The sequence below is a fragment of the Chamaea fasciata genome, unplaced genomic scaffold, assembly GCF_029207755.1.
Source record: "Chamaea fasciata isolate MVZ Bird 193981 ecotype frontalis unplaced genomic scaffold, bChaFas1.0.hap1 SCAF_4, whole genome shotgun sequence".
Classification (NCBI taxonomy): Eukaryota; Metazoa; Chordata; class Aves; order Passeriformes; family Sylviidae; genus Chamaea; species Chamaea fasciata.
Window position 1 is genome coordinate 41,526,239 of NW_027094089.1, and position 144,179 is coordinate 41,670,417.

Genomic DNA, 144,179 nt, shown 5'->3' on the forward strand with positions numbered 1-144,179 from the left:
AATCTTAGTTTTAGCATTTAAAAAAATCAGCAACCCAAACATAAAACTTTTATACAAACACCTAAAAATAAACTGAAGGAGTTAGAAATACAGTTGTGCAGTCCTTCTGAATCTAATGTGGCATCAGAGTTGAATCTCAGAGCCTGAAAAGGAAGATTTTGAGAATTCTGGAATGACAGAGCACAAAGCCAAGGTATGTGACTCTGGAACTGGCCATAGCTAGAATAGTAGAAGAAAATCAAAGACAAAAATAAGGATAGTTTGTTTTAATGGTTTATCTCTTGAAAACAGAGCCTAGGTTCTGTCACAGAATTCTTCTTTGTGAACATCTAAGACATGATCTGATATCTGCCACAAAATAAATTCTTTTGTATTTTGCATAACAAATGAACATTCTGAAGGTCTACCTGAAAGAGCATCCTAGAGAGATTTATTCTTCCACATCTCTTTTTTTTTTTTTTTTTTTTTTTTACATCCACTTGTGCTGAAGAACCCTAAAAGAGCATGGAAATATGGAAATATTTATGCTAAAAAAAGGGCAGATTTGGGTAAATTGGGAGGATTAGGAATCCTTTGGATCTCAAGCTGCTGTGTTTGGAAATGTGTGCCCTATAATTTCTTTTTTTTCTTCCAGCCTGTCCATATACTTAACTCAGATTAATCAGTTTTTGAAGTGAATTCTGTTCTGTCATATTAAAAAAAAAAAAAATTCTTTTAGGTTATTTTCAAAAAGGTTTTGATATCATGTAGTAGGAGAGTGTTGTGGCTGTAAATAATTCTGTTTAGTTTGTTTAGGTTTCATTGTATTTTCTGAGCGTATTTACTAAATTTTCAAGTTCACTGGTTCTCTGAGATAAAAAGGATTTTTAGCTAGCAGAAACTTAGTATACAAAGGTTTCTCATGATTTTTTTTTTCTTTGAGCTATGTTTGAAAGTATCTTGTTTTGTGAACCAAACTACCTCCTTTTTTACACTAGACCAATCTCATTCAATTTTTGGATACAGGCAAATTAGGGACAAGACTTAAGTGCAAAAAGTCATAGTATTGTGACAGTAATTGCAGCTAGGGATATCTGACTTGCCACCTATTCAGCTGATTATCCATTTTTCATTTTATACCTGATCCTTACTTTAGCTCCAGAAAAAATATTAAGTATTTGGGAGTTGCACTGATAAAAAGTGGGGTAAAAAGAAGGTAATTGATTGTGCATCAAAACTTATCATTAGAAATCACATTTTAAATAGCATTTCTTTAAATATATTAAGTAATGTCTTATTCGGTCAGTTTTTATCAGTGTATAAAATGTCATAGCATATGTACTATAATCAAGGTATTTTTCTTTAAGTCCATGACTTCTATTCACAATGTAGTTCTATATCCACTGTAATCCCTGTGTGCTCATGATTATTCCTTATACACATTTTTGTTTGCTATTCTCTTGAGAACTTACATAATAATGGAATTCCATATGAGAAATCTTGAAAATAGAAATTATTGTGTGTACGGGTTTTTGGTTACTACTTTGTGTAATTTTTGAGCTTTAGTTTTTTGATTTTATGTGCGGAAAGTCATGTAACCAGGCTATCATTTTTGCCATTAGACTGTCTCATTCTCACTTTTCTAAAAAAAAAAATGTGATTCTGAATAATTTTTGCCTGCAAGCGTGACATTTTTCATTTTTCCTTTAGCTTTATTTAATCTTTGTTTTCTCCTCACTTTTCTGGTGAGTCAGATTTTCATATTTTAAAATGTTAGATTTTCTTGAAGGAAACAAGTATATTATAGTAATTTTAAATGTCATTACAAAACATGGATGTAGGAGATGAGCTGTACTTGAATCATCCAGACTGAGCAATATGCTAGGCCTCTAGGCTGTGGTACTGAGGCCTGTGAGGTTGTGGCGCAGATAGAAATTAGTGCCAAGAGTGTGTTGTATGTAGAAATTTTCACTTAAGGTGTTGCAAGGGTCAAAGGGTTTCATAGTAGTTAACAAGTATAGTAATTGATGTGGACATAGTAGCTACCTTAAACAGTTTATTAAACAATGAGTGTTTGCATTCTTCCCTGTGCCTTGTACCAATGAGAATGTATCTGGAAGTGTAAACTATATAGAGTGTATAAAACCTGTCATCTTACACAGAATAAGGGAGAAACGTAGCAGTGATCATATTGGTTGGACCTGCGTTTGCTCTGCCGACTTCCTTTTATTATTTCGGGGTTTCCCTACGACTTCGCCAGGCGCCCGAACAGGGACTCTAAGAAAAGCATTTAAGCGAATCCGGATTCCACGAAGATGTCGGAAACCCTTCTCTCGCGGGTTCGGGAGCGGCTCTGGCGCACGTTAAGCCTTCGCCGACAGCGCGGAGCATGTTAAGCCTTCGCCGAAGGCGGAGCATCTTTAAGCCTCCGTGTTCAGTCATCCGTGGCTGGACGGAGCGAGGGAGCCGGACCACGACGGAGGTGCCACCGTCGCGGGAGGAGGAGAGCCGCGGTGAAAAACATCAGATAAGGTAACATGGATGCGGAAGCGGAATTTAAGGCGGCCACGCGGTTTTTACTGAATCTCCTCTCAAAGAGAGGTGAAAAACTAAAAGAACGTAACTTAGAGCAGTTGGCTCTCTGGGCAAAGAGAAAAGGGAAATTACGTGAGCAATTTCTGATGGTCAGCGTCTCTAAATGGCGCGAAATCGGTACTTTGCTTTGGGACACAGTAATCACAGGCGGCAAGGACGGGAAGGTCGCGCGAGAACTGGGGGCGGTGTGGAGGAAGACTGTAAATACCTTGCAGGCTATGTCTGCTGAAAGACAAGCTGTCGCAGCTGCCCTTCAGGCTTTTGAAGGGGCGGAGGCTGAAAAAATTAGATCCACAGCCACCGCCGCAGCTGCACTCGACAATCGCGACTTGGTTGCGTTTTTCTAACTTGCGCCCGATGAAAGGTTCGTGTGCGCATGTCCGTTCCAGTCCCCAGGCTGTTGTGGATCATGTGACACAGGCGGCGGAAGTGTCCTCTCCGCTTGCCAGGCCAACTGCGCAGGAGCAGGACGGGACTCCGCGGTCCCCTTCGGGGGCCGTGGTGAATGACGTGAGCTCAGGCGGAGCCAGAGGCGGGACGGAGCGGAGCCGAGCGGCGGACCACCGAGGCGGAGCTGAGGGCGGAGACGGCGGCGATGCGGAACAGCCCGCTTACTCTCCGATCTCTCCTGTCTCTCGCCCGCGCGGGAGGAGCCAGCGGCGCGGGGAGAGCAGGCGCCGCCAGGGAAGACAGCGTGGCAGACAGAGCCGATCCCAACAAGCGCAGCCGCTGCAGCGACAGAGACAGCAACAGACCGCTCTGTCCCTTTGTCTCGAGAAAGGCAGTGACAGCGATTCAGAACAAAGAGTGCAGGTGAAATACATCATCAAAGTTCGAAACTTGCCGAAGTAGCACATCAACAAAATACTTTAGAGAGCCACGAAACATCACATCCCCAAGTGTGGAAGTCGGAGAAGCACAATTCCCTCCTTCCTTTGTCAAGTAACACCTGACAGCGACTCCAGAATATAAAATACAGCGGTCAGCTGTGAAAATATCTGAATTGGCTGACCCCAAATGCACTAATTTTACCCTCAGATTTTCACCTTGTATGCTGCTCAAAAACTGTTTGAACAACGACAATTTACAACCATTGCAAGACGGTGACGACTCAAACCCTCGACTCTGTACCCCCCACACGCCAGACGTTTCCTTGCAAAAGAAAAAGGGGGAGAGCCAGGACCGGCTGGGACAAGCGAAGTGAAGTGTCATGACATGTTTTATAAACTTAATGTTGTGCTGCCTGCAGGTTTTTGTTTCAGGTTTTTCAATTGTTTTAGGTTTGTTTTAGGTTTTGTTAAGAGGTTTTAAATTGTTCCAAGTTTTATCATGATATACTAACTCAATTTGTAACAGTTGAGTCGTAGTGTCTCAGACAGAAGAACCTTCGAAGGAAAACAACAGTGATGGAGCACTGAGAAGTGTCGCCTGTTTGTGTGACTGAAAGAAGACACAAGTTTTACATCAGAATTGTTATAAGTTATAAATTTTTTTGTAAGATTTTAAGTTTTACGATAATACATAAGATAAGTAAATTAAGTTTAAAATAATGAGTATTGTGAAGAGTTTAATTTTAAAATCTATTAAGGGGCATGGCTCTAGTATAAAGGCAGGGTCTTGGCCACACCTTGACTTTAACTGGAGGAGATGTTTTCATCAGCAAACCCAGGTGTTTTCTGCACAAAAAAGAAACTAGATACAAGTCGTTTTGACTTAGCAATTCGACCTTGTCAATGACAGCTGGACAGACTTTGGAGTAAACTTGGGAGCCTTGCTCGAGAAAGGATACCCACGTTTTCACTGAGAAAAAGTTTTTCAGCTGTTGCAGAATCTGGGACAATGAGACAGTATTTTAGTAACCAGTAGTCATTTAACTTGGCATGTGTTACTGTTGATTGTTGTAGGTTGTTATCAGAAACATTTTAAGTTATTGTATATAAGATTTTTCTTAACGGTTTTTAGTTTTAATAGATATGTATGTGAAAAACAGTAAGGTATGCCTCTATCCCAGTCTGGCTGATTCAAAAGAAAAAGGGGGATTTGTAGGAGATGAGCTGTACTTGAATCATCCAGACTGAGCAATATGCTAGGCCTCTAGGCTGTGGTACTGAGGCCTGTGAGGTTGTGGCGCAGATAGAAATTAGTGCCAAGAGTGTGTTGTATGTAGAAATTTTCACTTAAGGTGTTGCAAGGGTCAAAGGGTTTCATAGTAGTTAACAAGTATAGTAATTGATGTGGACATAGTAGCTACCTTAAACAGTTTATTAAACAATGAGTGTTTGCATTCTTCCCTGTGCCTTGTACCAATGAGAATGTATCTGGAAGTGTAAACTATATAGAGTGTATAAAACCTGTCATCTTACACAGAATAAGGGAGAAACGTAGCAGTGATCATATTGGTTGGACCTGCGTTTGCTCTGCCGACTTCCTTTTATTATTTCGGGGTTTCCCTACGACTTCGCATGGACATGGTTGGACCCTAATAAAGTGTTTCTATTTTCATTTTTATGCACCACTGCTTAAATTAAGGAGAAGCACAAATGCCAAAACAAATGTTTGGGCACGGTACATTTTAGCAGCAGCAAGATGAAAGGATTTAAGGTGACATTACCATTTGTGATGGTAATGTCAGAGACCAGTAAGAGAATTAAAAGTAACTGCTGCTCACTATATGTTTAGAAAGTGTGGTTCTGACCTGAGGACTCATAAGTTTTGTGAACTTGCTTGCTGCATTGTTCTTTCCTACCATCCTATGTAGGCAATGTTTAATGACTCTGATGATTCTGAGAGAACTTCTTTGAATGACCAGTGAAGAAAGTCGGGGCTGAACTGAAAAATTGGGAGTGGAGGAAAGATTGTTTCAGTCCAAGCTCTCGTGAATACATCTCCATCTCTCTTAAAGAAAAAAAGAGTAATTTAAGAATTCCTTCTTTATGAAAGTGGAATTTTAAATTATTCTGAACAAAACACAGTATTTCTAGTGAGAAAATTTAAAAAAATGCTAAACCAGGAAGAAAACTGTCATGGGTTTTGTAAAGACCATATTATTCTGTTCTATCCGGGTGAAGCAGAATTGCTTATCTTTGCCCAAATGGGTCAGTGTCACTTATCAGATGGTGGAGTGCTACTTATCTCTCTTCATTGTTCCACTACTTCCATGGGAATGTCTTCTGCTAACGGACCATTAAGAGCTCATCAATGACATTACACATTACACTGCACTGTTGTAAGCTGCTCCACACAGGGAGGAGATAAACCATCTTAACCTAGATAAAAAGGAGCCACAGTGCCACTAGGTATCCAGTTTTTCCACCGGATCCCTGGAGGAAGACTGGACCCATCTCACCATTACTGGACCCTTTCTCTTCAACGGGACCATTTCTACTCCAACAGAACCACATCTGCCACTCCAGGAGGGCTTACTTTGGACTGCTTCCAACACCCTGACCAACAGGGTGTCAGGTTGTATTTCTGACTCTGTCAGGGTTTTTCTAGGATTTCTTGTTTGTTTGTTTGCTTATTCTTCTGTACTACAACATCTGTATTTTTATATCCCTAGTAAAGAACTGCTATACCTATTCCCAAAATCTTTGCCTGACAGCCTTTTGATTGCAAATTTATGATAATTTGGAAAAGGGGGGGAGGGGCTTACATTTTAAGGGAGACTCCAACCCTCCCTGGCAGATACCTGTCTATCTAAACCAAGACAAAACCAAAGTAACAAGGAAAGGGGAATGACCAGGCAAGTTTTGACATTTGTCAGGAAAGTGTTCAAGGAGGAGGATTTAGCTATGGGTTTAAGGCAGCTTGGTGTACAGAAGACCTGTATTTACCCTACATCTCTGTCTACGCACACAGGAAGAGGACTGTAATCATCAGACTAGATGGTATTTAGGGCTGAATTACTCAATCTCTTTTATTAATATTGTTCTATTTTGGATACTATTCCATTTTTTATGTAGTACTTTAATATTAATTGGACCAGAGACTTGCAATCTTAATCTTAGCTCTTAGCTGACATTCCTGGTAAAGAGAGAGGCTTTTCTTTCTTGGAGTTTTGTGGGTTTTTTTGTAGTCCATCATATTTTGAAATAAAATTTGGTGTCTTAGAAAAGGAGAAGCAGTAGCAGGTAAAGTTACTTTCTCAATGTCACTGAAGCATGTTAATCCCAGTGAACAACTTGTTGGCATGCAAACACCTCCAAAGAGACTTGGCTTGATGCAGTTGATTTGATTCTAGAAGGTACTGAACAAAACTGAAAAGGTAACATGATTTGAGAGGTACCTAACAGGAAACCCAAGATCATGCATACTGTCAAAGGCAGTACACAAAATAAAGATTGAAAGTTGTATAAGGAGCATGTTAGTCTATCCTACCTTTTATTTCCACTCCCCACCCCCCGTGTTTTATTAGTTCTAGTGACAAATTTAAATTCTGATTATTTTTTTTTTTTAATTAGTAACTTGCTGTTATCTTGCCAGGGCAGAGAAACTTCTGCCTACGTTGAACCACAAAGGGTGCAAGTGTATGATTACTGTCACTAGGTCCTACACCATGCATTAAGTTACTTTCCATATCATTAGAACATCGCCTCTGGTTCCTGATCCTGGTTCTTGCTTCTGTCTTTCCTATTAGGAGGTCAGCTGTTACGAGTGCGTTCCTGTTCCATGCAGGAATGTTGAGTTTGAATTCAACACCAGCATCATTTATTTCTTCTCTTCAGCTGCAGAGATGAAGCAGTTCTCTTCCACGCCTAAAGAAGCCTCAAGCAAGGCAGCAAGGGAGAAATAGTACCAGTGTGGTTAGCCATTCGCCCATGTCCAAACATCAGGTTTCTCTCTTAATTTCTTTTATCTTAGCTGTATGTGGAGACTGTATCTTAATAAACATTCTCAAGTCTGCCAATAGATGGGGCTACGTAGTTCAGGTTTTCAATGGCATTTTCAGCTTTGCTTTTATTTTGTTTCCCAAGGCTAATAAAAATTATGATCATTTATACTCATTTCTATCAGAAATATTTCCTTCTGGCTAGTGAGTATTAATTCAAGGATTTATTTTGTCTGGCTTTTTTTTTTTTATGATAAGACATCCTGATAATATACTAAAATATATTTTTTGTATTTAATTTCCTTAACCAGATCTGTACCTTAGAATAAAATTGACTTCTGAAACCACCCACAATATTATTCTTTAATTTGGTATACTCCTCTCTTTTTTCTATTAACTCTATTTCTATTTTCTATTGTTTTCATTAATTCTTTCACAACCTGTCAATTTTAGCTAGATAAAATGTTGTCAAATGTAACTTGTAGTACCAAACCATATCACTTGCAGTAAGTAACTACAAATGGTGTTCCTCTCTTAAAGGGATAGAATGATGTAATTAAAGGTTGCACTGTTTCTGTGCAAGGTAATTTTTATTTTATCTTTGGACAGTTCACTTGCTATCTACTAATAGGAATTTATGTATCTGAAATTTTCAGTCTTGAAAGTTTGTATGCTGGAGAGTTCTCTGAGTTAAGAAGTTGCAAAATTAAAGTAACTACAAAATTCTTTTGGGGTCAGAATTTTCTTATAAATAATACTAAGTCCTGGTCAAGACCACTTAAACTTATTTTTAACAGTTCCCTATACTTCTGGGGTTTTGAAAAAAAGGCTTGAATATTTTCTTCTACACAGTTGTTAGTTTTCCTTTAGATTGTTGGAGCTCAATGTCTTTGATTTTACTAGTCTTTACAGGGATGAAATAACTGCTTTGAAAATAATTTATAGGAATTAAAAAGCATGAATTTAGGCACCTGCAGATATATGAGGTGCACCTATGTCCCTACTTCTCACAAAAACTCTTCGAAATAGAATTATAATTAAGACTACTCAACTGAATATAAAATTCCAAAATATGTGCTAAAGAAGTGTTACCCAATTGAGTAACAGAACAATACTAGCCAAGTTTTTAAATCAAATACTAGTTGCTGAAACACTTGCAAAGAAATTCAATTTGAGAAATAGTTTTGAAAATCAATTTATTTATGGACTTTGGTTGTAAAATGAATTTCCTGCAAATAATTTATTTCTATCTGTTTCTTTATTACCCACACCATACCACTAAAACCACTGTATTGGAGCCGGTACTACAAATGTCACCCCCTCCCCCCCCCAAAAAAAAAAAAAAAAAAAAAAAAAAAGCAAGCAAGCATTTAAGTAATTAATGTGCCAGGTTCACACAGTGGTATAAAAGGAAATAATTCATCTATCAAGGAAATATGTATAATGCCAGTAAATACAAGATATTAGATTCATCACATTTTCCTCAATGAGTTCTTAATCATATTTTCTACCCAAAGGGATTTTCCATTTTTTGCCCATGGTGTGAGATTAAGGCTTATTTTCTAGCAGATTCTCGGAGAGGGAGGGCAGAAGCTTTAGCATTAAAAAAAAGTAGAATTAAATCTTTGCTATTGTCACCTACTGCCATACTTTTTTTGTTTACCCTCACAAACACACTATAAGGAACTTTGTCCTTCCCAAGAAATTATAGTTGAAAATTGTTAAGATGTTGCACTTCAGAAATTATATTTTAATTTCTGTCTTTTAGTAAAGGCTCCTCAGAACTTTTTATACCCTTTTAGAAGTACTTTAGAAATTAATTAGAAAAACTTTCATAAATTCTGTCTCCTCTACTGGTAAGATTTCAACATACAAATAGTAATAATAAAATATAAATAATCAGATCAAGCTCCTCGAGGATAAACAGAAAATTTTCCCTGAAGATACTTATCCACTGACTAAATAAAGAAAGTAGAAATTTGAACTAAACACAGTACTGCTGAATCATGTTGATTTTTTTTTATGACAAAATAATTTGAAAATACACATTCAAGTCAGCAGAAAAGCTCTTGGAAGTGGTTTGGAGACATTTTTACACCTCAACTGTATGAAACTGCTTGTAGAAATTCCCTTTTGTACAATATGAACTAAAATAATCTTTGAAGTGTGAAAGTACTAGAAATGCATGTGGTAACACAAAGGCAGAAAGAGATTATATTTTATGTCTCCCTCTGTGACTTTTCATTTCAAAATTACCTTAGATATTTGCCAGAATATTCACTAAAGAAACACTCTAAGAAAAGAAATTCTGCCCCCAAATTCAAACTCTCAAATAGATAATCCACTTGGTGTTGGAAGAAACTCCTAAAAGAATTTACCACTATTCAAATTTTACACTGTAACTCCTTGGAAGGAAAGTAGGAGAATTTGAGCAACTTAAAAATTATATCAGGTTATGTAAAAACTGTAGAGAGTAATGATGAAGTCACTCTACTGAATGTGCAGTAACTACCATCTTCGTCTATATAAACAGCACTGGTGAACTTCAACTCTGAACAATTGCTGAAGCTTCTTGTCCAAATTAAAGCAAACAAGCAAACAACAAACAAAAAAAACCCCAAACCAAAAAAGATCCAAAACCCACAAAACCCCCCAAAAAACCACCAGAAAAAAGAAAAGTTGAAGGCTGTGCTCAAATCACTTATTTCATCTCACATTGCAAAATATTTGACATTATGTCAAAATCACCTTTGACCTGGCAGTAGCTGGTGTTTTCAGCATAACAGCTTCACCTCCTCACTGCTGTAAACATTATCCTTTGATCTGGCTGTGATGAAACTTCAAGGCTTTCCTCACCAAGAGAATTAGAACATATCTTGTTCTTGATACAGATAACCACTATGAATTACTAAAACAATATATCACCATAGTTATTTGCTGGGAGGCAGTACATCTAGATTGTTTCTCTGCTTTATCTGCAGTGTGTGAAGTGACTTGGAGGACAAATCTACTAAAATCAACATTCTTATCTCAAAAAAAATTAGAATCTCTCTGAGATGCTTTGAAGACTGATGCTTTCTTTTTAGCAGTTTAAAGACCTGAGAGACAGATTTTGAGGCAAAAGTGCTATGTACAAAGAAATATTTTTCTTTTTCAAAACTAACAAATCTTCAAAAAAAACCCCTAACATAAAAAATGTACAAATGGGATCTGCTTAATAGAATTTTACTTTCACAATTAATACCATGTTGGAAACAGTCATAATTGTGTAAAAAGCAAAGGCTCCTTAACCAAGGAGATCAGATTCTGGAAAGGAACAGGAATGTAATTCAGATCATTTCTGAATCATTTCATTTCCACTACGTGGACTAGAAAGAGTGGTGAGATACACCTTGACTCTAGTATGGAAAGTGTTTACTCTGAACAATTTAGGAAATATAGGAGCATATATAAAAAGCACTGTTCAAGGCTGGGAATAAATTAAAGTCCTTCGTGAAATTAGTAGCTTAAAACATCTTAAACAACTTTCATGACAGAGCTTGTAATTTCTATTACAAGTCAGCTATTTTGTATTTCTGACATAAAATTCATTTGGGAAGCTAAGTTTTGTTCATTCTATTAAAATGTTCAGGATTGTGTGAGGAATAAAGTTACACACTAGTTTAGTTTTATTAGTAAAACCAATGCTGAGTCGTCTGGGGCTTCTAAATATTAAAAAACTACAACCCAGAAAAAAATAATTTAAATTATTTACAAGAAGAGTGGTTATTCTTTCTCATATTTATGAACATTGTAGGTCTGTGTAACTTATCTCTATAATAGGTTATGTAATGCACAAGAGAAATTTTTACAACTGTTTCATGATGCAATGAAGCATTAAAAAGGATCTAGTGCATTAGATTTCCTGAAAGCTTCATGTACAGTTTGATATATTTTGTGAAAAATGTATTTAAAAAGTTGATTGGATTTATTTACACAACACCTTTCAAATAAAAGGCATACCCTATCATCCAGAGACTTCACTTAAATGGTGCATTGATACATTTTAGTCCGTTAGAAGCAGGATCAGTGAAGTTAATATGCTAAAAAAAATTGTAAAATAAGTGAAAATTACATCTAGTTTCTGTGCTTCATAAAGCTTATGCAATGATTCCTTCATTTTCATCTGGCTGCAGAACAGAGCAGCAACCTGTACCATCAAAGTCAAGCAAGCTAAATGGAGTGACAACTTCCCAAATCCTTTCCCAATGAATTGTAACTGAGTCTGCCAAATGGATATTTACAGGTTCATTTATCTTGCTTAAATCCTTTATCCTCACTTCAAATCTGGATTTGTGACATTTCCATCATTTGGAGACCTCAGGGACAAAGTATTTAAAGTACATTGGTACAAAAAGGTAAGTTGTTACTTTATTACAATCATCAGTACAATCACTTTTAAGATGTCCAAAAATAGTATTTTAAGTGTTCAATTTTGTTTTGTAAGAGTAATGAGCAAACCATTGTTATAAAGAAAAATTAGGATTCATATAGGTACAAGAAACAATTACCACAGATTGACATCCTAAATGTATACAGTAAGTATTATAATGTTCACATATAATTTTCATGCTGTAAAACTGTAATATTACTGTAATGCTTCTTAAAATTATATACCTCAAAAGGGATCACCTGTTCTTTTGCAGATGGGAAAGTTTTCTCTTTTTCCTAAGAGAATAATAAGAGATCGTAATAGTACAATCAAGATTGTACTGTTACTCAGGAGGTAATCCGAATTATCACAATATGAATATTACAATCCTTTATCCTTCAAAAGTGATTTCATCCATTCCTTTTGCCATAATCATCCATAGAAGAGCACCCTTCTGCTGTTTTTGTACTGTTATTTCTTTTCAAATCTCTACAACTATCTAAAATCCTGTGTGGATGCAAAACCTCATTACATTAGTTACTTCAATAATTCCTGGATATACTCCACTTATGTACCTCAGTCATGTTTTGAAGCCCTTAATCATGTTTTGGCCTTAACACAAGTTGGAATTTTTTTGTAATTAAATTAATTTTTTTGCCCATGTGTGTTTTCATTGAAGAGACTCCTTTAGTGCTTCCTGGTGTGTGACAAGCCAGAAAATATATCCCAGGCCATAAGACAAAAATATTTAGTAAGTAAAGTAAGTTGTCTATTTTGGCAAGGAATAGAAGGAATTCAACTTTTTAAACTTAGCCTTTCAAGGCATTTCATTTTCAGTATTTTTGAGCTTTTATTTGGTTGAAGTCAGAATAATAAGATTTTGGAAAAAGAAAGAAAAATAATTTTAGTCAATCAGATATTGATAATAAACACAGATGACTATAAAATTATCTTTTAGTTACTTGAAGAAAAAATGTGATGTGAAAACTCATTTTCCCAAAGGGACTTTTTCATTATGCATTTCATTGCCTGAAGGGAGGCAAAGTTGAAAGCTGACTCAGTGTCTCCAAATAGCATCAAAAGTCCAGTTAATATCTAATAACTGTCATGATTTTAAGATTAGAAACAGGTAATCCAAAATAATATGCATATATGACTTCAAAATTTGCAAGGAAGTCTTTGTAATTAATTGTGAATAGAATGGTAACATATGGACTACTGAACATCTACCCCAACATCTCTGAACTGTTTAACACGCAGGGAGGATTACCTTATCAGAACCCTGAAGAATTAGAAGATTCAACTGGCTGATTTCTGGGTGAATTTTCTAGAGAGAAGAGAGAGAGCAGATAAATGCATAAAACACCCAAACTACATCGCTATAATAGGAATACAGCTTCTATTATAGGAGAAAAATGTGTCATGTAAAGACTGATAAAAAGGCGAACACTGTAAGTTAGTTTGGAAATCTTAAAAAATACTGCAATACTACTTTCTTCATAAATAGAATTTATTTCAAGAATTTTACTACTAGATATTTACTTCCTGTGAGAGTGAAAACTACCTAATGAATGTGTTCATACATATTATGTACCTAAGATTTTGACTACAGATATAGTGGATGAATGAGTAGAACACTGATATGCAATGGGGTGACAAACTATCATTTTTAATTTCAGCCATGTTGGTATATGCCCTTTTATTTTATTTCTAGAAGCAAAGTATCCTACCACTATCAACTTGGTCCCTTTCTCCAGTTTTTTCACACGGGGTTAAGTATCACTAAAAGCCAGCATGGAAGCTGTGTCCCTGTCAAGGATGATGTCTGCGTGTTTTCTTCAAAGTTTGCCGATCACTGTTAATACTGCACATCAGTTTTAGTTCAGATGACCATTTGGTCTTCATTTAAAGAAAATTTTTTCTAGCTGGCTGTTAGTGCTGTGCCACTAGTTAGGACATTTACAGTCAGACACACACACATGGCACACACCTCTGAATCTTACCTTCTAAATTATACTGATCAATACCAGACCTGGTTTCCTGGTAAATGATCATTGCTGTCATTGTCCATGATCAGCTCTGCTCTTCTGCATGTTTTATAATTTCATTTTCTATTTCAGCTTCCTTTTTGTGAACATATTGCTGTCAGTTGCTGAATTTCCTAAATGTTGTGGAAATACATTCCTCTGTGGGACAGAAACATGCTAGCAGCCTAAGCTGCACCACAAAAGATGAGAACTAAGTAAGGTACATAGGTTTGACATGTTTTACTTTCTGTATTTTCTCTCAGGTCTAAAACATTTCAAAACAAAATTTCCGTAATTATATAATTAGGAAGTCAGGCACTGGCACCGGTTGTCAGAAGAAATGTGCTAGTCATATCTGTAGACTCTAAATATAGACATGGCTTTCCTATCGCTGTTGTATATTCCCTTCTACTTGAGTGACCATATTCAGTTGCTCCAGGCTCTTCCCAGCTCTCTTGTGAATCCAATGTTCAGTGTGTTGGATAAGGGTTTGAAGAGTGCTTCCTCCAGGAGGGAGAGGAAAATTACATTAAAAAATCCAATACAGAAAATGAGAAGGACAACACTAAGGAACAGAAATAAGACAGAAATTAGTCTCAAAACAAAGTACTGGTATGTCTGGTATTATCATGAAGGAATGGAAACAAATCTCATTGAAATTCAGACTAAATTGACACAAAGAACTTTCACTATTCCTGCTGGTTTACATTCTGCCATTTCTATAAAATATCATTATTCAGTCCCTCAGTTTCTAAAAATGTTCTGGTTCATGCAGTAGAGAGAAAAACCTACTGCAGCCAGCCAAACTGGTAACTGGGAGAGGATGGGCACAATACGCCTTGTCACTATTCCATTTCAGATATGGGCCAACAGCAAATATCTAAGGAAATTTAACAGCAAGTTAAAGCTTTCCTTCCTGATATTCAGTGAGAACAGTCAGGTTTGTATATTTGACAGTCTGTTGTCTCAATCAGATATTAGTGACAATACTGGAATCAAATTACTCATTGTAACTGCTCCAAAAACATTGTCAAGTTGTTTTGAATCAATTCCTCATTTCCACTGGAAATAATGTGCAAAACCTCCAGTCCCCAGACCAACATTTCTTCTTGTATGGCTTCTGCTGTTCATAAGACTGCAGGTCTTTGATTAGTTTCCAGAAAACAAAAATTAACAATCTCACAATCTTCATGGCTAGTGGATTTACTACAGTGCAAGCAGCCTGGAAGCTAGCAAGTAATTCCCTGATGGAAAACAATAATTAGGGGGTGTTCCCCAGCAAAATTTCTGCTGAATTCCAAGCTCCAAGATATTCTAAAAGCTTATAAATCTGAAGGTCTGCAAAACTGTCATATGAACCAATATAAACTGTATCCAGATGAATTTCCCAAAATTAGCAGAATTCTCCTATTCATTGCTGTTCCCAAGGACCAAGTTTGAGAGTCACTCTCTAGTTAAGAAAGATTGATGATACAACTTACTGTATCATTATCCAGTCTTGAAAAACAGAATTCCAAAATCTACTATTAAGAAAAATATGAAAATCTTTATTAATTTGAAGATCTTGGAATTAAAGTTTTCCATCAATTTCTTGACTATATGTATATATGGATAAAACATTTCAGCTTTATGTCTTAATTGAGACCTATCAAGATAATTGAGTTCCACTTGGACTATAGATAAAATGGTATCTTGAACTTCTGTGTCTTCAAATAAACTATTTGAAATTTTAGTTCACATATGGGAACAAATCTATTGCCTCATTTAATAGTTAATATTTTTTCATTTTTCTTCCTTCTTTCTCCAAACCCACTTCCTGTAAATCATTTTTATCCGATTTCTCACACATAAAGACTTTTAAAAATATAGGTGATACTCATCTTCTTTTTTTCTCTTTCTGAGACTATACAGAGGATATGGTATTTATTAGATAAAAGAAAGAGTGAAATTATCAAAAATCTGAAGTGTAAATTTGGAGATACATTTAAGGTTTGAATTCTAAGGAAAAAAAAATAAAGGGTTCACTGACAAAAAGTTCACTGACTACAGTTCACTGACAAAAAGACAGTGAGAATGTGGTCATGTGGTATTGTTTGCCCCAAAGTTGTTAGTCTATGAGTTTGGAGCTTCATTAGATTCCTTGTGCTAACTTTAGTGTTAACTGTGCCCTTCATGATGAGATTGTCTGAAAACTGACAAAGGGCAAAATCATCATTATGTGACTTCTTAATGAGAGAAAAGGCTTACATCTTAGCTTTTTTACCTTTTTCTTTCACAGGCAGCATGAATCCATCATGTACTATATCTGTCACTTGAAAGAATATCTATGAACTGCATAATTAGAAGTGGGAGAAAATATTTCTTCACCTACCTGACTGAATTTAAAACTTATCTATTTAAAATGACAGCATATTTTTTCCAAAATTTAGGTCTGTTAAATTTATTTAGTTAGTATTCAGATAACAAGGACATGCTATTGTCTTTTCAGAAAATACGTGGATGAAATAGAGACCACCATGTGTCCAGGTGGCCAAGAACACCAGTGGCATCTTGGCTTGTATCAGCAATAGTGTGGCCAGCAGGACCAGCCCAGTGACCGTCCCCCTGTACTGGGCACTGCTGTGGCAGTGCCTCAAACACAATGTCCAATTTTGGCCCATTCACATGGGCCAGGGGGTGAACTGAGGGTCTGAGGGAGCTGGGGATGTTTAGCCTGCAGAGAAAGAGCCTAAGGGAAGACCTTGTTACTCTCCACCACTAGACTAAAGGAGAGTGTAGCTGAGTAGGAGCAGGGCTTTTCTTCCAAGTGACAGGATGACAGCCTCAAGTTGTGCCAGGGGAGGCTTAGATCGGATGTGAAATAAAAATTTCTTCACTGAAAAGGTTGTTAAGCATTGAAACAGGCTGCTCAGGGAACTGTGGACTCAGCATCCCTGGAAGGGTTGTGTGTGCAAATAGTGCGTAAATGGAACACAGTTTAGTGGTGGACCTGACAGTGCTGCATTAAATTTTGATGATCTTAGAGGTCTTTTCCAATCTCCATGATTTTATGATTCTATTAAGTGTTTTTGTTTTCTCATTTTATACATGTCAGGCTGAGCCTAAATCTTCCTTTCACTCTGTGAGTTCCCTGAAACTGATGAAAGTAACTTTGAAAGAGAATGAAAGGAACTTGGAAAGCTCCTAATCAAAGGTGGTACCACGAATTTTTGTACTATAAAGTGAACAGTCAATGGATGTTTGGCATCTCTAAAGACCTAAAACTGAAAAGGGAAATCCATAAAACAAAACAGTTAAAAAAAAGGTAAGAGAAGCATCGTTATTTGGGCTTGTTCTGCTGTTATATTTAGGAATTCAGATACTACTTATACCTGTTGTTACCATAAAATTTACTAAAAGACCACAGTGAGTCTGAAGAAAATCATCTGGTTTATAATTTAATACAGCACTCTTCAGATTAGTAGGACAGACAAGTGAAAGAAGCTGGAAAGAGGTATTAATGGTATACGTCTTGCCACATATGCAGCATGTAAAAAAATTGGTGGAGTTAAAGATGCAATTTCATAATTACAGCTGATACAAATAAAATTTAGAAAAACTTATATACATTATGAAAATGTTTTGAGAATTCTAGTCTTAATACAGTTAATATGGGTCTCTGCTACTGTTTCTGAAGTAGAGGAAGAAGTATGTACAACATGCTTTACACCATTTATTGCACCTGTAGGGAAACAACACTGATCGAAACAATATTAATGAATAATTAATGAATGAGTGATACAGGACGCAATTACAGCAAGTATCTGAACTTTGTGTTCAGACTAAACTTCATGATAATAAATTAGTGGTAATCAAAGTATTCAGACTACAAAATATCTTGAAGTACAAAGTAGTTACTTTAAAGAATTGTTGTGTTTCCTGTTGTTTCCTTCACAGTTTCCAAATTTCTGCTAAAGTCTTGCCGCTACCGCTGGCATTCTCCTCCTCTTCCTATCAAAAACTTTTGTCTGAGCTCCTTTCTTTACAACTGTCCCCTCTGTTATGCTGGGGTTATGCCGTAAAAGTATTATAAAGCCACAAATGTTAGGTCAGCTTTCTATCATGCCTTTTTTAACAGCGCAGGCTATTTTGCTACACTGACATAGAGGAGAAGAAGATTTCAAACCCAGTAATGATTTTGTAGCTACAAGTTGTTAAGACTCACAGCTGAAGACTTGCACTGTGTTTACATGTCTGCATCACTGTAAGTGTTGAGAAAACAATAAAAAAGGAGTGTCATCACAATAAGGCGGAAATCACTGTCGTAGCAGTGACCTGTGAGAGGTACCAGGCACCCTGCCCCCTCCTTTGCCACCTACCCCCCTCAGCAGACAGGTGGGGGCCATGAGCTGCCTGTGGCCTGGTGCCTCAGGGGCAGCAGCTGGTGGTGCTGCAGAGGGGCAGGCTGGTGTGAGGAGCAGAGCAGGGAGAAGAAGATCGAGGCAAAATGCAAGCCACAAAGGTAAGAAATAGCAGGAAATTTTAATGGAGGGGAATTGTAGTGAGGACCCTCCACTTGGAATTAAATAGATAAGTAAGCTATCCTGTTTTAAATGAGGGCAAGCACTGGATATGAAAGCTGCAGGGCTTCAGTTCTCCTTTTTTTTCAGTAACTGAAAATCTCCCAGGAACTTTACAAGATCTGCTGTGTCAAGCTCGCATGAGACATTCTGTAGATGTTAACATTGTGCTTTGGTGTTACTTAGTTGGGAACACATCGGTATACTCTGAAATACCATAAGAGAAGCTATTAGCATAGTAGCAGCATATGTCTTCTCTGTAATATAAAGGCAATTTTTTGGCTTTGGAGAATAGGGGCTCTAGGTCTAAGGATCTTTGGAGAACACTTGAACACCCACTCTGAGTTAAAGAGTAGGACAGCAATTAGCAACAGCTGTACAAGAAATAGGTTTACATTGAACTGTAAAAAAATAAACACCTCTCATGTAAAGAGTATTGAACATGCTCACTCTACTAGAGTATGTAATATACATCCACAGGGAAAAGTATTTTTAATATACTTCCATGCAGAATTTTTCTCAGAACAACAGAAAATTTCTAATCCACATGACCTAGAGTTTGAACTTGAAAACTTTCAAACTCAGCAGTACCGATTCTAGGGTTTACATATTTTGTTCCAAAGTCGTAACACCTACACCTTTCCAAGCTTGGAATGAGCTGAATGATAGCTGCATGAATTTTGACCTCTAAACTTATGAGAATAATTTCACTGTAAATCTACTTATCTTTGACCATCTACTGTAGACTAGGTCCTTGATTAAGAATTTCTGGAAGACATTTCGCCTCTGCAGTTCTAAGCATGGATCTCCTCCCCAAGTCCATTACTTCTGTTGTAACAAGTAACCAGGAAGCAGGGCCTCAGTTGCTCATTTTAAGTGTGGGTACAGAAGGATGTAGTGGTAGGTATAATGAATCAGCTTGGTTAGCTCCTGGTTAAAGCCGTGCTATGGGCTTATCATTTGTCTTAAAGTGTCCTAGAAACTGCACTGTAGGTTCAGGTTGAATGAAGGCAAGTTACAAGGCTCTGTATTATGCCATGAAATAGAAATTGTCAGTGATTTAAAACGTGTCTTGAGATGATACTCTATTAATATGGACATTTGGGAAGGGCACAGAGTTTATTCTGTCTACCAGTTAATCTCAGGGTTATGTTCTAATTTAAACTCTCATTATACTAATTGCAGAAGCAAACAAGCTTAGAAATAGTTTAGGGAGCAGATAATTCAGAATTCCCTTGCTACCAGTTAAGTGGCCAAACTACTGATCTGCTTCTGTATGTTCTTGCTGCACCTCTCTCTGGTCCTAAGCATCTTGAGTAATTTATTGTATAATGGCTTCTCCCCCTTCTGCTTTTGTCTTCTTTGTGATGAAGAGAAATTAAGACAGAATTATTTTTTTCTGATGACAGATATATCTTTATTATTTGCATTTGTTTTCACCAGCTACTTACTTCTATGTATAATGTACGTTATTCTGTCAAAATACATTTGACATAATTCAAGTTATATGCTCTCTTGACTGATATCCATTTAGGGCATTAATAAGAAACAGAACACTGTAAAGATACAGGTGGGATAGAAAAACATTATAGATTTTTATGCTGAGTTCCTTATTGCAGTTTAAATACTATTTCACAAAACCAGGGAACCTGGCTTTGATAACATATTGTTTGGAGGGATTAAAGGAGGAAATGTAGAACAGACTACAGAGAAACAGCAAGGGCATGTAAAATCTTTTCTGCCACTTGCTCCGTGTTGTTTTATGCTTCATATTTCATGGTGGAAGGCTGCACTTGTCCTTCCACTACTGTATTTCTCTTATGTTTTTCCTCTTCTTTTACTCCATGCAAATCACACAGGAAGGGAAGAGGGTGTGTGTATTTGGATGTCAGTTCACAAAAAAACACCCCAATATGTAAGATTAGCATATCTGGGAGAAACCTTCCCTGAGCAGACTGTTTTACATCTCATCATTTCCACAGTACTGCCATTCACTGTCATATTTGCTGTCATTTTCATGATCAGCTGTGACTTGAAATTGATGTGAGACGTAATGGGCAATGATATTGATTTCTCCATTGCATTTGTTTGTGTGGGTATGCATCTGGGGTTCATAATTTTTCTCCCTGGACAGAATTTTTTACATAGAGAAGACAGAGCTAAACATTATTTTGAACTTTATTCAGAATCTTGTAATTAATGAACAAACTCATTCTGATATGAAGTCCTTGGTAAAATAGGGTAAAAATTATTAAAAATTATTTTATTTTTTTAGAATTTTGTGATATAGGTGTTTAAGAAATTATTGGATGCTAAGATCAGGGCACCATGAATATCCTATCTTTAATCCTTTTAGAACATCAAATAGATTTTCTTGGGCAGTCTTAAAACCAAATTCTTAGTGTTTGACTTAACACTGTTTTAAAGTACATTTTACATATATTTTTAATGTGTTCATTTTTAATAAAAGCAAAAACTGAGGGGACTGCTGTTGTCTCATTTTTAATATTTTTACCTTATTTGTTTGAGATGTTCTAGCTTAAGATGAGGGTGCTCTAAAATTGAAATCGAACTTATAAGCAAGATCATGTGGAAGATGATGTCATAGTTTTACTTTCAGTAAGACATCAGTGCTTTCAGAAGCAGACTTGAGTGCAGTAGAGCACCTCAACTAGTGCCTTTAAACCTTTAGTATTACTACAGCAGTGGGGAATTGGGAAGAGCAATTTTTCTCTTTTTTTTTTTGTGTGTTCTTCATACCCTGAAATAGCACCTTCTATGTGAAGGATGCATGCATTGAACACAAGAAGTAAGATGATGCAGTGATGTTAAATTACAGGTTTGCTTACAAGTTGATCTAAAAATTTGATTAAGAGAGTATTCTTGTGCTGTGAATTTTAACTTCCCAAATTAAAAACACATTTCAAAAGATTAATCCTACCTATTAAAAAGAATGAATTGTTACAGAACTTCCTTTCTCCTAATCTAAGGTGTCTGGCCATTTTCAGGATCTTATTTCAGTGAAATGTGGGCTTTGGGTGGACTGTACGACTCCTTTTGTGGTCCCACATGTGATGCAATCTCCTGAATAACAGTCTTGCTCAGGGTACAGGTTCATGTGACTTCTAATGTGTCTGCCCCTAGAGAGAGCTGCACATTCCCAGTGCTTGCTTTATGGAGCCTCTTGTGCTCAACCAGATGTTTAAAGTGGCTAAACAGGTATTGGGTGAGTCAGTATTTTAGGCAGGGTTTGTTTAGACAGGGTTAATTTTCTTCTAGTTTAGCTCCTTATCTAACATCCATGCAGGTTCAGATGAGCATGACAATGGCAGAAAGAAGGTGGAGAAGGCTTGTTCAAAGGGTCAGACAGGATTTGGATAACCCCAAGGAGGGGATGGAACAGAGTGCCTGTCATTGGATTGCTTTCTGTGTGAAACTATTTAGACTTGAATTCTACCACAAAAACTGTCCAGGTGTTGTACTAGACTGCAGATAGGAGGTCTGAGCTCAAACCTCTTTTCTTCCTGAGGATGGAAGAAGAAATTGAGAAGTCATCAATACTGTGCTATTGTGGTTCAAGCTACATGTGAGGAGTCAATTTCGTCTTCAAAAACCTGAGGTATTCCAATTTTTTTTCTGAGTGAAATATGTAAGTATCAGATCACTGATGTGTTTTTTGAATTTTCTAAAACTGAGAAGAAAGAAAATAGATTTAAAAAAATAATTTTCAAAGAATAATCTGTGATTTGTGAATCAACACTGGAATTATGAAAAGATATAATCTATTTCCCTGGCTATTCTTATTTTGCTTTCATTACACCAAAGTCTGCACTTGTTTAGGAAGATTTGATGCTGAAATTTGTATTTTTCTTCTCTGTGAAACCTATAGTCTTTATCTGAAAATGCGAAACTACTTCGAAATCCTTATTGAATTAATTTGAAGATCTTAGAATTTTTTCTGTATATATTCCAAATATATTGTCCCTTGTGTATTTGTTCTGCATTTACTGCCTTTTCACAAATTTATCCATGCACGTAAAAACTTTCCTTCTCACCATTCCTTCCTTTCTGACCCTGAAAATGGATCAATGTTGACTTTTATGGCTATAAGAATCATCAAGTAAAAAAATATTAGGAATTAATCGACCCATTTATTATTTTAAAATTATATTTACAAGTAAACAAACAGAAAAGGTCAAGAGTGGAATGAATCTGTACTCAAGAACCAGCTAAAGAAAAAAACACAATGGACTAAAGATCTTTAAATTAGGAGAAATCATGAGAACTTTTCTTTCCCTGCTTGTTTATTTTCTTATGTAAAAAATGTGAATACAGTGATAGTACAGAATATGGTAGAGACAATATTCTTCTATCTAAAGAATTTTTTCTTCTAAACTTCTACACACTGAGTAGCAATAGTTTTTTGAAAACCTCTGAGCCAGTATATTTTTTGTATGTGAAGACATCTTGACTTCTTGTGACTAGAAAGGAACACAAAGGAAAATGTAAGAGAGTAATTTACCCTCACATCAATTCTGACAAGCGGAATAGGCAGGGACTGAAGCAAATGTTTACAAATAGGCAACCTCCTTTATCATTTATATACAGTTTCTATGGTGTTATATGTTCTAGCCTCAGCCTTTTCTAACTTCATTTCTGTCTTCTTAAAAAAGAGTTAGTTAAATTTATTTTAACTTAAAATTCATATTATTATTATTACTTTTCGTGAAATTACATTATTATTACTCTTTGTGAAATTGATGGTTCCAGCTGAGGGTACCAGGATGACCTGTTTCCTTTGAAAGATTTTGCATCTTCAGCTCTACTTGTCCAGACATTCTAAATATGCTTTAAAATTATTTTGGGGAGAATTAATTTTCTTTGAGGTTAATTTTTGAGAGCTTTATTCTGCTTGCAGGTGTTCCTGCAAATCACAGTAACGTGCTACCTGCCCAGGAAAATATTCTCACCAGGATATGAAGCCAATGGAGATTTTATTCAAAGTTGCATCTTTAAGTGGCCTTGGCTTATGTGTGAAAGTACTAGAGAAAGGGCTAATGTGTATTATGAATCCAGCTCCTTATTTTAATGATTTGAAAGATGTCTAAGCTAGTAAAAATGACCGTGTAGCTGTCAGTGTAGCTGCTTGAACTCTTAAATACAAGCTGCATTTTTTTTTTGTCAATTGCATAAAGCATAATTACAAAATTATTTCAGGAAAAAATTAACAAAACCAGGTTTGAGTAAGATAATAAGATTCCTCATTGAGGAGCTACCTTATAATATACTGTGAAAAAGTTGCATAGTGTGCATGCTTTAATCTCAAGTTAGGCAACAAGTTGAAATGTTTTTTATATAAATGGAGAAATAATAGCACAATTAAAAAAAAATTGGATGACTGCAAGGAAACAGATTTTCTGACATTTTATAGTTTGAAGTTTAGTTTTCTATAACCAGTGAAGAAAATTTTTTGCAACTAATGCCATGAGATTTTTCTCATTAATTAATTGGAAATTGATTAAATGTTTTCTTTTGTGTTTAGGGATCCAGTTCTGAATCTTCTGATGGAAATTGGAATTCTGGAAATTGCAAGGGTAGTGTTGGCATCAAAAACCCCATCTGAAATGATAATTAAGCTAAAGTTGGAGAGAGAGGAAAAGTATCTGCCCCAACGAAGCTACAGCATGAGTAATGAGGAGGAAATTTCCTCAGCTGTGGTGTGCATTAGTTGTATTTACCTCTGATAATTTTAATACTAGTAGTTCACAGCAGAGTTTAGTTTGTTCTTGTTAAAGCTGTTTAATTTTAGAACTTTTCAGCTCCCTCTATCCCAACCAATATGCTGAATTTAAGAAGAAAAAACCCAAAACACGGTAATATTCCTTTTAGAAATGTGAATGAGCACAAAGATTAATGTTTAAAAGATAGACCTTACATAGTTACAGAATATCAGACTACCTTCCTCTTTCATATTTTCAGGTTTTTTATGTGGCTTTTAACTGAAATAATTTCGGTTGGCTATTACACAGCTTTTCTCTTTTGGCAACTGAACTTCAAAAATAGCTATTAATTTAAATCAAATTCCGCTCTTTACTCTTATGGCTTTTCTCAATATATGTTTTGTGATTATTGAAGTTCTGATTCTAGTCTTTAATTCTGTTTTGTTACAGAACAGTGTTTTTAAATGAGTTTTTCCCTGTACAAGAGGAAAAAACATGGTGGCCACGTCTCACAGGTATGTAAAGCAAGGGAAATTAAGATATCATTAGATAAAAATTAGTTATATTTAGTTAAGCAGACAATGTAAATTATTATATCTGTACGTAGATATTTAAAGAATTTCCTTAATAAGCCATGTTTCAGTGTTTTATACTAGGAAACTTGTCAAATTACCGTTTCTGAAATATGGGAAGTAAGGAGAGTTTACTTTTATTTTGGGTGAAAAGAAAAATAGAGAAAAAGTATGTCCTCATCACATTTCTATTTTAAAATGCAGTCTTAATATAGAGATATTTCATAGAATTGTAGAACTATTAAGGTTGGGAAAGAGCCCTAAGTGCATTGACTTCGACCACTAACCTACCATTGCTATGTTCACTGCTAAAATGTATTCCTAGAAACCACATCCACAGGTTTTTTAACATTTCCAGGGATAGTGACACCACCATTTCCCTGAGCATCCTGTTCCAGTGCCTGACTATCCTTGGGGTGCAGAATTTTTTTCCTGTGACCTGAACTTCCCCTGGTAAATTTCAATGCCATTTCCTCTGCACCCATCACCCCCTTTCAACCAGGCTTAATATTCCCAAGTCCTTCAGAGAGAAACATAATTTGCTAGAGATCTGTATTACTTACAATAATTCTGTATTGCATTAATACTGTAGAAATATTCTTTTATTTGTTTTGGTTCTCTTTGCTCCTGCAGAGGCTCTTGCCTTAACACAAATCACTAATTGTAAAGATAACAATGTGAAGGCTTTGCAGTTCTTAAGATAATTTAATGCTTAAACTAAAATCCCAGTGTAAACTTGCGCACTGTGATTTTTTTTTCCTGTAGAGGGTCTTCTTAGTGGTTATCTAAAGCTCTTGAAAAGACATTTCGTGACCTGCTTGGGGTTTCAGTGTACTAGACAGTCCTTTTTTGTTGTGTTTCTTTTACCAAAGACAGCTTTGAAAACCTCATAGATTTTTTTGTATTTGAGAGCAGAATGAAGCCACACTTTGTCATTGCAATGCCTGCTCAGATGTTCCTAATGCTTTTTTTATCATTAATAATTTCTGTCCCATAAGAATTACACAGAACCACCTGAAAAATCATAGATCTCCTAGAATAGAGGTTGTATTTTGTTTGGATTCTGGACAAAAAAACCCAGCCAACCAACCAACCCACCAACCAACCAACCCACCACACACACATATGCACACATGCTCACCCCAGAAGCCAGAAAAACCACCCCAAACTGAAGTCCAGGTGAAATATTAAGTGTCTTCCTTCAACTATTCTGCTAGACTTTTTTATTATTATGATATTATTTATATTAGATTATGCCATAATCATATATGTTATCATCATTATTATATTGTTCACAATTACATATATTAAATCATTATTTTAATTTTTGAATCGGCATTCTTAATAATTTTTAAACATTTTTAAGTTTCTAACACATAACTACAATCACTGCAGTGTGTGAGTGATTTCTATGCATAACTTCTCACAGGAATAGCAGAGAAACTCTCAACACAGGCAAGAGCTGTAAAGTACTGTAATGGAGGCAAAAATTTCTTTCCTCACTCATTAAGGTTTCAGATAAATACACTCTTGAAGATCCTGAAACTTATGTCCTTGTCCTGTAGTGGAGAGGAAATAAAAAGATAATGAACAAAGAGACAGTGTTATGGAAATGTGAAGAATCTAGGAAGTGTTAAGGGAGTATGTTGTTTGGTTTGCCTTGGCAAGGAAGGTGTGTTCCCTCCGTGTATATTCTGTTGTAATGGGGGAAGAAAATAACAAAGCCAAACTAGTATGGTCAGAAAATTTAACAAATAGGATATTCTATGAATTAATAGTTAATGTTTCTGGTATGAGTTCTCACCTTCAGTGCTTCAGTTGATATGCTATTATTAGGACCATGAGCTGTTTTGAGAAGTGCTTTCTTAGCCCCAGACTACAATGTGAGCAGTGGAGTTGTAGTAGTTTGAAGGCAAAACAAATGAGAGGCTCCAAGTCAGAGATACAATTTAATAGGAAAAAAGGAAAGAAAGTAAAATAAAATAGATGCAATAATACAAAAGACTACTGACAGAGTCAGAATACAACCTGAGCGTAGTGATGGAAGCAGTCCAGATGAGGTGGTCTTCCTGAAGCAGTGATCCTGTAGAAAGGTCTGGTAGCTCGGGTCCTCTGGGAATCCAGTGGGTAAGCGCCCCTCTGGTGTTCAGAGTCTCAGCTTATATGCAGGCTGGAATGCTTGGTTTCTCCCTTTGGGCGTAGCATCTCACAATGGGATGGCGAGTCATGTGATAAGGCCTGATGGGCCCATTAACAGGAGGTAGTCCAGGAGGGGGTTATCTGTGAGCTGTGTAGCAAAGGTGCTGATGGGCCCATTAACAGAAGATAAGCCAGAGTGGAGGAGGCAGGGAGCACTGCCTCACCTGGTTTCAACAGTTCATGAAGATGGTGATAGAATATACTTCAACCCAGGACAGGAGTATATGTTTAAAATGGCCTTGTCTGCAACTTTTCTCTGCAACTTAGGAAATAAACTTCAGTATTAGCAATCCGATTATAATCTTTAGTACTGACCCTAGTCAGCAAAGAAAGCAGATGGTAAATACATGCTTTGCTAACTGGTCATGCAGTTGGGACACAGCAGCAGGGAATTTTTCATAATAGGAAAAAATTAAATATTTTATAAGAAATCCTATTTCATCAGTAAGGTAGCAAAACTGATTTCATTAATGATCACTTTCTCTTTCTCCCTGTCCCTAAAGAAAAACTCTAACAGCCAACTTTTGGGGGTTTCTTTTAGTAACCTTCTTTTTCCAACACCTAAAATGAGAGGAATCTTTGGTCTGGTAAAAGGATCTGCAGCTCTTACAGTGTGATCAATTACAGGCAGTTAAATTTTCTTATACAAAGTTGCATAAGACAATAACCTTCATGTTCCATATTTTTAGCAAAATCATGATCTTATCTTGTGAGAAGTCAGATATTTTACTGAGTGATAATTTCCAAACCACAGCACACTCATTTCTGTTAAAAACATGATGTGTTTTGGAGTCTTTTTTTTTGTCTTGAATGGAAGGTTGTTGTGAGAGTCTTTGTTCTCAAGGTCGAGGATTCATTGTGCGTCAACCTCTGAATCACTCTGAAAGTAATTCTATATAATAATGAAGAAGGATCCTTGGAGAAGGAACAAATTATTTGTCTAATGTCAAGTATTTTTTTTGTATGGGGAAATATGATCTCTCCTGGGTTCACCACCCTTTCCAAGTAGTATTAACACATGAGCTGTTGCCTATTTTCAGTAAGAGATTTAAGTTTTCTCACTCAGAGTCTGATAACTTCATTACTCTCACAATTTTTGTGATGATTAAACAGGCTATCTTCACAATAAAATGCTCCTTTTCTTTTCCTTATTCCCTGGGTTTTGTTCTCATGACTATTTGAAGGAGTTGAGGACTGTCCCCATCTTACATGATGTTGCCTTTAGCTCATTGATATATGATAAAACTGGGGTTATGATCTTGTCCTTTTGCTAATATTCTTCTTAAGGTTTTAAAGACTCTTCTGTTGACTTTTTGTTCAGTTTATACCTTGGTAAATTAATTGAGCTGGAACTGCCAGCTGATCCAACATTTTTTGTTTCAGCTTCAGGTATAAGAATTTATGTTTCTCCATCTCCCCTTAAGGTACTCGATCTCCCCTTACATTTTTCTGTGGCTTTGATTAATCAGACGTTTACTACAGGAGCAATCCCAGCAGTAGATTCTGTAAAGGAGATAAGAATATGAAGGTAATATTGCTATTAAACTGGAAAAAAAAAAACAAGATAAACTTGGACAGCAAAATTCTAAATAATAATATTTATCTGAAAGCAACATATAGACTGGACTTTCACAAAGTACTTCAGAATTTCTTCTTCATCCCACCTTTTTTTCTAAACAAGCAGTGAATCCTTAAGCTTATAGAAAGGGAATATGCATCTTGTCTTTGATGTAAAGGCTATAGGGGCCTACATTTATCTTGACAACTTGAATTTAACAGAGGATGGTAAAAAAATAATTTAATTAATTGCATCTTTAAACTTGTCAAAAGTGGTAATTTTTAGTTCTTCTTCTGTATCATTTTAAGAAACACACCAATATTTTAAAAGAATGTACACATTATTTAACTAAACTCTTAAAAGAAAGTTTTGTTGAGTAAATAATCCTCCAAAAATCCTATGGACTTTTAAAAGAATGACTGACTGCTTTTTGCCTGTCATATTCTCTGTAATCCGAAAATCTGAGTTGTGCCACATAAATCAGTACATGAAATATAAGATGTACAAGACACTACTGGCAAGGCCATGGGTTTGGAGAATCTGTGAGTGTAGAAATACACAGATCCTTAATGATTTTATAGGCTTGCAATTTCATTAAATTTCCAGAAACATTAAAAAAATAGGGGTTTAGGGCTCTATGTTATATTTTAAATTTCTGTCCTCTTGTAACGGAACAGGATATGCTTTGTAAAACATTTTAAAGTTTGATGTACAATTTTATGTACCTGATTCTTGCTGTCAAAGTATTTTGTTGGAGGTATCTGAGTTTGCTTTCTGGACTCCTGTATTAGTTTTCGCTGTTATTTTTGTCATTATTTTAATGTATGTTTATGCTCTTCATCTATGGAATAGAAGAATTTTCGTACCATTTATTGTGCACAATATGCAATTCTAAGCAACCATCCAATATGTCTAAAAAATTAAACTGTTCATTCTGTAGTCTTTGGAGGCACCAGTGTTATCTACTCCTACTCTGACAGTCTACAGTAAGGAGGTGCATGAAAAGAGACTTTAACAAAGTAAATTTTCAAGTACTGAAGTGATTCTTCTATGGCAATAATTACAGAAAAATGCTATTTACTTCTAGGGTGTTTTTATTTTTCAGGTAGCTTGATTTTTATCTTTACAGTAGTTTACATCAACTTCATGTGTATTTACTGAATTTCAATTTTTTTTTAAGTTTCTCTAATTTCTTCCTTGATAAATCTCATTATCTACCACAAGCACTGTTCTCTCAACAGTCATCACACTGGCACATTAAAATATACAAAAGAAAAGCTGTGTTGTCAGCTCTATTAGAGTGCAGAGAAAATAAAGGTGTGTTTCCTCTTTTAAAAATATGTGATTAATATGTTGCATAAGTATATAGTGCGTTTTACTAGAAAAGAGTGCTCTTCATTTTTTTTCATTAAAAAAGAAGGTTGAAAAAAATCTGTGCAAGGATGTGTTGGCTGCACTGACATCTCTCAATTTGTTTTTATAGTCATCAGAATAATGGCAACCATTCTGATTACAAATCATATATCACAAAACTATGGGCTTAGTGTCCATGAATAAATACTTGTTAAACTTCCAGGACCAGTTTTCATGAAGAGAAAAATGAAATGTAGATGACTGTTGAAGGACAGTCAACATCTTTCAATGGGGACAGGAAAAGGTAAATTTGTAGAAGAGAGCAGAATAAACTTGGAGGCCAAACAGAATATTAAAAAGTTGGAGTTTATAGCGAATCTTGTTCCAAGGAGTTGTAAGTGAAATATTTAGCACCTCAAATTATATTGTTGCAATATGTAACAGTGAAGGCGATACTTTCCTCTTAATTGTGTATACCTTTTCCTTTCGTGCAGCTACTGCAATCTTTTTTGATGCCATATGTACTTTACAAGTGGTTGCATATCAAACTATTGTTAATGATGGAATTTCTAAATCTGTGTTTAAAGAGAGTGCATATGTCCCTAGGGTACTGGTTCACAGTGTCAGGGTGATGCTCAAAATATATCAAATTCCTGATACACTTTCTAAGATTAAACAACACCATGCCTACTTCATCTACTTTGCAGGTGGTCTTGTTACAAAGTATGTAGAACTCCTCCTGCTGTTCTCATATATGAAGAAAACAGTTCCTTTTTTTTTTAATTTTACTTGAAATTCTTATTTTACTTGAAATATCTTGTGTTTCTCAGTGAGAAATAACCATTATTTGTTCATTGGTGTTGCTTCAGGGATAGACATGATTTGAAAAAAAGTGAGTCTAACACTGCAATACAAGTGATGCTAAAAATCATTATGTCGTGAAGAAAATTTAAAGACTGTGCATGTGTTTAAAAATTTTTAAAACTTTAATTTTTTTTTTTTATTTGGTAATCTTTCAAAAGACAGTAACTTTTTATATTTTAATGCAGATGTAAGCCAGTTTCTTTCAGGAGAAAATACTAAGAAAGCCTCCACATGCCTTAAAGGTTTCGTGTGAATTAATAAATCTTTTAGAAAGCAGAATTTTGTTAATAGTGGTTATTACTTTAAATTATCTAATGTCTCAGTATGTATTTCCTGAAAGATCATGTTCATAGAGAAGCTGCTCGGTATATTTGCAGGTAGTTTTACAGTCTGTCATAGTCTGTATGATGGCTTTCATATACATCTGAAAGTTACTACATTCAGGTTCTTTTAGTTGTGTGATGAATAAGTCTTGCTCAATCTTGCTGTTGCTCTTCTCTGTGTGACCCTTGGTAGGGAAACTTCTGAGCAATGATGGCATGACGTTATGTTTTCCACAAAATTGTTTCAAAATATAAATGCCTTATGAACTGAGGTAAATATTTAAGCTGAATTTCATATTTATTTAGGAATAAGTTGAAATCTTCGTCTTTCAGGGATTTTTCTGATAGAATGGTTTTTTGTTAGTACTGTTTTTATTCTGCAGAGACTGTGTATACACCTCTATGAGACAAATCATACCCAAATATAGATCTGAAACTGCAATACTTACGATGCATTCAAAAGAAACATAGATTCTCTTCTTACTTTTTAATTTTGTGCATAGAATTACAAAATGAAATCAATATAACGTAAAATAATGTGGAATTTTTGCAGCAAATAAGTGAGATATTCTAGTGCCCTTTTTCACACTAAATGGGTAATCTGACTTTCTGCAGTAGGACTATCTATGGAGCAAGGTGTTATTCAGCTGAAGGCATCAATGGAAATAGGCATCTAACTGTGAATCATGAACTGTGCCACTTACTTTCACAAGTGAGTGTGTAATGTTTGATTTTAAGGGACAACACATTGTATAAGGGAATATACATGCCTCCAATAACTTCACATAGAAACACTGAATTTTTTCGTATGAATTTTGACACTTGAAAGTATTTCAGTATTTACTAATATTTTTAAAATAAGGGTTGACTGATTAAGTTACTTTTTCAGTCAGGGTATAGGCTAACAGTAGCATTGTCCTAGTGATAATGCTGGTCTGAATAAAAAATACATGCTCTCATATTTAAACTATTGCTTATTTCTTTTTTTTTTTTTTTTTTTTTAAAGAGGGTTTTTATGTCAGGTTGAAATTGATTTTTTCCTGTGCACATTTTTGTGTATTACTTAGACCAGTTCTCTGGAGTAGTCTGGGTGAGATCTACAGGATCTCATTAGTAGAAAACTGTTAACCTAGATCAAGGTCCTGTGAGGGACCAATTAAAGGGTCTAATAGTAACGGATTAAAATTTTATATGTAAGGATGTTGTGTTACTTGTCTTTCTTGGTTTTCACAAGTGCAGAACAATGCACTCTTTGTGTGAAAGAAGTTTGGCACAACTGCTAAATGTTTTGGGAAATCTGAAAAAGGGGCCAAAATGTTCTATGTACACGAACTTAGCTCTAGAAGGCCTAGTCCTTTGAGAAAATTTTAGTTCAAGGAAGGAAGAAAGATTGGTAAAATTATCTTTGTTTATAAAGTAAAGAAAGACTGATAAAATAATCTAAAAATATTTTAAAGCAGCCCAAGAAATGGTTACATATTTTTTCAGAGGAAAAAAATTAAATTGACTTAACCTCCTAAATACAAGATAAACTGGGAAAATCCATGCCAGTTTGTTTGTTTGTTTTGTTTTGTTTTGTTTTGTTTTTCCAGAATTTGTTAGGAGAGCAGAAACAGGCATCTTTTAAAGTTATACTCATACCACAATTAAAATTTTATTTTTGAGGGCATATTTTTAGACTCTAAACAGGGTGATGAAGAGCTGTAAACTTTGTATTGTTCACTAATTATTATAATTTAAAATAAGATCCCACATGGATAAAGTGGAAGGCATTTATTTTTCTTTGATAAATGGAAATGCGCTTTCCAGTGGTGTGATCAGAGCTTACCTTTTAAAGTAAACCACTTGGAGTCCAAAAAAGAGGGAGAGACATTTATATAGCGAGAGAGACTCTTCATGCAATCCATAAGAGGCCATCCATTTTAGGAGCTTGGGCTATTTTCCATTATCGTAGCTGACAGAGAGATGTCAGCTCTTCATTGGTGCTGCTTTTCCTCCATGATAAAGAGGCATTAGTCCTCAGAGGCTCTGCAGTTGCTTTATGCTGGCATAATTGTATGTTGCCATTAAAAGGAGCTCATGCAGCTGCTGGATGAGCTTGATAGGAAATTGATTTGGTCATAAACTAAGCTGATTAAAGAAAAAAAAACCAACAAAACCTTTCAGTCAGATTAATCCTCAAATGTATCTCTTTGTTTGGATGCAATGAATACTATTGCTGACAAACACAACAACTTGGGAATGCTCAGGGAGGGTTCAAGGAAAAGCATCTATGTTGGCTTAAAGTGAGCTGAGCCCTCAGGTAATGTGAGCATTATGGTAGGAAATATTTATTCTGACATTCTGTATGAGTTTGTCTGCCTTTTTATCTTATCTTTTTGTGTATGCTTTGTGTCTGGGACTAAAGCCACCTTTCAGTGGCATAGAAACTAATTTTCTGTGGGGGCTGATTATTTCTAATTGCAGTCAGTAACTTACACTCATCTTCTTTTGAAACATCTGACCTATGTAATTGTTGCTGTAGGGAATTTATATTAGAAAGAACAGCAATAAAACTTACGATGGTAGTTTAAACCATAACAGAAACTCAGATATATCACTGCTACAAGGAGCAAATAGAGAGGTTTCTCATGCAGAAATCACTGCCTGTTCTCTTATGCTCTGAAGCAATACTGGTTATCAACGTAACACTGATTTGGTTATGTCTCTCACGCTCACTCTTTGATGAGGTCTTCAATTTACCCAAGTGTTATTTTAACTTACAATCACAGGAGAGCCTATTTGCCAAATGCTGAAATCGTGTTGAGTACCAGGTAGTTCCCATGCTAGCAATTTCTGTAAAGCTAGGTGTTACGGTTTAATCCCAGCCAGCAGCCAAGCCCTGCACAGACCCTTGGTCACTCCCCCATCAGTGGGATCAGGGAGAAAATTGGAAGCGTAAAAGCCAGAAAAATTGTGGGTTGAGATAAAGACAGTTTGATAGGGAAAGCAGGTTGAACACACAGGCAAAGCAAAAGAAGGAATTAACTCACCAGTTTATGTACTGATCTTGATGTCAGATGGTCTGGAATATCCCTTTGGTCAGCTGGGGTCACCTGTCCTGGCTGTGTCTCCTCCAACCTCCCATGCATTCCCAAGTCCCTTGCCAGCATGGAATTACAAATAGCAGAACAGGCTTTGCTTCTGTGTAAGACCTGCTCAGCGATAACAAAAATATCTCCATAATTATCATTATTGTCCTGTGTTCAGGACAAATCCAAAACACAGCCCTATACCAGCCTCTGTGAAAGAAATTAACTCTACTCCAGCTAAAACCAGCATACTGGCTTTTACAGTCATATGCTGAAAAAAGGCTAGGTAAATTAATTACAGTGTTTCCAGTAGTACCACATTTATATGGCAAACTTGTTTTCACTGCTTCTAGCCTAACTTTTAAATATACTTATACTGTGAAGTCATCAATTGGATCCAGAGACAAGGTTCTGTCACCCTTCTTTCCTCTGCCTTTCTACCCAGGCTTTGTAGGAATTGTCAGACTCGCTGACATAGAGCTAGTTGCAATGTTAACCTTCCTAAATGAGTGGAAAGTGTTAGCACTCCTTCAGGGTGCTTTAATTTTCTTAGTTAAAAACTAAGTTAAATAGCTAGACAGAAGTGGTAGAATACTGATTTATGTTGTTATTAATATCATAATGTTTCTATTTTCTCACAATGAAATATCATCATCCTCTTTAAAAATAAATAGATAAATGAAATTTTAAAAAACAATACAATATTCTGACATATTTAAAGAACTATTTTTCCTGTTGCGCCTGACCACTTACAGTTTTAGGGAATAGAAAACAAGTTTTCTGATTCTAATTAGATTGAGTATTTCTATATTTTTTCCCAACATCTTTTGATTATGCTACTGATTTTTGAATTCTCTCTACTTAGAAATTCTAGGGTCTTCTGCCTTGTTTTGTTGGGATTTTTTTTGCATTGCTACTTTTCTGTGGCTCACTCTTGCAAAGTAAATCTAGTCTTGGTCATTTAAAATTTATAGCATTTCCTGATCTTTTCATAGATGGTTTTGTTCTTTTAATTCTACTTACTGTCATAGACATACAGCAGGTGAAATTAGTGATTATGTTTTGATTATATGAGATATTACTAACTAGTATACGATCAGCCTAAGATTGACTTTTAAGCATGTTACCACATTTTAGCGTCTATTTATGTGTGCTTTCAAATAGGGTACAGTTGATACTCCTCTTTTCAGGCTTGACAAACTTTCTGATACCAGGGTTTCAAAGACATGTCTGTTAAAAGCTGATTCAGATGGGTTTTTTCCATATATTTTCTGTGAATGCACTGTGGCATTTTTGTTCATACATGTAGAGTAGAACCCTTTTTTCACTACATTCCTTTTCAACCTTTTTTTTTTTTCAAATATTTTTTTAAATGCAAAAAAGTAACACCTCTAGTGCTTGGGTACTATATGCAAACAGAAATTCTCTGGTTATTTTTAAATTTATTTTTGTATTCCCTGTATAAAACATGCAGAAGCATATTGAAGCCATGTAAGAATTATGTTATCAGTGTTTTCCTTTTTTTAAGATCAATTAGAAAATTTAAATAAAAAATACAAAAATAAAAAAAAGGACCACTCTACATCTCCCATTAAAGTAATGAAGTAATGAATGATGATATCCGTTTGTTATTCAATTTTGATTTATTGCATTGCTTCCTAATCCTGCTAAATTCCTCACTGGTTTGCAGAAAGGAGAAAAATTACACTAGAATTCTTTCCAGAATTAATGGATGTCAGTACATCCTTTTTAGCTACCTTTGCTTATGATTCTGGAAAGCCAAAGTCTAAACGGGCAACAATAATGGGCAACAATACTGGCACATAAAAAAGAGGATTTTTTCCATATAGTTTTGTGTATTTACTCCTTGACGATTTCTTTTCTTTTATCTGAGGCAATAAGTATGTCCAGAATCATTAAAGTCATGTCTCACATCCCTGAAAATTCAAGTGTAATTTATTGTATCATTGCCAGATATATTAATTCCTTTCAACAGTAATTAGCCTGGATCTCTGTAAATGCTACAAATCAGCATAGATTTCAAATGTACAAGTGGATGCAAAAAATTGTAAAAATGTATGTGTATCTGTTGATTTCTGACTGGTACAATGATGTGGAAGATGCTTTTTTCTCCCTTCATGCTTCAAACCTCTTTAGCAGCGCTTACACTTCAGGCCCAGAGAAATGTTCTTGTCTAGGTAATATAAATTTATTTCAACCTTCAGTAACAAATCACAAAACGAACAGGGAATTACAAAGTAAGTGGGGCAGGAGAGGTAGGAGGTAGGGGTGAAGGAGGAAAGAGGTAGAACAAAAATCCTAAACATGGAGTAAAGGAGGAGATGGATTGTAAAAAGCACTGTCCTATTATTGCAACATGCTGACTCTTCACTGCTACCTGAAGCTGCTTTCCATTCTTATTTTAAAAGTCATCATTAAGCAACTAATAATTCAAAACATGTTATGTGTGAAGTATATTTTCTCATAAACAACTCTCAAATTAAATTCAAAATAATTTCCATGAGTTAATTATCTTCTTGTGAAATAAGTTTAATTTCAAAGGCCTGTAAAACAGTACTAGAAACTGACAGGAAAATATGTGAACTTTCATAAATTAATGTAATGAAAGATATCTTGATATTGTATCTTAGCTATCTCAAAAAATAATAATGGAAATAATAATAAGACAACGATGAGAATTAATGTTTGCACACTTCTGGGTTCTTCAGGTGCTGAGTTCACTTTTTCATCCAGAGGAAGATTACTATTTTCATGTCATTCCTGGGAAAGGAGTAGCTGGGGTTCATTTAAGCTTCATTTCATACTTCATTCATAAGGAAAGAATCGGTGCAACACTACTGAAAAATTTTCTCTTTCTTAAGAAGTAATACTGAAGACAATATGTTTAAGGAGATTTATAATATAAAGTCATTAGTTCAGTTTAGTGTTGAGTATATTCCATCAAAATGGATGAATCATGTGCTGGTTGTCTTTACCTGAACCTCTGGATTCAGGGGTTTCTGGGTTTCAGTAGCACTACATCGCCACATAAAGAATAGAGAAAACATATGTGGAGGTTGGTGCATAGTACAGGGAGACATCTCCCACTCTTTCTGTTTCTACCGATCTGATTATAAAACCTATAGCTTTAATTTACAAGCAAATATTTAAAATATATTGACATGTGCTACTAGCTTTTTTTCTTGTCTTCCAGATAAATTTGCTTGGTCTTAGTTGATAATGCAACCAATTTGCAAGAAAATCAACTAAAGTTAACCTCTACCAAACAGCTGTGTACAAACATTGTGTACAAACTTTGAATTTTCTATATCCAGTTTAGTGCCTGTTATGGTTGGCCTTCTTTGTTTTCATAGCAATACAATTTGTATGTATTGCTGTATGTATATGTATGTATTTTATAACTACAGAGTGATGTCAACACAAATCAGCATGTTTGTTTAACAGTTAATGCAACGTTTTTCTTGTCTGCTCTGACTTGACAACAGCAGTAACCCTTGGAAAACATAAATCTTTTCTTGAGAGCATACAAAAAGTATGAATTGCAGTCCAACAGGGCAGACTGGTTATGAGCAATAATCTTAAATACAGAACAGAAACCCACATCTTCAGACTAATGTGATTTAGGCCAGTCCCTTGATGAAATGCTGGTCTGCTCTAGCCAAGCTAATTTTGCTTAAGTGATAATTAATAGATCTATCTATTATATTGACATGACTTAGGGATTAATAGTGTTCAGAAACTTCCACATGTGGGTAGAGAGTGAACTACAGTAAAAAATGATATCAGTATTTATGTATTATTCTATAATTAAATATCAGGGTTATCTATCATAGTAATTGGCTTTCTGAAAAGCTTGTTGCTTAAGTACTTTGTTGTCATCATAGCTTCTCCCCAACTCTTCATTCCTATTAAATTCAAAATTTATTTTTGAGCCTATTTTATGTTTGCCAGTAACAACGTACCATACTGGGAACGAAGGGGAAAGAATGGGAAAATACTTGCACTTTAAGCTTCTAATAGATAATAGTTGAAAAGTGTGGAGAAAACTCTCCCTTTCAGCAAGTAAAAGTCTTAAAAATGCAGAATGAGAACCCAGCTTTGCTTCAGCTATAGGGGTCCACAGTTATCCACAGGTACCTTTACACCTAAGCATTAGCCCTACTAATAACTGCTGACATTCAAGCACAGATTGGCACAGGCACTGAATTTTTTAAATGGCACTGATAAGCATGGCACATATGTGAAAGTTTAGCTTGATTGCTATAGTTCCAAAGTCAGCCATCATTTACGTCTAGATTGAGAATATTATGTTCTGCATTCAAGTGGTAGGGAACAGCTGCTGGGACTTGTGGCCATATCTGCCTGACCTATTTAGATCAAGCAATTGGTTTACAAAATGGAGCTTTCTTTGCTGCTTTTGATTAGTTCATGGAAATGGAACATACTGGTTCTACAAAAATGCTTAGTATTTGCAGTTTGGGGGATGGGGGGTGTAGGGGGTTTTCTTTTTCCATTTGCTTTTTGGGGTTTTTTTCCTAATTTTTTTTTTTTATTATTTGTCTTTTCTCCAAACCATAAGGGCAAAACTACCTTATAAACATGTAAAAATCTATTCACTGCAATTATTTACATAATTTTTATGTGTTAAGTCAACTGTAAGTGGATATAAGGATAATATGGTGCATTTGTTTCCTGTTTCAATAACTTATAGAATCAAATTTTCAGTATTTTTCAAATATTTCTAATAAAATTTTATTCTGGGTGATATTCTGAAATATAGGCTTAATGTTTTGGTACTCACTGAAAAATGTAGTGCAGGCATCTTCAGCTTAGGACTTGAACAAATAAATGTTGTGGTGATGGTTGTGGCAATATTCCCCTAATAACTAAAATGCCAGTAAATTTGGCTAACATTAATTTTGTAACTCTGATTATTTCTTTTTTCAAAATTTTAATTCATTAAAAATGAATTTAAAATTTGATATTTTTTTGTTTTGTTTTGTTTTGTTTTGTTTTGTTATCAGTAGCTAAAATGCTCTGGTATTCACTCATGCATGGCACAAGGACTTTCAGGAAGACAAAATTGGGAATAGATAAAATTGTGGAATGTTTCTGACTTTTTTTTAAGAGAATTGTAGAGATTTGTATACAGAAGAGGTTACAAAAAACAGACTTTCTTGTAGTAAGACATTTTCTTTGTACTCTCCACAATATCTTTTGTGGAATTTCTTTAAAAGCAGAACTGAAGCATCTCTTGCAAGTAACATGCATCTGTAAATATGTTATTGCTGTAACATTATACAAATAGACAGCAGGGAGTTTTGTTTATTGTTTTGAATCCTAAGAAATTTTTCAAGCATCATGCATTAGATGTAACAACTCCAAACTGGATATTTAACTGCACATTTTGGTATATATTTATGTCCTATTTATGTCCTAAGATCCCCACAATTTTCTCTGTAGCATCTACTAATGTTTATATTTTATTTTCCTTTTGCTGGAGTGTCAATATCTTGTTTGCATGGAGGAAAAATTTACTCCAGGAAAAGCTAGGATGCTGTCACAGCTATGCTTTTCTGAGTGGGTTTTTTACGCTCCAAAGCAATGCAAGAGGCATATGGAGTGTTAATACTTATAAGACGCAGGTTATCCCTCACTCCCCCTCTCCTCATGTTTTAGTCTCCTTCCCAAAGAGTATTAATCCAGAGTACTTTGGAAAGGGTTCATACAGTGGAGCTATTTGAATTCCTATAAGAGACATTTTCAGATAAATTAATTTCATTTAAACAGTTGTGTGGTATACTATAACCAGAAAGAAATGCTTTGACAAAGATTTAAAAATTTTAAGTAGTATTGATTCTATTGTATGCCAATGAAATCCTAATTTCTTATTTGAAGTTCACAAATTAATTGACATACCGAGAATAAACTAGAGAGACTACATGGTTTCAAAAGAAGTACTAAGTGCCTTAATGAAATTTTTCCAAGGTTCAGTACACAATTATACGGACAATGTTCCATTCTTCCTCTGAGCATTCAGTACAATTCATTAACAGAAAGTGTTACTGTCCTACTCTAGCACACAGTTAAGGTGTTAGGTCTGTGAAAGGCGTCAGATTTTAAAGGAAAAAAAAATATTGCAAAGAGAGTAACCTGTGCTGAAATGCAATTTTAAATACAGAGGTTTAGTGTACTTTCTAAAATCTATATTCTTTTGCAATTGCTTATTATTATATGCCTTATGTCTTTGAATACTGGGTGTTAAATTTTACTGTACTAGTGGAAGATGTTTGATTGCATATGGTCAAACTAGCTCCTGTTTGTTACAAATTTTTCCTATTAAACTGCAGAAGTTACTGCCCTTGTGTTGTATGTAGTCATGGTAAAAAATCATCATGGAGAGAAAAAAAGTCTTGAATTTTGTACTCTGTCACCTCTGTTACAGAGTTGTGACAGAGAGAGTTGTGAGGGATCAGTTTGCCAGCAGTCAGAAATTACAAGCAGGATAGAGTATTTTGTGGAATGTTGCAGAAGAAAGAGGGAATTTAAAGTCTGAAATGAAAGGAAGGTGGAAGATAGGTTTACTATACCCATACTTAGCATAAATACTGTTATTTCCTTTCTCAATTTTTATTGCTTATGCATTCTACTTACACACGCCAGCTGGATTATCTACAGGGAAAACAGCAAAAAACAGTAGGCTGATGCCTAAGGGATAATCACAAAATATTAGAGTAATTAAGTTACAGAGCCTATAACAACTGCAACATACAGTCTGTACAAAGAGTATATATTTTCTTACTATAATGCTTTTTGTTAATGTATTTGTGCCATTATAATTCCATGGCTAAGGAAAACAGGGAAATAGGAGAAAAATAAGAATACAGGGGTTCATATCCAACACCAAAGCACAAGAAGCAGGATCAGTCTTGAGTAGATAGACTTACCCTTCTGCAACAAATGAAGACTTTTCAGTACAACTGAGTAAACTATTGGATTGGTCATGTTCTTCTCACTGAAAATAACCAGTAGTACTTGTAGAGACTGCTAAGCACAGTCACCTGTTATTTTCCTTTTAAGTTGTTCCATTTTATTTTCCTTGTTTAAATTTTTCTACTTGATGGTGCTGACTATGAACACTAGCAATATACTTTAAGTCTTTTAATGGTGCTTACTGTAAGTTAAAAGTTCTCTTTATAGCTCATGCATGTTAACAACCGTGACATGAATTCTTAACTTTGAAAATTCAGCACAGCTCCACCAAAGAAATGAGGACCTAAATATTTCATAAACTAAAAGAAACGGAAAGTCATCTCCATTTTCTGACAATCAAAGGGTGCCTGGGAAACATTAAAATAATAAGAAATAATTGTTCTTTTTTGTTCAACCTGGCTGTTATGCTGCAGCTGTATTTCTATTGCATCTTTGTGTGAACATCTGCTACCATGTTATTAAAGAAAGAAAAGCATAACGTAACTTTTTTCGTTGATCTGGCTAATGCTTATTTTGAAAGAAAGTATTCCCTTTGGTTTCAGTTCTTGTATTTCTTCCAGAGTTTTCTCATGCTTTCTCCCTAAAACATCCACCACTTTATAGGAGGAATAATATAGCTAGAAGTATTGCCTCTTTTGAAGGCATCAAAATGGCAGAATGGCAAAATCCATCAGACTTCATTATACCTCAGATTATCACTTTTTTATGTCTTATCCATGGATTTTTTAAATGGTGTGGGGTAATTGAGTAATTCTTGAAGTGTCACATGTATCCATAATTTCTCTACTAAACTGCATCCTAAAAAATTACCTGGAACTTTATTAACTGGAAAGGCTATGTTGTTTCCAATTTATCTAAACAATGTGAAACTTAGTATGTTAAGAGGATAGTAATATGACAGGTCACAGGCCTATGTACATTCCAGTGTGTTAAACACTGGAATTGTTCAACCCAAAGCAATTGACTTCATTGAGCTGAGGTAAAACCATAACTGGCCACATGAAATAACACTTTTAACCCTGATAGAAATAGCAGTGTTAACCCTGTTACTCCCAGAACTTTACCAGCCAAGGACAGGCAATACCAAATTACCAAGTTAGAGTTCAGGAATGACAGTACGAAAACTGAGTAGGCACTTTAACAAACACTGTCCAAGCAGTCTACCTGGCTACATACCTACAGAATCATAGAATCACAGGATATCCTGAATTGGAAGGGACCCACAAGGATCAGACAATGTCCAGCTCCTGGCCCTGCAGAGATCAGCCCCAAGAATCACACCGTGTGATGAAAGTGGTGTCCAAACATTTCTTGAACTCTGGAAGGCATTCACTTCTCCAATATTTTCTAGCTTAAGGTTTGACATTTGCATTTCTTTTTCCAATAAGCATTAATATAATAACATATTAGTTTGCTTTTTCTGTAATTCAGTGTATTAATTGTATTTGCTTTTTCCATCGTTATTATTCTGGAACAGAGATATCTATTTTTAAGCTAATATAATAAAAACCATAAACTTCTCAATTATGTACCATACTGTAATCAATGCCAAAAGATTCAACTCTACCATGAAATCTATGAGTAATTCAAATTGATGTAAAAAATATTTCAGAGGAACTCTTGCCCCCAGAAACATATTTTTATTATGATGTTGGCAAAAGGTGTAAAACCACCAGCTTAGAAAATATATCATGCAACACTTTACATCTCTAAAAACTTGCAATGAACAATCAGAAGGAATGGAAATCAAAGCAAAAAAAATACCTGAGGCCAAAAAGCTTATGTAGCATTTTACTAACATCTACTGTGAATACCAGCAGAACTTAGTATGCTAAAGAAGCATGTGGTTGGTTTTTTAAGCCTTTTCCAAGAAAAACTTATAGCTGGAAGTACCCTGCAGACTTCTAGGAGTCTGCCAACATCAGGTTACAGGCTGCTGCCATATTTATAGACAGCCTAAGAAATATTTTTTGAAGGACAGCTGCTAGGAGACAAAATGTGCAGTAATACATACCTTCCCTGGAAGACTTGTGTGGGTAATTTGAGCTTATGATTGAAAGTCTTTAAAAAATGGCAAATTTGTCTTGCATGCAATAATGTCTCTTGTACAAGCCAGTATCCACCATTCCTGTCCATAGGATTCAGCATGTTGTGGTAATGATTTGTTTTTGTATGAATGAGACTAGAGATGGCTCCCTTTTTCTGTCCTGTTGTCTGCATTCTCTGCATTTAAGACTGTACATCTCTTATGTTGCTCAGCCTTCCACGTGTTGGAATAGAATCTACTTCACTTTTCCATAATTGTCTAATAACTGCCAACCAATTTTCCTGAACCCAAATCCTTACTCATCTGAACTTAGATACGTAAAAAGTCTTCTCTATTGATTTTTTATCTGGGGAAAGAGAGCTTTTCGTTTTTATTAATTTTATTTTTTTTTTAATTTTATTAATGAAATAAAATTTTATTGGGTTCCTTTACAATAGGGGAGTTCTCCTAAGGGGAATGAAATCTATCAAACAGGATGTAATTTCCTTGATGATAAGAATGCCATCCATAGTAAGAATCCTTTCAGATTTGACTCTAGGTTGATTCAAGGAGTGTCTCAATCTGATTTTGCTTACCATACAATTAAAGACCTGGATCTCTATTTCCAATATCTAGCAAATGTCTTTGCTTCCAACCATGAGAAAATTATTTTTGAGCAAATTTTTTTCCAATGGAAACCTTGACTTTGTTAAAAAAATCATAAGTAGCTATTTTTCTGCCTCTTCCTGTCGATATGACACTGCCCAAAGTAATCCCTTCTGGATAAAATTGCCAGGCAGCTGTTTCTGCTGACACTTGTTTCTGGTAGATGGGAGAAATTCTGTAGTATCTTTGATTTATTTTCTCTCCAATCCTTTACAGCTTCCTGAAATTTAAGCTTAAGTTTTGACTGTTACTGAGTGTCTAGTAACAATTATGTTTATTCATAGCCCCTTATTTTGTAATGTTACGCCTAATTTACTACAACTGATAAGATGAAAAGGCATCTAAACTACATATTTTGTTCAAAAGCAAATTTTTGCCTTGGCTGTCCTGCTTAGAAGAGCTTTAATTTATTCAGTGTCACTTTCTTCCACGTTGATTTGTAAATGGAACACTATCAGATCTATTATTTACAAGGTGCTTCTGGATCAGCTGGCCTTTACCTCAATGACTGCCTTGCTAGATGTTTTTTGCCTTCTCTTTTCTTCTTCATTTTACTTTGTGTTAGGTCTTTTCTTTCTCAAATAAATTCACGTCTTTGTTCCTATCCTTCTGGCACCTAATTTTTATTGAACACTTGATACTGTTTAGCAAAAACCTGTTAGCAGAGAAATTAACTATCTAGTTAGAAAGCTTTATCTTTTATTTGCTATTTAGAAAGTTTTATCTTTGAATTGATACCTAGAAGGTCTCCAATTCCCTCATCAGTTCATTCTTTCTGCAAGTCTCTTTAATATCAAAGTAATTTAAATTAAATTAAAAACAAACAAACAAATAAAAAACCCGAACAACAACAAACTCCTCCCAAAAAAACCCAAACCAAAAGTGACAAAAAAACCAAAAAACAAACAAACAAAAAAAAACCACACCAAAAAACCCCACCAACCAACAACAACAACAACAACAAAAAAAAACAACCCAACTGAAACAAAATTTGTTGTTGCTAATTTACTTTTGACCGCAAAAACAAAAAATTCTTCCTCAGTGGAGGACTTTTCTTAGCCTGTCCTCCTAGAGCAGTCTGATTTGTTCAATCATACTCTCTCATCTTCTTGATAACAAAATAAAACTTCTCACTGAAAGGAAATTATTAAGTTTGCCCTCTCCTATGGAACTCAAAAGATTAATTCAAAAAACTCCAAGTAATTGCTCCCATCAAGGCTGAGTCTTGTGTCATCACCTGAAAAAGGCAGCAGCCTCATGCAGTGGTTGACAAACAAATGGATTGATTCAAATCAGCCACAGAACACACTGCCTCTTACTCATCCACAAAGGAAGACAGACAGGAGTCAGGGTGTGATGAGGTGTGTAAAAGGCCGGTTAAAAGTTATTCTGAGAAAAGGAAGAAGAAATTAATGTGTTGGGGAAATGTGTGAGACACAGCTCTGTAGATGGACAGACTTGACTTCTCTGCTTGTGGAGTTATTTGGGGTTTTGCTATGAATTTTATTATCTACGCTGGGTGTTTCACTTTCTGTGCTTTTTAATTTTTCTGTCTTCTTCAGTAAGAGAGCAGGTAAACTTGGGAACAATACAAAGTGAGCTAAGATGTAGTCGTCATGATGAAAGTAAAAACAAATCAAATGTGAAATGAGCATAAGAAAAGGATAGGGGAGAAAGAATTTAAAAGTAATAGAGAATATATAAATACAGTATATGGCAACCAGCTGATCTACCATGCTTTAGAAAGTTGACTTTTATGAGGTTGGCAGAAATTTTTTATCAGGAATACATTCTTTTCTATCTGCAAGTATAAGAGGATGACAACCAAACAACTGAAATTCCTCCTAGGATACTGGTAGTTCTATTTTTTTTAAGTAGTGTTTTTTCTCAAGTTTATTAATTGAAGTGACTTTTCAGAAGAAATTTGTAAGACAAGAATAGTTTAGGTAGCATAAATTATGTAATAACTTTTCAGATAAATATTATTTTCCTGAATTCATGTTTATTATATGAAAAAGAACTATTATGAGGATTTTTCATCTAGTAGGAAAGTAATAGCTGGGGGGGGGGGGGAAGCATTTTAACCTATGTTGTGGCACTACACCAGAAAAAGAGTATCTTGAAGTGAATACAACTAGTGAGGAGACCCTAAAATAAACGGGGAGTTTGGGCGAAAGCAAAACGCAGATCCGAACAGTATGATTAATGCTACATTCTCCATTTATTCTGTCTGTGATGGCAGATTTTATACAGTTCTACATAGTTTACATTTACAGGTGCATTCTCATTGGCATACAGCACAGGGAAAAATGCGAACACTTATTGTTGAACAAACTCTTAAGGCAGCTACTGTGTCCACACTAATTACTGTACTTGCTAACTACTAGAAAACCCTCTGACCCTTGCTAACACCTTAAACTGTAATTCTACCTGCGCCATAGATTTGGCACTGAATTTCTACCTGTGCCATGAGGCCTAGTCTGGGTGGTTCAATCACAGTCCAAATACATTCCCATCTTCTCTAAGAAATTCTGCAACAAAGATTCATTTTGTTGGATGAGAAAACATTGGAAGTTATTACTATATGGAATTCAGCAGACAAAGAAAAAGATCTGTTCTCTTATGATTTAAAACAAAATTTAAGAAATCTGTTGCTGCAAATCATGGACCAGCTAATCAAAATGTTGGTTTTGTGCCGAAAGGTCTGAGAACCACTGGCTCTCAGACCTTTCTGAGAGACCTTTCTCAAAGGCTGGAAACATCAGTGTTACTTAGCAGCCTATGTTTCACTGACATTCAAAATTATGCAGGATAGCATTTCACTGGTTTGGTTTAAAAAGTAGAAAACACAAATCTCTGTTTGGTATAGTTTCTACCATTGTGTGATGTACTTTATTTATAAGAATATTAATTTGAGTAATCTCATTTTGCTTTTCTTATTTATGCACTTACAAAAGAGTAAAGGATATGTGATCATTATGATGGGACATCAAATGCAAAATCTTGAACGTCTTTTTTTTTCATCTCTCTTCCAAGCCCTCCCTGGTGTAGCTGTCATGTTCTCAATCAGATGCCAAGATAAGGATTCAGGTTGAAGATGTTGCTGCTGTTGCCATGGGCAAAGGATGGCCTCAGTAAAACTATAGTCAGAGACACTTTTTACTTCAGAAGTAGACTGGACAGAACTGAAGGACGAAAGAGGCAGGAACGACACATGCTTGTATAGTTATCTCATGTTCTAACTTGCAGCAGCTTGCAACCCTGAAAACAATTTAATGCTACTAATGTGTATTTTTAACTTGCAAATTTCAACCAAGGTAACAGGTCAATAAGCCTGACTTCTCCCTGATGTATCATGGGCTAGATTTCAAGCAGTTTCACAGTTTAATAATGGAACAACTCCTTGTCATCCCTGGGTATTTCTATTATTTCAAGAAATCTACCACAGCCACCTCACTTGTAATTTCTTGACATAATTTTGTTCAAACACAAGCAAAACCAGTGGAGTAATTTAGCTCAATGAAGAACAAAACTTTCCTAGTCATAATGTGTCTAGACATTTCAGACATTTCCTCCTTGGTTTCAGACTTCTTATATTCTTCTGGAGTAGATTTCTAAGCTTACCACCCAGGAACTAGCATTATTCCAATTTAATTTCTGTAGGGTTGTATTTGCATGAGACCTGCTGATCTACTATTTTTCCACAATGTCTTGTGCGTTCTTCTACGCTTTTGAAGTATTTTAAGCATATAAAGATAGAATGTTAGTGAGAAATATGTAAAAGTTAAACATTGGCTTTGCTTCTCCATTTCTAATGAAATTTGTCAGTCTGCAGATTTTCTTGTGATTGAATTCTAATTTCATGGCAACTACTCAGAATTTTTCCTTTGATTTCTCAAATACATGTTCCTTGTTGGGTGCTTTGTGATGATTTCAGAGCAAGATGTTATGTTGTCATATGTGAAAACACTGATGGACTTGGGTTTTTAGGGTTGCATTTAATAAAACTTGATGGCTTGGCAACCTTCCTGCAGTTATTTCAACTGTAAAGATTCCTCTCCTGTCATAAATGATCAGTAACAACTGTCTCTAAAAGCATTTCATCTCTATATACAGATATTTTTTCTTCCCAGGAGTTTTTTTTAGGAATTATATTCAATTTAAAGATACTCAGTGTTTTGATTCTCCCATCTTTACATCTTCTGGTATTGCAACCACAAAATGATGTAGGATTAAAACATAGAATTTATTAACATGAATTAATGTATTAATGTCTTTCTATGGCAGGCATTTGTCCACTCCATTTGTTTGTGAGGGAAATCTCAAAAGATTATATTGAGTCTAATTTGCTTAAAAGATTCATTCTTGTGTTATAGGACTTTATCAATATTATCCCAACTGTGTGTAATTAAACGATCTATCTTATGACAAACTGCAATTCCAATTTAAAAAAAAGAGAATTTACAAAAATAATCCTTCCATTTTTATAAATGCAGCTTTTATTTGAGAGTGCATAAATAAATTTATTAGCTGTAGAAAATCTATTCCAGCTGAATATTTGTTCACAATTTCTAGATGTGGTGAGTAGATCACAAAAATAAAAGTTTTCCAAAATCATGCAATTTTCTCCAATCTTACCTCACAATAAGGTGAGGTAAGATTGGAGAAATCCTGTGTCATACAATATCCTCTTTAACACAACAGAGGAGTAGGTAATTTCACTCTAGAATGTTATGATATTAATATTGAAAATAAAGCATACATTTTTATCCCTGAACTTCAATTTCAAAAAGTAATGATTGTATCGGGTTCAGCTCTGGCCATGCATAGGAAGAAAGGATAACACAACTATTTTTATGACATCCAGTACTGTACCTGAACAAAGCAAAATGTGGCACATTGTTCAATGTTAACACATTTTCCATCTTCTCATGAAATTTATATAATTTCCTTATCATATTCAGAGAGAAATATTCATACACAAAAGAATACACCTGCTTTAGAAAAGGTCTGCTCTAGTCCTTCGTTAATCTGAGAATTTAGAGATATCCTAGTATAGATCTAAATATACTCCATGGAAATTTCAGAATCTCTTTTTTCAGTTTTCAGTCATTTCTAAAGCCAGTCCTGAAAGCTTATGAATTTCAGAAAAATTTAAAATTTTTCATTACTTTGGCACTGTACTGCTCGAAGTGTGAAAATTCCTGGTAAAAACCTAAGTGATGTCTTCTTTTACTCTTCATATAATCTTTTACTCAGATTATATGAAGAATATGCATCCTTTTCATTTTAATAACATATAAATAAATTCAAATAAAAAAGAAAGTATTATAGTAAAAGTGCTAGTCACTAAAAATGACAACATATTACTCCAATACACTAAAGCTGAGTTTGGACTACTGCAGTTCATAAAACAATGAGTAGAAAGTTTTTTTGTTGTTGTTGTTGTTGGGGTTTTTTTATGACAGTATTGTAAAGATTTTTTTAAGCCCTGTGTTTTTTCAAGCCCTGTTTTCAAAATACCTTCAGAGGCATTTTGACCCAGGAACTGAAAGGAGCATGTTTTTTTCTTTACTGAAGCAGATGCTACATATTCAAAGTCACAGGAAAAAAAGAAAAAGTATTTTCAGAATAATGTGGATGTCAAGTTTATTTTGCTTAGCAGGGAATTCATAGGATTGCTGTTTAGGAACAGTCCGATTGCTTTAAAGAAGGAATTGTTACCCTATATTTTCAAGCAATACTGTCTTAGAAATAAACTACTGTGAGAGGAATTTTTGTATGAGGGTAAGGGAGTAAATATTATTTATAAGTGCATAAGTCTCTTACTATGCTGGAGAGATGGCATTTCCAGATGCAAATGCAGACCTAAAGTTGCTATAGGCATCAGTATTTTCCAGACCTATTGTCTGTCTATTTACAGTCGTATTCTAAACAGAATGTTGCCCCAAATTTCTTAAAAATGTATGGGTGATGAATTTTACAGAATTCTGTGAAAGGCTAAAAAATTAAAATTTGTGAAGTGCCAAAGAATTTCAAGGTTTGAAGCAAAAGTGTGCATTTTAAAATCTGCCATTTAAGGCAGTTATTTGAAAATTACACAGACACCCTTCAGCAGAAATAACATTTAATTAACTAAAGATCAGCATGACACACATGCACAAACCGACAAGGACATTCAAAATACACTTTTTCCTTTCCATTTTGCCTTGTACTCCTTTCCATATTGCCTTGTATTCTGCAACAAAGTCAATAATATTATTTTATAACTATATAATTTCCAAGATGACTAATTTTAAATTGAAACATCTAATGTCAGCTTCAAAGTCATAGTAAGACTCTAAACAGTTTTTCTCTTGTAATAACCTTTTAACTATAGTATTTTAATGGGACATTTTGCTTCAAGTGTTAACATCAGTGGTAGCATGGTAAAGCAGGAGCGAAAATAAGCCAAGCAGAGTTTACTTACAAGAGACGATCATTTATGGCTGCAAGGTCTATCTCCTGGCTACTGTACAGAGTCTTTTCTTTCCCTAAGAATTATCCTTTTTGAACTTCTCCCATTGTCAGTGTGAAGGTTCAGAACTGAACAAGCAGACATATTTGCATGTGAGATGGGAGCTAAAAACTAAAGTAGTATTAGGGCACTTTGTGTCTTCATCCTAAATTTTCACCCTTCCAAGGAGCCATGGCAGTCCTCACTGCTCAGAGTCTCTTTAGCTATAAATGTTTTTCATTCCTTCATCCAGATTTGCATCAGAGTTTGAAAGATGAGTAAAAAAGGACAAAAAAGACAACCCAAAGTTGAATATATAGGTATTGAAAATTTACTTTTGTCTTAATTTTAAACTTACTATCCTTTGGTATGTTCAGCAGACCCAAAAAGATTGAAAGCTGCCATTAAAGTAGAAGTAAACAGGTTTAAAATGTTCCATCAAAACAGGAATTATATCTTCTGAATGTCACCTGTTTCTACATTACTATAGATTTGGGCAGAGATGACAAGTTCAGAGAAGAGAAATTAGCTGCTTTTCCCCATCTGACTTCTGATATTTACAGGACCTTTAACACGTGATATTTTACCAAAAGTCTTTACAGGTCAAACTTTTTGTGACTTAACCCAAAATACCAACTCAGCTCCCCAAAGCCACTTACTCCCCTCGACAGGCTGAGGGAAGCTATTTGAAAGGTAAAAGTGAGAAGAGTTTTATAGGCAAAGCAAAGGTGTGTTCACAAGCTAAACAAAATAATAAATTAATTGACTACTTCCCATAGATAGGCAGGTTCAGCCACCTTCAGGAAAGATGGGCTCCATCACTTTAAAAGGGACTTGGGATGACAAGGATGATAATTGCAAATTTACCTCCTCCCTACTTCTGCTCATAGCTCTTGATCTGCAGCAGAGTTTTACATGGGGCAGGACATTCCTTTGGTCACTGCCATCCTCTTGTGTACATCATCTGCTCACAGGTGGGGCAGCATGTGCATGTGTTGGATATGTGAGAAGCAGAAAAGGTCTAGATCCCGTGCAGGCACTGCCCAGAAATGTTGAAATCATCCCTGACCTATCAACACTCTTTTCAGCAGATATCCAAACATGGAACTATATGAGTACTATGAATCAATTAAATTCTATTCCCAACAAAACCACTGCCAAACCACTACATTTCTTTTACTCTAAAGAAAAATCACTTGAGGATGTTCTTTAAGATGCTTGTGCTGGAAATGTATTTACTGGAAGTCTATAGGAGCCAAGTATATTACTTGATCCCTGTAATAAGGGGTTATTAATAAAAGACAACCTGGCCCTGCAAACTATTGTTGGAAAATATTTATGTTGTCTTCCATCATGTCTGATATAGTATTTTTTGAATTTGACTGATTAGATCATTGAAATGGTTTCAATTTAAAGGATTTTGAACAGTATCTTGATTCATTTTAATAGGAACATATATTTGCAGCATATATCTGTATGTGAAAGGCATGCAATGTATTTACAGGAAAGTATTTGAGTTTGTTGGAGGGCATGAGTGAATGCAACTAAGTATTCATAAAGGAGATCATATTGTAATAATCCTTGAGCCTCTACTATATTTAAGGAAGCTGTGAAAATACTGTGATGAGCTTTAGAAATTCTGTTGTTTTTGAAATGCATTAGGCTTATTCTTCACTTGCTTGCTTGCGTGATAAATGGTCTGATACTACTGAGTTTTAAAATAAATCTGCCTAATATGTTCTCCTTGCAGTGTATTTCAATATTAACAAATTTTTATGTCACCTCTATGATTTCATGGTGCATTATCTTCTATTAAGGCTTGCAACCAATAAAATCTTCTCAGAACAACCCTGTTGCTTTTTCCATAGAACTCTAATAGTACTGCTTGGAAGGGTCTTCTGGAAGTCACCCAGTTCCACCTGAAACTTCAAACAAATTGCCAATATTTGAGTAGGTAATTTATACCTTTTTTTTTTTTTTTCTCTTTTTTTTTTTTTTTTTTTCTCTTTTTGTAGCTGAATCTAGAAAAACCTCCGAAGACGGAGGATGTGTGGCCTTTTTGGAAAACCAATTCCAGTTCTATTCTAACTTTTCTGTAGTCATCAGGTACCACTTATTTTTTTATACTATTAAAAGACACAAATGTTATGCTGATGTACAAACACAGCAGGTGCCTAAACCCTTTCTCTTGTTATTCTGTTAATTCAAAATCCGTAAACTTTTATTCAACCAGCATTTCTCAACAGAAATGGCAAAACCCCATAATGGTGATGTTTCACTGTATGATGAAAGCACAGAACACATCAATTCTGACTTAACATTATTTCAGGAAGCTAGTAAACATTTTTAATAGGGAATCCTAAAATTACCAGAAATTACCTAAATAGAGGATTTACCTAAATTTGGAATTAAAATTACCAGACTTATTACATATAGGAATCACCAAGACAGACTGATTTTTGTACAAGTATTGAGTATGATGATTAACTGTTACACATAGCTAACTGTTTAGATTAACTGTTACATAGCTAACAGGATTGACATATTATTGACTCTTTAGCTTACCCAGTTAAAAAAAATTCAGTGGATGGATTTCTGTCAGGAGATTCTTCTTTATACAAAAAAAATTATGCCCAATGTCATCTCAGCAAAGTTATTTTGTAGAGAAAAATTAAGGAAAGTTCTCCTCTTCAACCATCTCCTGTATCTGGGCCTTTTTGCCTTCTGTGCCAGATCATCCCTCCCTCACAAATTATTGCTGCTGAGCAGTTGCAATTAGAATTTTACCTCCAACTAATAGTAGTTTTATAGCACTGTCATAAGCCATTGACATTACAACAAAGAACAGAATACAATTAGTGAGATGTCAGCATGTTCTTGCCATCTGTTTATGGTCATATGTATCTTTTCCTAATAGACATTAAGTTGAAGAGACTGCCAGTATTTCCTCAATAACAAAAAGGAGATTAGAGAGATAGTCATACAAGAAGTTTATTAATGCATTCTTTTGACTCTAATACTTCTGTGTGCAAGATAGTGATAAACTTACATTAAATGGTATTTCCTCTCATTTAGTTATGTGCTGATGTCTGTAATTCTAAATCTGTAAATTCCATGCCCTAAATTGTAGGCAAGAAACCATACTTCTCCTACTGAAAGTAATTAAAAAATCCCTTTCAAAGACAATATTTGAGTTTATAACTGAGGTTGCACCTTTTTGTATCTGTGCTAATGATTTAGAATAAAAGTTTCATTTAGCAGACTAAAAAAATGTTTGCACATCCTAGGAAAATTAATCCTCTACTTTCAGTAGAACATCATGCTGTGCTTTGTGTGTGTGATGGACAGAGTTGGCACTTAGAGTATTTCCTGAAAAATATAAAAAATTACAAAACACTTAAAATATAGGACTAGTGAGACTAGCAATGGTACTGAAATACCGTAATATTCACTGAAATGCTAATGAGCAGCCAAAGTAAAGAGTAATTTATGCATCTATTTCATGTTTTCTGTTGCACTTTTCAAAATTTCTTTTAAAAGGAAAGCTGCTGAAATGGAAATGTCACTGCTCCACAGTCTGTGAAGAGACATATGCTGAGTTTTGGTAATAATACAGTGAGCACTTCTCACAGGGAGAGAAATTAGAGAACAGGCTCTCCATTAAACCTTACCAGAACCACTACAGAAAATAAATAAAAAGGTTTTTGGAGAGCATTAAAGACTGATTAATATAAAAAAAAAAAATTACAAAATCAGGAACAAAGGCTGGTAACTTTATGTTTTCACTGTCAAGTTTCTTTCTTTTCTTTGTTTTAGAACTAAACAAAATTCTATCCATAATTCTCTTTCTTCAGAATAAATTGCCAAAATATTTTTTATGAACTTGGTATAGGTACCATATGGCACCATTGGTTTTTGTGAGTTCAAAATATGCAAGATAAAGAAGAGACATAGGAAATTGTTAGTTCATTATTCAGTGCATACAAGGTAATAAAAGGTAACAAACCATTCTGTCTTGCTCAGGTGCAAAGTAGATGTTGATTCTTTTATTATAGGTTTGCCTCGAGTGGTTCTTCAGAATTCTTAGCCTTCAAATGTTGAACCATGTGAATTTTGACATGTGACTTGCTGAGAACATGTTGCCTGGTGCTCTGACATTGCTTGTGGGCCCTGAAAATGTTCTGAAATTTTCTACATAGCAAGCAACACAGTAAACCAGAAATCCAAAAGACCCGTAATGGGTGGAAACTGCAGGAAAAATATGTTTATATTAATTCTAATTGTAGTAATAAAGTGGTATTTTTTCACTATAAAAATTATGAGACAGGGGACTGAATATGTCATAATATTTATAATTATAAGCATTCACTGAAAATTCCCCCTGACTAGTTATATTATTTCTAGCAGAAAACTGCCATGTTGTTAGCTTATATTGTTAATCACACAAATTTGAAAATACAGATAATAAAAGTTATAACTTCCATTCTATAAAAAAGATTTTTTTAAAATGTGGAGATAATTATATTTCAGAAAGGAATAGTGTAAGTTTTCCTTATCTTTGTTTCATAGTATATTTTACTTTTTTAAAAAAACTCAAGCTATGATTAAAAAACATAAACAAAACATCTTGGTTACAGAGTTGAAGTTATAATTTAGTGATCACAGTGAGATATTACACTCAGAAATCTTAAGTTACTAATCTTGCAAGGCATCTGACATGGGAATGCAAAAGACTTATGGTCTGGGAGTAAACTTTTAAACACTGGCATAAATACAGATTTTCTGTGAGTTTTTTGCATGTTGATAGGAAACACATGTTACTGAGACAGTAATTATAGCAGATATATGCGCTGAATAAACTTGCACAAAGAGTATGCAATAAAAGCCAGCAGGTAAAAAGGCTGATATATTATAAAGCTGATTTTTTTTGAAGGCTGTTGAAGTACGTATCTTCAGTGCTTTTGAAGTCTAACAATAATTTTGTCAGAACATTTTTGAACTGAATAATTCAAAAGTATTATGAAATGGTGCTTTGTGTTATATATGGATGATGTGTTAAGGGTACCACCATAGAGGACTTTCCTTTGCCATTGATTTCAGTGGCTGTCTGTCAAAATATACTTCCTCACTCATTACATTCCTTCTCACACTGCAGTTTTACTGGAGAAATCTTCTTTACTCCTCGAGTCTGATCTTTTAGAAACTGTCACATCAAGCAGATCCCTTTGCCTTGTAAGACTAGAAATTTGAATTTAAATTTCTATTGGAGATTCCTTGAACCTTGGGTTAAATTTTGTACAATTACTGTAGAGTTCATTTCAGAAAAGTAGCTTTACTTTGATATTGTAGTCTTGCAGAATACATTGAGATCTGAAGTTGTTTCATGGGCTGCAGGGTAAATATCTGCTCCAGTATGGTTCTTAATGGGCTCCAGGGGGACAACCTGGTTCACCATGGACTTCTCCAAGGGGCTCAGGGCAATCTTAACTCTGCACATGAAGCAACTGCTTCTCCTCTTTCATCATGATCTTGGTGTCTGAAGGACCATTTCCCTCATGTTTTCCTCACTTCTCTCTCACAGCTGCTGCACCTTTTTCATCCTGTCTTACGTGTGTTAACACAGAGGCACCACCAGCACCACTGTTGGGGTTGTGTTTGGCCAGCATGGGCCATGTTTTGGAGCCAGCTGGTGCTGGTTTTCTTCAACACAGGGGCATTTCCTGGTGTCCATGCGCATAGGTCACCCCTCCAGCCTTCCTACACATCCACCTCACAGCAAAAGGTTGCTACATAAACTATATTGAGAAGCTGCCCTTCCCTTCTCTCTCCCCCATCTCTTGAAGATTAAGAGGGTGGATATAGGTGACAAAGACGTAGCCTCTCTAGTTGGTAAACAGGTCTGTCCAGTATAAATGTGAGGTGCCCCAAGGACAACCATCCTCAGTTGCTTGACTATCTCACAGAAACACTGAAATATCCTGTGGGTGACAATGGGTTGGAGAAAAGTAATCAACATCACTGCCTGGTGACAATAGGTAAGCACCATGCCAGGTTGATAACTGAGACAGAAGTGTTAATGCCATGTAGAGTTCAAACTGGGAAGAGGTTGCTCCTGACCAGCTTTGAAGGTGATGACTGATGAGGGGCAGTGGATTAGAGGCCACAGCACTGCACTATTACAAGCAGAGGGTTATGAGTGTGCAAGTCATTTGGTACAGTTTCCTGTCTTTTCTCAAACTGGGAAACAGACTTGTTTCAATGCAGTCTTATCTTCACTCCTCCAGTCCTTTCTACATTTATGTAGCTGCAATCTCTTCTATTTGCAGGTTTTTGTGTACCTTTGAACTGTAGTAGGAATGAGAGGTAATATATTATTAATATGTAAAGAGAGAAAACCACTGATATCATCAGAACAATGAGCAAGAATAGTCTTAGAGCTAATTTAAGCCAGGTTATATCATAGTTGTAAGGGAAACCTGTGGCACAAAGTGCAGATCCCTTCTTCAGATTAATCATATTTTCATTAACAAATCCTGCAACTGAAGTTCACTGACAATATGGAGAGAAAATAAAAATAAATGGTTTAGATTTTTTATTCACAGTAATATTTATTACACAAATAAAATTCAGTGAATTTAAATAGTAAGATAGAGATCTATGTTAATACAGCTGCATATTGTCAAACTAAGTACTTGAACCTAAAATGGTATATAATCTGTTCCAGTAAATTATTTTAAAATTTAATTTATAAATTTTAAAATATACTGCTTTAAATTTAATATGTAACCATTGCTTTCATGTCACTACTTTTTTCATACTTTTTACCATTCACATTAAACATTTTTACAACTCCACTTACATTAATTTGTATTCACTGTCTTAAACCAACTTCAAAATAGAGCTTAAATTTTTTTTCCAGTGAGCTGACAGCTGAATCTTGTTTTAAATTATTTTAAGTTCCTTAAGTGGTAAATCACTAATGCTTGTTAAAATGAACCACTGAGGAAACTTACCATATGCAACCCTGCTCTTAAAACTTTACAAAGAAATACAGAAAGCGTTAATCAGTTGAGAACTGGGAGCTACTCCTCCCTAGTAACTGCTGTCTTTCAAAAAGTGAGGGGGTGCTTAAAGACTTTGTATGCCACGTTTTGTAACGTACAAAAAAGACATGGAAAGTGTTTATTCTTCCCAAGGAGGAAATTCTGGAAATAACCAGGTAAAGGAAATGGCATCTAAACCACTCTTACCTTACATTATGACTTAGAGTAGGATTGTTCTGCTAATATCAGTGACTTGAATTTAGTTGTACTTTAGTACGTTGGCGTAAGGAGAAATCAGTCATTCTAAGCAGCTTTCAAAACTGCCAGCAAATGACTGCAGGGTCAGGGTTATTTTCTAATATCTGGTTGTTACAATGGGCAGAAAAGCCAATGTATTGCTGAGCTTCCTGAGGTTACTCTTGCTTTATTCATAAAACATGGAGCTAAATGCTGGAGTTGAAAGGATTTGTCTGAGCCATTAATTTTACTATGAAATTTTATATTTTCTTCGGTGCTTAATCCTATTGTATTTCAGTTCCAATCTAGAGAGAATATTGGTAGTTTATTGACTTTCTATTAAGAAATTGAAAAAGTAGTTTGTGAAAATGTCAGAAAAAGTATTAGTATGTGAACCATAAAACTACATACATAAAGAAAATCGTGGGATTAATTTATGGAATTACATTCCTGGATCAGCTTGATTGGCCAATGAAAGCTTTAAGTTGGGGGATTTTTTTTTCAATTTGTTCAGGCCTCAGCTTTTGATTTTACTGTGTTGTGTCAACTGTCATGTAGAACATCATTATTTCAATTAGGTTCCCTTTGATAGCATGGATTTATTCTTATAGGTCTTGTTGCTTTAGAAGCACTAATCCATTTTTTGCTTGTTTTTAATATAACTTGTGTGAATATGATTCTTCCTTTGAAGTCTTTTAGTTTTTTGGAGGGTTAGTTTGCTTATGCTTTGTATCTCTACTTCACTATTACCACTACAAAAAGGAGACTTCACAGATGAATTGAAATATATTATTTTCTTGTATTTGAGGAAAATTTTATTTTTTCTTTTTCTGTTGCATTCTGTCCCTGCATGCTTTGGTAGTTGCAATTATTTGCTTAAGAAGAGAACAAGAACAAAAAAGACCTCAGGGTGTGCTGTTTTGTCCAAAATTATCATCTCAGTGTGACATTTGATGTAATACAGATGGTGCTGGAAACCTCTATGGTCACAAATATGACTGTATAATATTTTATATAGTTTTGGCTATTTGCTTATTTATTAATTTCTACTAGGAGCTGTGGAGAGATGCAGTTTTATACTAGCGTACTTTACTACCCAATTCAAACTACTGTTTCCATGGAGACTCCTTCCACACCAGCACTTTCACAATTGTTGGTTTTAATGCGCAACCAAGAAGTCAACATCTACCAGTACAGAATAACTGTGAGGAAAGATAGATGTAATGGTGTCCAAAGAAAAGCAGAGTTGTGTTTTGTTTCTCAGCAGCGGATTACAAATTTTTGTTTCAGGATTAGGATTTCTGGGTTTTGCTGAAAAAATAAATAAAGGTATAAATCACATTTTACCCCTTGTCAAGTTTCCTTTAAATAACTTTAAGCATTTTGAATTGACGACTGCTTGACATCTTATTTCATTATCTTGTTTTATAATCTGCAATTTAATTGGGTCCCTTTGCTTTGTGTTATTAGTGAAATTGGAATAAATCACAAAAGGCAAGGGAGATCTATGGTACTCCCTTTTCATAAGACACTAACAAAAATGAAGGTAGTGTGTTCTTGACATAGAAAAATAGGAGGTAGTTTTGCCTACATTAATGCTGTAAGACATTTTCTTGAACAATGACAGTCAGTAATGTGCCTAAGATATTTATTTCATCTTTTTAAGATGAAAGGAATATTTGAAAGGAATATGATTGACCCTGCTTTCTGTCACTGCTTTATGCTGTGATTTCACAGATTATGTTTGAATAAGCAGGTTTGTTTGGGTTTTTTCCAGTTTAGGCTCTCAGGGTTTTTTTGCTTGTTTCATTTGCATTTGGCCTATTGTGGAGGATTATTAACTTAATAAAAGGCCAATAATACATTTTTTTTATATTTGGGGGAGTGGGAAAGAACATGGTAGTATAAGCACACAGTTATTTTCTATGGAACTGTGTTCCCGTTTTCAAACATGCTTCTACATCCTTTATTTTTTATATACATCTTAAAGAGATGAGCTTTATGTGTATATTCTACCTGCAGCTGCTTTATATGCTTCAACACACTTTTTGATCAGTTTTATTTTCCTTGTCACACAGAGGAAGTTTGTGTAAAAAATTATGCTCTAGAGTCAAGTTACTACAAATACTTCCAAACTTGGTTCATTAGATTCACCAGATTAGCATGCTGGTGTTGCTCACTGGCCTCTATAGGACGCAATCTTTAAACTGAAAGATGAAATTAACAACCATTAGCATCTTCTTTAGCACCGTCATTAGCATCTGCTTTAGCGCCAATTATGCACAATTTATCTGTATGCAGATAAAAATCAGATGAATGCTGATTTTATTTTAAATAGCTATTACAATTAAAATTTGAGCAGTGAGACACTGAAATCTTCTGTTGTTTAAGTTAGTTAATTGCATTTTTTAAATCTTTCATTATTTCATATGTGTTATGCCACATAAAAATAGAAATTGTTTACTGAGTTCTTGGAGTTCAAACTAGAAAAATATTATGAGCACATCTCAAAATAGTAAAATAAATAATCCACCCTGTTTTTAAACTCCATACAATGTAATAGAAATTACTCAGTTGTCTTTTCTCTGAGTGCTAATTTAATATCTTAAAACAAATACAGACTCATAGTTTTGGGGAAAAAATCCTTTATTTTTGGTATTGTTTTAATGAAATCATTAGAATAATGAAGATAGCAGATAGGTCAATACTCCTGTACACTTTCCTGTGAAAACTATTTTTAAGATGAAAATTTGCCTTTTACTTTTTCTGCTTTGATATTTTGCATCTGATTTTACAAAAAAAAAATACAAAAAGACTTTTTATTAGAATAAAACATACATAGAAATGAAGATGAAAATTGTATGTAAATGGCAGGTTTTGGTGGTGGACACTGCTGGGACAGTCTTTGGAGGAGTCAGCCAGGGGATGCCCTGGGGTGGCCAGTAGCAATGAGTCCATAACAGAGCACACCTTATCCCTTTGTTGTGAATAAAATACTGTATTTTTGGAAGTTTATGTTTTATTTTTATAAAATACTCAGCTAAGCTCAGGAAACAGCTATAGAGTGTGAGCGAATGGCTGTGTAAGTGTTCGACTGTAGATCACTGCCAACCCATCACAACACAGAAACATTTCTGTCTCTTAGAACAAAACAAACAAAATAAAAATTCTTTCCTTGAATACTGAAAACCCCCCAAAATCTGGAAAGTGCATTATCAAAATGTTGGAAGTGGAAGCAAGACTTGAGTAAGGAATAAGTGATTTCTCTCATATCTACTCAGAAGATTCTCTACTTTGAAGGAAGCTTTATCAGACTGAATCATTTGTATTCACAAATAGGACGTACATTAGGTCCTGCTCAGGAGTGCCCAAATAATTAATGACAGGAGGTTCATGCTCTCTTTCACAGTGTTACGGCTACCGGGAGACATGACGTTTGCATTACACGTACAGGTGTGTGTGTGGGAGGTTGACTCTTTTGATTATGGCTGTACAGGTTAGAGTGCAGGTGCTCAAGATCTGCCTGAATGAATTATTTATGTGTCCCAAACATGCAGGTCTTTAAATTAAAGAACAAACACTGATTGCTTCCTACAGCATTTTATTCAGTTTGGAAAATAATCCATAGAGCAACTTCATTTGTGCTCTGAGTTAACTGCCTGTATATTTGTGGGATTCATTTCTTAGATGAATGTTATTGATGTTTGGGAAACATTAGCAAGATAGAAAAAAAATGCTAATTTTTAATACTAGTTTTACATTTTGATTTTAAAAGTGCTAGTTTTAATATTTATTTTAAGTTTCACTATGCCCTTGGCAATAATAACATCTTCAAAGATTTCCAAGTGCATGATGAGAGTATATTTTTATCCTTCTAAGGATTCTGATGTGGTACACCTACAATTTTGTAACTAATTCTTCTTGTTAGTTCAGACGGTATTAAATACTAAAAATTTGGAACTACCTATATAATGTTTTATAATTCCAATCCAAAGATTCTTTGGCTTTAAGTCATTTTATTTTGACAAAGAGCAAAGAAATGCTTTTTTGTCCTTCCACATGGAAATAGTATGAATACAGTTCTGTAGTTGCAACTGACTTCTTTCTTCAGCATATACCTACAATGTTTCTAAACCTAAATGTGCAAAGCCATTTTAAATGAGATTTGAGTATTTAGTGGAAAGAGAGAATTTGTATCCCATCAATAGCACAATCTTCCAATTTTACCTTTGCATATTTGAAAATGGGGAATAAAAAAAAAGAATGCAGAGCATGACTGGAGTAAAAAAAAAGGGGTGAGAATTATTACCTAATGCAAACTGGTTTGCAATATTTCCTTTATTTCTAGCTAATATAGACCAGAATAAGCAAGGAACTTGCATTTACATTCCTTTAAATAAAATTTTACAGGACAGAGAGATAATTCTATTCTTTGTGACAGAATTAAAAAATATTATGGTACTGTGCTGTATTCTAATTCAAGGGCTAAATGCATATTCAGTCCCAATTTTCTGACCCACAGAGATGATAGAATAGTATAATAGAATACCCAGGTTGCGAGCTTCCCACCCATCTCACAGACTTATATCCAGTCCTTATGTAGCAACCTTGTTCACAGGAGACTGGGAAATGATGTGGAACACTTTGATGAAGGCCAGGCAAACAGCTTTGGAACATATTGCTACTTTGTACAGTGTGACCAGGTCAGTCTGGAATGACTTTCCTTTGGTAAATCTGCTTTAGCTTTTCCTAGTCACCTGTTTTATTTGACTTGCAATACTTTCTAAGAGGACCCTCTCCATTATTTTCCCAAGGACTGACGTAAGACTAATGGGTCTCTAGTTTTCTGACACCTCTTTTGTTCCCTTTTTGGTAGGTATGTTTATCCTCTTCCAATCATCACCCAAATGTTCCCTGACTTCCACAACTTTGCAAATATCAAGATGGAGGGCTGGCAAAAAAGTCAGCCATTTGCCTTAACACCCTGGAGTGGATACACCCAGACCCATAAATATATGTGGGTTGAGCACTTGCAAAAGTCTGCAGACCAGCCCTTCCTCCACTACTGCTGGAGTTACTTAATCCTATGATGTGGATACAGCTATATCAGTGAAAACAAAGAAGGTGCTGAGAACCTCTGCCTGGTCAGCATTCCAAGAGGTTATTTTACCAGAGCTGTTTTGTATTGAGCCACTGTCTTTCCTGTGCTTCTGCCTATTGCTTACCTATCTTAAGAACTCTTTCTTACTCTTGAAAACTTTGACCAGTTTTGATCCTAGTTGAGACTTAGACTTCCTAAAGATGAGTTTTGCCTTATTCTCAGAAATAGTTCTAATATTTTTGTTTGTTTGTTCAAATTGTAGGCTTTCAGCTATTCATGGAATTTAAAAGGTAATTTCTTTTCTGTTTTTTCTACTGAAAAAATAATTTCTTTTTGTTTGTGCATTACAAAGAATTTACTGTTTTTCATGTTTTCCCTTCAAGTTTTCATTAATACTCAGTTTTGAACACTAATCAATATGTATTGTAAATTTATAATATATATGTTGACCCACTTACTGTATGCTATCACAAGATGACTAATTTAACTAAGAAAGTGTCACAAGCCTGATCAAATATATTTTTAATGTTACAATTTTCTACTCCACTCACTGTTGCTTTTTTGTGCCATATTTATTTTTCCTAGTAATAGAAAAATTGAAATTAATTCCTCTACTCTTTTGGAGATCTGTAGGGTTTAAAAAACTTGAAATAAGTTACGTCTGTACAAAAAGAAAATTACTTAATTACTAAATTATTGTGCTATTAACCAGTTAATGAGAGGACTTGACTTTTAATTTTCAGTACTTCTAAAGCAAGGGCTTTATGAGAGATACATCTTGTCAATATATATATATGTATTTTAACTGTAAAACTAGTACATTGTAAAGACCTGAGGAAGATATAGAGCATTGGTCACTGAACAAGAACTCCATTTCACAAACACCATGTTTCACTGAAACTAATCCTACCCAATAGCAATAAACTTTTTGTATTTTATATATTTCCTTATCAGTTTAAGTCTTGGGAAAATTAATCCAAATTTCAAAGGAAAATGAGTAAAGACTGAAAGACAATTTAAGTTAAATTCAGCTTTTTTGTTAGGAAAACTATATTACCTTTTCAGTTAAAGAAATATCTTTACAGTTAAAAAAATATCTTCTTATAAGTTGCTTAGATCTAAGGTGTGCAATTAAAAAATAGAAAGTTGCATATTTGATTGTTTACTCAGATTAAGCTTTCTAGTGAATACCACTAAGAAAGATAGAGTTTCAAGGCAGTTTTATTTAGATTTATTTTTAAAACATTCATGTTTTAAAGAGCTTTTCATTCTTTTAACTTTTTTACATACATTAAGCCTAACATGTTTAAAATGTTTTAATTGGACATAACAAAACATTTTCAAAGAAGTGAAATATCAGCAAGATGAGTGCTTGGTACTTCAGCTATTACGGAATATTGATTTTGACTCTAGCAAGATAAAATAGTATGGAGATTTTTTAAAATCTCTTTGTTTCTTTGTGTACGCTGTATGTGCTGCTCAGAGACATAAATGTAGGAAGTAATCTCAGTGAAGTCTCTTGACTCTTCTTAGCTGCACATAGAGACAGAACCATTTTTAAAGGTAATTGCTATGCTCCAGTTATTTAATATCCTGTTCATAAATTAGGCAACATTATTTCCATACTTCTTCTTGTTCTTTTATTGCTTTGCACTTTCTTCTTAGATTTTCGTGTCTTTTTTCAGCACATCTGTTTCATAAAGTATGAAAAGCTCTTTCTGATAGCAGAGTGCAGCTCAAGTTAGAAGAAATGACGGAATCATCACAATAAGCAGAACTGAGTAACAATAGTGTATGTGTGTCAAAAATGTTAGTTCAGAAATTTAAAAATAATTCAGCTTTTAGACAGTTTGTTAAAATATAGTGCTCATTGGAATATAGCATGGAAAAAATAAGGAGATTTTAGCAGACAACATTTATGTAAAACAAAGATTTGGAGATTAAGGTCCCTTTAGAAGAAAAAGTAGCTCACCGTGTATCAGGATAAGGGAACTATTGGCAATTCAGCTTCTGATGGTAGAATTTACCATCTGTGTCATTAACACATGCTGATGATTTGGGGGGATGATCACTTTGACACTAACACAGTGAAACTTCTGTATCAATATGATGAAATTTCTAATATTACATGATTTCTAACAGAACATTCACTTCCAAAAACTTCTTATTCAAGAAAGACCAGAAGGATTTTCTTGAAAATTATGTTCTATGGCCCACTATAATTTCCTGCCACCTTTTGCAGTTTAGTTCCTGATCTGAGGTCCTGGGAAACTGTTTGATGTGGTAATTTCTTTCTTCAGCGCATGACATTTAGTTTACAAAACAGTTCAGGCTTGTGAAGTGTTTCCAAATTTGCTTGCTACTCTCAAATATTTTCTTTGAGTTACTGTCAAATTAGTTAAGGCAGCTGTTGAAACTTTTAAAAATATAAGACAATAGCATGAATTTCTTATGTATTGAGAAGGACTAGTATATAACATAGAATTGCTCATTCAGTCTGTAAGATCAGCAGGCTTCTGTTAGAGGGGGCCTTCAGATCTGATGCATGTACTGGTGTTTCATTTTAGAATATAATTCATTTTGAATAAATGTTTGCTCACTGTATTAAGAGGCTTTGCCAAGTGCAGAATCTCTGTGTAGAGGATGTGAAAGGACAGTCTTAGCTAGAATAAACCAGCATACCTATACTGTAACAGAAGTGCTTCACAGCTGACATATCTGTGACAGACCCTCTCTGGAACATTGCATCCAAAAACCACCGGAATGAGACAGTTCCTCTTCTCACTGGTGTGGCTCTTGTTGCTCCTTTTAGGCCTGCTAAAAATACAGTGTGCAGTTTCCTCATTGTATCTCCTGTTCTCCTCTCTGTTCCATTTTTCTGTTTTGAATATATAGAGCTAAATCTGGAGAGAGCACCTTCAGAGTTTTCATTCATGTTTAGTGTTCCTATGTGTCTCACAAGCAAATGCTATTTACATTTGTCTCAAAGACCTGGCTGGTTAAAAATCAGCTTTCCTAATTTGTAATTGCCATAGTGATTCATATACCAAAAGCTCAAAATCTGATGCTCCTAATGCATTGGGGAAGTTTTTGTTATGTATAAGACATTAAAATGTCCCTTGTTTGAATTGTACAGTCTTAAGTTTCAGTGTCACTGTCTTCTTGACAATTTCCTTGTAACTTGAGCCTCTGAGATCAAGAACTAATAAAGGTGGGGTTTTTTGTTTGTTTGCTTTTTGTGAATACAATAATATCTTGTGTCTGTATGAGGATCAGAAACCTCCAGTAGCAATTCTGATACAGAATCATGAGGCATTTCTGCTCCAAAATTCTGAAGGCTTCATTATAAACTTTATCATCTGATACTACATATGCCCTTTTAATTATAATTTCTATCACCCTTGGCCACAATGATCTTCTCTTCTTAATTACTCTTTTGCTTGATGAATTATTTTTAGCTATGGTAACAAGTTGTGCTATTTTTATTAACTGAAATCTGAAAAAAACATCAGAAGTCCTCTATCAAAGTGCGTCAGGGAAAACCTGTCTTGAAAAGGCATCATTTAGAGTACATGACACAGACAAGGTGACCAAAGAGAAAAACATTTTCTTAGTATGTTTGTTTCATGGCAACTGATAAACTAGTTTCTCATAAACAGTTTTCAGAAATGGTTGTTAGAACATATTAAATGTTATTGACATGAGCTAGATATTAGGGCAAAGAGAAAGGTTCACTATGTTGACCGAAGTATGCCTCTTTTATTCGCTGCATTTTCTCAGAAGGCTGAGTCATTTCCTTTTTCCCAGTAACTGATTTTTTGGCTGTTCCTTCTCTGTTAGAATCACACAGATAGTGTGATTTTTTAACTGCATTTCTAGGGCTTATTTTTTAATTGCTTTAACTTTTTAAACAGCCTTTTCCTTCATTACATTGTGGTACAAGTCAAGTAATGTATGGTCTTTCCCTGAAATCTTGATACTATCTTTTTTTTTTTTTTTTTTAACTACCATCTAAAAATGACTTTACTATGTAAAAATACTCTACTTCTTATTTTATTATTACCATTGTAAAGGTTATTATTTCCTTGGACAGATCAAAATAATTCTGTAGTGTCCCAAGGTGACCATGTGTGATTTAGTTGACTAAGATTCGTACTGTTTTTTCAAAGTGTCCTCTTTTTACTCCCTTTTGAAATGTTCAGGCCAAAGCTATTGCAAAATTAAAATAATTAAGAACACATGTTTTTCCTTTTAGCTTTTTGCAGACAAAACAAAACAAAACCATACACAGCAAACAAAAGCAAACAAATTAACTAAGAAAACAAACAAAAACACTAAAGAAAAGTAAACAATAAAATAAATTGAATATCAGATGGAAATGGAAATTTTATGCGTTATAAAGACCAAGCAGCTTAGGATGGGAAACAAATGGATACTTTCAGGGGCAACACAGTGTTTCTGCTTCAGCAGAAGTGTGTCTGTGCTCCTGAGTTGAGACAGCTAACCATTCCTGTTCAGGAACGAAAATGTGGCGATTCTGTTTAATGAAAGAACTTCAAGCTATTGGAAGCCAGTATTTCATAGAGTCATAGAATGTTTGGGATTGGAAAAGACCTCAAAAGATGATCCAGTCCAGCCCCCCAGTCAACGCAGGGTCACCTAGAGCAGGTGACACAGGAACATGTCCAGGTAGGCTTCGTACATCTCCAGAGAGGGAAACTCCACAACCGTCCTGTGCAGCCTGTGCCAGTGCACTGCCACTGTCAGTGCAAAGAAGTTCTTCCTCAGGTTAAGGTATGATTTCTTATATTGAATTTATGGCCATTGCTCTGTGTCCTGTCTAGGTACCACTGAATAGATTTTGGCACCATCCTCTTAGCCCCTGCCTTTGAGATATTTGTATGCATTGATGAGATCACTTCTCAGTCTTCTCCAGACTAAGCAGGCCCAGCTCCTGCAGTCTCTCCTCACAAGAGAGATGCTCCTGAGCCCCAATTATGTTTGTGGCCTCCACCAGACCTTCTTCTTGTCTTTCAGGAACTATGGAGACCAGAGATGAGCACAACACTACAGATATGGCCACATCAGGACTGAGTAAAATGGCAGGATCATTTCCTTCAACCTGCTGGCCACAGTCTTTCTGATGCACCCCAGGATCCCATTGGCACTCCCAGCCACAAGGGCATTGCTGGCTCATGATCAATTTGCGATTCACCAAATCCAAAGTCTTTCTCCACAGATCTGCTCTCCAATATGTCAGCCCCCAGCTGGTACTTGGGGTTATTCCTCCCCAGGTGCAGCACTCTACACTTGCCCTTGGTGAACCTCATACAGTTTCTGTCTGCCCAAATCCACAGCCTATCAGGGTCCTGCTGAATGTCAGCACAGCCTTCAGGTGTATCAGTCACTCCCACTCTTTTCATACCATCCACAAACTTGCTCAGGATGCATTCTATCTCTTTGTCGAGGTCATTGATAGACAAGCTGAATAGGATGGAACCCAGTACTGATCCTTGGGGAGTACCACTGACTACAGACCTCCAACCGGACTCTACTCTGGTGATAACTGCCCTCTGAGCTCTGCCATTCAGCCAGTTCTTGATCCATCTCACTGTAACCCATACTGAGATTGCCTACAAGGATGCTATGGGAGACTATGTCAGAAGCCTGATGCCAAGGCAGACAACATCCACTGTCCTCTCCTCATCAATCCATCTTGCCATGTGGTCACAGAAGGCTATCAGATTGGTCAAGCATGTTTTTCCCCTCGTGAATCCTGGTGAAGCTGACTACTCTTGATCACCTTCTTTTATTTCCCATGCTGCTGGTGACATCCCAAATGACCTGTTACATCACCTTTCCAGGGATGGAGGTGATGTTGACTGTTTCCTGGTAGTTTCTGGGGTTCTTCTTTCCCTTTTTGAAGATGACTAATGCTGCCTTTTCTCCATTCATCAGGAACCTCTCCTGTTTTCCATGATTTTTCAATGACGGAGAGTGGCCTAGCAATAACGTCTGTCAACTCCTTTAGCACCTGTGAGTGTATTCATAGATGCCATGGATTTAGCAGCATTAAGTCCACCTAACCATTCTCTCACCCAATCCTCTATGATCAAAGGCACATTTTCCTTTCTCCAGCCTTCCGCTCTTGGAAGCCTGAGAGACCCCTGAGGGCCAGTAGTGAAGACTGAGGCAAAGAAGGCATTCAGTGATTCTGCCTTCCCTGTGTCTTCCATCACCAGGACACCCATCTGATTCAGCCATGGCCCCAAATGGTAAAATACCCACTTATGCTGTGATATCTGTAAGATTTTTATGTATTCTCCATCACAATCTACTACTCAGCGCATTTTATTGAAAACTGGAAAACAAAGACCAAAAAGTATGGTGGGGTTTTTTTTGTTTGTTTTTGGTTTGTTTTTGTTTGTTTTTTTTTTGTTGTTTTGTTTTGTTGTTTTGGGGTTTTTTTTTGTGAAAAGACTTACAGAGAAAAATGCTTGAGACTCTTCATTTGAAAAACCTGTGAGCAACCAACACTTTCAGAAAGTGCAGTCTGGCAACACCTGATCCATTTCAACTGCAGTCTGCAGTCATTTCATTAACTTTTCACAAATCTGCATCAAAAGATCATTAAATTTTTAGCAAATTATGAAAAACATTCAATGGCACAGTGAAATTTCAGAAGTGGAAACTTCCTTTGTACTGATATGGAGTGTAATAACAAAAGCCTTCCATATTGTCCTGGGTTGAAGTATATTTTATCACCATCTTCATGAACTGTTGAAACCAGGTGAGGCAGTGCTCCCTGCCTCCTCCACTCTGGCTTATCTTCTGTTAATGGGCCATCAGCACCTTTGCTACACAGCTCACAGATAACCCCCTCCTGGACTACCTCCTGTTAATGGGCCCATCAGGCCTTATCACATGACTCACCATCCCATTGTGAGATGCTCTGCCCAGAGGGAGGAACCAAGCATTCCAGCCTGCATATAAGCTGAGACTCTGAACACCAGAGGGGTGCTTACCCACTGGATTCCCAGAGGACCCGAGCTACCAGACCTTTCTACAGGATCACTGCTTCAGGAAGACCACCTCATCTGGACTGCTTCCATCACGCCGCTCCAGTTGTATTCTGACTCTGTCAGTGGTCTTTTGTATTATTGCATCTATTTTATTTTACTTTCTTTCCTTTTTTCCTATTAAATTGTATCTCTGACTTGGAGCCTCTCATTTGTTTTGCTTTCAAACCACTCCACATAAGCAAAGACAAAGTTGGTAAAATGCTTTAGCTTCACCACAAGAATAAGCACCAAAGGGAGGAAGTCTATGAACAACTCCTGTGTTGAGGAAAAAAGTCTGCTTCCAGACAGTTAAGATATTTAGTGGTCTTGCACTTACACAAGAACATAAGACCCACTAGATTTTTAGTGGACATAGAAATCTTTAACAGCAGTATTAAATAATGTCAACTTTTAAAAGATAAGCAGTACATAGGATAAAGCAAAAGAATTTAAGTGAATAAATGGATCTTACTGGTGACAGTAAGAAGTTACTAGTGACTGGTGAAGATGAGTTTTCTGCCAAAAAAAAAAATAAAGGATATCCATGGGTTACTTTATTGTTTTGAGGGGAGTAAGGATTTTAGCTTTTATGAGCAGCAATCTTTGAAGATCCTCTTGCTATGACACTTGCTTTAAAATGCATTTCTCACAGACAAACTCAGACCTCTAAACTCCAATGTCAACAAGCTTTCTGTTGCACAGTTCATGAGGCCGTTTAATCAAAGACAAATTAAGATTTTTTTTAAAGTATTTGCTGCCACTGAATTTTCTTGAAAACTTGTCTCAATAAGCCACTATTTAAAAATTGTATAATTAGCAGCATAAGCATGTATTCACAGCCAAGAATATGCCAAACAACTGTGGAAATATTCAGAGGTGAACCCTAATACATTAGAGGGATTTATGGCATGTTTATTTTATGATGTTCTTTTTTAATAAGTATATTGGAACCTAATTTAAAATCCTGCAACCCAGTGTTTATAGCCAGATATAAGCACTTTTGGGTTATTTTCGCACTTCAAAACCTGACCTTTATAAATATTTACTATTTAAATATTTATTTAAATACTTACCATTCTAATAGTTCTTGCATGAAGCAGGTGGTTTTATATAAGTGATTGGCCTGACACATAATTTGAATTTAGTACTCAATTTTCTATCAGGATATGAGAAGGCAATCTCATCAAAGTGGCAAAGAAGGCAGAAGCCCCAGATTATTTACTGCGTCTGAATTGCACATGAATTTTTTACCATTGCATTTTAAACATCTGTTTTTAGTAGTTTATAATCTTTCTGATGTCTTTTCAATAGTTAGTTTACAATTATGGTTTGGAAATCTTTGTTCAATAAATAAGGAAGTGAAGAGCAGGGAACCAAACATTTCTGCAAGTGAGAGATCTGCTGGCATGTACTGTCTCCCAGGTGTGCTGTAGGAGAAGAATATACCCCCCAAAAAATTAGAGGGAGAGAAAGAAATGTTGTGATAAATGTCTTGCAGTTATAGCAGCAGCTGGGAAAAAAAATTAATGACAGTCAGATTTTTCTTTATCTTAACAGTGCAATTACTTCCAAGGAAGTTGTCTAATCATTAATTTACCAGCACTGCATAAAACATATACTAAAAAGAGTTTTAGCTGCCAGTTTTCATGTCTCATGCAGTTATTTTCTCATTAGGCTTGTGATCCTCCCTAACAAAGAATTTTTCATTCTCTGACACGAGCCTTCTTAACCTGTCAAAAAAATTACTTCTTTAACTTTAAACAGTAGAAAAGTGAGCTTGAGATTATTTTTTTTCTGCCTGTGTTTAGCAAGTAAGGACTTTCTTTGAGAAAGTGTCTTAAATATGTAATTAATTAAGAATTATGTTTTTCCCTTTTGCAAATGCTAAAAAATAGTGATCAAATATGTAATTATTTTTATGCAAATGGTATAACATAGAGTATACATAAATCTGACTACAATGTACAGGAGTTTAAAATTTAAATTGAACATGATGTCCTCCGTGGAAAACAGATATTTCAGGGGATTATTTAAGCTTTTCATAAGGACACTGATTTTGTTTTGAAATCTAGATACTAATACAAGATATTCATTAAAGTTTATGCATGAAATAAAATTATGATGCTAAACCAAAATATTATACTTTACTAAAGTACCTATGAATCTTTCTTTACAGATGTTTTAAGTAACAAATGAAGATAGGCTTCTAAAAAATAACAGCAACAGAGATTTTAAGTGTACAAGGCAATGGGAAAAAAAAAAGTGTGGAGGAAAGATGATACATTCAGTTTTGCCTCAAAACAGTATCTTGGAAGCAGAGAGTTCTGTTGCAGAAATAAATCTGATGATTTCTCCTTGCTTATGGCCTTCAACTTAGAAAATCTTTAGATGCTGCTGCATCAACCCCAGTGACAACGGAGTGGTAAACAACAGAAGAGATTGATTGCGAGAAGGTCTCATTATGCTCAGCGTGCTGCATCTCTTTTTATATGTGTGGGGTTTGTTCAATTTCTTCTGCAGAGCATAGTTTTAGATATGTCTCACAACCACCCAGAAACTGAAAAAAACCCCAAGCAAACAAACAAAGTATTTTTAATTATTGCACCTGAAATGCCCTATTTAATAAATATATTAACATCCCAGTGGGTAGATTTCCTGTTCAGAAGCCATCAGTGCAATTCATAAATGCATCACCGCTGGAAAAAATTTAGTTAAGAATGAGTTGTCTATGGCTCTAAAAAGATTTTCGAGTAACTTAATATATCCTATTTATTCAAAAGTATATGAAGGTGTCCTGTGAAAAGAAATGGAGAATTAATTTCACTTGAAAGAAAAAAAAAATGAAAGGCCAAACTTACCAAATAAAAATCCAGTACCCTTCTTTTCACAGAAAAAAACAATATTTCCATTCTTCTTCAAGGGGCAAGTTAAAAAATAATCTGGATTTTCACAATTACTACCTAAAATACTCTGTCCGGTAAGTTTGAGCTTTAGCCTGGCTTTTCTGTGTTGTAACATTTCTGAAACTATATATAAATGTTTTAATGAAGCATCTAAATTCATAAGCTGACCCACCACTATACCATGAGATTCCTGTTTGTTGACAGAGACAAAAAGGCTGAGGTTGGCAGGGACCTCCTGAGATCTCCTGGTCAAAACCTTGTGCTCAGGCAGGGCTAGTCTGAGCAAGTTGATGTTCCCTCCAAGATACCCTTCTTTTTCTAGAAAAAATTGAAATGAATGCGTGGGGATGAAATGGCTACTCCTTTGGGCTAGATAAGTTTGTAATATATTCCACCTCCAGTCATCACTTATGCCAGTTTGCCGGCAGTTAAAATAATGGCTTGGTAGAGAGACCTTTTATGCTGTTCCACAGAGATTTATGTGGACTATACTGCACTGTGAAGTTTAAACAGTAAATCTACTACAGAGGGGTAATTGAAGAAACACCAGAAACTGGGAAAATGGGGAAGTGTAAGATATATCCAGGGAGGGTAGGAATTCCTCTACTGAGGAGAAAGCAGAATGAAGCATTATCAAAAACTAACAGCATTGTTACCAACCTTGAAGTTTCCCACCTTCTCCTTAATTTTGCTCTACTTGTTGCCCAGTTCCTCACAGTATTCTGAGATTGTAAACAATAGTTTATAATAATGCATACAAGTGATGTATCTTTAACACGGATGTCTATAACAACCTTAAAGTGTAATAACGTGCATCCTAACTGGTCTCCAAAATATCACTCTAATTCACCATAAATATTGTTTTCAGTAAACTATTTTCTTTATTTGATTGTGGTTTGTATCTCTGGAAAAGGCCTACAAATATTTCCTGAATTAATGAAAATGAAGAAATTTTGTGAGAAAGCTGAGACCTTAATTATTGCAGGTTTAGCATGAGACATTCTTAAAGGACTGCTGGCACTTCGAAAAAATTTTGAGTCTTAATGACATCTTCATGAATTTAAATGTAGAAACACTGCAGGGGACTTTATCACAGCTTCAAATCAAGTTGTTGTTTCGATGCATTTTACCACAGTAGTCACAAAATGCAGGTTTTCTCAAAATCAATTCTTGGTCACTCTGATTTGATTTTAAGTTAAGAAAATTAATTATAGGGACCTTTTAAAATGGTTATTTGTTCCATTTTTGTTATTGTGAAACATGAAGAAATATTTTCTAATTCACAAATAACCCCCTCTCTCTCACAGAAAAAATTGATGATAATTAACACTTTCCAAGTGTCTTACTGAGAACACATATATTTAAACTGATAAGATTGTCCATTTTTTCAGCATCTCAGAGGGTAGACTTAGATTAGATCTTATAAAAATATTCTTTACTGTGAGAATGTTGAGGCACTGAAACAGGTTACCCAGGGAATTTGTGGATGCCCTATCCCTGGAATTGTTCAAGGTGAGGTTCTATGGGGATTTTGGACTAGAACCTAGTCTTCTGGAAGGTGCCCCTGTCCATGGCACAGGTGCTGGAATTAGATGATTTTTAATGTCCCTTCCAACCCAAAACATTCTATCATTTTTTGATTTGCATTTCTTGATGTTGTACCTATAAATTTTACACTAAATTGAAAACTATGTCTCGCTTGTAATGCCCTGTATTTCATATGAAAATCTAAAACCTTGATGGTCAACCTTGAAAGTGAAGTACACAAGAAGTGAAAGTTAGGGGGTTTTTGTATCAAATCATAAATCATCCAAGAATAGACTATGACTAAAAAGTTCTTTAGCATAGAGTTCATGTGAATGCCAATTATGCATTTGTTAGGTCCACCTGATATGAAATTTGTGTCCTGCCAATACAAATAAGCATCTGGACTGTCTTATCCAAACCAGGTACCGAAGCCTCCAGTGCTCTTACAAACGTGGTTATCTTCACTATGATATCTTCTATGGTTACATGGTTGTTGCAACTAATTTTGTCTGAAATGTTAGTTCCTGAATTATGCGGGTGATTTGCAAATATCCTGCCCAGTTACCATAAGCAGAAGCCATTGCTAGAAAAACATGTTTCTTCCTTACATATCCACCATAATGTGATACGAAAGAACATAACTACCACTACTTATGTAAATTGTCATTATTTGATCCACAGAAATCTGTGAATATTTAGAGGGCCCTCATGCTGACCTGAACTAAATTGGTTGCAAACTGATTTGTCAAACTGATGCTGTATCACAAAGTTGAATGATCTTGGGGAGAAGTTCTGGTACAAAAAGAACTGAATATTCACTGGCATTTTCATGTCCAAAAAGGAGTTACCTACTAAGTTAAAGTGCTAGTGAACAGAGAACACCAGAAAAAGGAGATACAGACATCTTTGTCCATATTCTCTTTGGATCTCATTTTAATGTGTCATTTTAACATGATTTCTTGTTGTTTATTCATGGCAAAACACATGAAAAAATCAGGAGATCTGAGGCCTGTTACTATCAGAACTGCAATGCAACAGTTAATTTATTCTCATTACAAGTTTATCACACAATTTATTTATTAAAAACTGAAATAAATTTAATCTCTGGGAAATTTAACAGTAAAAACATGTAAAATCTAGACCTCTACCACAATTTATACCACAAATTAATAATATCTAAGTGACAACACTTCAAATGAATTCCTGCCCTTATGACTTATTCAGTAACCTCAGTAAATACTGTGTAAATTGAAATAATCAATAAGAAATTTTGTTTTATTTTTATTGTAAGAAAAACTGGATTGTCTTGTAAAGCTGATCCATACATACAGGTGTTTTAGTGCTGCTGAACTTATCTGTTATTGCAAATTGAGTTTTCCTTTGGAGTACAAAGACCAAAACCCTGTGTCTCAATATTTCATGTCTTAGCTCCTCTCAAAATAATCAGTAGTTGCAGAATCTAAGTATTTTTGATATCTAGGCACAAAGGATTTGTTTTGTACCTTCATTGTTACAGCTAGTAAACACAACTGCTCCAGCCAGCTACTGTGTCTCAATGAATTAATTTTGTGTGACTAAATTTATGTGACGTGCATAAGAGCAATTTTTTTTCAATGAAGAATTAATATATCACTGTATGTGACTAAATACTTAGGGATGGAGCACAAGACTAGTGTACTTACACTAAATTCAGTGAACAGTGAATGTTTTACATGTATGTATTCCAGAAAGTAATGACAAAGTTCTCGCTGACTTAAAATCACAGTGAAACTGTGAAATATGTTGCTGTGCTAAATTTCATACTTATGCTGTTAACAGCACATATGCGGTAAATATATTCCAGCACCATAAATATTTTATATTGTGTGCTAGAAGAAAAGTAGAGAAGTATTTTCTTTTTCCCTAATTTTATTTTGGTTTGAAAATTCTGCACTTCTGGCTGATGCTATTCCATCTCAGTGTGCTGTTAGGCAGAAGGTCCACAGGAGCGATGCTCTAGGAGACAAACCATGGGGAAAAAAAAAAAAAAAAAAAGGCTTGACTTAGCCTGATTTGCAAAATGGTCAGGAGTATCCTCATTGATTTTTCTAGAGAGTGATATGCTGGATTTCTGAGCTTACAGAAGGGCATTTAACAGGTGTAGCATGAAAAGTAGTTATGATTCTGCCTCTGAGGATAAAGCAGGAAAAGATATCCTTCTAGAGAGAGAGAGAGACAGAGTAACTTGACAGTGACTCTACAATATTGAGGCAGTCTACAATTACATGTAGATTGTAGAATGCAGCTCTCCTTGAACATGAGAAAAATCTGTGGTTTTAATATATTTATTTTATTTTACCTTTGGCGTAAAGTTTTGGCTACTGGTTACATCACCCCTTTCCTTGGATAGTTGTCTTCCAAACTCTGCTTTAGCTTCATATAAGTGAGAAAAGAGTAAGAACACTGTTGGATGAACAGTGCAATACAAAGACATTTTGACTGCATTTCAGCTGCATTTCAGTGACAACAGACCACACTCATTTGGTACTAGCCTCTGCCTGTACTTCGCAGCTGTAGCAAAGACAACTTGACTCCCTGCACAGAAGTGCAGTTAAAAACAGACTTGGAAAGCATGTGACCTCAGCAGCTGTATTAGTTTCAGAGGCCTGACCCTGTCAGAAATTTCAGCAAGATATTTAGACTGAGAATATAAATATATCTTAAAAACATTCAAGCAGAAAACAATCCTTGAAAGTTAGAAGAACCAAATAGTTGTCTATTGCAGGGCAGAGAATTCAGTAAAACTCAAAAAAATTTAAATCGAATACATAAAATCATGAAAAGCAGCAGGACTTGTTGTCACATGATGTCTAAAGAATAGATACTTCATACACTCTGAAGTATCAAATTCCTTCACACCACAAGCAGTGAAATGAAACACTCGAAAGAACACTGGTGATCTTACACCATTCATCTTTCTCATTAATTTAGACTGCAGGAGAACAATTGATGAAAAATCTAAGCCTAGACAAAATTGCCACTGATCTTGACTGCTATTGTGAAGTCCTCATGAAGACAAGGAAACAGTAGGACCTACTTTAGGAGTTTTAGTCTCCAACTGACTCTTGCAAAAAAATGGCAATTAACAACTGTTATCTTCTAATAAAAAATATCTACTTTGCTGTTAATCCATTATTATTGAAGAGGGATCTCCCAGGCTCTGTTTTGTATGTAATTGATAGCTGTGGTTTCCTGTTAGTTTTCAGACTTCTTCTTAGGACTGAGTTTTTTTAAAGCATATTAGGAAGGTGATTATCTGGTGAGCCCAGAGATACAGGAATTTTATGTCGTAGTGCTTCAAACTATTTTTAAGATTGCAAAGTTGTCAGTATCAAATACATGAATGACTGCAGCAGAGGATAACATTTGAAGTATGGAGCCACTATGTAAGGTGTCACCTTGTTCATATGAAAAAACCTACCCTATCAAGAAAATTGTCACTATTTTCATGTGACTAAAAATGCTTGTAGCAACTTTGGCAGCACTTCATGTCTCCAAGGCTGGCTGGCATGATATGCTTTTCACAAACAATATATTTTTCCATATTCAAGAAGATCAATCATTGAGCCTTTGAGAAAAAGTAGATAGAGGATTTTAAGATCTATCTACATCTGATATTTTCTACTTCCATTAAACTTAAGGATAAGAAATGCAGATCTTATTTTCTCTCACAGTTTATAATATGTACAATAACATGGATTTTGTCAGTTTCTCAGACAGGGCTGAACAAGACACACTTATGAGACACAGTGAGTAGGATTATGGGTCTTGATTTCTCATCTGAGGCAGTAATGTAACAAAGAATTTTCCTAAATTATGAGCAAATCTCTATTATTCTGATGGATATCTATAGTTTCGTTATAGGAGTTTAATTGTTCAATATTATTTCACATTTTAAAAATTAGAGTGAAAAAGAATATGTTAAATCTTTATGGTTCTAAACAAGCAGGTAGGTGCCATGACCCCAGTCTGCATCCTAAAAACTGCTTTTGGCCAGTAGAATCCCCAAATCTGACATGACAGCACCAAAAAATTAGCTGCTTAGGTCTTGGACAAGGTTTTTTGGGCACCATAAAATAGGTATTTCCCATTCGTGTCTCAAGCTCACAGGCTATTTATCTTTCTTTCTGAAAATCTGCTGTTTTGAACTTAGGAAAGATACAATGGAAAAAGTACTGAACCCAATAGCCTTTCTGTTAAATAAGATTATATGGGTTGCAGGATATAGGGTAAAAATATTGCCTTGTTCACAGATACTTGAATGAACTGCTGCTTCTCAGGAATATATCTTATCCATGACTACAAGAAGGTTTTCTGTGATGTGCTTAAGCATGATATAATTTAATATTCATGAATACATGAATAGTGAGGGCACTCATCTGTCTGGGTTTACTGTAATTTCTAGTTCAAAAAATATATGAGTAATCTAAAGGTTAGGTATGTAGGTTTCAAGTCTTTTACTTGTGTTATAATGCTCACAATTATTCTTCAAGCACTACATAAGGACAGGACTCCATAAATCAGACCTGGAAATCATTATTGCTTCAGAACACATTCCTGAAAGGAAAGTGAAAAACTGACTGTACTAAAATATTTTTTCTGGGTTTAGTCTTGCAGCATCCCAATTCTACCTAACAGCTGAATAAACTGGCCTAGTTAACCTAAAGGTAAACTGCCTAATTAAACCTCCTTGAAATTTAAACCTTCATAATTTCTGTCCTCTTTCCATTTTACCTATAAAACCATTACTTTATATAGGAATATTTCAAAATACCTAATTTTCAAGTATTTTGTAAAGTAGGTAGACAATTGTGGCCTCCAAAAGAATGAATAGCAATGTTTCTTCTGCAGAAGTCTAATTCCAACTGATGATGACAACTACTCATCTGAATGACATTTTTTCCTTTAAAAATTTATGGTGCCTCCTAAAGTAAATCTCAAAGTAAACTCATTTTGGTTCCTTTGAGAAAAATACTTACTTCTTGAGGTGTGATAGAATTTTGTGGGGACCTATAGTTCAGATACCTGTACTTCATTATGAATTAGCCTATCTTTCCAAAGATGAGTTTTTTTAGACAGGCTAACCTCTCTGTAGACATTTACAAAATCATGTATTTCATGATGTCCTGAGAAAGTGTCCTTATTTAGTGTAGATATATGATTGAATGAACCACAGCACCTACAGGACATTGAATCATTCACCTTTCACACAGTTATCACCAGATATATTGGATTGTCTCCACCATAAACATTTGATATTTTTTGCACTATTGAGTAGCTATTTTTCAGTTTTCATCTAATAACACGCACCAATACAACAAGCATATTCTGATTTTGTATAGGTTTGCTACTAGAAGTCTAAATTTTTACCGAAAGTAAAAAGTTATCTTCGAAGGCTGTATCAGATTTTGAAATGCAAGACTAAGAAAAGCAATATACAAAAGATAATTACAATACAATTAATGTTGAAGTGGTGTTTATACACTAAAAAAAACCCCTCTGATATTAAATTGCATTCTGTGGCCTACAGGTAGTGAGATCTGAAGTTGCTTCTTCAAATTCATCCTTAGCTACCCTATCCTGTAGGAAATTTTAATTTTAGCACTCACAAGATTCTCTGAAAATTTCTAGTGTACTCTTCTTTTATTAGCATAATGTAGAAACATATACTGTTCAAGTGAAAAAAATTATTACAAATCATTTATTAAAATTAAAATACTGCATTTTAAAATAGTTATCTTTTTGAATTTTTCAAGTGAAATCTCCTTGCAATCACAGTTGATTTTTTTCCTTATTAGGAAAGGAAATGCATTTCAAATACATATTAGAATACATACAGACATTTTTCTAGCTGTTCTAGGGTTAAATGTCCTAAGAGTAACAGGTGCTCGAAGTGATGAGGGAAGGCATCCCACCTTTTCCTGGTTACAGACCCCTCTCAGCTGGAGGGGCACAGCCTTGTGCAGTACCATAGCACCTTATGTGGTCTACTCTTTAGAGACCGCAGACTACAAGTAGATGTTGAGATTGTCTTGGGTTATGTAATCAAAAAAAAAGTTTATTCCATCTGTTGAAACCAACTGGGGAGGTGTTCTCTTTATCTCTTGTAACTCCAGGGGGGAGGGCAGCAGCTGCTCTTCTGATAATGGGCCAGCTGTTAAAACTGGGTGGGGGATTGCTCCTTATCACTTTCCACCCTCCGGGGGACATCTTTTGGTAATGGGCCATTAAGGCTCACCAATGACATGACACATTACATCATCCATTGTGAGATGCTCCACCCAGTAGGGGGAGCCAAACTGTTCCAACCTAGATAAAAACTGAGACGTAGGGACACCAGACACTGGTTTTCCACTGGATTCTCGAAGGAGGACCAGACCCATCTCGCCATTACTGAACCCTTTCTACAGGACCAACCATCTCTACTCCAACAGAACCACATCTGCCACTCCAGTAGGGCTTACTTTAGACTGCTTCCAACACCCTGACCAACAGGGTGTCAGGTTGCATTTTGTGACTCCGTCAGGGTTTCTAGGATTTTTCTGTTTTGTTTGCTTGGGTTTTTTTGTACTACTACATTTGTATTCTTAATATTTCTAGTAAAGAACTGTTATTCCTATTCCCAAATCTTTGCCTGAAAAGCCTTAAATTGCAAAATTATAATAATTTGGAAGGAGGGGTGCGGTTACATTCTCCATTCCAAGGGAAACTCCAGCTTTCCCTGGAGATACCTGTCTTGCCAAACCAAGACAGAGATCTTTCACAGACACACAAATACTTCTTCTGAGAGCAGCTGTATGGCCAGATCTACTGTCCTTTTAAAAAGGAACAACAGGATACACAAGAAATTCACAAGAAAATAATCTCTGAAGGTGTACTTCCACTAGAGGCTTCTGAACTATCTTCCCTTGGATTTGAGATTAATTTTGGAGATTAGCTGAATTTGAGAGAAAGCAGCTAAACTTGGAGACATATAAGTACCACAGGTTACAAAGCGGCAGATATTGTATTATCTGCACAGCACAACTAATGTATTTCCTAAAATGTTTGTATTAAATATTTATGAATTACCTCTTTGACATTTGGATTGACTTGGAAAAAAGTTCTGAATTATTCTATATTCACTCTACCAAAAATCATAAAATTTAAAACTATTTTAGCTATAATTAGCAGGATATCCAAATATAATTTTTAATTTAAGCATCTATCAGATTCCTTTGCAAATGCTGTTGCAAAACATTCATAAAACAAATTTCTAAAGGGTTCCTTTCAACGACAATTCATAAGATTAACTGAATGGCTACTTCAGGTTGACTCGAATCAGTCTAGGCAAATAGAGTAATCTACCCCAAGAAATGGGTAACAACTGAATTTTCTTCTGTGTCATTTCAGACCCTACAACTGGATTTAAATCATGATTTGCTACAAATACAACACACTTGTATAAACAGCAGGCGTCAGTCTAGGCACAGTACTGACATTACAAAAAAACAAGTATCAAAACTCTTTCCAAAACAGTTTTTAGAGCAAAATATTGCTCACTGAGTAGATTTATGAAATATAGTTATTATATAATAATATATAATTTATTACATATAGTTGTGATAGTTAAATTAAGACTCCCTATGTATGATACCATTGGAGAAGTTCTGTATTACATAATTTTTAAAAAATTACTCAATTTTGACATCTGTGACATCACTGCTGTGCTGAAAATTTGAGAGAGGAAGAACAAGTATCTTAGATGTTTTGAAACAAAACAGATACAAAAGTATTTAATGGAAATTAGAAGAGATCAAAACTCTCCAAAATGTGTGCACAGAAGGGGGAATCTGTGGCTGGAAGTTTTCTGGTGGTGGATTTGTTTGTTTTATCATATATCTTGCTATCTGTTTATTCAATATTCCTATCCTGCAGGTTTACAATTTGTGAAATTGAAATACATAATTCTACATAGTTTTGTTAAACGGCTTTGGACAGTCCTTAGACATATGGAAGTGCTAGATATCTGCTCTCTTTTTCTCATAGAACATATCAGAATTGATACAACTTTTCCTATGACAGAGCTTTATAAATAACATTCAAAACCACTCTTTCAATAAATATTTATATCACAAGAGTTAGGAGTACTTTAGTTGAAAGCAAATTGCATTTGCTATCCTAGAAGACCTAAAAAAGACCTACACATCTAAATCTATTCTGAGTAAGTAATATACAATGATGTATTACTTGTTTTATTCTCTAGACCTCTCAAAAGTACACGTTCTTTTTTTTTTCTCTCTATGAAGAAGTACCCTGTAATGCATATGGATAGTCTAATTACTTTTGTTCAAAAGCTGTCATTTTGCCATTCAGAATATTGTGTTGAAAAAAAAAATGGAGAAATTCACCCATTTTGTTAAAAAGTCAGCAGTTTTCATTTAGAAATTTACCATACTGTTTCACAATTGTTTATTCGTTGTATCCCCTGCTTTTAGGGGAACTCAGTGTCCAAGGGCCTTTTTTGAGGTGTTCCTGTCTCACAAATAATAGTCTGCAGAATGCTCACTAATGGTCAGGGAAGACCTGGTATGCCCTCTGGTTTTAGTCATACTTAGTCGATACTTAAATCCTAAAACATGGGAAAGTCCATATTTGGAAACCTCACGAATCTGCAGAAGTAATTCTGCCCAGTGACTTCCTGTAAAACATGGAAGAATTATTTTATCTGGTTTTATGACTACCAATCCACTGGATAGTAAGATTTATGCTAGTTTCAGCATAAGTTCTAATAAATAGTCTGCTTTTGTCTCCTTCTCAGAACAAATTATCTTTTTGTGTTTATTTGTTTTAAACATGTTAATTTGTTTCAGAGAGTTTATCTGAAGCTTTGAGAAACCCATATACTAATTTTGAAAGTATACACTTCATCTTTAGGCTTGTCCCTACTGTGCTATTCTGTGTGATATACTTAGGTATAAAAAGTCAAGATTTAAAATTTTACATTATTCAGAGGAAGGACTATAATTTGCTGTTCATGCATAAAAATGTGTGTGGCCTAATTATGGACCAGCTGTTTTATTCTAACTAAATATTCTGTCTGGACATAACCTCTCCATTGGGTTGTTTTAAATACACATATTGAGTCTTCCAATATAAAAACTTTGTTAAAAAAAAAAAAAAAAGGCTTGAAGCTTGAACTTATCCAACTTATTAAATGATCTTTCTCTCCCTTTCTTACGTTTTTACAAATGTTCTTGTTAAAAAGAAAATACGTATATACATATAATCCAGAGATAATATGAAAAGATGGAACTGCGAATTTCAGTGTTGTCTGCTAACTTTCATGCAAGGTTCCTGTTAGCTTTATTTGTGTTGACAAAGGAAATTTGAAACATAGGTCATGGTACTGATGAAAGAATATTTACAGTCACTACTTTTCCTTATCATCAGTCTGAATGATTAGCCACCAGTCACACAAGGGCACGGGGATGCAAAAGGACAGCACTGATCATGGGTAAATTCGTCTGAACAACAGGTTGCAGTTCATTAGAGAAACTTAAGGGGATTTATCAATGACAATTAGTAATACATGCCAGCAAAGGGCATTAGGATTCATACACAATGCGAGTGAAAGCTAAACCTGATTTCCTACATGGCAATTAAGAGTGATAGTGACTATGTTTTGGCCTGGATTTTCAAAACAAGTCAGTCTTTTTATTTTCTTTTCATATTATTTTTTACAGTGCAGATTATGAAAATTTGGCTTTGCTCATAATTTTAAGACCTCTTGCAACTTCTTAAATATTTTAGTCCTAGATAGTACCTCCTATCTACAACCTGACAACATTTTTTTTGTAGGGGAAAGCCTAGATAAAATTTTATGTGATGTGATATGACTAAAAGATATGCTTCATTGATATCTTTTCCAAATTGGTGATCAGTAAGATATATAATTTTTGTGTAATGGGTAAAAGCTATTATATTTTCACTACTATTACTCAACATGATAAATGCCTATTTCAATCTGAAAGAGAAAGGTGTGTGTGGTGTAGTTTTAAGCTGTTGTTTTATTAGCATTCTTTTGTTTTGCAAGATTCTGATACCTCATGCATCCTGATAAATGGGATTCATCTTCTGTTTTAACTAATTATATCTTATGGTATGATACTTAACAAAAATAATGTAATTGGGTAAAATGCCTCCTAAACTATGAACTGCATCTTAGGAATATTTATGTTTGGCTAATTTCTGGTGGGTCTGCTGTGGGAGGCAGTTGGTATGATTTTTATATTATTGGTTTGAGTTTGTTTGTTCATTTATTTGCTTGCTTGTTTTGAGAGTGGGCATAGATAATCAGCCCATTTGATCTAATCATCTTGTCTGAATTGTAAAAGGAAAAGTAAACTGAGTGATAAATCCACAAATTCTGATGTAGTATGCTATTTTTTTTTAATCAGCAAAGAACATTGAGAAAAAAATAAGATCTCTTACCAAAGGAATTTTCCCATACAGCAGTGCCTGAGAATGGCTTTAAAGCATGGGAGTTAACTAGACTGAAAACAGTGGGATATTTTCACAGATTTTTAGATTATTTTTTCATAAGACTATGCACCTATATTTTGAATATTGTAACAGCCTACATGAATTTACAAAAATTAACACAATGAGCGTAGGTCTCCATAACTAATTTTTAACAAAGTCTAACATATGAATAAGGAAAAATTGAGTCATTTCTATTACCATCATCCTTTACAATCACTGAGGAGTGCCTACATAATCTGGTTTTCACTTCCTTAACCCAAAGGTGTTTGTTCTTCAGTCGGTCAAGCACATCTTGTCTTACGAGACAGCACCATAGAACGCAAATCCTGCTGACAATCTTGAAATTAATTTCATTGTGTTTTCAAAGTTGCGTTCAACACCGCAAATACAGCTTTTGATTATTTCTAATTACTAGAGTAATAAGGTCAATAGACTTACCTCTGTGCCTGTCTGGCCCTTCACATCCTTTTGTAGCACAGCTCAAAAACATAAAGTAGCTGGAGACAGACACATAGGCAACCAGCCATCTACCTAATATCTAGCCTTATTCTTTCTTCTCTGTGCAGAGTAAACCCTAAACATTTTTAGAATGCTCATTTGAACTGGCTTAACCCTATTAATTAAAGGGACATCTAAAGTCCACATAAAATTTATGTGATTATGGCTTAAACAATTCTCCCTTTCAAATGTTCTTAAGCTCCCATGATTAAATCAGGATCAATGATTCTTCAGATGTCAATCTTATAAATCAGATTTGTATTTGGACTGATCTAAACACTGATTATTTATAAAGACCTATTTATTGAAATTGCATTTGAGGCAGAGTAAAAGGAAGTTATATCAGAACAATCCTTCAACTTCATCAACAATAAACCTTTCTCAAACTTTTAATAGAGTTCTGACTGTCATTATGATAAAGTCGCAATATATTGGCTAAAGAAATAATGTGAAATACAATTGTCAGAAGGTATACAAGATTATTTTTATCAAACATTATAGGTCTCAGTGTTTTGACATTTAATATTTCAAAATTAGAACTGTCAGTTGTGTTAATCATTTTGAAAGTAGCTCATCCTGCCATATAAAATGCTTTTAGAATTAATTCCTTAGAAATTTTTTTTAAATGCTTTTAAAATTAATTCCTAATACTCTTACAAAAGACTGATCCTTATATTTTAAAATGTGTCACTAATTGTTTTGATGAACTCAAAGGTCTATTTGTTCCTTCTCCAAGTCCAGAAAAGACTTTTTTTTTTAACAGGTTAGACAAAGACAACATCGACCACATCATCACCCTTTAGCAGTCATCATCTATTGGCTCTGCCTCAGCTATCATGTGTACCAAATAGTACTGTTCATTTTTTATACCCTACTGATCATTTATTTACATCATAGAAGCATTTGAGTATGCTGGTGTAACTATAAATGTGCAGACAAACACAGTATCTTCCTTTAAAAAGAACTCTTAAAAACCAAAATATCTCATGTAAGCAACAGTATCAACAGCAACAGTAAAGACAATAAATGTAAAAAAAGAAATAAATTAGAAAGTTAGAACATCACTAGCTTCTAATTTATAGAAGTTATTATATAATTTATTAATAAGTTATTATAAAATTAGTTTATAATTAGTCAGCTTCACTGCACATTTCTAGTAATAATTGTGTAAGTTCTCCTTTTCTGTGCTAAACCTCTGTACACCTTATATTCTCCATCACATCTTATATTAGTTGATAAATTACTGGAGCCTCAATATCGCGTTTATCGCCAGATTGTTAGCACACCTGAAAGTACATGATCTGATGACCTGCCTTCTGCATGAAGTTAGGAATAAAGCTTATTATATTTTCTTTTCAGTATCCTTTACTGTTATCAGTCATTTTTGACAGCCTGCTGCATTTCTTTATCCCTCTTGTATAAAGAACATATATTTGCTAGTAGTATATTTGCTAGTAGTATGCAAATATAAACAGTGCTTACCATACCTAATGTTCCAGTAAAAATTTCATATTATTGCCAAAAAAAATACCACAGATCTTGAAATATCTGGAAGTATAAATAGTAATAATTTGCCAATTTTTCTCAACATCAATGATTGAAAGATAATACTGCAATGTGAAGTGATCTCAAGCAATGGAGTAGAGACAGTATTTAGATAACAGTACAAAATAACATCTTTTTTCTGTTCAGATCTCCTAATCAAAGGACAATAATTTTAGTACACAGAATCTGGGTCCCAGGTGGAAAGATTTTTCTGTCTATGCAAAGAACCAACAGAATAGTACAGAGTACAGACCAGTAGAGACAATCAGCCTAATTTACTTCAACAAAGACCTCCTCCTGAATAACAGAGTTACTGTATTTCCAATTCACCAAAGTATGAAAAAATACAAAGCTAGACTCAGATCAGATGAGGGAACCTCAGGAGTCTCAGAGTCCTGGGCTCTTCTTTAATTCCAAGTTACCATCCATTAGCTGCTAATTTTTCCAAAGAAGCCCAGTAAGGACTGTTCGACAAATACAAGTTAGTATTTCTAAAATAAATTACTCCAATATTTTAGTATCAATTTAAGATGTAATCTCTCATGGTATAACTAGATTTTTTTTAAAAAAACTCACTTTATTTATCTTTCTTGTCCATTTGGATGTCATTTGGATAGATACCTTTTTTCTTCTCATAACTTTTCTTGTACATACACTACAAAACAGAAAATACAGCAAACTCTCCCATGTTCACTGACAGGCCCAAATTAATACTAAAGAATAAAATGAAATAACCACACTGACACTTAGCAATTCTGAAATGAATTCGTTTTGAATATTCAGATGTTTTCTGTGCCCTTAAATTATGGAAAACAGACAAATTTTTGTAGTTTACACATTATCTCTCTAAATAAATAATTAGTTAACTATTCAAATTAAGATATGTGGAAAAAGATGGTTGAAAGAAAATTCTGTCTTAATAAAATTGTTAAATGCTCAGCTTCGACATTTCATGCTGCAAAAAGTGATAGAACAAGATGTTTCAGAGATGTATTTTCTTCCCCTGAAAATTGTAATGGTATCTTAACTGAAAGATAAGAACAGTTACTATTTGGGTTTCAAGGTGAGTAGAGGTAGCTAGAAAAAAAATTATTTAATAAACTGAAATTATAAACAGTACCCAGACCTGGAAATATTTAGTAGTAGGAGGAGTAGGAGTAGGAGTAGGAGTGGTAGTAGTATTATCTGTAGTAGTAGTATATCAAATTATATTATTGGACCAGCAGATTTTTCAGTTCTTTGCAGGGCCAGTCTTTAAACACTATTGTGCACAATTTAAACACTATTGCACAAAATTGCTGCCGCAATTCTTGTGTTAAACGTGGGGGGTGCAATCTTTAATTGGGGAATAGGCCGGACAATTAGCAACGCCAGCTTTCTATAATGGGCTGTACGAAGTGTGAATGTTAAGCTTCTGTAATTTGAGATAGCCTTAATCAAAAGGCTTGTTTGGTTTGCAGTGTTTGTAAAGAAGATGTATTATCTGAATGAGTAGAAATTAAATGTTTATCTTTCACATTACTTCTACTGGTTTATTTTTATTGAAGTCCATGACAGATATAATTAAAATTAAAATTTAAAATTAATCAGCTAAAAGTAGCTTTTTCCAGCTGTTTTTGCATTGAATTATGAGTAAAAAAGAAAAGTATTTAAAATAAATCACTTTTAGTATTAGGAGGATGAGTATTAACTTTAAGTTATAAATGATTTTTAATAAATTTGGGGATGTTCTTATATTTTCTCCTGCCCAAAAACTAAAAGACATTTTTCTTTCATTTAATAGAATAAAAGAAGGAAAGATGGAGAAAATTTTACTTTCCTCTGAGAAAGTAATTTCAGTTTTTTCCCTTCATTTCCTCAGAGGATTTCTGAGAGGTTCAAGGATGTTTTGAAGTACTCCTCATTCGTTATAAATAATTCCCCAGAACTTATAAGGGGTTCTGGTTTGTCCAGATATTCTGGAGGGAGGACGTATTCTAAGTGTTATTGTTAAAATCTTACATTAGAAAGTGGTTTACATTTATAACCATGCATACGTATACAGTTAGGACATTTCTATTAAAACTAGTAAGAACCAACTGACTAATTACTAACTTGTGAAGTGATTGTGACATTTTAGGTATAAAAATATTCAGCAGTTAATTATAGTTGACGTATTAATAGAGACAGAAAAACCAAGTTAAAACCTTACTTCTATTTCCTCTCAATTTTTGTGATACTGCCATTTCACTGTTGTTTCAGTCTACAGAGTTCACTATTATAAAAAGGCCACTGCACACACTTTGAAAATTTAGAAGTTATGTATCCTAAAGAAGCATAGAGAGTATATTCTCTTTAGGTTAGAGCATATACTAAATTGTTCTAATTCTGATTTTCCAAGAGTATGAATCCTCTTGAATTAAATATTTAGTTTATGGATATAAGAATATAGGTATAAGTGAGGAGGGGTAAACAAAAATGTTGTAAGACCAATAATACTATCCCTAAACCAACCATTTGGTGTCTCCTAAGTATATAGAATATTCAGGGAGGCTGCTGATACAGAACTAAAATTGGGGATTAGGGTTTTTCATCTCAGGCATTGTTCAAAATTATTCATTCTTTAAATTATGCTGATCTGTACACTGGAAAAATATTTATTTTAGTTCAGTCCAATGGAAACCAGATATTAAGTAGGTTTATTCTTCCCCTCCTTCATCTTCACTAGTACAGCATGAGACAGTGTTGATTTTTAAATTAGGGTGCATCCTGAGCTAAAATACTGTGCCATACTGATCAGGCCACAGTTTTCAAAATTTTTGTAACTGCATCCAGAGGATCTTTTGTGAACAAATTAATCTCAACTACCACTGACTTGAATAATTCTTCTTTCTAATATAAAATACCCCTGTCACCTCAAAATGCAAAAACAAGTAATCAAAAGAAAACTCTATCCCCAACCCACCCCCCACCTCCCCACCCCAAATCCTTTTTTTTTACAGGTTTGAAACTGTTTCTAATAAAGGGTATAAATTGCTTTTTCCAGTTAGAGCAGTGGGATGTTGAAAGAGATATTATTTCTCCCTACCAAATCATCCTACAGAAGAAGCAGGTATCTTGGTGATTTCTTTAATTATCAGCTTTGCTGTTACAACACTAAGTTATAGCTCTGCTAGCATGACAAGGTAAACAGAGGAGTAAACTAATATGGCCAAACAGAACTGTTCAGTTTCTTTATCATTTGGAGGCAAACTGAGAATATCCAGTGCCATTTGCTTAGCTGTATTTCAGGATAATGTTGGTTTGATTTTTGTTGTTTTTGTCATTCCTTTCATTTTGGTTTTGGTTTATTTTTGTATGGTGTATTTTTTGGTTGGTTTTTGGGGGGTTTTTTTGTTCATTTGTTTTTTGTTTTGCTTGGTTTGGTTTTGGGTATTGTTTGTTTGCTATTATTTTTATTGAGCTAATTTTGGCTTAAATTTTTGGGGTGCTTCACTAATGTGCATCTGTATTGGTTTAGATAGACAGGTATCTGCCAGGGAGGGTTGGAGTCTCCCTTAAAATGTAAGCCACTCCCCCCCCTTTTCCAAATTATCATAAGTTTGCAGTTAAAAGGCTGTCAGGCAAAAATTTTGGGAATAGATATAGCAGTTCTTTACTAGGGATATAAAAATACAGATGTTGTAGTACAGAAGAATAAGCAAACAAATAAACAAACAAGAAATCCTAGAAAAAAACCCTGACAGAGTCAGAAATACAACCTGACACCCTGTTGGTCAGGGTGTTGGAAGCAGTCCAAAGTAAGCCCTCCTGGAGTGGCAGATGTGGTTCTGTTGGAGTAGAGATGGTCTCGTTGAAGAAAAAAAAAAGGGTCCAGTAATGGTTAGATGGGTCCAGTCTTCTTCCAGGGATCCGGTGGAAAAACTGGATACCTAGTGGCACTGTGGCTCCTTTTTATCTAGGTTAAGATGGTTTGGCTCCTCCTCCCTGTGTGGAGCAGCTTACAATAGTGCAGTGTAATATGTCATGTCATTGATGAGCTCTTAATGGTCCATTAGCAGAAGACATCCCCATGGAAGTAGTGGAACAATGAAGAGAGATAAGTAGCACTCCACCATCTGATAAGTGACACTGACCCATTTGGGCAAAGATAAGCAATTCTGCTCCATCTAGATGGAATAGAATAATATGCTCTTTACAAAACCCATGACTGCATCACTAATTTGTGTTACTATCCCTGGCATCTTGTAATGAAAGGGCTAAGGTTTAGTCCATATGAATTTTATTTGGCTTAAACCTAAATCTACTTAAAATCAATTATAAATAAAACTTACGGAGATTATTTGGGGCAGAGCAGACTTGAGGCTAAAAAGCATAGTAAAAATTCACTAAGTTTGTTATAGTTTATTTTTGCTATATTTTATGCTGCTGTATTTTACTGAAGATGTACAAGGCTCATGAAGACAGTGAACCAAGATGTATTTAGCTACAAAAGGCACTTGTGTGAACATGGCATTAATTGAACATGGCATGACATTTTAAGATACAGCATTAGGAAAGCAGACACTAACAAAATAACTAATTTGACAACTCATTAAAAGTAGGAAACTTAAGTATGATTTACAGTTCTGTCAAGTTCACTGACCTTGTGTCAATGATCAAACATCTAACAATCACTAAATGCTGTATTATTACTTGCAAATGTCTCAAGTTTTATATCATTGCAGTTGCTGAGTGGTTTTCATTTTACTGATTTGACAGTTTACATCTTTCTAACAGTGTCACTTACAGGACTTTACACTTGAAACTTCTGATTTGCCATTTGCCTTGTTTGATCATTTAGCACAAATAAACCTTGTAGTTAAACCAAGTATGCTATTCCAGTTATTCACTTACTGCCTTGCTGGCAAAGGAATCATTGCTGTCACAAAGTTTGATTGCTGTGAAATATTACAGCAATCTGTCCAGGCTCCACACATATACTTCAAATTCTGTCAAGCCTGCCTTGCCCTGGGGAATAAATTTTTCTTCTGAAGATAAATCTACAGTACTCTTGAAACAAGTGGTTGATGTGTTTATTTGAAAGTGTATTTCAAGCTCTGAGAAGTTTACATTCATATAGCATGAAATATTAACTAAGCATTTAATTATGGCACTAAAATCCTACAAATCTGAATAGATGTCTGTTAAGCAGAACATAGAGTGAAAATTTACATTCATGAACTATATAAATGTCAGCTAACTGAAAATCTGTAAAATAGGCCACTGTTTATGTTTAATTAATCTTCTAGATTTCTCTTGTAGTTTTTCATACAAGACTGTTCAGCAGTGAGATGAATCTTATACACAGTACAAGCTTATGAGGAAGTTTTGTTCTTGGTACTTGCTATCCTGCTCTATTACTAATTAGCAATAAATTAAATTAATTTCACTCAAGTGAAGTCTGTTTTGCTTGCGGCAGCAATTCATAAACCATCTTCTGATCCATATCTTGACTCTTAGGTCTTTTCATTACATTTTCTAACTTTGTCCTGCAGAGGAGAGGGAGTGAAACAGCAGCTTGATAAGCACCTGAAAACCAGTTGAGTTCAACACCCCACTCATGTCAAAACCTGTGTGTCAATTTACAAAAACAGGTAAAAGTGTTAGTTTGTCAACGAACCTCTGAGACCAATGCCTACTTTCGGCTATTCCTGTTGAATTACATGAACAAGATTTTGAGTCTTAGAAATAAAACATACAAATTCTCAAGATTGAAAAAAAGTCAGTAAACTCTCTACTGCCCCAAGGAGGAAATTATAAACTTCTTCCTTTTGTTTGTTCTTAATGACATCTGTGACACTATTTTGTTAAAATCTTGTTTACTTTGTAGCTCTAATTCAAATTAAGTGGCAGACGATGGCTAAAGCAGTGTGGCCCAGGAGTTCTAGAAAAAATTTTGCTTCTCCTTTTCCATTGCATTTCAGGTCAGATTTTCATCAATACTAAGGTATTCTAACATTTTCCTAACAAATGAAGAAACTCTGGTGTATGATTTACCCTCTCAAGGGCCATGTGCAGAGAGATTTTTGACATCTCTGACAAAAAACTTGTCTTAGTGACAGAAATTACACCAAGACTGGTTTACATCCTAGTAGGGACTGAACCACTTAACCTGTTTGTAACTCAACTCCTTGGCTGAGAAATGGAGAAAACCTTCACTGTTCCAAGGGATATTTAAAAGTTACACGTGATGAGGTGTAAACTAAATAACAACTTTCTGGGAACAATTTGTGACAATGACTATATAGACGAACAGTGAGCAGTGAATTGGTAATTTTTTTGCTGTAAGGGAGGGTCTGATCATCCTGTGTGATCTGTAGATGCTTTTAGAACCAGACAAACTAATCTAATGTGTCACCTTCCCAGAATTAACTGGCATGCAGATTTTTACAGAAGCAGACGGTGTGTAAAGGAGGATTTGAAACCTCTCAGTCTGAGCCTTATAGTCTGGCATTTTAGGAAGGAGCTGCTTTGGTTCATTGTATATAGATTATTCTGAGCTGTGGAACAAGAAATAAAATTTTGGTAAACATTACTTCATTAGTCAGAGTGAAGTCTTCCATCTTTTCTTCTAATTTGAGGAGGACTACTCTTCTAGACTTTTAAGAAGAGTATGAATTTCATGAAGTATGATTTAAAAAGATGAATCATAAGACAGGAATAGGGCACAGATATTTCCATGTGACTTATTTTGCTTTTAGAGAGCTTATTAGAATCAAAAAATATTTTACTTGTCTTTGTTTCTCAAAAGCAAATTGGATATTACGCAACATAATATGGTTTGGTACAATGTTATAGGGAAAAAAAGAAATCTTTTTCTTTGCTTTTGATTAGAGAAAAAAAGGACACAAAAGCAAATTTTTTTCTTGCATGTGGAAAGAAAATAAACAGAATTTGAACTGCCAGGGGCTTTTTTTAAACTGCAGAGTACAGCAAATTACCTTTTTAAAAGTAAGTGTTTCAAAATCAAGAACCAAAATAGAGTGTCAAAATACAATTTCAAAAGTTGCTACCTAATACCTACCTATTATCTTTTTTTTAAAATACCTTAAAAATATTTTATTAGTTGAGATTTACTACATAAATAATTCAAACTAAAGTATTTCAACAGTCTCTGTCTCCATTTTTACTGGACTTCTCACTCAGTTAATCTGACTTTATTCAGCAAGGCTATTTACCACAGAAGAAATATATTTACTCTGTAGATAACTGCATTACTTCCACTTTTTTTACTGCAAATTCAAGCTTCTTTATATTTCTCTTTTGACTTACAGTAATCCATTTTTATGATGCTCATTTTTCAATGGATTTTGGGGAAACCCTGTTAACAATTATGTAATGCAGTATAACATCAGTTTCCCTCACATCTCACATCTGTCCTACAGACCTTGTTAAAGTAGTTGTATTTTTCCATGGCAAAAAGTAAAAGAACAGATCCATTCAGGATTGTTTTTCTGCTAGTTTTTTGTTTTGATAAGGAATTTGGCAAAGAGAAATGTAAAAATACATTTCATTGAACCATAGAATCAAGAATGGTTTGGGTTGGAAGAAATCCTAAGGATCATTTACTTCCAACTGCCACGGACAGGGACATCTTTCACTAGATTGCTCAAAATCACATCAGACCCTATCTTGAAAATTTTTGGGGGTGAAGCATCCACAATTTTTCCAGTCCTCACCATCCTCGTGATAAATAATTTCTTCCTAATATGTGATTTAAGCCCACCCTCTTTCAATCTGAATCCATTCTGGCTTGTTATGTCACTACACTCTTTTGCAGATAGTCCCTCTCCATTCTTTTTGGCTCCCTTTAGGTGCTGGAAGGCTGCAATTAGGTCATCCCAAAGACTGTTCTTCTCCAGGATGAACAATCACAATTCTCTCATTCTTTCAATATAGGAGAGGTGCTCCATCCCTCTGGTCACCTTGGGGGCCTCTTTGGGACTCACTCCAACAGGGCTCCTGTGCTGGGGTCCCCAGAGATGGATGCAGTACTCCAAGTGGGGTCTCTTTAGTTGGCTTCATTTAGACTTTCAGTTACTGAGAGTTTCTCTTGAAGAAAAAGTGCAGAACACTAAATCTAGAGTGTATGAGCTATACAGGAATCCTGACTTCAATGCTATCCTAGTGGGCACAAGGTCTCTGTATTCTTTGGTGCACTATTGTCCGTTGCCCCCTCAAAATTCTGCAAAAGACTGGACTCCAGAAAATGGGCGATAAAATAAAATATCAGTGTATTCACTTTATTTAGTAGAATTAGCCTCCAAATGTGTTTTTTCCTGAAGTTGTGCTCATATAGCTGAATATTCAGATTTCATAGTGTAGAATAGTAGAGATTTAAGTGATAACTTAAACTGCACATTAAACTTGCAAAAGAAATAGGAATGTTTAATTTTATGTTGTAGTGAATGTACTTAAGTGGCGTGTCTTCCTATGTAAAGTCAAAATGAATGAATAATTTAATGCTGAACTGTGCCAATGTCCATTAGACACTGGTGAACGAGAGTTTGAAAGGAAATGGGAGGCATTTAAACAGTAACTGTATTTACAAATACAGAAAACTATTTCTGCTATTCTGCAAGTGGTGATTTAATACAGCTATGCAGTCTGTTTATTCAATACCACATTGTCACCCTTCACTAAAGTATAGTAAAAAGTACAATCACTCTTTTTTTACCAAGAAAGCTGGAAAAGAGCTCAAATAGTTCATCCATTCAACTTCTGTTGTATAGAGCAAGTCCATCTGAACTAGCAATGTGAATTTGTCAAGAGAAGACCTGATGTAATTTATTGCTTTATAGATAGACAAATAGATGATAGATAGATAGATAGATAGATAGATAGATAGATAGATAGATAGATGTAAAAAACAGTGGATACATTAAATGGGCAGCAAAAGAAAGGCAATCACACCACTACCAAGCTGTCTTTAAACAGTATGGGTCTGCTTTTCTTCTCTGCATTTTATGGCTGTCACCACCTTTGTGTCCATTTGCACTCAGCCGTGGGGCCCGCTTTCATCCATCTTAACTGTTTCACTGAAGGGTGAGCATGTTTTGTAGGAGTCCCACTATGAAATACCTTTTTTATGCAGTATGTTCTCAACTGATTTTTCCTTTTTCCTGTTTTTTTTTTGGGTGGGTGGGGTGGGGGGGGTGGGGGCAGGAGAGGTGATTTGTTTGGTTGGTTTGGTTTTGATTGATTGTTTGAAAGTTCTGTTTTCCTGTGTGGTCCAATTCTGCATGTCTGTTTGAAGAACTCGTCTATCTTCAGGTAGACATGTTTGGTTTTACCAGAAATTAGTCACAAATGAATCTTCAATGTTATGCAGCATAAACAGAATTTCCCAGAACTGAGGAACATGTAGTAGTGAACCGTGTTTCTCATGAGTGTTCTTCCTCACAAATCTTACAAGAATAGTATTTGTCATACAATTCAGTGTTGCTAAGTAAATATTCGTTTTGTTGTTTTGATAAGCCAGCATCTGACTTGCTTTTTTTTTTTTCATGCAAGGTACCCTAATTGTGTATTATCTTTGCAAATTAGCAGAATGTTAATTAATTCTGTTCTGAATACCCACTTCACAACATTGTCTTTGGTTTTATAATGATTTTGGTTATCAAAGTAATATTTTCATGTGATGCTAATACTGAAGAAAAATTTGCATGTTTTTTTTGTGATTCATCTGGAAAATGATAAAAGCATTCAGAATTATTCACAGTTATATATCTGAGTAACTAGAAAAACGTCCAGTTAGTTGAGGTAATAATTTTGCCTTGGTATTTGGAAGACCCTGTCCAAAATGGAGCATTTAAAATCATTGCTACAGAAGGCTGCCCAACCTTTGTTGTAAAGAGCAATTTGAAAAACTAGTATCTTGACATGCATGAAAAAATTAGCTTGTATCTTGGAGTGGCTCTGAAAGACCATTTTAGTTTTCTTTTATTTAAAGAGGTAACAAGATACTGCTATCTTTAGTCACCATATCTTTATACATGTTCTTTTTCTCTTTTGCACAAACAAAATATATCTCAAGTATGTGATAGGTTTTATTTGTCTCAAAATGGAATTAGGAAAGCTAAAGCTGACGAGGTAAAACCTAATCAAAGAAAAAGCAGAAGAGTCACAGAGGAATGAAAGTCAGATTAAGCTCTGAAGCAGCAGGAGGAAGCTGCAGGAACAGTCATGTTGTGAAGTGCCATAATGAGTGGTGACACAAACAAAAAATAGTCTCCAGGAGTGGTGAGTGACCCCAAGACTTTTACTGAAGCACTGTAGGAGGATTCTTTCGAGTGACACTTTGTCATATCATGAATTAGAAGGACGTCCATAGTTAAAGACTAGTTTCAAAAAGCAACAGGAACTAGATCCTGCAGAAGATATTTGCTACTTTCTCAGAAATATTAATAGAGAAAAAGTTGTAAACACTGAAAAAGCCCTTTTCCCTGTTTTTTTCTTCACATTTTTGTCATCATGAGGAATTTTGTATTAGCACAGTTAGATGTCTCTGCAGAAGCAGTATTTTAATAGGTGCAAGATTTCTCAGAAGTGACACTTTGAGTCATAGAGTGAAAGTTATTCAGAGAATCAGACTCAGACAGTTAAAATTTGCAAGCCTCTGAAGAAGAGATAAATTAATGGTACAGTTTAGAAAGGAAAAACTATTCAAATTCAATTTAAGAGAAATTGCTTGCTTCTTCTTCAAGCTGAGCTATTTGTTTTTCCCCTTTTGGTCAAACACTGAAGAGTGAGTATTTTGGAATCACTTTTAAAAAATAAAAAAAAATATGCTGGAATATTAATTTTTCATAAATAAAAAATTAGCACTGATCTCTGGAAAATATTTAGTCATCCATACAATGAACTAACTTTCATAATAAAAATGCTCATCTAGCAAAACAGATTTGCATCCAAAGTCACATCCACTGGGAGAGAAAACGACAAAGTTAGAAGCATTCAGTTAGCATATGAAAAAAAGGATATCTTTTTTCAGGAAATATCTCTGAGGGATAATTCACATTTTTGATTTTCAAAGTGATGGATTTATGAAAGAAATAAGAAGTCTTGTGCCACCATTTTCTCCTCGTCATCGTAAGTGTCAAAAGTGTGTAAGAATTTATGCTACTGATGCTAACACTCTGAGAGTGTTGACATGTTAAAACTTGTGTTATAATGCATTTTTTTTGATCCCGCATGGGTTGTACAATTGGACCACTTGCTTAACTGATGCCATGAAATCAGTAGGAGTAGTCAGGAAAAATGTATATGGGATCACACAATACTTGATACTAAAGTTCTTATTATTCTTTTATAACTGTTATTTTGTCCAGGAAAATCTAAGACAAACCAATATTATGAAAATTAATTTTAGAACTCTTTATTTATTTCTGGTAACTCAGATGTTTAATGAAGCTTTGGATGTTACATTTATAATCTAAAAAATAAATGCAAATACATTAAAATTTAGTGCAGGTTCAAAAATGTTGGCAATGTAATAGCTTTTATTAAAAATTGACTGCTACACTGAACTCATAACATGGTTCTACAATCCACTAATAAGACATATTTTTATGTTTTTTACTTCAGAATTTTTAATTTTGTATGTCTTCGTTATCCATTTGCAAATTTTCTGATGTCCACACAAGTGGAAATTAAAAAAAAAAACAAACCGAAGGGAGACATGACTGCAATTTTTTAAAAGGTAGAAAGGAAGACCCAGGGAACTACAGACCAGTGAGCCTGGTAAGAACACAGGACAGATCCTAAGGCCAACAATGTTAAAGCAAGACAAGGTGGTCTTACACGTGGCTTCCATAAAAGTAAATTTTGTCTGACCACCTGGTGGCCTTCCAGCATGCAGGGGCTAAACAAGTTGACAGATGTCATATGCCTAAACTTCTGCAAGGCCTTTAACACATTCCCATATGAAACCTTCATGTCCAAAATGGATTTTCAGGGTGCAGATTTTCTGTGGGAGAGGAATTGGCTGGCTGGATTTGAGTGGAGCCTGTTGGCAAGCACTGTCCTTGGGTGGATGGGACCCCGGGGAACAAGGTCTAGCGGGTGGCACCCATGCCTGTGGTGGGAGTTTGGAACCAGATGGATTTTAAGGTCCATTCCAAACCAATCCATTTTACCATTTTGTGAGCTACAGAAATATTTTTATTGCAGTATGATCACTGCCTAAATATTGTTAGCATCTCCACTAATACTAATAACAGTTTTCATTACTGTTTCTTTCTCCCTCTTAGTTTGCAGCAAGATGTCAGACAGGGGATGTCTTCGCAGACACATTATGTAAGTATGATTCCTCAAAGGGCCTGTGAAGAATTAATCAATAATTAAAGAAAGTCTTGTAGAACCTTTCTAAACAGATGTCTTACTAATATAAAATAGTTTTTAATTGATCTTGTGATTTTTCTGAACACCATCCTGTATGGCAAGGATGTTCTTCATTCTGGTAGGACATCCTCAGAAAACATCTTTTCTCTGTGTGCCTCATAATCAGATTTACTGTAAATAGATCACAGTCAGCTGAGAAGTAAAGATTTAAAGAAGTAAAGATTTTTGTTTAATTTGCTCTATGGTTATTACAAACATAACAAGTCTGTACTTCTATTCACATAAAACACAGTTTTGTTGCTAAGCTTGCAGAAAAGCAGTATATGATCAGCCTATTCTGAAGATTCTTTTGTATTATCTAGATTTTTTGCCCTAACAAACATTCCCCTCTGAAATTGACTAGAATAATTTATAGGCATCAGTGTAGTAGGTACAGGGATGTACCATCTGAGCACCCAGCAAAGACTTAGGGAAGTAAGCAATGCTGCTAAGCAAGGATAGTTAATATATTGTTTTCATAAAAGTATTTTTTAAGCATAGTTCATATGTTTGGTTGAAAACACTCTGTCATGAATGAATCTTACTGCGTGTTTGCTAAGCATGTGCAAACATGGAAGGCTCATCTCCACGAACCCTCTTGCTGTAACTGATTGCGAGGTTTCAAAACAAAAACTCCTCAGAGGGCTCATAGTTACTAGAAGAGATCAAAGCACATTCTTATAGTACACACTAAAGAGAAATTAAAATATTTTATAGGATTCTTGGAAAAATAGGTTTCTCAGATCAAAAAAACCTGAGACTCAGCTGTGTGGAAGAGCTTCAAATTTATCTGAAATCTCGCAATAACTGTATTTTAACAACAAACAATATCAGCAGGAAGATGTGCTAAGAACTGTTGCTATGCAGATAAAATGTATGGTACTTAAGGGTGTTGAAAACCATACAAAATTACCATCACTAAAACTAATTTTACAAATTACGAATATTTGTACTGAAAGCTTGAGAAGTGATTTTAAATTATTCTTCATTGTATTTCTATTCTAAATGTGGCATTTGCTTCCCCTTATATCATCCTTCTTTAATCAAAGGTGCATTTATTTTCCTTTTTTAGCACTTGGCATGAGAGCTTTCTATGCCTGCTCATCAACTGTCATTTCTTGGCTTTTCAATTAATTGATCTCACCAGTTTACATCGCAAAAGTATTTTTCCTCTAATGTTCAGCAAATGTTTCTTCAGTTCTATTGCATAAGGCAGACAAATCTCATTAACTTACTTGATTTGATTTGAAATCCTCATAGTAGTATATGTTTCTGCCCACTCAATACTTCAATGATAAAATGAAAAATAAAATCATTCTAGTTTAAGTAAAAGAGCTATATAGATATCCTTCTGCATTTAAGCAGTAGTATCTGAGTAGCTAAGACTCAGATAAAGAATGTAAGATGTAAACCAAATTGCAATAGGAGCATTTTTAGTTTGTTTGCAGGAAAATAAAAAAAGTCTGTCTAAAGATAGAAAATCAACAGTTTCTAAGCTATTTGGAATGGAGGAAGTAAGACATCTGGCTATGCAGAAAATGCATAGACTCTTAGAAACTAGAAAAACCCTTTGGAGTGGAAAGTGAGGAAAATTAACACAAGTAACTAACTTTTAGAGATACTAAGATAAAACCTACTCAGGGCTTTTACTCACACATTTATCATGGTTTCACAGAGTTTGAAAGAAGAACAATATAACAGGCAAGGGACTGAAAACAATACTCGGTGAACCTTTTCAAGCGGCTAGGTTTTGTGATCATTTGGTTCCTCTGTTCAGTAATGAATCTGCAAAGTTACTGCTGAAGTTGTCAGAAAGGAGAAAAGTTAAACCCCTATTTTTAAATAGTGAGCCGATGTCTCTTTATAACACAGTAATTAGCAACATGCTGTGCCCTCTGACTGACTCAAGCTGTTCCCATACGGATCTCTAGGATGCCAGTTGCTTTTCTGCCAACCTGCAATTCTGCTAAGCAAGGACTCCCCCACGGCTGGTCTGGACACACATGCCACCCCCTCTCCAGCCTGGACATTGCCACCAGCCCACGGGAGAGAGGCTCTTGCTCAGAGTGTGTCCTCCTATCATACACCATGTACTGTGACCGGACACAATGGTCTTTCCCCACCCCATCAGTCCTAACTCCAAAACACTCTTTTTCCGTGCTTGCTGTTTGGGAACGCTGGGGTTTCTTGTTATTCCTTATGCCAGACCAATAGTGTTTTGTGTTTTTTCAGCTCTTTCTCCCACTTACCTCATTGCTGCCAGCTTCACTGGTGTGTGTGCATCCCCAGGGCTCAGCACCAGAGGCTGGCAGTGCTGCTCACAGCATCCCTTCCCACCAAACAGGCTGCACACACAGAGCCACATCCTCACCGGGCACTGAGAGAGAAAGTTGGTGCAACTTCTGCCCGGCTGTCCCTGAGTCAGTCAGGTGTGAAAGACTTCTGAAGAGACAAGTGTCAGCAATCTGGAAAGAGTAGCACACCAGTATGATTTGTGGCTAACACACCCTACTTAACAAAGAGAAATAATATATGGACAATCGTAGTGCCATATAAACAGAAATTGCTGTATAGTATTAAGAGATCTCTAGAGGAATGAGTAGCAAACTTTCCCCAAAAGGAAAATTTGTGTCATGCTGATTTATTTTATTTAGACAAATCAAAGGGGAAGAAGATAATGTAAAAAAATTTGCAACTTTTTTCTTTTTTGTAATAATGAGGAAGAAGATGAAAAGGAAGCACTTCTAATAGAGCTTTTTTATTTTCTTTGCTTTTTAAAAGCCTTTCACATCAACTTCATTCAAAAAATTGTAATCAGTCTTCATATATTATGGACTAACTAGGATTTTTGGCAATATCTTCTGGTTTACTTTTACTCCATTATAGAATACACTATCAATTTTCCTGCCTGCTGTTAAAAGTGTGAAAAATATTTTTGCAATCATTTATTTTAACCTCTTTCAAAATTGACAGTTTCTTCATTAAAATTGATGAAAAACATTCAACTAAGCATAGCAAAAATAATTACAGGAATGACCTGATGTTAATTAATGTCAGAAAAATATTAATTCATAAATTACCTAAAACCAGGAAAAATTAATTAGAATTGTTATATCTGACCACACTGATCTCTGGGAGATGCTGTAATTTGAGATTTTTTTTGCTTGAATGAAACTTTAACATATTTCTGTTCCAAAGTGCAGCAAAGATGTTTAGCTTTAAACAATTCGAATACTGAGAAAATAGGAATTTAGCTCTTTTATCAGTCTGTGATACTAAAATGAATTCAATGGTAGTATATGCAATTGTATGTTTTTAAGGTATCCTCCTGAGTTTTTTTCAATATGTTCCTGGGCTATTTTTTAAACTGAAACTGAACTTACACAAGTGAAGCTGAAATCAACAAATATTTTTATTTTCTCAATTCCCAGATATTTTTGGCTAAGGAAAAACTTACATTTGATGATTTGATCAGCCTTGAATATTGTGAATAACTAACTCTGAAATGAAAAACAGAAATGAAAAGGTGAATATTTGCACAATTATGTTAAATGCTAAATTCTGTCCAAACCATCTCTTTGTATCGCGCTATTTCAGTGCACATAGTATTCTTTACACATTGCATACTTTTCAAAAAGTGCCAAATAAATGATTCATTATGCAAATGTTTAATATTCTAGTTCTACGTGGGATTTGTCTCATTACGTTGCTTCTTCACAAACTGATTGCAACAGTCCCTATGCAACCCATCATTTTATAACAGTGCCTTAAATGTCTCACAAAGACATTACACTGATAATGGTCCTACAGTTGTCATTCTAAACGAGTGTTTTTCAGACTTTCCCTTTTTACTTTCTAGGTCAAACTATTGGCATGTTGTATCGGATTCTGACTTAGAAACCTGTCCTGAGGTTCACAGAAGGATCCCCTCTTTCTCTTCAGAAGGACAGCGCAGATGGTGCCTTTTGTGCAATGCAGCAGTGCCGAGGCTCGCTGGCCCTGTGCAGAACCTCATTATGCAGGACAGACTGCCCGTGCAATAGCATTGGCCATGCAGTCAGAACTGTCAAGATATTTGCCAGCCTAATCAGAGCCACTGTTCTAAACAGGTTTCTGGAGTGCCTTCTCCCAAATGGTTAAATGCTTCTTCTCCCCCACCCATCACTCATAAAATTACCCACATAGGAAAAAGATGAGAAAATCCAGGGACAAGCAGAAGCTTCAGGTCTGTATGCACATGTTAAGCACCAGACACTTGACATCTGTCTGCAGGGAGCTGCCTCACCAGTACAGACCTAAACTGCTGGTCTTAGTAGAATGGCTTATCTTAAACACCACGTGTTCTGCTGTGAAAGGAAGGTAAAGCTAGGTTATTTCCTTTGAAGGGAGTTGGAGGAACCAGTGCCCCTGATCTTACATTCAAGGTAGTTATGTTGAATACTTTTTAGTCTATTAAAGAAGGTAGTAGGCAATTGAATTGCATAGAGATTGCCACAGGAGGTCAAAGAACTGCCATCTCCCTACTCATATAAGTTGCTTTATTGTTATGTGCACACGATGTAAGTCAGGTGGTCAGATAAAGAATACAAACCTATCAAATTTTTTCAAAGCTGTACTCCCTGATAGAGAAAAAGGTTTGATAATATTAATGGACTGAATCCTTTTTAAATCAAGGGAGCTGGTTTGGTTCGGAATCTAAATAATTTTTATTGCTTTTATAACCTCTCTGTTAACTGAAACAGCTTGTCCCAAAAGCACTCTGCTTATTCTTATAAGGATACCTTTAGTGCTTTTGACATTGAATTCTTTATTCATTTAAAGTGGATGCTTTACCTACAAACAGCTTGGAAATCGGAAAATTGACATGAGAAACTGAGTGGTCTTGAGTTTGTCTCAAAAAAGCAAATAAGTCTGTATGAGAAACATATTTGAGAAACGCACTCTTTTTGCCTCATGTTCTAGTTGCTGCAAACCTGCTTGATTTGAAGGATAAATACAAATCATTCTGTTTGATTTGCACACAAATACATTGCAAGACTATCCAATTTCAGCTAGAAAGTGAAATATTTTTTATTATCTTCCTCTTTTACATAACTTTGTAATAAAAGTAAAACAAAAATAACAGTCTGCAACTAGGAGGAATCAAAAAATCCTACGTGGAGTCAAGCACACAGTCTGCAAAGAGGTAATACACACACAGAGGTGCAAGAACAGATCAGCGCTGACATGGTGGTCTAAGGTGAAGAGATCAGCCTTTCTTGGCCAGAAAATCTACTTCCACAGAAACAATGTGTCTGGACATGAGCTCGGACAGCGTGGAGTATGCTGAAGGCAAATTTTCGGTTTTCTTGGGCTCCCTTGTTAAAGAACTCTGTAAGCTATATCTTGACCAGGAGACTAAGAAGCATCCCGTGTACTGGATCTCAGGAATAAGTGTAATAGCAGAGGTATCATAAATTGATGGTTTCTTTAATACTTGGAGTTTAATTGTTATCAGATAAGTTGTCTGGTAGCTGAGGAGAAGTACATTTGAAGTTTTGGCAGTTGCTTGTTTTCTCAGTCTCTCGGGAAACTGCCACCAAATTTCCAACAATATCAATTGCAATTCTGTTCTTCCCGTTATGTGCCATGTTTCTGAAACTAAGTGAATTGATAGTGAAAACTTTAATAATGATTTCCTACTTCTTTACTTAACATTAAAATAAAAATCACTGTTATGTTTCTTACGATTTAAGTTACATAAACAATTTTTACTATTTGATAAGAAACTGTCTCCAAATTATAATATTACCTACCTTTCAACTGATATCTATTTAATAGTCTTGTACTTTAGAGGTAAAATACTTCAGAGAAATAGGGGGAATACTCTTACCAACAGCTGCATGTTAGGAAAAGCTCCTCAGAGAACAGCTGCTGAAACAAGTAGAGGTTATGCTTTAAACCACTCTCTTCTATACAGAGAGACTACAAGCATCTCTTCCCCTTCACAAGCCAAGAATCTATGCTTCTTGTGGCAGGAAGGAATTCCACTGTATTTTGTAGACACAGAAAAGTGTATAGACTCTCTTTGATGTTTTGTTCTCTTTTTTTGCCTAGTGAAGAGCCCTAAGCCTGTGCCCGTATCAGAATTTTCCTGCCAAACTAAAGACTAGGCCTAAAGATATACCTTTTTTGTTTATTTGTTTCTTTTGTTAGTCTGGCTAATATGAATGGATTCTAGCAACAAACCATGTGAACCCAGTCCAGTTCTGATAAGGAAGAAAAGTGATAAGTTAGTCTTTTATGAGTAACTTATAATGTTAATATAATAACAGAAAACCAATTATGAACAGATCAAGAAAAATTAAATAAAATGTTAAATTATTACAATGCAAAAATTTTTTTATCCACCCAGGCATAATGTTAGCATAGTGCTACTAATGCCTGCCATCCATTATTCCTGATGCTTTTAGCAGCATTTAGCTCTTAGGAGAAGAAAATAATTAATAGTGCACAGAAATACCATTAGTATGAATTTCCTAAAGGAAGAAGCATGCCAAAAATGATTTTTTTAAAAAGTATACTTTTGAAAAAATTCCTGTTATGTGTTCTTTTAATATTTTCAGTGACTTTTTTTTCACTCACTCTGATTTGGTCTAATTTGAAGCTAAGGAGGCTGAGGAGTGACCTTGTTGCTCTGTGCAGCTTCCTGAAGTGGAAGATGTAGAGAGGAGGCACTGAGGTTTTCTCCTTGAGATCCAGAACTCATGGGAATAAAGCTGTGCTGGAAGGCTTCAGACATAGATATTGGGAAGCATTTCTTTACTGGGAAGGTTGTCAGACACTAGAACAGGCTGATGCCCGAAGCCTCTAGGTTTTCAAGATGTATCTGCACAATGCCCTTAATGTCTGCACAGCCCAGAACTGCTCAGACAGTTGGACAAAGTGAGTTGTAGATCCCTTGCGCCTGAAATATTCTGTTCTAGGCTATGCTGTTCTTCATGTACATTTAATTAAAGTAAGTAAGCCATGGACAGGTTCACAGGCACATATGTAAACATAAAAAGGAAGTGTTGTATTATGGATTGTGCACTAATGAGTAAAAATTGTAACTACTGGCCTTGTCTGAATGCCCATTTACTGAAATACTGTGACAGTTTTTAACCAAGACTAAACTAATTTTAAATTGCCTTTCTAGCCTTTAGCTGAATCATTGCAGTAGCACTTGAAAGCATAGGTTCGTGATATTTTCTCTTTCCTTTGAAGTGTCCAAACTATGTGATAATTTCACTGATTTTACTGATTTCATGAAAAAAGATGAAAATTTAATGTAATTATTTATTGCTATGACGTATTTGACACCTAACAAGGTTCTGACCTCTTCTGTTAAAATTGTTTCTGTAAATAAATTGTAACTGAAATATATATATATTTAGCTTTCAGATATGAAATGACATGAATACAAGCAAAACCTACTTATTTAAATTTCTGAAAGGCAAAGTGTTTCTGTCTGCTTGATTCACCTGCCTGAAAGACCAAACTGCCTTAGAACCAGCACAGTCTACTTATTCCTGACAGTTTCCATTCACTTTTCACAATAATTAAAATATGTTTAATTGTAAAATAAAGGAAATTATATGAAAAATTGAATTTTTAATTGGCATTTTAAAATTAAATAAGAATTATCTATGCAATTATCTACATACAGTGTCATAAAATGACATGAGGAGGATGATGCAGAAATGAGTAGGAATGCAATGTGGTTTATAGCTGATGCATCAAGCAACAGCTTGTTGCACATTGTTTCCACACAAGGAAAAGCATCAAAAAGAACTGCCTCTTAAAATAACATGCATTTGACTTCCTATATCCAGCAAAAACATCAGAACTGAAGGAATAAACTTTAGATATTCCTATTCAGAAAAAATAATAAAATCCTAATAATAAATTTCTTTCTTCAGGGATGCAGTTATGCACTGCAATGAACTTTCAAAATCTTGGTTCAAAATTAAAAAGGATTCAGAAATTTTGGGGCCTTTTCTATAATTCTTACCTTAGGAGACAGAAGCAAAAGCCAACATTTTCCTGTGAATGAAAATCTGACCAAGAAATTAGAGAAAATCATGAAAACAGAAAAGGGAATCAGAAAAAATAAGTTACTAATTAATGTCCAAACTCAAATTCTATATATTTTTCATGGAACTCAATTTAATCTTAATCTTAATCTTAATCTTAATCTTAATCTTAATCTTAATCTTAATGGTTTTCTAAAACTTTCAAATATACAAATTAATGCACAATTTTTAAAATTAAATATAAGATGTGTGCCTGTGGTCTTGTAAGGATATTACCCTGTTGTTCAGTAACAAAAGTGTTTGTCATGGTGACGATTTTTTCTATTTATTGAAACAATATTAAAGGTAGTCTGGGATTAAAATTATGTAAAGTATGAAAGAATTCACAGGTAAAGGGATCAGTTAATGACTGACAAGAGAATTCCAGCTATTAGTAACTGTTATTTTTTCAAGATATAAAAGCAGTGTCCATGGAGTTTATTCTTTCTAGACTGATAAACAAAAGTTGTTTCAAAGCTATTAAATTGTTTATGCAAACCATTTTGAGAAACCTGAATAATTCAACTGTGGTTGCATCAAGTTCCAAGATACAAGATTCCCTAATGCACCACATCACCTTGGACAGAGAACTGGCATAGAACCTGTGTCTGCAACTTAATGGCAAAATAAATGCTTCATCACATGAAGCTATTTTTAACTAACTAGCCTGACCACTGATATTATTAGAGCTATGGAGAAAATCCTTCAATAATTCTCTGTATTATTTCAGGATTCATCTGTTCTATAAGTGCAACAGAGTGACAAACAAAGCAAAACAAACACCAGCTACCAAAATACTCAAATTTCAACTCTCAGTGTTCTCCTTTGGCTTATTTTTGTCTTTCACTCCAGATCTGTGTGATGGCTTCCTCAAGTTGCATGAATATGTAGGATTGGAACATTTATCCCTTCATCTTTATCTACCGAAAAGAGATTTGAAAGCTATTGGGGTGGTGAGGAAAGACACCGGGAAGTAGTGGAAGCTGAAAAGATGTGACTGTGAAAATCCTTATTTCTCTGGAAAACTAAAATAATACTGAAAAAATAAAAAACTAATCATAATATGAAACTTTTCTACAATTGCAATCTTTAGTAAAAGAACTTGGAGTTTTTATGAAAAGGAACAAAAAGAACAATTTGTACATCAATCTATCTTAGTGCTGCTGACTAGTTTATCAATGACAGTATTTCTTAAAGTACAAAAAAACCCTCAAACCTTCTGCAGTGACAATTCTCTCAACATTTTGTGCTACAATATTTTCAGGTGTCACAGGCAAAAGTAAAAACACAAAACGCCATATATGGAACAGAACAGAAATTATGCAGGACTGAACACTCAAAAATTACTAGAACATAATGCAGCATTTTTGTAAGTATTTGGTACTCTTTAGAAACATACAAAACAGGTGATTTCTTTGAAACTAATCCAGGTTGTATTCACAGATCACTAAATAGCAGACAGTGGCAAATATAAAACTGTGAAAACTCGACCTTTCATCTTGTTCTTCTGGAAAAAAACAATTCCTGTTAAACAATGCTGAGTACAAAATGAAGATATGCTTTATTCAATTTAGTGAAATTAAAATACATAAGATTTTTTAAAAATAATTGGTTTTGCAGGTGATTAAACACTGAAGTCAAAGCCATGTATTGTAGAATTTGGCTATGTAATATTTATTTTTCTGATGAAAATCATAGATTAGTGTGAATGGGCATTTACCTTTTTTTTTTTTTTGAAATAAGTTCCATGCCAGAAAATCTTACCTTTTATCATACTGTATGAAAGACATAATATTAAAAAAAAATACTAATGAAAAGACCTAAACCAAAACAAAGCAAAAACCAGAACGCAGAATTTATAGATTACCTAGTGCCATCAACTGCATTTTTTTCAAAGCTGACCATACAAGAGAATAATAGCTGTGGCTATTTTAGGAAACAATACTGCATGTACATTTTAATGACAGTTTTTGTATAATTTCTAAATTTCTCTCACTTAGTAAATAGTAGTTTAGTAGTAGGCAAATAGTAGGCAAACAATAAAGAGAAGCAAACCTTCAGAATCCCTTTCTGTCCTTTCTAAGAGCTCAAAAATGCTGAAGTCTTCATTCAGTTCCTCTGCCATCAATGAGGTTCTGATAATTTATCTTCTCAAAATTTTGCAGTTCTGTAACTTCATATAATAATTCAGATTACTTGTGTAACTGCTTTTTGTTAGCCACAGAACATGATTTAAAATGTCATATTTTCATGGAAAATAAGTTGAATTGAATCTTTGGTGGTGAGATGTCTTGGAATTTAGTAAGTGCACTGGCATTTTTGGTTTTCTTGTAGAGATTGTAGTGAGACTAATCAGCACTAAGGTTCTAGGAAACAGAAGTTCCATGATGGATAAGTTTCTAAGCACACACTAAAGAAATGTAGAAAGGATGTGTTGGGTTTATTATGGCATGCACTCTACTAAACTTCAGGCTTGTTTAAGATGCTACTACAGCACCAACACTTGACCATATTAAACTCCTTTTTGATACATGGTCCCCCACCTCAAGAGGGAAAAGCATTCTGCTTAGATCTCCTAGAGAAGTCCTCTCCACAAATGCATGATCCTCCGTAAAACAGCCAGGAAACCAGGAATGGCAGTACTGAAGCCAGTCAGACACAGGTATGTATGCACGTATGCTGCACAAATCTAGGACCACAAAGAGGCAACCTCTTACTAAACACAAATAAGAATTTAATCTTCCTAGAAGCATAACTGATGGCACCAAAACAAATGCCAGCCTTTCCAGCTTTATGTAACCTCTGCTGCTGAAATTTCATTGGTAGGTACAGCCATAAAAATGTTGTAGTGTCATTAATAATATAACAGGAGAAAGGTTTTCATTGCTCCTCAAAACTATCAGTTCACATCCAGTGAAGCAGAGCAGTTGATAATGTGCACAGACTAATGAAGTGTAGAAAATATCTTTGCTCAAGAGATCCTGACAGCCTGAACAAATTTTAATGGACGGTTACTTTCTTAGTGACAATATGCTATCGTATTTTCGTTTGTGACAACATGAGCAGTGGAGGGAACTGGGGTTCTTTAGCCTGAAGCAGACTCAAAGCTCAAGGGTGACCTTATTGCTCTACAACTACTGGAGAGGAGGTTGTAGCCAGGCAGGGGTTGGCCTCTTCTCCCAGACCAATAGTGGCAGGCTGAGAAGACTCAAGCTGCACCAGGGGAGGTTCAGGTTGGACATCAGGAGGAATTTCTTCATAGAAAGAGTTGTTAACCAATGGAACAGCCTGCCCATGGGTGTGGTGGGGTCACTGTTCCTGAAGGTGTTCAAAAAGTGACAGTACATGGCACTTAGTTCTGTGCTTTTGTTGACAAGGTGATCAGTCAAAGGTTGAACCTAATGATCTCGGATGTCTTTTCCAAATTAAATGATTCTGTGATTCTGTGTGATGTATTTTACTAAAATATATTATCAAGCAGAAGATGTCTCATTCATAATTCCTCTTTTTTTTGGAAAAAAAAAAAAAAAAAGAAGAAGCACTTTCTTAAAAATTGTTTTTCAGTATCCTTCAGATATTTTATTCTCTGACAACTACTTTTCATAAAATTACTTTTTTCAGCAAGTTTACTAATATAACCATATGGACGATGTCAGTATTTTAAGAGGGTAAAAATGATTTCTTCAGTTCATTAATGGCTCAGATTGGAAGAGATCTTTGAAATAATCTGGTCCAACCCTTATCTTAGAAAAGGACAAGCTTCCCTGTTAGAATAGGTTGCTCATCATCTTGCCCAGTTGAGATATGAACATCTCCAGGGGTAGAAACTTCCATATTTCCTCTGGTAATATGTTCCTGTGCTTAAACATCTCCTCTTCATATTTCCCCCTATTCTTTCTCCTTCTCAAAACGAAACTGTTTTGTTTGATTTTCTTTTGCTGCACCTTATGTCACTTATCTCCTGTGCTTGTTCTGTACCTGTCAGGAGAGTATGGCTTTTGTCTTTTCTACAACTGCTCATCATAAATCTATATACAGCAGGAGGACGTCCCCCCTGTCCTCAGCTTTTCCATTCTCACAATTACCAGATGCACTTTTCAGGCTGTTCTTGTACACCACATGCTACAGATCTCAGTCTGGTGCTGCTCTGCTGAACTCAATTTCTCAGTACTCTTGCAGTGAAGTGCTACAAATGCACCAGAATCCCACACAAAATCTCACAACTGTGAAATCACTTCCATTCTCAATCTTTTTCTTAACCCAAGAACACTTTCTGTACTTTAAGATCTAATTATTGTCCTTGTGTTAGTTTAGCCAACAGCCATAGATGGGATATAACCCGTTTCTTTCCTGTGGTCAACTGTCTGCATTAGTAGTGGTGTTGGAAAGGCATGTTTCTGTAATGCCTCATCTGTAATACCTTTACTCCTTTGCCCTGTCCACCACGAAGCACTTCAAAGTCTACCCAGACACAACACAGTCCTTGCTCTATTGCAAGATCAGGTGGATCTCTGACATTTACACATTTGGAAATTAGCAAATAAACAAAAGAGTTCTTTTTCATTACTTAGTCTGATACCATGATCCCGCTCCCATCCTCCTTAGAGCATGACTCACTGTGAAGGACAGAAATGCATGACTCAGCCTTGCCAGTCTGAGACCTGGCTGAGTTCAAAGCCCCAGTAAGATATAACTAAATAGTAAATATTGTTCTTTCTTTACCTTTTCTTGAGAAATCTTTAAAAGCAAGGATGTCATACCAATATAGACCACTTTTGTTACAAAATGAAAACAGAGATACAGTAATACTATACTGTTAACATATATTACCCTTGGTCCCTACCTTTGGGTAATAAAAGTGATACAGATTTAGAGTTTCTATATCATGGGAAAATGTGTCTATGTATGAGAAAAAATAATTTATATCTTCTGCAACTAGCACTTTTGAAGTGTAATTAACTAAACCAATCAGTCTATTACTCTCTAAGTTTAAAATTTAAAAAAAAAAAAGAAGAAAAAAAGAAGAAAAAAAGACGTAATTTTTCTTATTGAACCCTCTAAAAGGGAAGACTTCTAAAAATTAGCTGCTGCTGAAAAATTCAGTGTCACACAATCTTTAGAAAAAAAGCTGTTGGCAATGTGACAATGGACATGTTACACCTCTGCACAGCATCACTCTTCTCAATAGGTTTCTTCTATTATTCCAGTGCATATGTAGTAATGGAAGCCTCCTGATAAAGATCATGTGGTAGAGAATATACAGGAATCTTCACAAAAGACACAGAAATCACAGCTCCACTGAATGGTCCAAGCAAGGTGAATCTGGGGTTTTTTTTGCTGCCAAAGCTATTCATAATCCCCTCTTCTAAGAGTTACATGAGTCTTTCTGTTCTAAATCCTCTCCGTTTCCCTTCTATTTCCTTTCCCAGATCAGAAAATCTTTTGCTATGTATATTTCAGTCTGACAAAGCTGTTTCATTTTCAGGTGTAGATCTATATTCAAACGCATTTAACTTGGGAGATGATTCAAGTAAACACCATGGTTCAAGAACACAAGACATCCTTGGTAGGACGTGTACAGCTCAACCAAGTGCAGCTTTTCTTTGTACATGCCCATCCTAAAAAATATTTTTGTATCTAGTCAGCTGTTGGTTCCCTTCATTTTCAACTCTTGCCTTAATTTGCAAGATCATTCTTCTGTTAGTAAAGACAAAAAAATTACAAGATGTCTTATAGTACCACCCCTTTCCACACTGATGCTAGAGTTCCAGCTGCATTCTTTGCTTTGTGATATTTCAGTTTGCATTAAAATAATTCACTGCTCCTCTCTGAGAGGCCCTGAGTAAACCGCACAGTGTACAATGATAAATTTACAGGGCAAGGAACTACTGAAATGGTCAAATGGAAAGCAAAGCACTTTTAAATAAAAGTACATTTTCTTTTTTCTTTAGGAAAACATGCCTGAAACTGTAGAGTTTTGAGTGCTTAAATGCTATATTCTGTTTTACTCAGCTTTCTTCTATAAAATGCTGTTCCGTTAAAGAAAAAGAAATCAAACCCCAGAACGGCAGCAGGTGATCTTGTTACATAAAAGTAGTTTTTCAAGTAGCTTTATTCTTGGTTCTTACCCTCAGATGTAACTGCTCTTTTCTTTCAAGGGACACAAAAAATGAAGATTTAACTCCCTGAATACAATTTTTAACATTCAGCATATGATAGCTAGAAGCTATTATTTCAATATTAATTAGTTTTTTAGCAAGCATTAGGGACTTAAAGACCTCAGGTATGCACATTCTTGTTCCTTGCATTCCCTTTGTGCATTTATTATGTAAATTTTATTTTCATGAAATGGAATTTTATGACTGAAAGATATATAATTAAGATTCGAACAGAACTGTGTTCAGTTACAGATAATTCATGCCGACTAATTAGAGGGCATTAATACTACATGAATTTATGTTTTATTTAGCTTTTGAAATATATTTTGAAATGTATTTTTCAATGCCTTGGACAACTACCAGTTCTTGTAAAACAAGAGCAATATAATCTGATTTTTGATGTCTTATTCTAGTAAGGACATAGCTGATCATGACAGATAAAACAGATACTCAGCAGTTTTGAGAATTTTTTTGACTGAAGAACAGATAAAAGACAATGGTTAGGCAGAACACACCACAGTATAGCAACTAGCTTCAGTAGAAAAACATTGACAGAAAAATAATTTTGCTTGGAAAAGGCACCTTTAATTGGCTTAAGAACAGGACAGAAAGCCGCTATTTTTCTCTTTGCAGCTAGCAAAAAAAAAGCAAACAAAAAACATTTTGTAGTTCAAAGTATGGAAAGAAAACCAATTTTTCATCAATTAACTGTTCCTTATTGTATAGCTGTTTGTTTCCTGCAAATGTGAGGAAAATTGGACTTGCTTTTTTAATGACAGAAGAGTGAGCCATCTGCACTTGCCGTTGAATATCTGATGTGAACAGGTGGTTGCTGTGAAAGAGTTTGTATCTGCTAAACTCATACTGTACCTTATTATGCAAAGCTTCTTCAAAGCTTCTAGCTCAGTGTAGACTCTACCACATTTTTCACACAGTTTAAAGAGCACAGTTCTTTAAACTGTTTCACACAGTTTAAATACTTTGCCATTTTCTCTCCACTCATTTGGCTTGTACACTAGAGCACGAAAAAGGATGGCTGTTTTCATGTTGTTGCTGGGAAAACATGTCACTGGAATAAATGTATGAAATGTATGTCTATATAAAAGTATGACAGAAAAGCAGGTCATTTTCTGTATTTTATGGCTGTGTGCTAAGATGGAATAAAGTATCCATACAAATTTCACTACTCCTGAGGACTTCAGTGGTTGTACTCCAAATCTTTCATTTCCCACAAGTCTTCTTAAGTTGTCAGCATATAATTTATATTAGAATATCCCATGTCAGGTTTTGAAATTCAAAAAAAGTTATGGAGATGTGACAAATTAGCAAAGAATAATATATTATTAAAACGTATCAGTGTGAAATTTTGATGCTGTTATTGTCAACAATATTTCCCATATGTACGAAAATGCCACAATGTGATTTTAGGCAAGGGTTCTGTGTAAAAATAAATGATTTTTCAATGAAATAAAGCCCCAAACCAAGACTAGAAATTTTCTCTGATAAGGTTGCAGTATTTTTACCTTAAAATCATGCATCTTAAATATTCAGGTCTACAGAAAGAATACCAGCAACTTTTATTACAGCGGTTATACTAACATACAAGTCACAGCCACTGATTTATCGTTTCAGTCTTACTAGAACGCATTCTCCATTATTGTCCTCTGTTAGTTTTAATAGCTCACAATGCAACTGAACCTGCCTTTACTAAAGTAAAATGAAACTGCTTAGAGTCTATTTTGCAGAATTAGAAGCAAAGTTTTCTAAATAAATTTTGTGTAGGTGTTTGGCTCCCCACAAAGCCATCAGTTTCGCCTATGTAAATGGTAGACATGTTTACTTTGGGACCTCAAAAAATCTGAAATTGAAGGTAATTTCAATTTCCTACCTTCTTGCCTTTCCTACTGGGAGCACAAGTTCAAAGTGAAAATGTAGTTGGGATTCTACTCTGCTGTTTTGAAAAATAAACAATTATCTACTACTATGGGATTATCTACCCGTGATTGATTTTGTTAGGTCAACACAAGTACATGAAATGCATGTTAGTTAGGAGTATGGGAGCATCTCACCTGTATACTGAAGTGCCTCACCTATAAAAGTTTTCCACAAACCCATAGACATCATAGTTCATGGGGGAAATAGATAGTTTATATTATCCTTCTATTGCTTTCTGTGTCTTTACATGGGTAAAATTCTGGATGCTGCTGCTCTTAAGAGCAAGGGTTACCAGCCTGTGAGTGGGCAGCTCCAATATTAGCTTTATAATGGCAAATTTTAAGGAAGGTGTAAAGGTCTTTTTTTGTCTTCTTGGATTTCTATTATTGATGTGTGAAAATTTATAAAAGATAATCACAAATGTGTAAAAAATATTTCAAAAAATAAACTAGATAAGTAGGGAAAGTTTATTGTATTTTATCTTCTTATGAAAGATGGAATTAACAGCTTTCCCCAAGTTCTCAATAATAACAGTCTAAGTAAATCCCAATAATCCCTGTTCTGCAACTCTTTCAAATGAAAGTAACAAAGATCAAACATAATTGTTATTGTAAATGATGCTGCATTCTACTTTGAGAGAAGGTTTTCTGGAAGACTCCTTCAAACACTATAACCCCTGTTTAATTTTAAATATTTTTAAGTATGAGATTATCATCTCCCTGCATTAGAACTTCTTATTTTTTTCACAACATAGCTTGTTTCCTGTGAAATCTTTTCATATATAGTTCCATGTAGAGAACACAGACATGGTTTCATCCTTTTTATGTTCCATTTAAAATAGCTGATTACGTTACAAATTCTGGTACATAAATAGCAAGTGGTAGAATAGAAAATTGACTTCAAAAGATCTTGTTTATGCTCCTGTTATGATGTTGGTTTATTTCTTCTTTTTCAAAGCAGAAATTTATGTGATATATTTCAGCCCAGTCACTAGAAGTTTGAACATAAATTTATCAAGGGTAGCATTAAGGCAACACTAGAAGTATCTAAATCTAATTGTGTTAGAATAACTATAGTTCATGTGATGCTTTAAAAAAACCCCAAACACACCTGATTCATGAATCACTTCAAGAAGACATATGATAATATAGTGAGCAGACAGAAGCAATTTGTATCAACTTTTGATGTCTTTTAAATACAATAGAATTTTAAATGGGATATTCAAATGTTTGTGAATCCTATCTGCGATTATATGTCATCTGTGGTCATTCTGCTTAAAATAATGGTATTTATCTGTACTGTAGAAGTACTAATTTTTTACCATCACAACAGTTATTGCCAAAACCAGTTCAAATGTTTTCACTGCCCAGAAGGAGTGGAAAGAACAGCCACATGCATTATAAATGCTTGGGCAGCTATTTTAACTCTGCACAAAACCACTGGCTCCTGGCTCTGAGTAACCAAGGATGACACAGTGCACAGCAGTATGCTGACTCCAACTAGTGCCCACTAGAGTGCCAGGAATAGCTCAGCACAGGGACAGGATTTGGCCTGATACACTGTACTTTGGAAACATTTCAGTGCCTTCTTCTCATTGTCTCATAGGCACAAGACATGACAACTCATCTTCTCCAACCTAAGGCTGATAATGGGCCAGTACTAGGAGGCGCGATTAGTTGTGCTTTGCCTCTGTTCCAGTCAGAATCTGTTACAGGGGTGAGTAATCACCAATTAAGATGCATGAGAAAATTTCTTCCTGCCTCTGCTCGGCATGAGCACTCACGATCGTCAGGCATCAAACATCCACTCCTGGTGATAAGTATGCCCATACAAACCAGATAATACATGAATTTTGCTCTACTCGCTTCCATCCCCATCTTCCTTGTTCTCATGGAACTGAAAAGGAGGCTTGTTCACAACAGAGATTCATCTTTGGGGTGTTCCAGTACAGCTGGTACACATATCTCCTATAGGAATGGTAAGATATTTCTACTGACATCCAGAGCGGTAGAGAGTGGTGTCAGACTTGAGACCCCCAGAGAAAAGCCTCTGGGATAAGGCTTCACAGCATGCAGGGAGCTGGAGCCAGGAGACCAGAAGCAGTCTAGAGAAAATACAGACAAAAATGGTGACAGACGAAAGAGGAGAATGAGAATGATGTGCTCATCTGAGGATCAGGTCTGAAGTAGAAACTGTATGGGTTTATGTGGAGATCCCCCCAAATTTTTGCACAGTAATCTAATAAAAAAGAACTAGATTTGTAAAGATCTGAAATGATGGATAAATGAAGGATGAATATACTAACTACTCTGTCATTAAAAAAAATCCAGCATCCATAATTTTATTTTTATTATTGAAAAGGTAAGCAGAAGTTGGTATTGGAGGGGCAAGTATAAATTAGTTAAGAATTCCAAATTAATCTTCAGGTGCATTTATCCTAAGTCTCTGGGAAATTTTCCTTATTTTTGAAGCTTCTTACACTAACTGTGTAGTTAAGGTAGACCAGCACTATTCTTTTGTCTGGTATATTGCTATGGTCCAAGCACTGGTGCTATTTAGATATTGTAGAGTGATTCCAGAGAAACTGGAACTCGCAGTTCCAGAGTAAGAAGAGCTCCCCATCCCTGGTGAAGTTCAAGGCCAGGCTGGATAGGAGTCTGAGCATTCTCGTCTAGTGGAAGGTGTCCCTGCCCATGTCAGCAGGACTGGAATGAGATGAGCCATTCCAACCCAAGCTGTTCTATAATTCTGTGAATAATATTAGCAAATAGGGCTTGTTTTCAGTCAAAAGTCTGTTGATTTTCCACAGAAAGACTGCAAAATTTTAGTAGTCATTGATTTGAAATGCATGAGTTAGTAAATTTAAGTTTCTGAATATATATGCTATGGAGCATCTCTTTCATCTGAAGTTTATAAAACTAACTGAGTTTATAAAGCATAAGCTTCTTATTCTTTCGTTTAAGTACCAAGAACATTACTCTTTGTGTGGTGCACAATGTAATTTGTAACTGCTTTGCAACATCTCAGCTTAAGACTGTTATCTGATTACTTGTATAGCAAAATGCAGCTTGCAAATTGGTGTAGTTTCCCTCAAAAAAAAAAAAAAAAAGTGATCCTATGTAGCCCTATGTTTGACTTCATTAATATTGAGACTTTGCTTCTGACTGGTCTGGAATTTTCTAGAAACCTTTTGAGAAAGCAGAATTTGTTGCTTCGTTAACATCAATTCATTCTGAAAAGAGTTAAGAGTTATCAAAGGTAGACTTATTTTAAAAAAACTGGAGAGTTGAAAAAAATCCAAGTTATCTGTTTTTTGAAAAATCAAGTAAGAACCTTCTGGATTTTTTTAGTGAGAAATTAATGAAGACACACTAGGAAAATATGATCCTTAAGATAGGAAAGTGTTCTAATTGTGATAAGAAGAGGTTATCTGAAAGTTTATCACCACTTTGATCCACTGATGAAATTGTAAAATCATGAAAATAATCATGTTTAACTTGCAAGGAATAAAGCTTCACTGCAGAGAAGTTGCACAAAAGATCCCGCTAGGATACAATAATATACTTATGGCCCACAGCTTTTTCCCTTTCAGTCTTTTAACTGTTGAGAAAAAAAGAGGGCTTCCAATGAGTCTGGGCATTTTTCAATCTATAAATGAACCATAGAAGAAAGCAATTAAAAATGCTTCATGTTAGAAAAATCATACCCATTAATTTTACATTATGTTATTGTTAAAAATATGGAAAATATTTCTTGCTATTTTATATATGAGATGCTAACACTTTGCAGAGGCAGACTTCATCTTGATTTGTAAATCTATTTCGTCATGTTTGCTATATGCATGCAAATTTTCTGTAAACTGAGATTTTTTATTTCAACTCCTATGAAAAATTAATCAACATCAATTTTTTTTTTCTTGTGCCCATCATACTTCTTCTTCAGAAGCAACTCCAAGGCCTAATATTTACCCTACTGTAATCTCCAAGAATTTAAAATTTTAGTTGTCATGTATGATGACAACTTTGCTGTTGCTGAAGTACTTTACCTCACAAAGAGTGCAAATCCCTTGGTTTAAATCTGCCAATAAGTCTTTAAACTTAAACGATGATACTTGTAATAATTCTGTTTTACCTAGAAGCATGTAAAAACAGAGGATAAATTAATTGGTAGAATGCAAAAATTTTTATAGAATATGCATACATGCATACATCTGGTTTTCAGTGCTGCTTTTAACCTGTTTCTCTGGTAGCTGACACTGTAATCTCCATTGAAGAATAAAGAGATTTCACTTATTCAGATTTACCTCCTTTTCTTGTGGTTCAAATGCAACAGATTTGAGTCTAAAAACAAGATTACAAATTTGCAGATTTTAAACTAAGGTCTTTGAGTTGTAAGAAGTCAATTATTTTTGATATTATGAAAAACATAAAAATATTTTCTGGCATAAACTAATATGTATGTCCCTGAGAAACTGCTTCTAGATAGCTTCAATTCCCAGATATCTTTTAGAATATACTTCTCAGGTATCTTTTAGAATATTACCATATCACTGCTCCTCAACCTGGGCAGAACACATGCGTCTTGAATCATTGTTTTACTCTTCTTGAGTGTCAAGAAACAGGAGTCCACAAACCTGTTAAGTTTTCACTTGGAAGATGTTCATGCAAAGAGCCAATCAGGTATTGTTTTACAAATCTAGTTCTGTTAATCAGATTCCTGTGCAAAAATTTGGGGGGATCTCCACATAAGCCCATACAGTTTCTACTTCAGACCTGACCCTCAGATGAGCATATCATTCTCATTCTCCTTTTCCATCTGTCACCATTTTTGTCTGTATTTTCTCTAGATTGTTTAGAAGCAAATTAAAGAACTCGATTCATAGTAAGGAGTTGTTTGGATTCTATACTCACTGAGGGTTTTATATATGAATATGAATTGCTATGGTAAGAACAGTCAAATGCAAGAGAAGCCTTCACTGATCTGACCTGGACAATGTCATGAATACAGTCATTTAAATTACTTGATTGTAATCAACTTTTTGAATCAATTACTACATTGATTCAAAAAGTAGTAAGTGAAATAATATATTAGATAGTAGCTTTAAATAAAAAATAAATAACTGAACAATTTAATAGACATGCAAGGGTTTGACCAACAAAAACTCTGCCTTACCTTTAAAAAGTCTATTCAAAGCACAGACAGAAAAAACCCTAATGAAATTTAAAAAACAAACAAACAAACAAACAAACAAACAGCTCTGTGATCTTTTCCTAGAACTAACTAACTAACCTAAAAGTGGTGTTGTTTTCATTGAAGGAGAGCCTGAAAAGTATTAACGTCAGAGCATGCTCTGGGTTGCTGACCTGTTATCAGGACACAGATCTCTGCTAAGGACCAACACATCAATTCAATCTTTTCAGGCATTCTGTTCTGAGGCATAGCAAGAAACATCTAAACACAAGCTGCAAACTGCTACTTCAAAAAGCATTCATTGTTTAATGCAGGCATTTCATAAGCTACAGGACCCCAGGCAGCTAAGCATTTATTTTAACAAAGAGCAAAGTGAACAGCTTCAAACAATTATCAACCCCACTGTCCAAAGTGAGCAGACAGAGCCACTGGTAAAACAGCATGTCTTTGGAAACATTTCTCACACTGCATTGCAATTACAAAACAGTTAAAGTAACCCAGTTCAGGGGTTCATCTAAGTTTTCCAGAAAAACTACTCTGTTTCTTAGCATCACTGAGCTGCAAGAATGAAAAATTACAGCAGTTTGGGATGAGAAATGTTTTGTCCTGCACTGTGAGCTTTACAAATATTTTTCACTTATTCACTCTAGTTAGTGAAGTCATGAAGTTCAGGTAGGTTGGAATAGACAAAAGAGTGAGAAGAACAAGTCCTGGTTTTTGGAAGGTTATAAGGATTCTCTGAGCAATAGGAATAATGTCCTGTATTCCTTTAAAAACAATTTTTGGGTTTTTGAATTGGCTGCCAGGTGGCACATGGTACACATCTAGGGGTTTTTTTTGGTTGTGGATTTTTTCCGTTTGGTTTTTTTGTTGTTGTTGTGTTTTTGGGGTTTTTTTGAGTTTTGTTTTTTTGTTTGGTTGGTTGGTTGGTTTGGTTTGGGTTTATTTGGTTGTTTTTTTTGTTTTGTTTTTGGTTTTTGGGGGGTTTTGGGGGGGTTTTTTGTTTTGTTTTGTTTTTTTTTTTTGATTTTTGGGTTTTTGGTTTTTGTTGGTTTCTTTGTTAATTTTTCAACAATCAGTGAAGACTGCTAGACAATATAGCTCATCACAAGGGAAACAACCATTCAGAATCTGAATGTTGCCAATATAAATAAACACTCTGCATAGACTAAATCCCAGAATAATAATGGAAGATTCTTGCAGTGTATAGCATAGTTTAGCCACTAATTCTCTTAAAAAAGTAATGAACTTCAAGTAATTATGGCTTTCAAGGCTTTTTCTCCAGCGCTCTTTTGGTCGGTAATTAGTTAAATAAGATAAAGCAGAAAAAAACAAATCCAAATAATATCAGCACAGGTTGAAATTAAAGGTTTCCACTTTTACTATAAAGAAGAACACATTTAAATTTCCAAGGCACTGATCCTAAGTGACCTCTGAGGCTGCTGCAAAGACTCCCTACTATTAAATTTAGTCAGGGTTTTAAATGGGCTATTTCCATTTTACCTGAAAGAAACACAATGAAGCATGGAAAGTATGATGTAGTTATAATGAAGTACAACTAATGGGAGTCTATTTCTGTAGTAGAAACTGAATTGAAACTAGATAAAGTGACAAAGAAAATTCGCTTCATTTTGTGGACAAAGTGCTCCTTACCTCCGCAAGGAGTAGGTTTATGGTTGTTTTGTTTCTCTTAACATCAGTGATATGTTTTCACTGCAGATGAAAACTGTGTTCAGTGCTTGCCTAATGACAAGTCTATAAAATGATGTCACAGATTGCATTTACCTGGAGGTAGTTGATCTCTGCTGAGTTTTCTCAAATATCTCATGAGTGCTAGTGCCTAAGTCCAGTGCACACAGCAAAATCAAACGTGTTTCGGTTTTTTGTAGCTTCTCCATTTGCCTGGTCTGTATACACAAAAATGTTCTTGCTATATGGCACCTGTGAAGTTCTTACCTTGCTAAGAGCTGACTAAACTTAAAAAACCATATAATGTTTGCTTCCCATTCACTCTGAACTACAAGATGGCATTAACTTCACAACAGGGAATATATTTTTCTTGTACTTTCACTACTCCAACCATTACCACCTTGGTTATGCAGACCATGTTTAAAGCAAAAAGTGATTTTCATTATAGCAAAAGAATAAGAAGAAATATTGCTGTCAGATATTGGTATAAATTTCTCTCCTAATTCAAATAACCAGCAACTAAAATGTTCTGTCCTGCTGTCAGACACAGTCATGATTATATCCAGGAATAATATCATGGAGTTTCAAGTATTAATATTAACTTAAATTAGTCAACACCAAAATAAGAAAATACAATAAAATCTTTTCTTTTTGCAGAAGCTGGAAAGTTTGTAGTAAAATAGTACAGAAGAGAAGAAAGCTTCATAGATGAGATGACAACATGATGCTTGAATTATTGAATTCAATATAAACCATACCAAGCATTTGTGTGATTCTACACAAATAGCACAGTCTTTTTGCATTGTAACAAGTTCTGAGTGGTGATGTTTGTCTTCCCAAGTCAAAGTCAAATATGGTGGAGCCCAGATTTCCTGGAGATGGCTGAACACCTGCCTACCTGGGAAATATTGAATTAATTCCTCGTCTTATTTTTCTTTTTCCTTTACTTACTATACTGCTTTTAACTCAGGGCATGAGTTCTCCCACTTTTGCTCCTCTGACTGTGTCCCGCAGTCTACCAGGGGAAGGTGAGAAAGTGTCTGTGTGGTACTTAGTTCATAGCTTAAACCACAGCAAAGGGAAAGATAAAGCATTAGTTGACTGAGTTAACCAAGACACTGAGAGATAAGCCTTGCATGTCTACAGGAATTCCCATAAAAGATTCAAAATATATTCATCTGTTTTCTGGCACAGTGCACTGCAGTGTGTGACATAAAGTCCCAATTTCATCACCATTCATATCTTTTGAACTGTTTTCAAGTAATCTTTTAAGAATGGGCACCCTTGCAAGAAGCCAAAGATCTTGGAGAGGACAGATACGTAGATAAAGAAGATATAAATGATATAGCTATAGATGATATAAATATGTATGCATGTACTTCAAACACTGTAGGAACAAAACCACGTGGTAGGGCAGGGCCTCAGGTGACATAACTTGTGCATCCAGAAGTTTTGGTTTTATCCTAGGCTTCAGCAAGATCCCCATTCCATCACCTTTGATGAAAACGAGAATTTTGATTTTGACTGTAATGGGATTGCACCTGAAACTACCAGGTTATTTTAATAATTTCTCAATTAGTGAGACTGAGTTTATAAAATTATAGAATCATTAAGGTCAGAAAGGAGCTCCAAGATGATTGAGTCTGACCTGTGACTGAACGACCTTGGTAACCAGACCATGGCAATAAGTGCCAGGTCTAGTCTTTCTTTGGATGTTTCCAGGGATAGTGACTCCATCAGCTCCCTTGGCAGCCTGTTCCTATGCCTCTTTCTGATGTCCAACCTCAACCTCCCTAGCACAGCTTGAAGCCATTTCCTCTTGTCCTGCTATGAGTTTCCTGAGAAAGGAGACCCATCCCTACTTTTCTGCAGCTTCCTCTGAGGCAGTTGTAGAGACTAGTGAGGTCATCTCTGAGCCTCCTTTTCCCCAGGCTAAACAACCCCCAAGCCCTCAGCCACTCCTCACATTACTTACTCTCTAGACCCTTCCCAAGCTGCCTTGTCCTCCTCTGGACTTGGTCCATCACCTCCATGTCCTTCCTGAATTTAGGGCCCCAAAACTGGACATAGTACTCAAGGTGTGACCTCATCAGTGCCCAGTGCAGGGGGACAGTCACTGCCGTGGTCTTGCTGACCACACTACTGCTGATACAAGCCAGAATGTCATGGGCCTTCTGGGTGCCTGGGCACAGCTGGCTCATGTTCATCCATTTGTCAGCCAGCACCCCCAAGTTCTTTTCCTCTGGGCAGCTTTCCAGTCATTCTGCCCCCATCTTGTAGTGCTGCCTGTTTATTGTGACCAAAATGCTCTTTGCTTATTGAATGTCATCCAATTGGCCTCAGCCCACTGATCTGACCTGTACAAAACAAAGTGTCTGTCCAAATCAAATGTCTTTCTTTTGAAGGCAGTCTTCACAGTTTATTTCAGGTGTATGTTTTTAAATAACTGACTTTTTATGTGTTACTGATTCTTGCTTTCAAAATGCAGTGAGATTGTGAAACTATTCAAACAATTTTCAAAAAGCAAAATATAATTATCTTCTGCTAAGTGAATTAGAAATAAGTTTTAGGGGTGAGAAAATAACTTTTTTGCAAGCATTTGAATCATTAAGCTAATCATCTTTCATACTTGAGTGAACAGATCTAGAAACAATATTAATTTCCTTGGGAAGTTCTCTCTGATTTGCAGATTGTTTTTGCACAAAAGGCAGCCATATTGCAAGTGGTAAATGTTCTTTGATGTTACCTAACTGCAAATAAAACTTGCATTAGGAAAACACAGTATAAGGAGTTATCATATGTACTACATAATACTGACTTCTTTTAATCTAATAATACAGTTATTTAAATTGTCTCCTGCAGGAAAGTCTACATACTTAAATTGGCTCTCATTCTGGGTACCTTCCCCCAGTTTAGATATTAGGCATTACATTCTGTGGTGTGGAATATCTCTTTGGCCAGTTGGAGTCATCTGTCCCAGTTATGCTGCCTCACAAAAAAAAAAAGAGTCCTCGTTTTAGGATAAACATGACTTAGCAAAAAAAACCAAAAACAACAACAACAAAAAAAACCAAACAAAAAACAAAACAAAACAAAACAACCCAACAAACAAACAAACCAACAAACCAAAAAACACCAAAACCACAAAAAAACCCCATCAGCTTATTATCATTATCCTCATTCTGCTTCCAAAACTGTACTAGCTGCTGAGAAAAAATTAACTCATCTCACCTGAAATCAAGAGAGTATGTGTAAATCACCAACCACTTTCTCAAATTAAATTTGTATCTGTAGTGGTTTGAAAGCAAAACAAATGAGACGCTCCAAGTCAGAGATACAATTTAATAGGAAGAAAGGAAAAAAGGTGAAATAAAATAGATGCAGTAATACAAAAGACCACTGACAGAGTCAGAATACAACCTGAGCAGAGTGATGGAAGCAGTCCAGATGAGGTGGTCTTCCTGAAGCAGTGATCCTGTAGAAAAGTCTGGTAGCTCTCATCCTCTGGGAATCCAGTGGGTAAGGGCCCCCTTTACTGTCCCAAACCCCAGATTATATCCAGGTGAGAATGCTTGGTTCCTCCCCCTGGGCGGAGCATTTCACAATGGGATGATGAGTCATGCAGGGGGTCCTTGATGGCCCATTAAACAGAGATAGCTCCTGGAGGTGGTTATCTATGAGTCATGGGCAAGGCATCTGATGGGCCATTAGCAGAAGATAATGGCCCAGAGGGAGGGGGTCTGGGAAAAAACACTGCCCCACCTGGATTCAACAGTTCATGAAGATGGTGATAGAATACTTTGTGCACATCCTACACTACAACCCAGGACAGTATCATATCTTCATAACAGCAATGAAAAACACATTTCTGTGATCAAGCAAGATGAAAATTATAATAGCATAAACTGGTTATTTCGTGACCAGCATCAAAGCCTAATCACATGTTAAATCAAGGAGAGGGTCTTCAGAAATACAGAAAGGTGAACAAATACAGCAGTAAAATGCAATACAAGGGAGCCTGTTATGATGGCATATTATGATGGACAGTAGCAGAATTGGAAGGTGAAAAATTCACTAGTAGACATACTGTCTGAAGACAGACAGGACAAATGAGATAGAAATGAAGAGGAGGAAAAAAAGAATGACAGGATTTTTGTCAGGTAAGAGAAATTACTAGAATTATAACTCATGCAGAAATTGCTTCAAAATAGAGAAACCTAAGAAAGAGAACAAATCTTGGTGTTTATAAGATTCTTCTGCATGCAATTTAAACAAGTGTTTGTTTCTGTCTCAGTAGATCCTCCACACGTAGTATTTAAGAGTAGCCAATTCTCCAGTGTACGTCTGTAAAGATGCTAGGTGCACAAACAGCATAATTTACACTGTAAATTTTTCTATGAATTCAATCCCAAGTGCACAAATAATTTGGCTTACACTAGGGTTACTGGGTTACAAAGCCTGGGAGCAGTCAACAAGATTCACAAATAGTGCAATTTATTGACTACTGTGACAGAATGAGGTTCAAAGGTCACTGCTGATAAATCCACTGATGTTAGAAAGCATAAGCAATTGTATTTCTGCGGAATAATATTTACCCAGTAGGTGTTCCTGTGGGAGGAGATAGGTACAGCCCTTTGACTTTCCTGGGATACAAAGTAGAGTCTCCACTGATCTTCCTACTCTCTTAAGATATATTCATATTAATTTATTTGAGGGTGGGAAAAAGACTTCAGCTCATGTCATTTCATGGTCAGATGGAGTTTGAGTGACTTCAGTCATACATGTCAAACATATACAGGTTTTACGTCATTAGCCTATGTGGGTGCTTGAAAAGTAAAATGTATTGCCAAGTTGATGATGCAAAATTCAACTTTCAGCCACTATTTGGGTCATTCCTTCATCTTCATTTCTCTTACCTACATTGCTTAAAACAGACCACGACAGGAACACCTCTGCCTTGCTCCATTCTCAGTTCCATTCCTCTGTTAGGGTGGTGCACCAAGCTCAGTGTTCCTCATCCTAAAAGGATGTTCTTCATCCTATTACCAGCAAAGGTGCTGAGCTTTTTCTTTCCACCTCACATTTTTTCCACAGCACTTCACAAGCTTTCAGCACAACAGGGTGAAAAATAAAAATCAAGATGTTCAGTACCTGTTCTGTATAGGTGCCTGAAAAAAGTACTTTGTGAAAATTTTTCATATGAAGTTACTATGTTGCGTTAATTATGTTATGCCTTAAATTATGTTTTGCCTTTGTTAAGCAAAAACGAAATTGGATTATATTTATCTCTTCCAGCTTCTCTGCTAATTCACTGATTTTCTGGAAATGTCCTGTGATAAAACTCCATATTCCCAAAATCACTCTTCAAATCAGGAAAACCAAAGCCTATGAGATATGAACATTGGTACAATAAAAATATAATCCACGTCACTTGGTTGTCTTGGACAACCATCTGCATTTTGTTCCCTTACTTCTAAATAAGAGAAAGCAGACAACAGTTGACAGTGGGTCAGATGCAAGTGGAACCATAGACTATGTTTACTTTCAGTCTTTCTCTGTCCTTTGTTTTAAGATAAAATCTGATACATGAAATAGATATTCACACACACCCCCCCCCACCTACTGGATTTTGATTCAAGTAGATAGAATTTCAAATTGTTCAACTTTACTTATGTGTTTTTTGGATCTGAAAGAAATCAGGAAATCTTACTAATGTAAAACTACAGTCTTATTTGCTGTTATATTGCCAGAGCAGTTTTATTTGTGTTATACTGGTGGATGCAACTTTGCAAACTGTTGAGTATATGTGATGTGCATGACGGTGGCAGGGATCAACATTCAATAATTTGGGACCCTCCAAAATCAGTACGTTAAAGCAATACATTCAATTGTTCATTTATGTTCAGCATGGTTTTTTGAAGTATGGAATCCTCATCAGCTGTTCTTCTAATGTAAAATTGTCACTGTGTTTAAAGGCATTTGTCCTTTTTTCTTATCTAACACTAGATAATGCTTAGTGAGGTAATTACAAATTAAATAAAAATTTAACTGCAGTTAAGCTCTTTTCAAGGTGCACAAGCTCTTATGAATCCTAAATGAGGGCAAAATTATTGCTAAAGACAAAACTTCTATACAATCATTATTCTTAAAACATCAAATGTTAGATAAAAGGTCCAGAGGTAAATCTGACCAGCACTGAATCTTCCAGATTCTGCAGAACTTCAAGGCTGGCAGCATATGAATTTGCTAATCATTATTTTGTACTTATTACATGCTTGTTAGAAGCCATTACCAAGGTTTTGTCTAAAGTATGCTTTGAAAAGAAATAATCCTCTGTGACACGATAGAAAATATTAAAACAAATAAAATCCAGATGATATTTCCTAATGCCATAATCAAAACAAAAGACATGGATCTAATGTTCTTTTTTAAATACTGAAAAAAAATCACTAAAACTTAGAAAAGAAAGAAAGCAGCTTCTTCTCATGAAAAATATTGGGAAACATTTTGCTTTGAATTTGTGCATACTTTCTGGACACAGCATTGTTTTCCAGCTAGAAGTAATTGCCTCACTCAGTAAAGTGTCAATTTTTAAGTTGCGTCTAATTCTTGAATTGTCTACAAAGGCTAGCCACTACCTCTTTTTCTCTAATTTTATGAGTTTATTGGAGTTTCCTAGAAATAAGTCTTACTGATAACTCTTTTTTTAAAATTATTCTTTGCTAATGTCTTTAAAAGATTTTGGTTTCCTTTGCATATTACCAAAGCTTTTATCAGCACTGTAGTGGAAACATTTGAAGGGAGATTTTACCTGAGATCATATCAGAGGAGAGAGGCAATTCAAAAATATGCTGTGAGAGTTACTTACCTATGGAAGAAGAACAAGAGATCCCTAATCAATTCACTGATCTGGGATAAATAAATATTGAAATGTTTTAAATGGGAAAAAAAAAGAAGGACAAAATATTTCTAATACATTTCTGGGGTTTGTATATGTGCATTCGTACATCTGTGTATGCATGTGGTTATGCTTGTATGTACACATTTGTGATTTAAGATAGAAGTGTCCCAGCAAAAGGGAAAACCTCTTCATCAACCAGAATATTAACTAGAAATCAAGAAGTAGGATACAAAAAGGTACCAGCAAGCCACAGCTGGGATCAGTGCAGGTAAATGAGGATGATCTCCATGAAAATAAAAACTGTATGCATCAAATGCTTACATGAAAACAAAACAGATTTGAGGCAGTTTCTTTTTAACTATAAAAATAAACAAATGGGAAAAAAAGGTTGAGAAATTTGCTAAAAGTACTCAGAATATTAACCTCCTTTCACCAAGATTTTCTGGACTAGAACTGAATGCTGAATACTCACATTTTAAAACTCTTCAGCCATCAGTCAGTTACAAATCAAAGGTGATACAGCTATGGTTAGCACAACACCGAATTCAGTTTAAGAAACCCCAAGACTGGCAGGGACCACCACCTTGTGAGTCCTGGGCTGGATCATCTTGAAGTTCACTTGCAAGTATGGAGGAAAGGACCTGGAATCATAATCACAGAATGGTTTGGTTTGGGAGGGACCTCTCAAGGTCAGCTAGCACAACCCACTTTCAGTGAGCAGTGACACCCTCAGCTCGATCAAGATGCCACCAGTGGCACGATGTCTGCATACACCTTTTCTTTTTCTTCCATAATCCAAGCCAAAGAAAAGAACAGTAGCAATGGACCTGTGACTGACAAAGAAAAACACTTTCAGCCAAGTCTACTTGTCTTTTTAGGAGTCTGACTTAAAGTCTTTATAAATCACCAAGAGGTGTAGCTGCCACTGACTTCTGCCAATACAAAACTGGCCTAAGATAAATTTAATACAACTATAGTTTGCCACCTTGTGTTTTGAATTAGCATAAATTTTGCTGACCAAGACAGACACTGCAGCAAAACTTTCAAGCTAGATTGTTGTCAGAGATTACTAGGAGCAGACAAATTTTACACAGGCAAATTCCATCAATAATTTTTATTATGCAAAATAAAGAGAGAAATCTTATCCAGTATGTGCGACCTAATCTATCAAGCAATGAAGTTTTAAATTTAAATGTGCATAAAACCCACAGTGGAATTTACTTTATGAGACTCCTAAAACAATATTTGAGAATTTTATATAAAAATTTACAAAAAGTTGAGACCATCTTTTCAGAGGCATTCCATAAACTGAAAGATTAATGAAGGAATTGAATATATTATTTGCCTTCAGAATTGTGAAAAGATACAATACAGAAATTTTAAGAGCAACTTTATTTATCTACTAGCCTACATTCTGCTGCATAAAGTTGACACTCAAGAACAGCCTGCCAGCTCTCTAAATACTGTGATGAATAGTAAGTGCTGGAAATACTATACTAAGCAATCTATTTTTCTGTAAGGGCAAAGATGTTCTAAGAGTCGCAAAAGAATATATGATCATATTTTTTTGAAAGAGTAATAAAATGGTTACCATGTGACTTAGTCTAAATGTTCCCAGAGGCTATCAAACAAATGAGATTACAACATCCCTGTCATAAAAGAATTAACCACTTTTTGAAGAGTCCAATGAACTGAAGCCTCTCTTTACAAGTGTTACACTGTTGAAACAGCCCAAAATATCTTATTATTGTGTTTCATGTTGAAAGGAATGCAAACTAAGCACCAGAAAAACCTCCTAGATAAACAGCTGGTTTTTCCCTTCTTTTAGGTCACTTAGCAGTGAACTGTCATTTCAATATTGTATATATTCAGGCCTTTGAAGTTTTATTTGCCTTCATTTTTCCCTTGGATATACTGTTTAATAAGGAGAAATTCAATCCATAATGGGTTGTTATGACTTGTGTTGGGATGGTAAAGAAAGAACCCATCCTGCAAAGTATTACTTCCTATGACAAGAGATCTTCTAGGTGTTTTAGAGGAATGTGCTCCAACAGAGAAAATCTCTGGACATTCTAATGAAGTTTACTGATTGTTTTCAATAAATGCAGATATGAACGCCAGGAAGCTGAAAGAATTGCCTTAACAAACTTATCAAATGAGAAAAGTCATATAAACCCCCACTTAAAAATAAATTGGATAACTGTTAGAAAACCATCTCAAATTGATAAAATTGAGAATGTTCTTGAAACTAATATATGTAGGAGGGGAAAGAAAATACTTTGAATGTCTACAAACTGAAATAACTGGTTGGCTATAGCTACTGATGGGGGTCTCATGATAGAGAATGTTTTGAATTTTCTGTTTCAGTAGATACCTCGCTGTGCTTCCTCTATTTTTATTTCTTTTAAATATGACTTTTGAGACACATTATGTAGAGCTATGTCTTTATTTGATTTCTTGTCTGGCCCTGTAATTAGCACAGTATAAAAGTAATCTGCTCTCCTCATGCTATGAGATCCTGATACTGAGGCACTGAGAAACAGTCATAAACTATATTTCAAAATTAACATAGAGAAGGTAGATTACTCTCTCTTGAAGAGTGTATGTCAAGGATATCCATTGGATATCCAGGGATATCCATTAAGGCTTTTCAGGTGACACCATCAAGAAGAACACATTTTGCACAAGCAGATGTTTATTTTGATGCACTTTTTCAAAGAGAAAAAACAACAATGAACAAATTAAAATTAATGGTAACATAATTTCAGAGCTGAGTTAAAGTTTGGTTTTTCTAGGCAAGAGTGAACAGATGGCATGCAGATTACAGAACAGATTTTAGTAAAATGAGGTGGCTAATTAGTTCACTGCAAACAGTACCTGCTTTCTAGAAAACAAAGTCTGAGTTAGGGATAACTAGGAAGCTGGTCAATTTCATACAAAATTCCATTCCCAGGCTACCTGACTTTAAGCCAGACTGTGCCAAGATGTAAGAATATGGCACCAACTCCACCCATGGTGATGTCACAAATATCTGTAAGCCTTTCAGAAATCTCAGGATACAACAAAAGCTGTAATTGTGCATTGTCAAGTAGTTAAGGCACTAATTATTTCACAAGCATGGGTCAATGCTACTTGGATTCCATACACGTACTTTTAAAACCAGCTAGCATTACTGATGATGGATGAAGTTTGGCAAGCAGAAGATTCAATCTCAAGCAGCAATATTGGTAGAAAATTACTTTAAATCAAAAGGTATATTCTAAAAGTTATGGTCCTACACTCTGTTATGTACTTAGCTTTAACTATCCAAATTACAGGAAACAAGTGCTGGTGTGCTCCTTCACAGCAAATTTTTCAAGTGTGAGGTCACTGATTGCCAGGTTTGTCTTCTCTGTAAGGAAAGCATAGTATATTTTTAGACAGAGGTGTATTTTTCTATTCTAGCCCATGAGACTAAACCTGCTCTATAGTCACAAGCAGAATTTCCTGGAGCCCTGTCAAACCAGTGGTGTGGTGTTGCAGCAGGGGTGGCTACTAGGAAAGGACTTTCCACTCTCTCCCTTTAATCCAGATGGAGTGGTGCAGTTTTGTACCCAGCAGTACCACAGTGACATCAAGAAACTAGAGTGAACTCTGCCAAGGAGCGTTGTGGTGGTCAGGGCTGGAGCCCTGGCCCTTTTAGGAGAGGCTGGAGGGCTTCAACCTAAATACATGGGCTATAAATATATAGGTAGAAAAACCTGAGTTCTTGTATGTGTTACATTATTGTAGTTACACAAAATATGTAACATTGAGCCTAGCAATTTAAAAGAAATTGAGAAAATGTCTTTTTGTGCATGCTTGAAAGATCACTGGGAAGCAATAAATTACTAAAGCTGTTTAAAAATTTCCCCTTTTCTTAACAGTTTAATGTGCCATTTCTATAATGATTTTATGCTATCAGACTCATTCTTTAGTTCTTGTTCTACACACATACAACTGAGATCCAGCTATTTCTTCCAAATTTGTCTGTTTTGTCAATTCACACTCAATTTAACCAATTTCAGTTCTATTGTTAAATAAGAAATAACAGTTGAAAAAATAAACAAGGGACAAATTTTTAATTGCATTTTGTCAGGCTATCCTTTCTAAAGTATACCTTGCAATACTTTTTCTTTTGAAACAAATAAATCTGTTAACAAAACACCAAAGTAAAATAAATCTCTGTGGACACATAGTGTTTGAAATTGTGTTACATTTTTTCCCCTCACTTTCTGTTTTCCTACATACTTAGACATGTGGTAACCACTTTATTTAAACACAGTTAAAATGGTGTAACATAAGGTGCTTTTTAAAATTCAAGTTTTTGGCTAATCAGAATAATTTTATCCTCTGTTTCTTCAAAGTTCAGGTCAGAACTCCATCATTTTTATGGATCATATGGCAAAAATTCAATTTTTGAAATAAAAACAGGAAGTAGAAAAAATGTCACAAAGATCAGTTTAGGAGAGAAAAAGTAATGGGGCCAGTAGTACTAAAACCAAAGTAAAAATTAACACCAGTCTATACAACAAAATTTCAGTATTTCTGATACATTTATATTAAATGCATGCCTAAAATCTGTCTTCTAATTCCACATTCCTACACCAGGAACCAAGTGTATGCACTCAAGGCTGTGTGAAAATGTACAGCAACAAAAATAGTAACTATCAAAAAGTTGTTTTCAGAAGTGCACTCCTAATCAAGATTAAAATCTTAATACAGATGACTCACTCTTCTTGAAGTCAGTAGGGTTATTTATGTGTTTAAAACCATGCATGAGCCTCTGTATTTTATTAGCAACAGGCTTTATTTTGTAAAGCTTCATAAGAAGTTAATGACAAAAATTGAGTGATAAGTAGGAAAAATAATAAATGCAAAAAATGCCACATATAATTTTTTTTAAAAAAAAATTTAAAAATAATTTAAAAAAAAAAGAAAAAAAAGGAACTCATATTCTATCGTTGTTCAGTACTTCAAAGAACATTTCTTCCATTTGCCTTTCAAACCTTTTCCGAACTGTTGCTTTCTCATAAATTTTGATTTAGGTCATCACGCATAATTCTAGTCCCACTGGATTAGTACACAAGTAAAAGATAAAATCTTAGACGAAGTCACCATAGATGCTAACAAACATGTAACAAATAAATTTTTCACTTAATATACTTTTTGAAGGAAAGCTGAGAACGCTATTAGGCTGCTCTCTCACCAGCTGCTGCTAAGGCCTGGCCTTCTGTCAGTGCTGGAATCAGGTTCATTAAAGACCTTAACAGGAAGCTTGTGATTCTCTGGTTTTATGCTCAAAATCACACAGGGTATGATCAGCTGCAAGAAGCAAATGCCTGTCCAAGGTTGGGTGCTTGCAAACTTCGAAACTTCCTAGATCAGAAGGAAAAGGTCCTCCCTTTTCCTAAGATGAACAAAATGTTACACTGCAGAGGAAGAAACATTCCTATCATTGAGCTCTTCTTCCTAACCCAGGGTGTCATATTTTGACTCCAGTTGTCAACTAAAGCTCATGCATCCATGCGTCCAGGAGGATGGGGGAGAGATCAGAAAAATACAAGTTCATTTTATTTAGCCTGAAAGAATACAGGTTTTGTGTAGCCAGAGACCAGCTCAGGAGACCTAAAGCTCTGATGGAATTAGAATCTTGCTTGTTAAATCTGGTTTCCTTTTATGACAAGGTAATCCACCTCGTCAATCAAGAGAAGTTGTTGCTCAATTTCAGCAAAGCTTTTGATACAGTCCCTTCCAGGATCCTTCTGAAGAAAACATCCGTCACACACCTACTGATAAACACAGATAAACACATCATGTGATGAGTGAGCACCTGGCTCACTGGTCAGGCAAAAAGGGTGACATCTGTTACTGGGGTGACATCAGATTGGGGACCTCTCACTGGTGAGGTTCTGCAGGGCTCCATCCTTGGCCTCGTCCTCTTCAGCATCTTCATCAAAAATAACTTGGACACTGGACTGGGAGGGATACTCAGTGAGTTTTTCCAACACCACTTAACTGGCAAGAGCTGTTGACTCCCTCGAGGGAAGGGACAACATACAATTATTAAAATCATATCTACTTAAGTAGCTTGTACAATAGTCTTTTTAAGCTGAAATACTGTCAGTAAAATGCATGTCTCCCAAGGACATATTTAGCACCTTCTTTTTAGGTGCTATATACATATATAGATGCATCTGCAGAACATGAGGATAGCTTTTTGATTAATATTCAAAATACATATTTTATCACTATTTAATTTAAATTTAAATGTGATAAAATAGATTTAGGTTTAGATTTAAATTACTTTGATAACTAACAGTTTGTTGGTTTCATTCTTTTTTAAAGTAGAACAATATATCCTTTCTTTCTTTTTATGGAAGGTGGCCTAAAATCCATTAAACTCAAATGCCAGTGACACTCAAACACATGAAGCCACATCAGACCAGGGAAACAGGAATTCCAAGCAAAATAAAAACAGGACTTTTCTCAAAATATCTGTGAGGAAACCGGAGAGACACAGCTCTACAGAGGTTAATTACTAGTTACTCAGACAGCTGCACGCTTCAGCTGACTGTAATAATATGAATTCCATCATTATTTGACCACCTGGATGATACATTGCTTGCAAAAATATCAAATAAGCTGAAATATCCCCCACACAAAATTAATATTCTGACTGAAAAACTGCTCTTCTGAAATGCAGTTTGATTTATATCTTAATCTGAAGTGGCTACCCCCCTCACAAAATCCTCTACTGAAATAATACATTTCAAAGTTTCAGCTTATTGGTTCTTTAGAGCTCTACTTTTTTATGCTAAAAACAAATGCAATACTGAACCAGCATGTTGGGATACATGTCTGTGTTAATTGTGTGGAAAGAAAAATCAAAAGAACCAACAAAAATCAGAAAAAACTTACTAAAAATTAATTTATAGGGAAATTTCAGGGTTCAGAGTGGAAATAACAAGTAAATAACTGCTTGGAATAAATACCTGCACATGTTTTTCCATAGCACGTCTGTGATGACAAAATAACATTGACATTTATATGTATGTTGCTTGAACTATGCATTTGAAGAACATTCCTCTAGTAGCTAACTTCTGCGCCAGAGGAGATAAAGGCTCTTTTGCCATTTATTTAACTTATGCTGAAGGTCTTTCTCACCTAGTCCCGATGCTACAACCACATTCTCCAGTAAATTCAGTCTGAAATAATTGTGACAGTTTATGATCTGATTCTTCTCTTGGAGGGACTAATAAAGTGAAAGAGTCAGCCATCACAGAGTTTGGGAAATAAAGATGATGAATAGGCATTCTAAACAGAGTGGAATCACTTGTGGTTTTTAACCTCTGTTTTATAACCCACAGGGAGAAATGGTTCTAGCTGAAATATCTAAAATCTTTGAAGCACAGTTAGTAGGGAAAAGGACTGATGCACTGTGTAAGAAACTAAAATAACCATGGCATGTGTCATGCAGCAGCTGTGTAGAAGAAAGACCCCTGAGAATACTGATAAATTAGGATGTGACTTTTACAAGCAAGAGCATGCTCTGACTACTAAACTCTATCAGGCATGGCTGTTAGAGATGTTATAAGTACTTTTTTCAGTTTAATTGTTGTAGAATATCACAAAAAAGAGACTAAATATAGATTTTTTTTCCAAAAAGTATAATTTTATATTGATTTTTTCCCAATTAATACGTAAGCAAGACCAGAATCGTTTTTCGTTGAAGACTTTTTTTTAAAATTAAGTATCAGAATAAATAAAATTTCACAGTATATTTAATTCTCATTACTTTTTCAAATTGTTTCCATTAACACCACAAATTTGAATGAAAAAAGCTTCCATGCTTCTAATGTGTGTTTTCTTCACAAGATTCAGAGAAGCAGGGAGAGAGGAAAATCCAATTTTTAATGGAAAATATGAGTTAGAATTTTAAAGTTTTAACTAGTTAGTAGAGAAAAAAAGACAATATGCTAGGCACTATAAAAATTCTAGGAAGAATTATGGCAAATTGACTCAAATTAAGTAATTATACATTGACTTAACTAAAAATGATTGACTTCATGACAAACATGAGGTTTTGAATGAGCAAAATATTATCTGGAATCATATATCTGTATCTACATCTATATCTACATATCTCATATATATAGAATTCTTTAAGAATTCTTACTTCTTTTAAGAGGAGTAATTTACTTTTCTTGAGGACTTACCCTGTGAAATCTTTAAAAGTTTGTCGTACTGTTAAATGTAACATGGTCTGACTGCTGAGAGCTCATTTGTTTTCAAGAATCTGGAGAAATGTGAATAGCATGAAAGAGTAAAGCCTTTTGGCTAAAACACAGGCAAATGCTTATCCTTTCAAGTTTTATTTTTGTTTTTATGCATAGAAGACATGATAAACGTATCTCTTAAATACTGCCGAATAAAAGTTAATTCTCTTGCTAGAAATTGTGTTTGAATCTAGCATATGTTATGGAGATAACCTCAAGAACTTTGTTCTGGAAAATGATGATAGATCTCTCTAAAAAAGGTAAGGGTATAATTGAAATATGCATAAAAATAACACTGAACATTAAAACCTTCCCCAAATGAGTCAAAATCAGCAACAAAAAATGTTATATTAGAAAAATACAATAGATATAGAATATATAATAAATATTTTTATTTAAGAACTATCAATAGCAAAATGTATAATAGTTATAAAATCCAGGAGTTTTATGCTTCATTGTAGACAACGCAAGCACAAAAGAATTTAAAAAAAAATCAAACTCAATACATACTGATATTTGAATAAAAGTTTAGGGGTTTTGCACAGCCCAGAAAGAGAAGGAGTCTGGCAGAGAATCTGCTGATAAGCAGCTTTCCCTTCCAAAGGCTTAATATGTCATGGAGGATTTTGAATCATTAGCACAGATATTTTGCTGTTGCAAAAACCAAATAAGTTACTGAGATGTTATGATCAGCTTGCTCTGAAATAGAATTCATTCAGGGTAATAACACTACACTACAAGGTTTTACTGCAACTAAAAGCGAGGTTGAATTTTCTGAATTGAGTCAGTATCAAGATTATTGCAACAAGCAGTTATAGTCTACCAAAATTAACAAAGAAAGTTTGAATCAGCAATTGTGACTACGTAATCTGTTGTTTAAAGCTAAAGAGCAATGTCATAAATGACTCCTGGGTTTGGAAAATATTTTTTTCCTAACAGCATGAGCTACTTATTTGCATTTACTTGTTCAGAGAAAAAGTAAAAAGGAAAATTCAAGATCTGGTAGATCAGGAGGTTCTGAGTTTCTGTTGGTTCAATTGCTCAAGGTACAAGTCTTACTGAAAATATGGTTAAAGTCATGCCTGAACCTAGTATTATCAGCTTAATTTCACATGTGCCAAGAATATAAGTTCTGGCCTCTACTGTCATACCTTTAAGTTTCCCACAGTGGTTTAAATAACAGTTTATTAGAGAGCTGAATATATAAATTATATCATTCAACATAGAATACCACTAGACAGAATGAGTATATCAGGACCAAAATGAAAAGCTAAAAGCATACAAAACATCCTAGAATATAGGCAGCTTTATTTATATCATAACCACACTTCCTGTGGGTAATAAGGAACCACCAATATGTGTTAGTCAGAAATAACTAGAATGGTCAGTACAGATTCCCAAAAGCAGCTCTGTTTGCTGTAAATAGAAGACCTGATGAAATGTCAGGCACACACAGCTATTCCCTGCAAAAGAATTCTGAAAACAATCTTGAAATCAAATAATATCTTAGTGAGATTACACAAAAAGAAAAAAATTCCTAATTAATTTTGGAAAAATTATAGAAATCACCTTAAAATGGGAGAAAATATTTTTGTGTGCAAATATATGGGGGTAAAAATGGTTTAGAAGTGAAAGAGATACTCAGAGGTTCTTCACTTCAGTGAAACAGCCTCAGGTCATGGCTTGAATTCCTAGAGGAAATCACACAGACAGAATCCAATTTTTCTTTAAGAAATTTCAAAATTCATAACTTAAATACAAGAGGAAACTTTAAAAAAAAATGCAGTCGTTCAGGAGCTTTGTCTCAGCAGAGCAATCAGTGGAATCAGTTTATGAAAAAGCCTATGATGTGTCAGCACCAAATTTATGCTCTGAATTCTCCCAAGTGACACGGGTTTATGCAACCTGACAAGTACCTCCTCCAGAATATTTTATTTTCTAGGTCATTGTCTCTTAATTTTTCATATGTGGTAGCAATTATAGATACATAAATGCTATGCATTGAATTTGACCCCAGAGTTTGTTTTCTGTATTTTTGGCACATAATTACCAAGTTTGTTTCTGCATGTTAAAAATTAAAAATAGTGAGAAAAAAATGAAAAGTAAAAAAGAACAAGTCTGTTGCCTGGTGTTATAAACTCCTATAACACTGAGATATTTGTTTCACATATTTTAAAATCTTTACCTAGAGACAATTCTTCTGTGTAACCAAATCGCTGTGGAACTCCTGACATCAGGAATCAGCAGATTTTCTCTTTGTCCAAAAGTATTCTGCAATAGATCTAAAGTATTAAAATGTCAATTGTTTTGGTGTGTATTTTTCTCTTGGCCCATTTACTTAATTTTATTATTTTGTGCTGCCCATCTTTTTCTTTCCCTGGAAATCCATTTGTTAGTTCTGATGTATTCAGTTTGGCATATGCTTTAACAATGCAACAATTCTCACCTACAATTTTCTGTTCCATATATGTATATATATATATATATATGTGTGTGTGTGTGTGTGTGTGTGTGTGTGTGTATTTCCATTATGTTATGCAATGTCAAGTACTAAATCAAAACTACTTTCCAGGTTTATAAGCAATGTGAAAGAAAAAATCTGTGACATACAAAGTGAATTAGTGTATAATACCTCTTTGTCCTCTAAAATGTTGTAGAAATATTCACTGACAAACACAGCTTCTGTACTACTTCAACAATTTTTGTGTTAATTTAAAACAAACGTATGCTTTTTTACACAATTGAGTACAAAAATTTAAAATGTTATATCACTGTTGAAAAACAGCACAAGTGTAGTAGTTCTCTTTTTCCTTGCTATTTCCAACAGTTTTAGGTAGTTTCACAGGAAAGATTGAATAAGGCTGAGAGCTCTGGGCATGCCATTATCTATAAGTACCTGCATTGTAACTCAGCCCACTCCTAACAATCTCATTCATGTTCACAGATTGGGGATGTATGAAGTAATTTTTTTAGAAATTCCTAAGTGACTTTGGATATCAAATCTCATTTTCAAACGTTGCTTTGTACATATAAACTGCCCAAGTGAAAATTTTCTTCTATTCAAGTGTTAAATAGACACAAACAAATAATTTGATTGGACTGCATCTGCTTCTTTAGCTCAAATCAGAATTTCATGGTCCACTGTACCTTACCCACTCAGACCAGAAAAAAACTGAAGTTTCGCCTGATGCAATTTTCCTCTAAATATCCCCCAAATATATTAAACAAGAGATTTGGAAACCACTAATTTTGAATATTCAAAAGGTTCCATTAAAGTCCATTTGTAGTTAATAATGTTATTTACAAGGGATAGTTGTAAATGCATTTCTCTGGGGAGAAAGGAGGTGCAAAAAAAGTTTAATGCTTTAAGACAAAAGTCAGAAATAAATTGGAGGTATTCAAAAATCAACCACATTGTTTAGGTTGGCTAAAATTAACCTTATGAAATCACACCATTTTTTTGTTTTGTTGCCAATGCAACTCTTATTGAAATATTTTTTGTGAAGTCTGAAGCAAAAAGTTTAATTGTGTAAGAAAAGTATTTCATTTTTCTGAGCTTGAAGCATGATACCTTTGGTACTATAATTTTCTAATAAATTACAATTAATGCAAATTCTTTATTGGACACACAACAGAAACAGAAATTTCTTTACATGAAAAGGGTATTTAATGCCATAAAATTTATCCTCAAGAACATCCCTTCTTTTTTTTTTTTTTGAACACCCTCCCTTTGAAGAAGTCAAAAAGAAGTCTTCAAGAAATGTAGAGTTCTTCTTAATATCTATTCTGACACACATTCTCATTTTCTAAATCAAAACATGAAAACCAGTCCAGTGAACTACTTGTGAGTACATTCAGACTGACTCAATGCAAAGTAGAATAAAATTGGTATTAAAATTGGGGGGGGTGGGGAAATATCACATAAGCAAGTATTTCTGAAGCTCTCCTTCAAAGACCTGAAAGTGATTTCTTTGACTGAAAATATATAAATCAGTAAAAGACAAAAATTGTTTAAAGCACTACTTCAGTAGTCCTCTGAGTGGCTTTCACAGAATGTTTGGTAAGCAAGAAGCTAAGTCTTATACAACTTGTCCTATCAGATGGTAACAAAACAAGTCTTATATTTTGGTGGAGTCATATGGGTGAGACAAGAATTTTTTGTTTTGTTTTTTTAATTCATTCTCCCACACAAAACAACCAATGGTAGTAAAAATTCCTGAAATGTATCTTCGAAAAATTGTTATTTCACTGAAGCACAACAAAGCATGCTTCTGACACCACTGTGGTACCATTGCACCTGATGTGACCACTGTCTATATTCTTGTCATGTACTGTTTCTGACGTAAGGAGGAAAGGTGACAGAAGTTTGTCTCTTGAATTATGTAATTCCTTTATTCAGATTAATCTATTTTTTATATACAATATTTTGAACCAGCCAGAAGAATAAGATAATTTAGAATCTGTGATCATAATACTCCCTTTAAGTATTTCTCCTTAATAGTTGAGCAAGGTTTGCAAAGAAAAAACTAATCTGCTGGAGATTTAGACACATAAGGTGCAAGTGTTTTTATCATCTTCAGGGAGTCAAGGTTGTTACCCTAAACAGAGGTTCAGACCCTTTTATCTTCTTGGACTATTCCTCATGCAAATTTCCCTGCCACCTTACCTGATTGGTTGCATGTGAAACTAACTTTTGCACATGATGAAAAGATGACAAGTCCTTGTTAGACAAAAAAGTCATAGAACATTAAACCATCCAATCCCAAAGAATGTAAGTCAGATGTGTAACAGTGTTTCATTGTTGGAATCCCACAGAGCTCTGACTTAAGAATATTTTTCCAATAAAAAATTATTTAGAAAGATGTGAGAAATGTACCTGATTTGTACCATCTTTGGTGAAAAATTATTAAAAATTAAATTATTCGTACCAAATTTTGAATAACTTTTTTACCTCTCTTTGACAAACCGAATGTCAGAAGTGTCCAGAAAACAACTTCAGTCACTCTAATGTGTTTAAGATCCATATAACTCAGAATGATGCAAGGCTACAACTAAACACAACACAAAGCAATGTTTCAAATCTGCAAATTATTGCATAGCCTAAAATCAATTTTAGCCCTAATTGGGAAAATTAATTTCCATGCGTAATTCTACCAATAAGATACTACCTAAATAATGAACTTTAAAACTACTTTTTATAACATCTCCTGATTGAAATACTCAAAACATGCTTGGAGTGTATATTTGAAGGAGCACTTGGAACCTTTTGCAAATTTCCAGTGCCAGATTTACCCAGCAGCCACTAGAAGGCTTTCATTAATTATCAGAACACCAACATTTTGCTTTCTCACGCTACCTCACTTTCCTTTGTTTGCAGATTTCTTTTTTTAACCACAGAAGAGAAAGAAAGTGACAGTGGTATCACAGCTACTCTATTTTAAAAGAGCACAAAGACATTTATCTGCAGAATTGGTGTTCTGTTTTGGCCATCCATTTCCACAGTTCTAATCATATCAGGCCTCTGCAACTTGAATACCTTCATGAACAGTAACACAGAGTATAGTATTTATCATCTTTTTAGCTTCATGTGCTTTGTTCTTCTGTAAGAACTGATCTAAATGCAGTCTTTGCATCATGCTTACATACAATAAATTTGGATTTATGGTTTCTTAACATGACTTAAATAATGCATTTAAATAATAGTGCCCTTTTTCTAAGAATTTTATGAGTGATCTAAAAATAATTTGCCTAACCTTGGAAGGTGCAATACTCATTTATGCATAAAATGTACAGTAATTTCCCTAATGAAATTTTATTTATACACCAAAATTAATACTAGGCATCTAACATGTCTGATTTACTGACAGCAAGTATAGTTGCAGGTCATATTAAATTATATTATCATGAGCTGTCTCAGAAGCTACATAAAGAATAACCACAATGACCAAGAGATTTAAAATCCAGATTCCATCTGCAGAGTGTCAGTAAGGTTTAGCCTAAAGACAGTACATCCAGGAGGTCTGGATCTCTCTCTCCAGGTAAAGCAAGATGGATTTTATGCATAGAGAAATTGCCGTATGGAACAGCTTGCAAGTGAAGCTGAAGAGCATAAGAGCCTCTGAGAAGCAAATTCCTTACTACTTTTTAGCTAAGGGAAGAATAATCACACTGGTTAGAAAACATCCCACAATGGACGCTTCCTGCACCACTTCCAGGCCTTCTTATTGTCCACACGTTTAGTTGAGAGAAATGAGGTATTATACCTTTCCTTTTACTTCACAGCTTCTCACAGGTTTCCTTGTTTAAATTAGTTAGATTTGTCACTTCACATCCATCCATGGAAATTTCTTAAATGTCTGTTTATATCTATGCAAATCCAGTCCATAAGGTGTCTTTAGCTCCTTGATTTAGTACTGTACAATAGGACTAAACAGTGCCATGTTGCATAAGTGCTGCAGTTCAAGACAATGCAGGGTTGCATGTGTAAAACAAGAGCAGGGACATTTCAATTCATCTTCCAGTAGTCTTCCTTTTTGTGTTGCCTTGGACTTTTAAAGTTTTCAGGTGAATATTAAATAATATTTATTAAGAAAATGATCTCCACACAGAAACTCCCATCAATTTGTGGCAATCACAAAGCAGGATTGCAGATGATCTTATATCATAGAATGGTTTGGGTTGGAAAGGATCTTAAAGATCATCTGGTTCCAGCTCCTGTGCCATGGACAGGGGCACCTCCTACAGCAGGCTGCTCAGACCTCCAGGCAACCTGGCT

The 144,179-nt window shown here is 35.1% G+C and overlaps 1 protein-coding gene across 4 annotated transcripts; it reads left to right on the forward strand.

Annotated features, from left to right (window-relative positions):
• The first annotated feature begins 2,283 nt into the window (after window positions 1-2,283).
• LOC136288348 (uncharacterized) lies at window positions 2,284-69,846 on the forward strand. Of its 4 annotated transcripts, XM_066181374.1 has the most exons (4): window positions 2,284-2,511; window positions 24,570-24,634; window positions 62,905-62,932; window positions 67,680-69,846. In XM_066181374.1, exons 1-4 carry the CDS (start codon window positions 2,369-2,371, stop codon window positions 67,699-67,701), a joined length of 258 nt encoding a protein of 85 aa, XP_066037471.1. In that variant the 5' UTR covers window positions 2,284-2,368; the 3' UTR covers window positions 67,702-69,846. The 4 variants fall into 4 exon arrangements, 2 of the variants coding, with proteins under 2 accessions (XP_066037471.1, XP_066037470.1); XR_010720508.1 differs by lacking the exons at window positions 2,284-2,511; window positions 62,905-62,932; window positions 67,680-69,846 and adding exons at window positions 24,019-24,116; window positions 46,802-46,949; XR_010720507.1 differs by lacking the exons at window positions 24,570-24,634; window positions 62,905-62,932; window positions 67,680-69,846 and adding an exon at window positions 7,211-7,573.
• The last annotated feature ends 74,333 nt before the right edge of the window (window positions 69,847-144,179 follow it).

Excerpts from the sequence above, each read along its gene's own strand:
- LOC136288348 (XM_066181373.1), top strand. The coding sequence starts at position 2,369 with ATGTTAAGCCTTCGCCGAAGGCGGAGCATCTTTAAGCCTCCGTGTTCA. Across the intron at positions 2,512-2,963 it reads GGTGAAAAACATCAGATAAG|TCCCCAGGCTGTTGTGGATC; the intron begins GTAACATGGATG and ends TGTCCGTTCCAG.